The following is a 144,179-nucleotide window of genomic DNA, read 5'->3' on the forward strand; positions in this document are numbered from 1 at the left end:
ATATCCCGCTGCCTAAGGTTCAATGAAGTAGGAATGTGCCTCACGTGATTAAGTGATGTGGAACTGCACCGTGGATCACTTATGCCGTTGTCCACGTGATTGATCTGCAAGTGGGAATATGTTACGGTGGCATCGGAGCTGGCAGTACTCGAGAGAATTTTATAGAACAGGTTTCAGCACCAACAGGATTTTGAAGAACAGGTTTCAGCACCAACAGCATTTTGTGGAGTAGGTTTGAGCACCAACAGAATTAAAACACAAATGGCAATTGTTTTCTTAAAGCTCACACAGGTCTGAAACACTTCTGACGCATATGACGGCAACTCAAGTAATGTGGAACTGCAGAACGGGTCACTTACGTGATCTGGAAATGTCCTACACAGTCAAAGCCGTAGCGGGGAGGTGGGGGGGGGGGGACTTGGGGGTCTGGTACTCCCCCGAAATGTGAGAAAATGACCGCAAAAAGAGAAAAGATGGCCATATCTATTATTCTGTCACTTTCGTCATAGGTTAAGAAAAATTTACAATAGAAAAAAATTCAAACTTTTTAATCCGTTTCTTCTGAGTCTCCAAGCTCATCATAATCCATCATAGGGGGTGTGGCATCTTTGTTTTCATCTTCACCTGGGCTACACTCGCCATTGTCACTTTCAATGAGGATATCATCTTCAGTTCCGTCCATCGCATTGCTGATGCAACACTTTTTGAAGGATCGGTGGAAACAGAATTCCACTCCTCATGTACCCATTGGCACACTAGGAATGTCAGGTTTCTTCAAGGCACAACTTTTTAGTATTTTCTTTATTACAGGAACTCATCCACATTCGATCCATAAATTCCTCAAATGGTCTTTGAAAGACTTGTTGATGCTCACATAAGGCTTTACAATCGACATTAGCCCACCTGGTATCAAAGCCAATGATGTTTTCGATTTCTTTGCCTCGTTTGTGACATTATCGGCGTTTTAAACATATCCCATACCAATAATGCCGGTTTCTCGAACACTACTACAAAAATGACTACTGATTGTGGGTCGAAATTTTCTCATCAAAGACTGACCCGAGTATAAGCCGACCCCCCCACTTGAGGAACGAATTTTTCCACAAAAAAACTCGGCTTATACACGAGTATATACGGTAAATCAAGCCTTTGCCGACTAGGAGGCAGCTAGAAAATTTCTAAAAATTCTGCAGAAAATTATTGAAGAGAAAGGTTATGCACCTCAGCAGGTGCTTAACTCTCACGAAACTGCACTATCACCTATATGAGGGTGGGGGGTGGGTGTAGCAGTAGTAGGTAGGGGCTCGGGGATCCATGATGTTCTTAAGTCAGCCACCTCGTTGGGCAATTTGCCTGTTGTGGCGTTGTATTTGTATTTGTTTTGTGCAAATGCGTGTGGGTACATGATAAAGCCACCGTCATTTTCAAATCTACGGATAAACGAGCATTGAAAGGGAAGGATAAATCAAAGCTCCCACACGGTATTTTGCAGGGTCGCCGGAAGTCAAAAATGTTTGGTATTGCTCGAGTAATGAACATCATGTTCACTTGGATATGTATGAAGACCATACATAACACATTCAACAAAAATGTCCCGTTTTGGTAAATCTCCCATTGCCCGAAATGGGGGGGGGGGATGAGCTATATTTGAATGAAGATTGGTGTTGCTGAGCAATAGCAATACTATTCAAATGACTGGTGTTGCTTTAGCAACATCGGCATATATGTTCCGGCGTCCCTGGTATTTTGGATGAGTAATAAAAAAGCTCTTGGACTCTCTCTCTCTCCATACGAAAACACTTCCTGGATTGGTTTAAACGGTGTTTCGTTCCAAAAGTCAGGAGGTACAGTACGCACAACTTTTAACCGAACGATGGCGATATCTTGGGTTCTATTTATTGTAAAAAAAAAAAAGAAGAAGGGTAGCATTCTTCTTCGTTTAAGGTCTTCCATAAGTGTATTGAGTTCATTTTTCCTTAAGCGGTCATCTAGATCAGTGGTTCTCAACCTTTTTCTGTCCATGGCCCCCTTTCAACCATTTCTCATTCCTATGGCTCCCTCTTGCGAACATGAATAATTTTCTACTCCCCCGCCCGTTTTTCCATTAGAAGATAGTTATTCAAAAATTTTCTGAAGTATATAAGTATGTTTGAATTTAATTTGATTAATTTTTAATTTATGAAAATAACGAAAGAGCAAAATAAACGTAATAGAATATAGTAAAAAAAAAAAAAAACATAGAATAAATTGTTTTCAATCAATGTAAATTCTGTGCTTGAAGACGGTACAATGTCATCAAGTTAATGTACTGGATGAAATTTGTACTATTTCAAATTAGTTTATTTTTGTGTAAATTATTATGGTTTCGTTGAGACAATGTCAGTTGTACCTTCCAAAATACGCATTCTTGTAGTGATAAAAATCGCAAAAAATGGTAGCAAGCAGTTTTATTAATTTTATTCTCTTCATGCGGATAAAAGTAGTTTATAATGTGGGAGTAGCCACACAGAAATGAATCACAATTGAAAAGTTCAACCTTTCACATCGTTTTCAATAATGTATCAAGGATATAGGTTCATGTCGTAGCCAGCCTATGATGAACTTAAAGCCTAACTTTTAGCCTAACTATGAACTTAAAAAAATGAACTAAAATACGTGTGAAAATTTTTTAAATATTTGTTTGAAACATTCATTCCGGAAAAATCATGTGCGCAGTCACGGGGCCGGATTAACCATTAAGCGAAATAAGCACGTGCTTAGGGCATCAGTACAAAAGGGGCACCACAAAAATATATCATATGGTATTTCTTTTTAATGAACGATTTTTTTTTCAACATCCATCATCCGATAGAAGATCCTAAAATTGTAAGAACACTTGATTGTATAGTTGAAGATCATTATCACAAGGATGGCACGAAAGATGAGAAACTAATAATATTGCAAACTAGACTTCACATTATTGCTGAGTTTTTCGATTAGCTTTTCACAATTTTCATAAAGTACGTCCAGGGCTGTCTTAACATTATCATACGCCCACGTACAAAGCGATTTTTCTGAGAGAGGCACTACTACCTTGCTAAAAATTCCTACCTACCTATTTGCATATTTACTCTTGAAAATCGGAACCAGATCTAATTGTCACTTGGTTGCCAGAAGCGACCACATGGGCCCCATGCATCAAACCAAGTTCTACAGAATAAGGACATGATTTTTGTGGGTCATTAGCAGTGGCGGATTACCGCACAGGCGCATGAGGCGCGCGCCTGGGGCCTCAGCAGAGCGGAGGGCCTCCAAATAGTTGTGTGCTTCATCCTACATATGAATTTACATGCGTATCAACAAAGCTCTTGAACTAAGTACAGTATCTGCTCTCCCTTTTTTTTAGAGTTATGGAAGAAAAACGGGAACTGAAAGAAAAGAACAATTTACAAGACGCAGCTCTCAAGGGCCAGTTCTTCCCCGACAAAGAAAGAAGAGACATTGTAAAGCGATCATTCAGGGAGGGTCATTTTCAAACAGTATTTCCCTAAGGGCACAAGCAGGAGGAGGGGTGAGAACAGCAGGTCCTAATGTCTGTCCGAAATGAAAATTGGAGTGAAGGCATAAACAGATGTCTCATTCCACAGTATTAAATGCTTTTATGGGCGCCGATAATACGACAGCTTTGGTGTAAGCTTTTGTATACAGTATAATGGATGGCAAGATGGCTATCGGCAAGCGGCGACATCGACAGGAAGAGACACTCGTACTAATTAAAATGAATGTAGTAGAGCTCTTATTGTGATTTTGTCTCCCACTTGTTTGAATGAAATACTATAAGCTGGTTCAAACAACATATACATTTGCAATCTATGACTGTAACCATACGACCATATGACAAAAAAAAAGTGGGGTTTGAAATGAATGCTGAATGACATGCATTCTGAATCACGTGATTTTTCTGTTTCTCTTTTAACACTCCCTCCCCGGCTGAAAAAAATCAAGGGGGTTTCTTTTCCTTCTTTCTAAAAAAAAGAGCTACATTTTTGGATTGGTCAAGGAGGCTTGGGTAGACAACATCTTTGTGTCAGACCGAAAAGTGTTTACTGTTAATGTAATTGTAATGTGTGTTATTGTAATGAAAAAAATTTTCATGCCGATCCTCAAGATTTCCTTTAGGATTTAGATTGCAGAATCTCCAAAAATAACGGTAAGCAAAACTAAAAATATATAAATTATCTGATAAATTTTTATTTGAGCATTTCAATTCAACTACAGTAGTCTCTCGAGAATTCGGTCGTGCTCTAATCCAGCACGTCCAGTAGTCCAGGATATTTAGGTGGTGTGGTGTCACTTTTCTCCTGATGCCCTAACCCCTAACACGTTCTAATATTTCTTAATTGCTGATCAAGTCCTGACTATGTCTTTGCACGAAATTTCATATATTATTTCAATGGGTTTCTTCAAAGTATATCCAGCAATTTCGGTAAAATCTGGCACACCGTGGTCTAATACGTACCGGATTAGCGAGAGTCTACTGCAGTGGTCTTCAACCTTTGAGGCATAGCAGGCCATATTGAAACATTTTATAAAGTACGCGGGCCACAATGTTATACTGTGGCATTTTTCGTCATTAAACGAAACGGGGGGGGGGGCATAATATAGAAGATTTTTATTCACTCTGAATACAAATAATACAAAGGCAAAGGCCACAACAGGCAGAGTGCCCAACGAGGTGGCTGAAAGAAAAAATAATAATAATTCATATAATAATAGTAAAAATAAAATAGAATAGAATAAACAAATAAAAAATAATAATTTCTAAAAAAAATTTTTTAAATAATTTCTTTCATTGACAATAATTTTAATTCATTCTGAAATAATTTCTTTCATTAAATTTTATTCATTCTGAACTAATTTCTTCCATTAAAAATATAATTCTTATATTTACTCTGATATAATTTCTTCCCTCTATTGAAGAAATGTTTTTCTATTAAATATTATCAGTATCTTTATATCAAATCAAATATATTATATTTGAGATATCAAATCTTTATTAATCAGTAATATTAAATTACTAAAACTATGACGGATCTCCATTTTTGCCGTGTGGCTGGCTGAAGGCACCAGGACGGACATCTCAGATTACTAAAAATATGATGCAGAATTTTACTGTGATTTTTTTTTTTAATGGGAGTATGATTATTTTTCATCTAGTACCAGAGAATATCATTATATTTCCTTATCTTATTTTTGTGTTTATGGTTTTGGTGATGCAAAAATAAAAAAAAAGTTATGATTTTCATAATATTGTTCATTTTAGTGAACCATCTCGTTCTTATTAGGGCTAAAAGGGTGCAGTGGTGGATAAAGGCAAATTTGTGGGTGGGGGCGGTGGTTGTGACCATGTGTTCAATTTTTCAGGACGGTTCTGATTTTTTTTGGAAAAAATTCTGAATTTTCTCCCTTTTTTAAGCAAATTTATTTTCTTGGTTTGTTATTCAGTCAAAAACGTAGAAAACATTTTTTTTTTCCATTTAATTTTTCTGCTCTCGGGGGGGGGGAGGGGGGTGACAGCCCCTACCTTTATTCCGCCCCTGATAGGGGGGCCTCCAGATCAGGTTGCGCCTGGGGCCTCCCAAAATCATGATCCGCCACTGGTCATTAGTGGATCAACTGTGTAGTTTGATCCATAGAAGTAAAAGAAATGCTACCAGGTGTAAATTACAAACTTGAGAATGTGTCTAAAAGAAAAAATACCCAATATATTACATAACGGTGAATCGTCAGAAATAAGATACCTATTGGCAGGGTCGTAACTGGATACTTGGTTAGCCGGGGCAACTACTCGTTTAGGCACCCCCCGTAATGCTGAATGATAGGTTTAATAGTTAAATTTGAGCCATTTTTTGTGATGCGCCCGAAGCACCAGAGCCGCCCCCCTCCCCATTAGTTGCGGCTCTGCCTATAGGTAATATTATGGTCATTATAAGATTCAATGGTTTCTCCTTGGAGTGTTGGTACAGCCTTTATCTCATCAACCGTTCGTCGTAGTGGTATGGGTTCTAAGTTTTAAAATTCTCAGAATATGACCAAAAATCACCCTGCACGAGTTTTGAGGATGAAAATACAGTGTACACAAAATGAAAAATGTAAATTTTTGTACGATCCCCCCCCCCCGCCTCTAACTTACAATTAGACAGTTGTTGCTCTTTCTCTTCTGAGCCCAACAAACAAATCACATGTTTTTAACTGCATTATTCCCTGAGATATTTAAATTCAAAATCGGAGACAGGTGCGGGCTCAGGAGAATTTCGCGGCCCAATGCAAAAAAAATTTTTGCGACTCCCTCTAAAAACATTTTATGTAGTTGTTCCCGACTTACGAACTTTTCGAGTTGCGAACATAAATCTTGGAGGGGAATTTCTTTTCAGAGAGAACGCATTTTTTATTAATCTAGTTTTTTTCATTATTTCAGGAACGCGTTGATAGTCTGGATCGTAATGAAACACGATCCATTGAGAGAGAATGACATTTAAATTAATTTTACAAAATTCATAGATTATTAATAATAATTAGCGCGTGGTCCACCTGCTGACATCGTGGCTCGAATCATATTGAACAGTCATAAAATATTGTCATACTTTTAAAGCGCTTCATCATCTCTTTATCAAATATACGTTGCAATTCGATAACTTTGGTCATTTTTCGAATTTTTTATTGCTATTTTTGTGTAATTAATGTTAATTAATAGAAGTAAAGGAATCAATTACTGGAATTCCATGACTTCCACAAGAGTAGGGCTGACAGGCAGGATCATCGTAATAGCATTATACCCCCCCCCCCCTCCGAGCCAAGGGATTTTTTGGAGACCCTACCTCGAAAATTCTCGAAAAATTCAACTGCGTCTCGTTTTTCTGAGGCCTCTTTTCTTGATGACCTTCGGGCACGGGCCGGGGTGGGGGAAGCATGCGTTAAGACGGCACTGCCTAAAGTTCGTTTTCAGTTTTGAATCTGGTAACCCTATCTGAAGACCACATATCCACATATCTGACCACATATCAACCCTATCTGAAGAAAACACGGATTACCGTGTTTTCACTTATTTGTTCGATCATCCATATTGTCCGTATGTTTTTGTGGAAAGAAATAATTATTTTTTCTACATAAAATCGATTATTGCAAATTTATGAATTCTGTTACCGAAATTTTCGTCTCATAAAAAAATTTCATGCCAAAAAATGACAAAGAAACTCTCTATCTCTCTCTTTCATCATCTCATGAGTTGCCTGAAATTTCGAGATTAAATGGCAGCACCAACAGTATATAAATCAAGCATCTGGAGAGAGTAGGACGTCAGCGGTCTCCGCCTTGGCAGTGCTGAGAACTGTGTCCCCCAATATCTTTCGTCGGAACATCACGTGACTCGGTGAAAACAAACACGGACCCCCCCCCCCGTTATTTTCTCATGGCATAAATAGGAGTTTAAAACAATAAATGGAAAAATAATTTCAGCATGGACGAGATAATCCCAAAATTAATGAAAGTTATAATTTCAGCATTAATGAAAGATAATTTCAGCATTAAAAAAAGATAATATCAGCATTAAAAAAAGATAATTTCAGCATTAATGGAAGAAAATATTCCAGAATTAATGTAAGAGATAATTACAGCATTGATAAAAGTGATAATTCCAAAATTAGTGGAAGAATTAATGCGATAATAATAAAATTAATGAAAGATAATTCCAGAATGAAGGAAAGAGATAATTCCAAAATTAATGAAAGAGACAATTCCAGAATTAATGAGATATAATTTCAGAATCAACGACAGAAATAATTCCAGCATTAATAAAAGAAATAATTCCAGCATTAATGAAAGAAACAAATCCAGAATTGATGAAAGCAATTATTTCAATAAGTAATGAAAGAAATAATAATTAATAAAGGAAATAATTCCAGAATTAATGAAAGAATATTCAAAAAATAATGAAAGAATATTCAAAAAATAATGAAAGAATATTCAAAAAATAATGAAAGAATATTCAAAAAATAATGAAAGAATATTCAAAAAATAATGAAAGAATATTCAAAAAATAATGAAAGAATATTCAAAAAATAATGAAAGAATATTCAAAAAATAATGAAAGAATATTCAAAAAATAATGAAAGAATATTCAAAAAATAATGAAAGAATATTCAAAAAATAATGAATTAAAATTCCAGAATTGATGAAAGAGAATTCAAGAAATTATGAAAGAAATGATTCTGGTATTAAATGAAAATAATTTAATCTTTTTTCATCTCTCTTTAGATGACTTCTCTCTATCCATTTATTAATCTTCAAAACCCAATATTTTAGAAACCGAACTTACATTTCTATGGAAATTGCCAGGTGGGAACTTTGTTTTGACCGAGTCACGTAATTTCCCTGCATTTGATGTCGCCGCAGTCGCGGTGGCTGGATGCTCACTCCAGTAATTAGAACTCCTTAATACACGTATATGAAGGCGTCTTACAGTAATAAGTCCGACCAGTAATGTCGTCTGCTTCTCTCCAGGTTACTTGTTTTGGGCGTCTCCTTGTGTCCTGAAAAAATTACTGAACTGTCAGTTCGAACTTCCAGTTCTGTTTGTGAGCTTAGCTTCTAGGGAACCGACTTCTTCTCTGTCGTCTGCTCATTAAGAGGCTCTTTATTTTGGACGTCTCCTTATGCTCAAATGAAATAACCGAACTTATAGTTTGAATTTCCAGTTCAGTTCACGAGCTTTGTTTATAAGGAACTAAGCGGAATAAAGAATATAGTTTTTTTTCACTTTAAACTTCATCATCACCACATGAGTCACTTTTAAATTTGACGTTAGATGGCAGCACATTACAATGAAGTGCAGTGTGGAAAAATTCACTTTTTACTATACATAACAGGCACTTCTGATTTTGAAAGTAGGTAGCAGCACCAACAAAATTTTTAAAAATGAATGTCTTAAAGTATTCTAGAGTATTAAATTAATTTTAATTCCCTTTTAAAATTGTTAGTGCCATTGTGAATTCGCGGCAAATGCTACAAGGCAAAAAAAAACAAAAAAAAAAACTGCTATTGGCGGACGGCGTAACATTTCGAGTCACCCGGTATATACGGATTTTGTCACTGCGTAACCCAGTGACAAAACTGTTCATGTGAACATAATAATGATTCATTATCGGGATTTCAAGCCCACCGGAAAATATAAATAAGGGGTCATTCAAGTATATATTACGTAAGCAGATTTTCAGCCATTTTGACCCCCCTCCCCCGTCAGCAAAACACTGACCCCCCCCCCCCACCGTCAGCAAAATTTCGTTAGCAGCTTAGAATATTTCATATCTAGAAAAAGGGGTGGTTGATGACGTAAGCAACCTTCAAACCCCCCCCCCACCCTTATCATCGAAAGTCAGCAAATCCGAAACCCCCCCTCCCTCCTCTCGATGCTGACGTAATACTTTAATGACCCCTAATCAGATTTTCAAATAAGAAAATTATCAATTTGTTGACTTCAATTTCGATACGGTGAAAGTCTTACATTTCGTTGGATGACAAGCTGCCTTCAAGTGGCTTTTTAGTTCGTAATATGGCCGCTCTGTCGCAGGCGAACGAAGCAACGTGCGAGTTGGCTTAAACACAACACAATATTTCACATAAAATGCGAGGAAACCATTTTACCCGCATTTAATGATGTTTTTTCCCCCAAATTTCCTCAATTTTTCGAATTCACATATCTCGGTGAATATTGCACTTAGAAACGTGAAATTATTTTAGTTGCCATCGGAAAAGGCAGAGCAACAACTTCTTAATTGGGTTCTTTGGCACACGAGGATGGTATAAAAAGTTTTTTTTATTTATTTTATAACTATACAATCCCTTACAACATGAATGACATATCTGAGTTGGACACGTGATTTGGATACTTTTTCTAGTTGGGTATGTCTTTAAGACTAACGGCTCGCAAGTAGTGCCATACGCCCTGTTACCCATGCAGTCTGCATATACACGTAAAAAAATAGTTTGAGACGAAATACAGTCGACTCCCGTTTTAACGAATACCGTTATAACGGAAAAAATATCGTTTTAACGAAAACTTTTCTAATCCCCCCGGATAAGTTTACATAGGAACAATATAAAAATCTGAAATTTAACGAAATTTCTTTATTACTCCGGTCTCTTGGAGTTCATTATAATGGGGTTGACTGTATTCCCACCAAAAAAATCGGATATTTTTGCAATTTGATGTGAAAGCAGTCCTTTTCATGATGATTATGTCATTTTACTTTTATAAATTTAAGAAGGAAACAAAAGAAAGAAAGGGCGCGGTAGCCCGGTCGATAAGATACTCGCCTAAAGTACCAAAGGATGTTTAGAGGTGTCGCGAGTTCGATACCCGGTTCGTCCTTGTCAGAAATCTTTCCTGACACAGGGGTACAACAGACAAAACGGCGACTTGACCGCAGCAAAAAATTGCTACCGCAGGGAGTCCCCCATCGAGGGGTTAGCGCACCAACCTCTCGACGAGTATAAAAAACAATCCTGCCGTTCGGAATCGGCAATAAATTGTAGGTCCCGGGCTAATTAGCCCTCGCGTGCAGAAAATGACCGTGGTGAGACAAAAATGATCAAAAGAAAGAAAGGGTGGGGAGAAAAAAAGAAAAATGGCCAAGGGGGCTCGGTTCTGCGTAAATGCCTTGAAATTCTACTTGTGCGCAAGGGGATTCGGGCCTCACTCTCAGTTTTATGACAAAATTTCACATTTATGAGACGTTTGACTACGGGCACGATTAACCTCTATATGTATATAGCTTTCAATATTAAAATATTTCATTTATACGAAGCACAATTTCAATTATTTGACATTTTCATTTTGACTCGAACTCCAAATCTTTGGCATTTAGACATCATTTCCAACTATCAAATCCACGAGGTTTTTGCAGATTGTGAAAACGCGTTGCTGAATTGGTTTTGCATGCGTATTGTCAACACTAAAAACCATAAATTTCAGGTTGACAGATAAAAAGAGACGCATTGAGAGGGTTGTGGACATTTCAAAGTGAAGACTTACGTGAGAATTTATTGCACTTTTTTTAGAAATCAGTAGATGCAGTCAGTCTCAAATAAACGGATTTAAATTGCTTTAAATGTAGTCATACGCCTTTTTAGAATTTTTTTCTAATGTCCACAACATTGTTCTTACAGGATAGGAAAATTGCATTGAGATTATTTAGGATGCTGCAGACCAGTAGTAGGGCAGTTAAAAGGAAACATTGCAGTATCGATTAAAAAAATTTTAAAGATGTGGTGTCAATCTTAGTCCTACTAAGTCCCAATACATTATCTGCTTGGATTGCATATAGAAACCAATCAGCAAATCAAATGACGTTAAGATCGTCTTAAATATGTTTAAAATCACGTTTTTCCTGTTAAATTGAAATGAATGGCATGTGAACACTTGCGATTTTGAAACAACAGCAAATTCATGCAATTACAGTTTCTTCAGTTATACAGCAATGTAGTTTTAAAAAATTTAATTTCTTGGGTATTTTTCCTCATGTATGATTTGGTCTCTTGGAGTTCGTTATAACTGAATTCGACTTTATTTCTTTTCAGTGGAGGCAATGGGTGTTGTCACACCCCTCCCCGAAAATTCATTAAAAAAATACCCCAGAGCAATCGTTCTTTATTCGATTTTTATAAATACTGTATATTCCCCATCAGACCACTCAGGTTTAGAGGTGTCGCGAGTTCGATACCCGGTTCGTCCTTGTCAGAAAACTTTCCTGACACAGGGGTGCAACAAAAAATGACGACTTGACCGCAGCAAAAAAATTGCTACCGCACGGAGACCCCCATCGAGGGGTTAGATAGAGGTAACTAAACGGTACATTTACAGATCGCTTAAGTGTCCCGTGGTACACTTCCAGAATATTTAAGCGGCCCGTGGCATATTTTCAGCTCACTTAAATGACCCGAGACACAGTTCCAGAACACTTACGGCTGTATTCACCAACACAGTTTCAACTGCAATCGCAGGTGAAAGGATTGAAGATCGAAACGGATTGGTTAAATTAAGGATTTCAATCAATCCGTTTCGATCACTGATCGTTTAACCTGCGATTGCAGTTGAAACTGTGTTGGTGAATACGGCCGTTAAGCGATCCGTGACACATTTAGAAATCAATTGAGTGACATGTGACGTAGTTTTAGAGCATTCAAGTGGCCCCCAGTGCGGTTCTACATCACTCAAATTACCCCCGACACATTCTCAGGTTATTTAAGTGATGCGTGGCACAGTTCCAGAGCACTTAAGCGGCCCGGACACATTTCCAGATCACTTGGATCCGCGAAACATTTAGAGATCACTGTAGGGCACTTATCAATAGGTGGGGTGTTACTTCAATTACCCACAAACTATCGAAAGGTTTTTCCCATGTTTGGCGCACCGAGTAAGATGCCATCAAAAATATTTTATATTTTCATAAAAAGTGGTTGATGACGTAAGCATTATCCCAACTCCCCTCCCCCCCCCTTGTCAGCAAATCGGAAACCCCCTCTTCCCCCCCCCCCCATCGATGATGATGTAATACTTGAACGGCTTCATACGGGAAACCGACTGTAGTTAATTTTTACAAAAAATTGGGTTTGAGGTTGTGGGCCGGCATCAAATGACTCCGGAAACCACATTTTGCTCGCGAGCCACGGCTTGAGCATTTATGGTTGAAAACAAAACAAACTACTAGATCGCATGTGAATGTACACCATCATTCCAGAGGTTGAAGTATGATGACACCAGATGTCACTATCACCGAAACTTGTTTGTGCTGTTGATCGATTTTCTGCTTCCCCTACCGCAGTTGATCTTCAACTAGAACTTGTGGTAAACTTTGTTGTTTTTGTTGATGGTGCAACTTCCCCGATAGATGTTTACTGATTTCCCGTTTCTTTGGTTTGTATAATGTTGGCAATTATTTGCATTTCTCATTACTGTTGTTTCTACTTTTTCTTTCTCTTTGAAACACAAAATTCTCCCCCCCCCCACGTTTCAAAGCCCACTGCTTAACCTCTCTTGCATCATCATTATTTCATTCATTATGTAAATATTGGATCAAAAGTATTGATTTTTTTTCCTCCGATGTTTTGAATTGTTTCATTGAAATGTACGTTAGATGGCGTCACTTTAAAACGTTTTATTTCGATTTCGCATAGTTTATTTACTTGTGGGGGGAAGGGGGGATTAATGAGTTTTACATCATGGCAAGGTCAGTCTTGAAGCATGTGGGACTTACCCGGGCAGGACCACAAATGCATGGGGGCCATCTGGTGTTATTAATTTATTAATTTCTTTTGCCAGTACTGCCAGCCAAATTTATTAACGTTTCAATAAATTTGGGGGCCTAAGTGATTGCTTTGCTTCATGTGACAGAGCCTGGGTGCCTTGCGGTTTTTCCAGTACAGTACTGCCGCTGTGGTGGTCATAGTGACGGACTCGCAGCGCGAGGATCCGGGTTCGAACCCCACTGTCGCCGCAGTGGTGGTCGGCTGAAGTTGGTTTCCTGTGGTTCCCAACTTCGAGGTGAAAATGCGAGCCGATCTCCCCGTTGAAAAGTCTCGCCACAGAGAGCAACAGGCCTACAACGATACAATTATTCACTCATGGTTAGAAAAAACTGGTGGCAGATGGCAGCACTACACATAACAAGCATTACACAGAAACAAACTTCATGTCAGGTTTCACTACACGTACATGCACATGCCAACATGTACCAATTCGTTAGAGGTTCCATAAAGAGATATGAATGAGGTACATGTATGATTTAGCTGTAGAAGTTGTGGTTTCTACAGTACTACCAGCATGCCCTATATCAAAGGTACTCAACCTTTAAGACAGGGACGGCCACTTCATTGGCTTGAAATATGTGTCATGGGCCACTTAATTGACAGGTTACTAAACTCGAATCAGATTACTTAAGTAATCTGTAAATATGCTATGGGTCACTTGCCACCTATTTAATTTTTGCAGTCAGGTATGAGGTCGCAGGCCACATCAGAAGACTCCAAGGGCTACATTTGGCCCATGGTCCATGGGTTGAGCATGTTGGTCTTACATAATACAAGCAAACCCATGTCCCATTAGCCAGATGTGGCTCTTAGAGTCATCTGATGTGGTCTACGACCTCGAATCTAATGTTGTGAAAATGAACCAAGCACCAGATCACCATGGTACAGTTCCAATATCACTTAGGTGGTTCTCTGCAAAAATAGGCCTACAGATCATCTGATAGCTATTTCAGATCACTCTAGTACTAACCTGGTTTCCTGCTCTCTATCTAGGTCACTCTTTCAGTCATTCCCATACTCGCATGCTCTTTTAGTTGCTCACTCGGATATGATTCCTCTCTCTATATCTCGCTCTTTTCTTTATTTATATTGCATTTATGCACTCTAGGTCACTCTTTTAGTTGCTCACTGACATGCATCCTTGTTTTCCCAGGTCATTCCCATGCTTGTACACTGTCAAGTTAACTCTTTATGTCACTCAATTGCCCTGTAGGTCACTTTTTTTGGTCACTCCCATTCTCACAAACTCTCTATATGACTCTTTTGATCACTCCCAATGCTTGTACACTCTTCTGATAGATCAATCTGACCTCATCCCTCTCTAGACATCTCTTGTAGTCGTTCCCATGCTTTCACACTCTCTAGGTCACTCTTTTGGTTGCTCACTGGCCTAGTCTTTGATCTCTTTGCAGAAGCAGAGTTATAGTTTTGCTACCTATACAGTACATGCAAAAAACATTTGACTGGAACTTGTGCTGTCACCTATCAGATAAAAAACACAAATGTTATAATTCTTTGATTGCAATTAGTGACCGGTTTTGATTAATGTACCACATAAATAATAATGTGGTATGATATTATTACATAATTTTTGAGCAATAATATGAATTAAATTACTAAGTTTGCCTCAGAGTTTTAACAGATGTTGTTTGTTTGCCATGAAATAACACAAGTAAAACCCACAGAGAGGAGTCGGCCATCCATGGCTTTATATCCTCTTCGACCACATTTACAAACAGCCAAGCAGGACTGACTCCTCTTTGCAAGTTTTACTTGTGTTACTTTACAGCAAACAAACTACAACTGTTAAAACTCCAAGGCAAACTTGACCATTTATTTATATTATTGCTTAAAAAATATCTATTAATACAGTGGTTCTCAACCTGGGGCCATATGGCCCCCTTGCGGTCCTGGGATATTCTGGGGGGGGCCACGGGAGAAAATCAGAAGAAAGGTGATCCACGACAGGTGGTGAAGGGAGTTATAGAGAGCTGTGATGAGAAAAGGTTTAAAAGTGAAACATGGTTGAAAAATATTACTACTTTCAGAATTCATCAGATCCGTCCATAGAACCAGGAGTTCTTTCTTAACCCTTGGGTCTATGTGGGCATGATCCGTGTCTTCATGCCTATAATGGGAGGCACTATATGGGATTTGGTACTATGATTTTCATATGTAAGCTGTTATTTCCAGCTAAGTATGGAGGGCCGCCATACAGCCGCCACAGTAACATTTGATGTGCTGGAGGGTCAATTTATTGTGCAGGTTCGTTGGATCGTCCCGTATTTTACACAGACCATTTTTTACCATATAATTTGACTCCTGGGAGGGATGATAATCCATCATTTTTGAATCCGTGCCCAGCCAGAATTCCAGAGATTGATCTGATTTATTAAAATTCCATTCATAAGAAAAAAATAGAAAGTATCTCACTCTTGAATGAGGGTAGAGGGAGGCCCTGGATAGGACGGTGGGGGAGGGGGGGAGCATGAGAAAAAAATGTGATCCATAGGGGGGGGGGGGCATGAGCTGAAAAAGGTTAAGAAACACTGTATTAATATGCCACATTTTTTTTAGGCGATACACATTAATCAAAAACTGGTCACTAAGTGCAATCAAAGAATTATAACACTTGTATTTTTTATCTGATAAGTCGCAGTTCTCTCCAGTTCAATTATGCTTTCTACATGTAATATTATATTACAGTGTCGAACGGTTGTCTGTGAATTGTTAGCCTGTAAATTTTCCCAGTGATGCATTTTCCATCTATGAATTGTTGGTCAGTGAATTTTCCTAGCAGTGAATTGTCTGTGAATTTCCCGTAAACTGATTATAAAAAATAGCTTCCTTTGTCAATCATTTTTGGTTTTACTTTTTGCTTTGAACTTATTAAATGAACTCTGAAAATGTATCTAATTTTAAAATAATTTTTTTTTAAGGTTTTAATCTTTAAATGTTTCTGAAATCTTCGTAAGAAAAACTTTTGAAACCTCTCGCTGTGACTGAGAGGATATTCTTGGACTAAACGTTTAACGTTGTCATTATGATGAGGTGATTATGCAGAAAACTTGCTTTGTTTTGTATGTTCCAGGCAATGAAAACTAAATCATGTGTTTCATAATATAAAATAAATTAGTAGTTTCATTTCGTTATTTAAAAGATAAAAAGACTATTCTTGTGATTATTCTCCCTTTTCTACATGCAGGGTGTACTGTAAATGCTAATGTGACCTTTATCTCATCAGCCGTCTGTCATAGATGTATGATTCCAATTTTTAAAAAATGCTCAAAAGCCGTTCAAAACTTTCCCGGTATAACCAATTTTGAGAGTGAAAATACAGCATGTCACTAAAAAATCTTAATTTTTATATGGTCCTCCAACTTTCAATTAGAAAGTTGTTGTCCTGTATCACCTGAAGTTAGCAAAAAAAAATCCATGGTTCCAAGTGCAATTTTCGCTAAGATATTTGGATTAAAAAATCAGAGAAAAGTAACGAAAGAACAGTAAAAACTAACTAGACGATGCTCCTCCACCTCATTTATGCTGTTCTTTCTTAACTTTTCTCCGACTTTTGAATTCGAATATCGCAGTGAATATTGCACTTTTTAAAAACATGGTTTTTTTTGCCTCAGGAGAGACAGGGCAACAACTTTCTAATTAATGGTTAGCAGATGAGACACTGTATAAAAATTTAGTTTTTTTTTACTACATAGAAGCTCCCCCAAATAGTACATATGTGGGGAGAGGTGCTGATGCTGTGTCAAGAAAATAGGGAAAACTACTGTTCGTAGTGGAGACAGTAGGCCTATAAATTTTAGTCTTGAACTGAATTTGGAACTGAAGTCATCAGCTTTTGCAGAATCGAATTGCATTTCCCCATGCGAAAAAAAAGGGGTTGAAATATTGATTCAAATATTTTTAAATATGAGCACTTATCCAAATACTATATGTATGTACATAATTTAAGACATGCAATTAATTTCGTTGAACACATCAAGTTAAGAGTGAGATAGATGGCCTTTTTCTCAGCCCGAGATATCAAGGAAACAGTTGTTTTCTGGATATTACGCTGAGGTGAACTCAGAAATAAAAAACTCGAAATCGAGTCCCTGCTTTTCTTTCCGAGTTCACCTATATCCGGAAAATAGGTGTTTCTTTGATATCTCGTGCTGAGAAAAAGGCCATCTACTCACTCTAAACCGTCCCACCTGGGGGTCATTTCCTGAAGTTAAGAGAGGCTACTAATGCCTCCACTTCAGCACCTCATGCCACAGGGCGTGAAATAAGGAAGGCAGGGTCGTGTCTCCAGTGGTGTAGATGGTAGCATGCTTGCCGGTATGCAAGAGGGCCTGGGTTCGAGTCCTGGTGGAGATGAGATGACTTTTCTTTTCGAGTTCACCTCAGCATAAATCAAGTTAAATTTCAAACTTTTAAGCAAATTTTTTTTGATAGAATTTTGATCGTGATTAACAATTGATTCAATTAATCGGACCATCCCTAATTTGGATATTACTATATCCGTCCTGTGTGCTATAGTTAGGCTATTTTCCACTTTCGTAAGGCAGCTCATTCCAGAGAGAGAAGGTTTTTTACTTCTACTGTAAACTTGTAATTGATGAAATGTTTCCTTTTGAAAATAAGATCTTCATTTATTTATTTTTTTTAGAGAAAATATATTTCTAACATTTTCATATTCTTCCACTAGATATCTAGTCGCAGAAGCCATGGGAAAATTGAGGCTCGTTGGGAAATTCCCCCAAAAATGCTTCAGGAACGAATACTTCAGGTACTCGACTCTCAGCAAATCAAGAAATACTCGCCTCTTCAAAGTCTCTACCGCTAGTGTCACTCCAACACGGAACATAATGTTTATAGCAAGAGCTGTAAAAGGATTGTTGAAGCTGCGATACATTGCCATCGGCTCTGCTGTTGGTGGTGGAATTCAACTTTCAAAGGTTAGATGAAATGTCTAATTTTGGATTGTAGTTTCGAAACTACGATTGATCATATGAATGCAGACTTTTTGTTTTGAATATTTTTTCAAATGATATGAAATGAATTTTCAAGTTGATTTAGTCTTAACAAAATGTTGGAAATAAGGTGTTTTGTTGATTTCTTTCTGTTTAAAGAGATACGATGAATGGAAAGACAATCTGCCAGATTTCAGTTGGATGAATGATCTCATACCGACCAATGAGCAATTCGGCAAATTCAGAGAGACTCTAACAGACTTGAAAGACAACATAAATTTTCCAGACAAGGGTTGGATGAAAGAACAGTTCTCATTGTTTGGCGGCAAGATCCAATCGATCGGTGAGCTGTTCGATGATGACGCTTCTGATGGTGATCCAACCACTGCTTTATCTGAAGGTGAAGCAAAATAAAATATTCCTTTACTTTCTTTAGAGCTTTTGAACATCAGTCATATTAACAGCATATCGTCACCTTGTAATGAAAACCTTGTACATCGAAAATTCCCAACTTTGCAGGAAGAGCAAAAAAATAATAGGATGTCCTATCGAATAACACACAAAAGGGGGGGGGGGTTCATTTTTTTTCTCTATAGAGAGCAGACCATTGCAGATTTTTTACTTTTTTCAAAAATGGTAATGGGCGAGATGTTCTCAATGTGAAACTGTCAAAGTAATTTTCAAAAAAAATTGATGTGTGAGGTTTTGATTATACATGATGACATACCATATTTACTCGCATATGGGATGAGGTTTTTATTCAATTTTCACTGCTTCAAAAATGTAGATGATCCTATGGTGCATGAGCAAAGGATTTATTGAGTTCTTTTAAGTTTTTTTTAAGCTATCCATAGCTCGTGCTGCATTTATAGCTTACTGCTAGGCTAATCTGAGATGGGTCACCCCTCAGACATATGCATCAACAAGATATTTGAAGATTGCATGAGTAAACTATACGTGGACTGGCTTACTGCTGAAGATCGTGAAGTGCCCTCAACCAGTAGCATCAAATGGGCCAATGCTTCAAAACTTGCTACATGGGTGTCAGATTTGTTGAAAAGTATACATTTATAGCTGATGTCAAAGTCATTCAGGAAATGCTGCATTTCAAATACACTCGACGGATTGGAAGAGGATGCTTTTGTTGAGTAAGAATGAAAATGAGGAGAGTTTTAACAAAACTTCAAAGGGGGAGTCAGAGTAGACTAAAGATGACAGCATCAAGAAAACATGGTTTTGTGCCTTGATACATGCATCTTATGCTATTATCTATGAATTAACGAAATAAGGAGTTACATAAATAAATCTAGTTTCCTTTATTTTGATCTCTAAAATCATACTTGTCCTACATGCTAGTAAATATGGTAAGTATGAATGAAGTACAGTAGTTTATAACGACAGTAATCTATTGTTATGTCATTTTTCCAGTCTTTCAGACATGTAATTGATGATAGACCCTTCATTGGTATTAGTTAACCCCTTGTCCCTATATTTTTTTCTTATTTCGTTTATCATTCAAATGACATCATATGTTTTTGATAAGCAGGGCCAGATTAACCATTAAGCAAAATAAGCATGTGCTTAGGGCATCGGCAGGAAAGGAGCACCACAATGATCAAATAGTATATTTTTTCTATGTAATTTTTTTTTTCCTAGCTTCAATCATCGAGTGGGAAATCCTAAAATTTGAGAGCACTCTTGATTAAACGCAGTTGAAGATCTTTATCAAAAGGTTGACCGTGGCTGCAACTAAGGGAGGGCAGAGGAAGGGGATCTGGTGTCCCGCGGCACTGGACCAGGAAGGGTGCTGGGTTTACTATTTTTCTGCCAAAAATTAAATTACGGGGAGATAGCACCAAAACGGATACAGATCCCCAAGTGACAGAATAAATTTTCCTTTCTAGTTGTGGCCTTGAGGGTGACACAAAAGCAGAGAGACTAAGTTAATTGCAAACAAGAACTCTTGTTAATACTCAGTTTTTGTATTGAGATTTCACTGAATTTCCATAAAGTAAGTCCAGAACCATCTCAACAGCATCATAGTGTCGTCATCCCCCACCACAGTCTGGCTATAAATACCTGGAAGACTTGATTAACTTTGCCAAAGAATATTAGGAAGTCACCAACGAATAAGGCAAATACACGGAAAATACAAAAAATCCACCAGTGGGTGTCTTCAGAGGAAAAAATATTTAACCACTAATCACACGCTGACCGAGTGAGTGTTCTACTTGGGTTGAATACCAAATCTTAACTCTTGGTCGCTTATTCTGACCATGACGTTTGAAATGAACAGACATACTTTTTTTTCCATTGAGCAACCGAGAGTTAAAACTTGGTATTCAACCCAAGTGGGATACCCGGTCAGCGGAATTAGTAGTTAAATATTTTTTCCTCTGAAGATGACAGCCATTGATGTCAAAATGTATTAGGATTTTTTGTATTTTTCGTGTATTTGCCTTATTTGTTGATGACGACTTACTATAAATACCTGCCTTCGAGTTTGTATGCTTACTCTCTCCAAAATTTTAACCAGATAAAATTCATGAGGCCTCACCAGCACTTGAGGCTTTCGAGCTGTGGCATCATGGGCCTCTAGCAAAGTGATTTTTCTGAACCCCTCCTCATTCCCACTTGAAAATACTTGCTTACTTAATTTACATACTTATTCTCGAAAATTGTGAACAGAATGATTCTCATAAGGCTTCTTCCATGCATTAAGCTTAAAAGTAAAGTGGGGGAGCACCAAAATCACTCAAGTGCTTAGGGCCTTCATATGGGTTAACCTGGTGAAATTTATCAATGAAATTTTGAAATAGAATATGCCTTATATGTTTTATGTATGAAAAGTCAAGAGAGAAAAAAAATAGAGTTATTAAATATGCTATTATTTTAAACCTAATCACACGAACTAAAGTATTTCAATAAGATTAGGCTGAAGACCCATGATTATCGATCCTGTGATAAGCAGGGCGAGGATGATGCAGTTTAGTCATAAGAAGTCATCAAGCTATGTGTAATTGAATCAATACAACTCATGGTTGTATCTTCATTTCCTTCTGCATGCTTGATACAATCATTTATATTAACATTTCGTTTTGTTATAACTTAACATCTTCATTTTTAATACCGTAATTTCCTGCTTATAGTCCACATTGGAAGAATTTGCAGATGCCAATTTTGTTTCTTTTGTTTGAAAAAACAGGATTTGTGTAGTTCATAGTGGTGAATTTATGCGTGTGGAAATTTTGTTCATCAATATTGCAATCTTAAGAGGAAAGAGTTTAATTTTAAGAGAAATTCTCTGAGTTTGGGTATTGCAGAATTTGAGATATTTGTTTGTGTATAACTTATAACCTGCATGTATTAGGCTTCCTTTCAATTTTTTTGCCTGATATGTTTAAATTTGTATCTGCATTTGTTTTCGTTTGTTTTGTTTTTTTTGTTCATTTGCTTATTCTATATATTTCTCCTTATAGGTACAAGTCAATCATCTGTGCCTTTAGGTATCATTTCGATTTCTTAGGAGTGTGTGTGTGGTTTGGCTTGTTTTTATTAATTTGTAATTCAACATGTTTTGCAAAATTATTATTTTTTCCCGCTATGTCTTTGTTTGGGCATTCGAGAATAACTAGACTCATTTCTTTTGCTTTCTTCTACTTTTTGCTTCAGTTTTATTTATTTTTTTACGTGTAGGAATTACATCGTTTTCTACTAAGGTACAGTCAGGCCCCAATATAACAAACTCTGATTCAACAAATTCCTTGATTTAACAAGTTTTTTTTCTGAAATTCTGTCAAAAATAAAGGTCAAAGCCATATTTAACGAATAAAACACCGTCGATATAAAAAATTTTTTGCGAACTATCCCTAACTTTTTTTTTTCTTGTTTTGCACATCACCCAAAACCACAATTTGAAGATTTGACTTCTCACAATTTGACTTTCAGCTATTCTTCAGAGACAAACAAAATAATTCTTTTTGAAAGAAGCGTACATACAATATAACCAGCCATTTAGCGTGTATGTGGGAAGGTTTCAGTGGCCAATTGGTGCACACCAATACTTTAAACATTGTGCCATCCGCATGTTTAGATTTCAGTAAAGAAATAAAGTTACTTCAAGTTTGTGCTCTGCCTTGACAAGCAAAGGATGGTTGGTCATCTGCAGAGAAAGTATTTTTCGGTTAGCTAAAAAAATAACTTCAATTTTGACAGAATTCAGTAACAATGTTGGATGTATGAAACAAACTTCCATTAAGTAATTTTTTCATATATTCTGACTTTATATTCTTCAGTTTATATGTATTTTTTCAATTGTTGCAAGAAATATGTTGCACTAGTAACCCCCAATGTAAGTAGCTTTTAAAATTTGTCATTTCAAATGTGTTTACGCTTCTGATCAAAATTTGACCACAATTTAGCAAATAAAATTGTCAGTTTCTCACGATCTATTAAATCAGAGTTTGACTGTATTTCAAGGTTACGTGTTTGCATCTATTGATATCATCCCTGATGGACTTAATTGCCTAATGCATGTTTCAGTAGCTTCTTTCTATACTTGCCAAGTACTTTTCATATACATGCTGTGCACATATATTTTTTGCAGATATTGTACTGAGCCACATCTCACCTTCCACAGCCTCATATGCACTCTCAGGTGAAGGTTTGATAAAAGATGAAAAGTCAAGGATCGAAACTCTGCAGGAAGAGCTCATCAAAGTGCAGGTAGTGAATAACCAATTGAAAATTTTTTGTTCCGTTGCTCCATCACTCACAAATTTATTCAAAATATTTATGAAATTATTTTCCTACACTTGAACTCTAAGGATTGTTTTGAATATTAGATTACATTATAAAATCACACATCGAGTTGCCATGGTTGAGAGCTTTTGATCATTTTGATGCTTAGTTTGCATGCAAGACCATATCTGAGGATGATGTCACTCTCCGCTATCAATACAAAGGTTTTAATCAAACCCGCGGAAAGTGAAAAGACTTGGGTTCAATTCCCTGCAGGGGCAGTTGAATTTTCTCTTTCCTAAATATATCTTCACATCAGCCAGCTGTTAAAAACCTTCGTAAGACCATATCTTTCTTCTATGATGAGGCTTGACCCCCCCCCCCCCCACAATTTTATCTACAGTGAAACGCCCATATAACATTACTCAAGGGACTGGTGAAACATACAGTTGTGAAGGACTTACCATAATAGATGGAATATACAGAGTTTCAAACTGCCACAGATTGTCTGTAGTTTCTACGAACGACCTCGATGAACTATGGAGCTTCAGGAAGCTCTCAATACTACAGAAATCGGTTTAAAAAAATTGGGTCTTTGAGTTTCTTGTGGTGTTTTACTTAACTGTAATGATGAATTCGTATATGCATGTGAGAGAGTTCTAGAAAAGACAAACTTGGAGCTGATCTGTTTTGTCTGTGCACGGAAAGCAATTTTTTAAGCCACATCTAAACCCACAGCTCAATACCCAAATGCACAAAAACCAGTTTTACCTCAAAACCGCTCCACATTGTTTGCTAAATACAGGTTTGTGAATGGTTCAGCATGCCTTGTCCGTGGATCTGGCTTCATTTGAATAGTGCATGGTCAAGCTCGCGGAAATTGTGTTGCAAAGAATGTTTCATCGTAGGTGCCGTAGGAGCTCTGATACAAAGGAAATGGGGATGGGGGGGTCTAGGGTTGCTAGACGTCCCACAAGAGTGTATGCAGGTTGGAATTGCATTGACTATTCATGAATTATTAAGGAAATTTGCAACCTGAGAATGTTGCTTCAGGAGGGGTGGGGTTGGGGCTCATGTGGCCTGAGCCCTCTAGGTTCCAGTGCCACTGAGATGCTTTATTTAATGAATTTTCAATAAAAAAAAAAAAAAACATTTTCAGTGATTATTTTTTATTGTCTATGATTATGTTGTTCTGGGGTATCCCCCCCCCCTCCCCATGGCAAAGCTGAACATTCATCACTACTGACAAGCTTTAAGACAATGTTGGCATGTCACTATGAGAAGTGTATCAAGACTAAGGAATAATATCGTTATACAATAGAACTTCGATTACCCGGGCTAATGGTGGGGAAAGATGATCACAGATTTCCAAAAAACACTGTTAAACGAGGGAATGAAAAAACTAAAGTAACGAAATTGCAAAAAAAGTATGTATTTTACTTGTTTAGAATGACTATCCAGTGTGTGTATTCATATTGTCCAAGCTAAAAAATCTAATTAAAAAAAAACCATTTGTTTGCACACTTACTTAGCCACACTATTAATGAACTGGACTTCACAAGTGGCAGAAATACAGTAGAACCTCGATTATCCGGGCTAATGATTGGGAAAGTGATCATGGACAGAGGCGACAGCATGAAGAAAATATTGAGGGGCTGAAAGTTGCCAGTCTTGTATAAACAGAGCTTGCATGTAGGAGGGAGAGGAGTTCATGGCACATTCATTAATTATTAGGGGAAGGCCTCAGCCACCTCATAAAATTTACTGGGGGGAGTTCTGAAAATAGCCTCAACCCAGGTTCCGTTGCCTATGATAATGGATAACCAAAACACATGGTTATCCTTTTTCTGTCATGTTCTAAAATGTAAAATGAAATAGAGGATAGCACTCATTCAGCTGATGAGTCATGCGGCCACACATCTGAAGTTGCACCATTATTGTGCCTTGTCTCTTAGTTGTAAAATAAAGCAATACATTTTTCAACTAACACTCCCTATGAATGGAAGCTTTCGATGTGAATCTTCTAATGTCCATCACCCTAGGGATATTTCGGTTATTATGTGTGCATATGGGGCTGCTGTTTCAAGGCGATTTGCCAACAGTCAAAAAAAATTTCCAACTAGATTCTTCATTAAAAATAACTAGAAACCAGGCTTGAACAACCAGGATTAATTTTAGCCATTATTCAGATGACCATACATTCCATATTTTCACATAATTTAATAATAGGCCCAGACTACTAGTATGCAGGAAAAAGTTTTGAAAAAAGACCAATAAAACAACTAGCAAAACAACAAGGTGGGTATTTTCCCAATTAAGAAAAAAATAGAAAAAAAGACCTGATCTAGTTGGAAAATAACTAAGTTGGCAATGCCTGGGAACTTCATCTCTGAGAATGAGGAGGAGTGTAAAATAATGAAGAATTCCAACAGTTCTGTGAAATATAAATGTTTGTTTCATTACTGAAAACCTTCATAAAATATTATGTAAAAAATCAAAAACAACAACACCACTGATAGAGAAGAGCCAAACTTGAAACCGAAATTTTCATAGCATGGTTAATCTACGCCCGTATAATCAAGGTTTTACTGTATATGCGATTATTGTTATATACAAGATTGTTATACAAGGATGACGTCACTCTCCGCTACCATACGAAGGTTTTAACAACTGGCTGTTGCAAAGATATATTCTATATATATATTCTATTCTAATATATCTTTGCAACAGCCAGTTGTTAAAACCTTCGTAAGATTGTTATGTACCATGATTTTCACTGTATTTTCTTCTCCACGAAAAATTTAATGCTAATCATTTTCTAAGTGATCAATACCAAATCCAAATACTCAAAATGTAATTCAAATAACTGATATTTGAAATAAATAAGATTAGTCTTTCAGCTTTTCTTTTGCGATGGTTTATTTTAAAATAAAAAGTATATATATATGTTATGATAAATGTGATAGATTGGAGATTATGCATAATCACTGCTTATTATGTATAATCGCCAAATTTATCACAACATATATACTCATACTGGGAAACAGAATAATTTTGTTTAGAAATTTTGCCTTGAATTGGATAGGCTAACTGTTGTTCTTAATTGAAAACAATGTATAATATGTCTCTTATTCTGAGTTATAAGATTGATTTTCAGGTATTTAATTCTTTTTCCTTCCCCTAGATAAAATATCAGAAAGAGGTGGAAAGATTGGAGAAAGAGAACAAAGAGTTAAGGAAACAGATAATGTTAAAGTCAGAGAAACGAGGCAGTACCCGTAGAGTAAAGGTATTTGTTCAAGTAACATATATTTTTCATGGATATACGAGATGTAATTTTTCATTTAAAAAAATTACACCAATCTTTCTAACGATAATCATTTTGTTATTACAATTATTATTATGATATTCCAGAAAATATTTGTGTCAATGAAAACGTTATATTGAGAATTAATTTTGTTTTTTAGTGCCTATCTAATGCTATAATTTGTGTTCAGTATTTAGTTTATGAATCTGAAAATGCATTATAATTGGTTTTCTTTTTCCATATTCAGAAATCTTTGATAGATATGTATTCAGAAGTTCTGGATGAGCTCAGTGACTATGACTCAAGCTACAACACCCAGGATCACTTGCCAAGGGTAAACATGTTAGAAACTGTTCAATTTTAATGGCATGTTTGCGTAATATAATTCAACATGAACTCCTGTCAAATGACTTTCTTGATCATATGGTAGTACAATAATTTTCTCATTGAATTGAAGCATTGTTTTTCCTCTCCATATTTTTTCATTACTTTTTTGTTTTTGTGGCATATTTTTCAAAAAGTTTGTGCGCAACCATCAATGAGATGTTTGTCTACAACACAATATACAACAAGCAGATATAGCCTCTTTGAAGGGAAGGGGAAGACACAGATGATGTGTCTTGACATATCAAAAAAAATTTAGGCACCAACCAAATTTCTTAGGAGCTAAGCAGGATTTTACTTCAGGAAAAACAATCTTAAATAATGTTTTTTCATCGACATAATGACTCCCTTCACATGTTTGAAGATGCATGATTTTGAGTCATCATTAGACTGTCACATATAGAAAATTTTAGGCGCCAGTATGAATTTTAAAGTTGCCATGGTAACCTAGGCACCTGAGATTTTTCAAGCCCTTTGTAAATGGGTGAGGAAAGGCGGTATTTTGCCTTGGCTTATGTCGCCAACACACTTTTTTTTGGGGGGTGGGGAAGAGAAGGTGAAACCCTATCCTGATTTCAAAGATACAATTTTGTTGTCTCTTGAAAGTCATTAGGCCTATACAGTAGAACCTTGTTTATATGACATTCAAGAAGCCAGGTCAAAACGTCATGTAGATGCACAAGTGATCCAACTGAGAGTCCTTAAAAAAAGCCCCCCACAAACAAACATTTAAAATATCCATTGATTGAAAATATTCAAATAAACTCGATGTGTTCGATTTGGATCTCACATTTTCATTGCCTGCAGTGTATGTGCTCAACCCTTGGCCTGCGAGCCAAATGTGGCCCTCGCAGTCATCTAATCCAGGATCTTATTCTGTCCGCTATCTCAAACTTAATTTTGTACAAATAAACAAGGCTACATATTTCCGGATCACATAAGTGGCCTGCAGAGCACTTCAGATCACAGTGTCACGCAGCACATTTTCAGATCACTTGTTGACTGAGTTGACTTGTGGCATATTTACCAATTGCTTTAGTTACCTGCGGCAGTTCCATAGCACTTAAATGACCTGCACCACAGTTCCAATAAAGTAACATGCGTCACAGTTCCACATAAGTAAAGTAACTCACAACCCATTTATGGATCACCACAGCACAGTTTTAGACCCACAACACATTTAAACATTATTTAGTGGTTGAAGGTTTTTAACAACTAACTGATGCAAAGGTGAATTTAGGAAAGAGGCTAGGACGCTCACCTGGAAAGTGAGAAGACATTGAGTTTGATTCCCATCAAGGGCAGTTAAATTTTCTCTCTGTTCCAGATCACTCAAGCACCCCGTTGCACATTTACAAATCACTGAAGTGATTCGCTGTGCTGTTCCATATCACTTAATTAAGTGGCATACAACACATTTCAAGTCCGTGAAGTATCCTGCACTCTCCTAAAGGTTGAACACCCTTGGTCTACATAAATTGTGCACATTTGATGGATATGAATGACATTTTTTTTTAAAGATTTGTAGTTTGACGTGTAAGCATTGAATAATTGAGGTTTTGTGTCAAATAAATGAATTATTTTAACATTAAAATGTATAAGAACACCAATTTTGACCAAAGCTAAACATCTTATAGATGTGAAAATCGTGTAACTAAGTGATGCATAAACGAGGTTCCACCTTAACAGAGGTTGACTGTATTTTGTTATGTTTTATCCTTTAGCATGTTGTAGTTATTGCTATGAATTTCCTTTTATGAGGGAAAAACAATGAATATTTTCATAAAAGAAAATTTGATGGAAACATTTTCTCTCAATGACTGTTATATTGATTAGGAGAATTCATCAAATACAGATCCAATAAAATAACAGATGTTATTTCAAATTGTTAGAAAATGTACATGAACGGCTTCTTTCTAGGCCAAACTTGTATGTGTGTAATTACCAAATTTTCCTAAATTTTTTTCAAAAATTTTGTAATCTCTAGGTAGTAGTTGTTGGTGATCAGAGTTCAGGAAAAACTAGTGTTTTAGAAATGATAGCTCAAGCAAGAATTTTTCCCAGGTATATCATTTTTGTTTTTACCCCCACCCCAACTATTTTGTGTTAACGTTGCCAACATTTTATATTGAAAAGTCTGTTGGTAAAGGTATAACTACAGTGGTGGATCCTGTCTATGATGTTTCCTTTTGCAATGTTTTCTCACTTAGTATGACTTATTTTCATGGTTCCATCTTTTATTAACACTCATTAAGATTCCAGTTTAAAAGTGTTTTCCCGCTTTCGACAGTTTTTAAAAAAAATGTTATAAGCAAAATCTTCTTTATTTTCTTTGGTATAAGTTTATGATAATTTTTCTTTTTTTTCTGGGCATTCGAGTAGAATATTAGAAGTTTGTTTATTTTATTTTATTTATTTATTTGACAGAGGAGCTGGTGAGATGATGACAAGGGCACCGGTGAAAGTTACTTTGAGTGAAGGCCCATATCATATAGCTTCTTTCAAAGACAGTGCTAGGGAGTTTGATCTTACTAAAGAGAGTGAGGTATTGTCTAATGTTCTGACCATATTAAATGTATGTTGGCATCTGTTTTGTAAAAACTGTATCTACCAGTTTTTTTTATGCCTGTCCATCATTGAAGTTTGATAGAATATTATAAATTCTTATAATTTAAGTTGGCATATTCTCAGCTGTCTACAGCTTAATTACCCATTAGAAAGTTTTAAATTTTTGGGAATGTCAATGAAAAGATGGGAAAAAAATTGAGATCAAAATTCAGTTCCAAAATTATTTACTAGATGGTGCTTTCTATGCATATTCTAGTGCACATGATAATTTTTGTAAAAATGTGACAAAACTGCTCAAGCTTTATGGTAGGGTATCTAAACATCTGGCAGAACCGTTTCCATTCAAATTTCTTCTCTAAAGAGCATTGCATTAAGTTCACAAGAACATGCTTTGTTGGTGAAACTCTTTTACAAACACAATGATTCCACATCGAAAGCTCGGCCAAATGTTTTCTGTTTTTTAAAAAAGCTTTGGAAATTTTCCTTATTTCTTCATTACAACACTCCTAAAGTTTCATAATTTTCTGATAGGTGATTGAGGCTGTATACAGCTTAAAATGTGCAAACTTTTATTATAGACACCCAGTATTCTACATTGAAATGCTTTTTAACCTGAATGCAGAGTGATGGCATTAAATAGAACTTTTTGAAGTTATATTGGAAATTGTATATAATTGTATATTATAACTGTATTCAATGCAGTAAGTAACGTTCATTTGTAGGAAAATTCTTGTTTATCTCCCATGTTATTGCTTGAGTTTTTCTATACATATTTGTGATAATATAAATTATTTAAATATTTGTTTTCTGTTTTCAATGAATTTCAGTTATCTGAGTTAAGAAGAGAAGTTGAGATTCGGATGAAGAGAAGTGTATCAGAAGGCAAGACAGTCAGCAGTGATGTAATTTCCATATTTCATCTAATGCAATTTTTTTGGGGTTTTTTTCACGTCATTGAAATGCATTGACTCATTTTTCTTGGGAATTGGTAGAATGATTCATGCACACTTTTTATTTCCATTTTTTATCATGTACACTTTATACTTCATTTTATCACATGCTATAAAAATGTTGCAACATTTACTTGTGCAGGTTATATCTATGACTGTTAAAGGACCAGGACTGCAGAGGATGGTGCTGGTCGATCTCCCTGGTGTTATTAGTGTAAGTTGATTGGATATTATTATTTCTCATCACTTATCACTTTTAACAAAGCCCAAAAAGTTGAAAATAGTTGGAAAATATTTCTAATGTCCTTGTGTGAGCAATGGAAGAGGTAACACCCCCTGCTCCTCTATTTCAGTATACATGGCATCAGCTGTTTTTGGGGCTGTCTTTTCATATTATCCTACACCATGGTTAGAATAGCATTTACCCTACTTGAAGGCAACTTAGATTTCCTCATTCTGGGAATTTTTATGGTGATCGGTCAAACCGTTTAAACATGTGTGGGGGAAAAACACACACACATCAGTAGAGAGATATGTTTCAGAGTGGAAAAGAAAATTTCCCTCAGGGAAAAAAATAAAAAATTCCGGAAACACGAAAAGGAGGATAAAAAGGTGATTTTTCCAAAACGTGAGAAGGTGCTTGAAATGATATAAAAAAGGAGGATGTCTGGTAACTCTAGTCATACATGTTCAATTCATCCCTTGGTCCTAATGTGACCCTCCCCCCCCCCCCCACTAACTCTGTCCAAATGTTTTCGGAGTAATCTGCTGTAACCTGTGACATGAAAAATAATTTGATTGTTAATTGATAAAAATCAGAGTTAGAAACATCTGACATCCGACTTGAAACAGCATCTCTCCAAAAGTAGAATTCAGTGTTAGCATTAACACCATACCACTTTCACCCCTGAAAATGGAAGACGGGTGGCAGTACTTCTCAAACACAAAATATGCATATCAAACTCTGATGTTATAAATATGTTAGGGAAACATAACACTTTTATACATTTGTATGTTTGTTTAAATTGGGAGTTCTCCTGAGGAAAGCTTCAGGGTTTGACTTCAGGGTTTGCTTCACTCCATCATCATGTACAGTTTAATAGAATTAGTGTGTGGTGCTTCTGGTCAAGTGCTTTTGGTCACGGAATCCAATAGAGATAGTTTCAATAGACAATTACAAAGCCTACACTCTTTAAAAGGTTGAGCCTCCTTCCCCCCCAATCTAAGTCAAATTAATTAGTGATGATAATTTTGTTGTCCATACAACATACTGTTGATGAAAGAATACCTAAATTTGCGAGATGGCCAGCCAAAGTAGGAAAAAAATGCTAGTCATTTGTAATAATTAGACTTTGACCACTCCTCTCAGCCAATATGTGAAATGGCCTGCTAATTTGCAAACTGGCCTATTTTGTGCTTTGGCTGTAGCATGTATATTATGGCCAATATCTAAAGTTCGGTCAATGTGTGATATGTCCAGATTTCAGACTGACTTTATGTACATAATAATTTAATTTATTGTTGCCAAAATATCTTCATTTTGCTTTGAAACATAGTTATTTTAAAAATATATTGATGCAAGATCATGGCTTTCATTTCTTGCTGCAACTCTTCAATGATTTTTATTTATGCAGACAGTTACAACAGACATGTTTGAAGGCACGAAAGAAGCTATCCGTGACATGACACAAGTTTATATGAGCAATCCAAACTCCATCATCTTATGTATTCAAGGTATGCTTATTAATGAATTCAATATCTTCAAAGAAAAATGGTGATAAATTCAGACTCTGTTCAAGCATATGTATTTGTGTATTGATATGCCTTCAAAAGAACAGGTTTGGAGAAGTTTGCAAATCGATTGATTGCTTCTAATTTTTTTAATACTTGTATATATTCTACATGAAGATCTTTGTAACCGTATTCACATATGTATTTGAAGCCACAAACATGTATTGCACTTCATTATAGAATTAACATTTTTTTTTCCTTTTTGAACACGCAGATGGTTCAGTGGATGCTGAAAGGAGCATTGTTACTGATTTAGTGAGCCAAATGGACCCACTTGGGAGGAGGACTATCTTTGTTCTCACTAAAGTTGATCTTGCTGAGCAAAACTTGGCTGATCCAAGCAGGGTAAAGTGATTTTAATCATATGCCTTTAATCACCATATGTAATGTAGAAATGTTGAGTTCACATTATGAGTTATTTTTTGAGCTCTCTTCAGTAAAGGCTCAATGATACTGAGTTGAGATTTGAATAAGAATGAAAAGTTTCATGCTTCAAACAGAAATTTTGTATATTTTAATCACAGTGCATTTTGCTTAATGTGATCACATTGGGACTCGGGGGGGGGGGGGGGTTTGATTACAATAACCAATTGATAACTATATCCAAAGGAAAAGTAAAAGCAAATACGATGATCATCAGTATACGTTTGATCTAACACAGTGATTCCCAACGTGGGCGTTAACACCCCCTATGGGCGATGGGAGAAAAACATTTCTGGAGAAGGGAGCGATGGGACAAAAAAGGCTTGGGAAACTATGATCTAACAAATCAAATGGAACACATGAAAATGGGACAACTCTGTTTTTCTTTTCTGTATAATTAGTTGCAAAATATTGTCAATAATGATATTTTTTCACCTAGATAAAGAAAATTTTAGAAGGAAGGTTGTTTCCGATGAAAGCACTCGGCTACTTTGCTGTTGTCACTGGACGAGGTATGTTGTATATTATTCCTGCTTTACTATGTCATATAGTGAATAGGGGGATTAGAAAAATTGATGGCAGATGACGGCACTGCACATAACAAGCATTACACAGAAACAAACTTCACAGCAGGTCCATTGTACATTGCACATTCCAGCATGTACCAATTCGTTAGAATTGTGCAGAGGAATGTGGACGAGGTGCACATCTGATTTAGTAGTAGTGATTAGGGGGATTTTAAAACATCCTTTTTTATAAAGGTTGTCTTAGTTACTAGTTTCGAAAAGCTATACTTGTCTTTTGTTTAACTGAAAATGATATCAAATTGTGTTCAATTCCAGTTCATTTTACATATATGAAAACAATAATTTGCATGGACAATCCAAAAATTTTTTACTAAAATGAGCACAATTTTACAAATGTATATGTGCAACCAAATCACGGAAAAAGGAAATTGAGTAACCTGATGAGCTCCATAAGAGGATTTGGCAAGAGAGCAATTAGATGTAGGCTACAACTGATGAAGTAAAAGTGAAAACACACACGAGACCATATTGCTCTCAATATATCTATGTATCCTGGTGATATGTACGTTTTCTTCACATTACAGGAAACAAGGATGATGGCATTCAGTTGATAAAAAATTATGAAGAGAGTTTTTTCAGGAATTCCAAACTTTGTAGGTAAGAAGCCACAACTATAAATGAAAGTACAATATTTTTCTTCTGTCGTTCTGTTCTTATATCTACATATTTTAATTTTATGCTAATATATTCAAGAGTTTTTCATGAATTGTTTGCCACCAATTTTCCCCTCTAAATTCTTGATTCCCAACATGGGCCAATTTGATTTTTTAGTGGGAGCAATCAGGATTCATGAAAACTCGTATTTAATGAAAAAAGAATTTAGAATTAATGAAAAATTCATATTCATTAGGAAAAATAACTTCTCAGAAAAATAAAGAATTAATATTTGATAAGGAAATGATTTAAGAATTAATGAAATTTCATATTTAATGAAAAAAAAATAGAATAAAATTCTCTCCAATAATATACGGCTCCCTATTTGACTCTAAGCCCTTGGATCCACCCATAGGTGCCAGAGCCTAGGGGCTGAGGCCATTTTGAGCCCCTCCAATAAATTCTGCAAGGGGACTGAGCTCCCCCCTTCCCCAATACTTTCTGAAAAAAACAATGCAATGCACCTTTTCTCTCCTCCGCACTTGCTTGAGTCCCGTATATACGGGACGACCAGCAACTTTCATCCCCTCCAATATTTTGTTGATATCTGCACCTCTGGGTCCACCTGTTTAGATGCCACTGTGTAAAGATACCAGTCTTGGGCTTCATGGAAATTTTTTTTTAGCCTACACTGTCACAAAGGTTGAAAACACCTGCTTTAGACCAGGTTGATAGATTTTTGGCTTCCTCGACGAGGATGGGAGATCCTTTTTTCAAATAATAAAAACTACAGTAGAACCTTCCTCAACTAACACTATCGTTTATCAAGCTCCTCCCAATAATGGACGTTTTTTTTAATTACATCGACGGGCATCAATGTATTTTGCTATTCATTAACTCCTTTCTAATGAACAAACTTTTCGGTTCCATGGGTGTCCGTTATTGACAGGTTCTATTGTACATTTCACAGAAAGGGGATAGGAATGTAAATAAAACCTACCTTCGAGAGGCAGTGAGCAAACAGGCTAAATTGACATTTGAGGGGAGAACAGAGAATCTCTCCAAAGAAATTTTGAGTTTTTAACCTTCAAAAATTGTTTCAAATTCCCAGAAATTGATTGAAACAGCATTTAATGATTTAAAAAAATGTTTTAACTTTTTGGCAATTTTTGATCGTATTCCCCCCCGCCATGTGTGTCTTTTAAAGGGGGTTGGGACCGCTGCTCTAATCTCATATGTGTGAGGCTGGGCATGGTAGAATTGCTTTCACACATGCAAGATCACTAAATTAACATAATCTTAATCATATTGATCTCTAAAGTGCATACCAATATTGCACTCAGAGAAAATTTGTGCTTGCACGTGAGATGAAAATTAAAGGGAGCGTTGCTCATCACAGTACATGATTTTTTTTTGATACATTGTTGAATTTTGTAATTTGAGGTGTTATTTTTCTTGATTTTCATATTAAATGTACTCAAAGATACAGTTTTTATTGAAATAATTTTAAATATTGATAATTTCACTAAATAGGGAAGGAGTGCTTAACATGTCACAGTGTTCAACAAAAAACCTTAGTTTTGCGGTTTCCGATTGCTTTTGGAAAATGGTTAAAGCCTCCGCTGAGCAACAAGCAGATGCTTTTAAAGGTTATTTAATATTTATCTATAATATCCCTCTCTCATTCATTTAGTATGCTACATTAACGTTTCATCTGTATAATACTATATATCTGAATTAAAATTTGAATTCTGGTTTGACAAAAATCATTATTTAGGAGTTTTACTGTTTACTATAGTTTAGTGAATGAACTTGTTAGATGTGTTTGTTATTAAAATATGTGAGCTTACGCATCTGAAATATTTCTTTAGCTGCTCGGTTCAATTTGGAAACAGAATGGAAAAACACATTCCCAAAATTAAGAGAGCTAGACAGGGTAAAAATACACTTTCATTTCTCCTCCAAATATCTATATAGGTATCTCTCGCTTTATGTGACTAAATGGTTTTACAAAATAATCCCTTAAGATGAAATTGCATAAAGTGAGTTGAATTTAACATGGGTAAGATATGGATAGAAATTTTTTCTTCAGAAGGATGAGAGAAAAAATAATCTCAACTCCAGCAGCAAAATAAATTTTTGTGAATGAATCCAATTATATTAATTTTTATTCCTGACTGTCCTTAGTCGGGTGATTAATGAACCACTTCATCACACACCAACTAAAACCATATCACTATGCAATTTCTGCCGTTAACAAGTTGGGTTGGAAATGAAGGTGCCATCTATCGGTGGTTGTCTCAAGCTCTTTCTGGAAAATATCTTATCTATATAATCTTCCTCTGGAATCGAACCTGGGACCAGATGGTAACCATCATGGTGGTAGATGAGCATTTTACCACCATGCCACTCAGCTGATGAATGAACTGGTTGTGACTCCCTAAATCTTTGTCTCCTGAAAAGTCTTGGCTGATAACTTTCCTTATGAACAGTCAAAATCCAGCTCACTGACATCATTCTTAGTCTCTCTATAAAAATTGGTGTAGTAAGCCAGAGAATACTGAATATCCTTTGCAAATGTAAGTACTTTCTCATAAAGATCATTTTCTTCATTTACAATTCTGATGCCATTGTCAATGTGTTACCAAAAGATGTTCATTAATGTGCTCTTGTGAGTTGGATTTAAGGGTTTCATCCACTTTGCTTCTTCTACATCGTCACATGCAACAGATTTTGTCACCTATGACATATCTTTGATTTTAATCCTAAAAACCAATTAAATTCCAGGCCAAATTTTGCAAGCTGCTGTTTTTTGAATTAACTTTTCAAAATCATGAAGATCGTTAAAGAGAGATCTCATAAAGCGAGGGATACCTGTATTCTACAATTTGTTTTAGAGTTTTTCTGTTCATAAAGCTTTGTAATCATTACATGCAGGTATAGCAAAGCTTCTTTTTCTTTATTTTATTTCTTAGGATGAACTGTTTGAGAAAGCAAGGGGTGAGCTGCTTGATGAAATAATCAACTTGAGCCAGCTCACACCAAAGCACTGGTAATTAAAATCACCCCATTTTAATTAAGAATTACTCATTGGAGTGTAGGTTTTTATGCAGCCTCAAATCGTTAGATACAAAATCTATGAATGGTCATTGATTTTCTATGTATATGCATGTTTTATAGCTGAAAACTATTTTTTGTGCAGGGAAGAAACTCTTTCCAAAAAATTATGGGAAAAGATGTCAGTTCATGTGTTTGAAAATATTTACATACAAGCATGGCAGGCTGGAAATTCTGGGTGAGTTGATATTTTTTTTTCTATTTTTAGGGTTTACATAGAAAAATTGTTTCAATGTGTTCACCTTTTATGGTGTTCAATGGTTTTGTCTCAAAATCTTTTTATTCATGTACTCTTACCATGTGTTTATCCACTGGTAATCAATATATTTCTCTGCCGTTTGTTATGTCTATGGTGCATATTGAATTGTCTTGTAAAGAATGAAATCGTTTGCCTGTGTTTATATTTCAGATCCATTAATACCGCAATTGATATAAAACTAAAGCATTGGGCTGATGAAGCGTTACCATCGAAATGTGTGCAGGTGAGAATCGCTCTCTGTAACTCTATAATTTTTGTCATTTAGATGTGATTACAGATTTTACCCAATATTGATGTATAGTTGAAATACAGATCGTAACACTAGATTCACACTTAGATACATACATTTCTGGCACAACTTATTGTAAATTGACTATGGTGATAGTCCAGAGTTGTACATACACAGTTTGAAACAAAAAAAAAAGCATAGATGCACTCTGTGAGAGCAAATTTTTTTATTGTGAATTAAAGATCTTCTGACGTCACTCACGTTATAGTAACTTATATTGTATTGACCCTCACATAAAATGAGATTAGAGATATGTGTAGAATGTTGGAATCTGTGCAAAACTCTGTAGAAAATAACCACCCAAATAAAGCTGTAGTAGTGTGCAAGCAATGAATCTATCCAACGAACACTGCAATTTTCCATTTCCTAGAAATTCTAAAAAGGAGGCAAAAGCAAGTGTCATTGGATAAGGCTCTTTTTGAAATTCATGCAAAAAAATAAGTTTGCAAACAACAAGAAGTCTGTAAATTGTCCTAAACGATGGTCCTTCTCTCTCTCTCTCTAGAGTATGTTAATAGTCAATAGTGTTTGTAAACATTATCATATTGTATATTTATTTATGGCATTATTTATATTGTGTATATTTTATTGTATTATTTATTATTATTATTGTGTTTAATTATTGATTGAATGCCGTTTTTATCAGTCATTTTTATGTGAGTGAATAATTGTGGAACAAATTATCCAAGTTTCTATTATTTCCTATGAGGAAGTTTGATTCGAATAACAAGCACGTTGGTGGAACGAATTAAGCTCATTAACCAAAGTTTAACTTGTATAAGCATTTATTTAGTTATGAAATATTAGTTTATTGAAAAAAAGTCTTTCTGATTATCAGGGACTTAGAATGACACTGAAAAAATTTACAAATATGTTGTACAAGTGCACACACACACACACTTGACTTTTAAATTTTACTGCAAGTATTAGCTGCAATTTATTGCAAACGTGTTTTACATACGAGTTAAAATGCCATTCATATTCTTCAATTGAAGCATACATTGAATCTGTGTTGTTTTGAAACAGGTTGGCTGGGACACTCTGCAAGAGGAATTCTGTCATATACTGGAAGCATCCAAATCATCAAAAGATCATGATGATCTGTTCGATAATTTGAAGGATGCAGTTGTCAGTGAAGCCATGAGGAAACATCATTGGGCCGAAAAAGCTTCTGATATGTTGGTGTGTTATTTCACTTCATTTTCATTGCTTCTTCAAAGATTGTAGTTAAGGTCATGGACAAATCTATTTCAGTTGGAGATTTTCAGCATTCATTCATTTTATTTAAAAAATGTCAAATTTTCTTTCTTTATTTGTAATAATCTTGTGGCTTTGCATCATCTCATTGCACCCTTAATCTTATCCCTTCATCGTTCTTATCAGTTGCATATTTTTTACTAGAGGATTTCAGCATCATTTGCGTAGATTTATTACATTATGGAAATTCAAATAAAAATGGTCGATTTATTGATTTGTATTTTATACCTTATGTTCCTATAAATAATCCACATACTATATTTTATGTGTTACAAACATTAGAATTTCTTAGTGCAGATTATATGCCGCTATGTATTACCTGCAGTTTTTTTATCTGAGAGTTTGAAATCAAAATAGATGTTTTGAAAGAAAAATCTGAATATTTTTTCTACAAAAATGTTATGAACAACCCCTTCTATTCCTTAATATTTAATTATTGATGAATAAAATTTGTCTCTGCAGATTATATGTCACTGCAGACAATATAATGAAATTTTTTCAAAGTAAGAAAATTTACACTTGCATACTTATACACAGTAACATTAGATTTAGATAACTTTAGATATATTCTAAATTTCTATGTATATTTTGCTCATTTTCCTCATTCACAATACAAACCTCGCACTTATAATGTCTATCATAGCCGATCTGATGCTGTTTTTTTTAAAATGATATTTATTTAGCGCATCATTCAATTGAATGCTTTAGAAGACCGAGCAGTTCATGAAAAACAGCAGTGGGATTCTGCAGTTAAGTTCTTGGATTCGAGTTTGAAAGAAAGGCTTATGCAAAGTTAGTATTCTCTTACATTATCTACATTTCTAAAGCCTGAGATTTGAAGATTCTGCATTCTATCTAGTTGAGTAAAATAAAAATATTTGCATGTACAGTAACATGATTGATACTCTATTTGCAGCCGAAGCATATATTTCGGAAATGATGGGTCCATCATTCTCAGAAAGATGGTGGCACTGGACATCAAAGACAGAGCAGCAGCAAACGTGGTCTGCTGTCAAGTCAGAAATAGAAAAAATTCTCCTAAATTCACGTAACTATGTACGTATGGTTTGTTTTTGAGGAGAAATGTAATGGTCCCCCACAATGCCACATGTTCTATAACTGATTACAGTTAGTTATTGACTTCTTCATTTTTCATTTAGAATCGAGGGCCATCTCTTACAGTCGATGAACTAACAGCAGTGAGAAAAAATTTACAAGCATCTAATGTTGAAGTAGATTATGATACAGTATGTGTTTCTTTGCTTTATTTACTTGTATTTCCATGAGTCGTATAATGTACAAGCATCTATTGTATTTCTGCATTAGCTGGCATGTAAGACTCTTATGACATTAATTCTTTTAATGTTGGAGCCTGGTCCTTTCCATCATGTCAGGAAAAGTGATGTTTGATAAGGATGACAAAATACATCCAAAAGACTGCTATCAATTTATATTAAATGTTGAAAAGTAAGCAAGTATTTACCTATTTCTTTAATTTTATTTACCATCAACCTAACACAAAATAGAGATACAGTCGAGGCTCATTATAATGACCATGCATTACTGTGACATTTCCATTATAAAGACTGGTGTGATAAGTCCAGAATGTTTTCCTATTCGTACCATGTTATTTTTTTCATCCTATATTACAAGCTACAAAGACCATTCAATTGAATACAAGGTCCCAACTCAGCTCTGTCCCCGTCCCTTTTTTTTAAAAAATTTAACTTTCAATACAATAATCTTCCAATATAACGTTGATTTTCAGTGGAACAATAGGTGTTGTTGCTGTGTCTCAGGGCCGCAACTAGATACTTTGTCATCCGGGGCAAACTGGCATTTTAGCATACCTTGTAATAATGTAGAAGAAGCAGTTAAAGGGAGAATTCAGTGCCCCTTCTGGTTCAGTGCCCCGGGCACCAGATCTGCCTGCTCCCCCCTAGTTGTGGCCTTGCTGTGTCTTATATACTTTTTTTGCATGTTCAGAAATTGAAAGATGTTGTTGCTTTCATATTATAACACAGTTTGCCATGAAGCTCTTTAATGTCTGCTCATTTCAATCTTGAAACACTGTATCAAAGAATGCAAAAATCCTTCATGTTATAACTAACTCATCTAATCTATGCAAAAAAATCGTAGTATTTGACATTCATAAATTAATCACCATTTGAAGCCAAGCATGAAGCTCAAACTTCCTTAAAATGGAAAGGATTCTAAAATTTCGGGAACCTATGAGGTTTAAATTGGCCAATTCAATCTATTCTAGGAATGCAAATTGATTACCCAAAGTCTGTGATTTGGCTCTTCCAGCATGCCAGGAAAATGAGGGCTTCCCCCAGTATGTCGGTCTACCATGATTTTTCTCTAGCACATGCCAGCTAATGCTGAGGAACATGGTACATGTTTTTTTTTCTTCTATATCTTGTATATGGATTGGTTAACATGTTAATTTTTATATTGTTCATCTTTCCTACAAACATTGCTAACAATTATGAGCATATTCTAGCTTTTAGGCTTGACTTGCCAAATATTTTGACAACTATCTTATCGAGGATCAAAGGGCAGTAAATTGCCCTTTAGGTATACACTGGAGTTATATGTGATATTGAAAGAAAATATCATGAGTTATTCGTAACTCAAGCACTGGAATATAAAAAAGCCATTTAAGTATTGTGTTATCAGGTTAATGTCATAATTTACATGATATTTATTTTACATAAACATAAAAAGTTATGTATACAATTAATCCTCATAATTTTCTTTTAATGCAGATAAAGCAAGTTTGGCTACCCGTATACAGACGCCATTTCCTACAGAGGTCTTTGTCTAGGACGAATGATTGTCGCAAAGCATTCTACTTATATCATCAAGGATTGGATTCTGAGGTTAATGAGAACCTTTTTATTTTGTCATTGCTTTAAGACAGACAACCTGAACTCATAAGAACCTTGATTAACCGGGGAGAGTGAACCCCCCACAGTTGCCTCTGGCATCGAGAATCTAGGCTTGAGATGATCCCTTGAAAATGTAAAAATAACTGCTTGTGTGTGTATATCTCAGGTTAATTCATTTTATCTGATGATAGTTTTTTCTCCCTACATATCAAGCTCTCTGATGCTTCTTAAATTTGTTGAGCTATCCTTGCATTACGACTCATCATAACCCAGTTTTTATTTAAAAGATCATTTCCATCTGCAGCAAAATGTCATGAGAAATAGTTGAGATACAGAACCAGATACAGAAATAGTTTGATACAGAAACTTGAGAACAATTACACTAGAGCAGAGGTTCCCTCATGTATACGAACGCACGGTTATATACGGAGAACACAAAGGTTTAAATTGTAATAAAGTTTAATTACAGACATGAGCAAAGGTACGACTGACTCGAGCTGATACAAATGAACATCTGCCTCAAAAGGCGGGAAAAATAACATAGATGATAATTGTGTAAGCGGTGCCATCTAGTGGCGATACAGAGAAAAAGAATAATATGAAATACTACAGCTACATACACAAACACCTCAGGAACATCTGCTACATGGCATTGCTATTACATCACTAGAATGTTCTTCATTGTTCAAGAATATTCTTGCTGATAGAAGGTTGTAGTTTTTGCTGCTATAAATGAGGGGGGGGGGGGCACGGCAGGCACCAAGATTTTCAGGTGTCCATGAATAAAAGTGGGGAGTCCATGGCAGACACTGAGATTTCTAGGAGGGTTAATGACTAAAATTGTTTGGGAACGGCTGTTATAGATCAGAGGTTCTTAACTTTTTTATTTGGCTGTTCCCCCAGTCAACCAAAATTTGAATTCTCGCACTACTAGTGTACTTTAATTTTCATTCTTGCATAATTGCAAGTGAAAAAATAAAACTATTTATATATTCAGTTCTATGCTTTTTTTAACTTCTGATGAAAAGGAGAAAATTTTTCATGGTTTTATTTTATTTCATGCAGATTGATTGCAATGACATTGTATTATTCTGGAGGATACAAAAAATGCTGCAGACTACATCTAATGCTCTTCGACAACAGATAATGAATGCTGAAGGTAAGATTTTTCCACTTTCTACAAAAATGTTGGTTTTCAAGGCCAAAAAATTTCAAGTTAAGGAGCAATAGTTTGTGGAAACTATAACTTCCAATTGTTACATTCCTTTTTATATTTTCTTAAATTTCCAGCTCGCAGGTTAGAAAAAGAAATTAAAGAAGTTTTAGATGATTACAGTCAAGATCCAGACAAAAGAAAAACATTGCTTACAGGGAGACGAGTCCAATTAGCAGAGGAATTGAGTAAGTATTACATTTTATTAGAAGTTTTGTTTATATGTATCTGAATCATTAAAGATATCTATTGTACTAAAACATTTTTATGTATTGCACACTTGTCTGATCTCAAGGCATTTCAATAACACTCCCAAATTGTTGTGCTACACTTGATGGGAATTGCAATCCTATTACCAAAACATTATATATAAATATAGTTTTACTTCCCCCATCCCCCAAAATATCTTTCAATAAGTGAATTAACGGTAGAACTTTGCCACTGGACTTATCCTATTGCCTAAAATATCTTGCAGTATTCATCTATTGCTTATAAAATATCTTGCAGTATTCATCTATTGCTTATAAAATATCTTGCAGTATTCATCTATTGCTTATAAAATATCTTGCAGTATTCATCTATTGCTTATAAAATATCTTGCAGTATTCATCTATTGCTTATAAAATATCTTGCAGTATTCATCTATTGCTTATAAAATATCTTGCAGTATTCATCTATTGCTTATAAAATATCTTGCAGTATTCATCTATTGCTTATAAAATATCTTGCAGTATTCATGACCAGAACAAAAAAGAATCATGATACAGAGGTAAATACAGAGCTTGACAAATACCTGGGACTAAATCTCCATTGCAACAAAAAAAACCCCACATGATATTGAAATCAAAAATTTTCTACATGTGATTGCTAAACTAAAGTCTGAGAGCAACACATGAAATTTTTAAAATTTATGTCAACCTGTCTATGAATGTAGAAAGACAGTTTTAAGTACAAAAAATAAGATTAAATATCCAAACATATTTTGGACTATTTCTCTTTCTTGAAAAAATAATAGTGTTTTAAAATATTCACACATAAATGATGCTTTGCAGCACTCTAGGGAGTGTTTTTGGTTGAAATATCTTGCAGCATACCTGACGCACCCTATTGTGCTGCAACATATCATTAAAGCAAAATGGTCCAAAATATCTTCAGATATTCAATTTTTTTTTTACTTTTCGGTACTTGAAACTGTCTTCCTTTGTCTGTAGATATGCTGACATAAATTCCGAAAATTGCATGTATTTTGTCCGCAGACTCCAGTTTAGTAACCACATATATAGAAAATTTTAAGTTTTGTTACTATGGTGTTATTATTATTTTGCAATGGGGATTCTGTCCCTGGTTATTTGTCAAGTTCTGTTGGTATTTACCCCTGTTACCCTTTACCTTTCAAGTTCTGTATTTACCCCTGTCATGATTTTTTGTTTCCCTTCTGAACTTTTGTATTCTTCTTAATATACCTAATATAGGTTCCATATTTTTTTTCAGAGAGGGTTAGACAGATACAAGAAAAACTAGAAGAATTCGTGGCAGCTCTGAATGCAGAAAGCTGAGATGTTACCAAAGCTTAGTCATTATTCAAATTATATTTATGTTTGTGTGTGTGAGGAAGAGAGCGCATAAGCATCAAGCTTGCGTCATCAGCGCACAGCCGGTTTTGTGCTGTACATATACCTAGATTTTTGGAGAGGTATTCCTAATGCATTATACAGCTTCTGTTTCAAATTGTTTTCATGAGTAATTAGAACATTTAAAAAAAAATAGTGCAGAAATTTCTACGCATATTTTTATTGAAAAAAGAATGTGAAAGAACACAATCTCTAATATTGTATTAAATCATGAAATTGAATTTGTTGGACCACATTCTTTTATAAAAATGTTTCTGGAATGCCTTGTGTGATTTAATTTGATTACATAGTGGCCCTTTATATAGTTTCATGTATTTTACAAACTTTTTATAAATGCTGATATGCAGGGTGGGCAAAAAGTTCTTCAAAATTTAAAAAATTCATTAAAAACCGGGAAAATAACCAAAATAACAAATGGTTTGAAGGGTTAGCATCGCTAGGTCACAGGAACTTTTTAAGACAAGAAAAAAAAACAGCTGATAGGTGGCGCTGACTTACACAAGTCAAAGAAAAGACATGCAAATGATAAACAGAATGTCTCCAAGTCTTTTATTACAGCAGTACGTGTTCCACATGACCACCACAGGGGATAACACATTGCAGGCGAGTCACAAATCCAGCAATGGCAGAGTGCAGCAGGTCTGGATGTATGCATGACACCTCTCTGCATATGATATCTTTCAGTTCCGACAGATTGGATAGACCGGATCGATCGTACACCCAAGATTTCGAATATCCCCATAAGCAGAAGTCTGCTGGTGTCAAATCTGGAGGCCGAGGAGGCCATGGGAACCTGCAACGCCTGCTAATGATTTTGTCTTCCCCGAACGTCTGTATCAGGAATGCCTTGACCGGAGTAGCAGTGTGACTAGTTGCTCCATCTTGCATAAATGCGACGGTAGAAAGTGCATCTCTTTCACACAAACAATTTGTGAAAGTTGCTAGATTTGTGACTCGCCTGAAATGTGTTATCCCCTGTGGTGGTGGTCATGTGGAACACATACTGCTATAATAAATGATTTGGAAGTATTCTGTTCGTTATTTGCGTATCTTTCCTTTGACTTGTGTACATCAGTGCTACCTATTGCCCTTTTTCTGAATTATTTGTAGAACTATAGGGCTCTTTGCAGAACAATACAAAACATTCTGCTTTGGGGGAATTCCTGGTATGCAAAATTGAATGATAATTGACATCTTTTGTATGTGAAAAAGTACTAAACACAAAAAGGCCATTATAAATTTCTTTCTCTTATATTTGTATGAGTCAATCCTTGCTATTGCAAATCCAGTTTATGGTCTGTTACTACTAAACCATACATGCACCTCATCTATATTCCTCTTCGGAACTTCTAACAAATTGGTTCATGTTTGCACATTTTGTGTTTAGGTGAAACAATAGTTTGCATTACAAAGCAGTTGGATTCATAGGACTATTCTAGGTTTGTAGCATTTAAGGTATTTTTAGGGCATGCAGAGGCCTAAACAATATTTGCAATGCTCAGCAAAGAGCTAGAAATAAAGGTGCTTTATTTGTCAAAAACGATTTCACTGGCATTAAACAGTAAAATGTGAACAAATTCCTTTAAAAAAATGGACAACACAGTAAAACCATCCAGTTCACCTTGACTTATTTAAAATTGGACCTTGTAATTTACAAATTTTGCACTGTGTTTTTAGAAGTGGTCTTGAAAGAGCATCATATTCTTAAAAAACTTACATGCCTTCATAATTTGCTGTGCATTGTCGAAGAGAGTTGACAGACTGGACTGTGGAAGACTCCAAAACATAATGTAATTTATATTGTGAGGAGAGACAGAAAATTATCTGTGGTTGTTAGTACTCTGTTTTGGCCAAAAATTGTTTTTGTAGCTATGTCATTTCTGTCATTTTGCTTTGGCTTGAGTCAATCTTACAGGATACTGAAATAGTACAATGAAAATTTTTTTTATTGATTTCTTTTTATTATGCTATGATTATGTTGTCTAAGGGAAGGGGTACCCTCTCCTTGTGTTACTTTTTTTCATTTTTTGAGTGGGAGCTCTTCATCCAACTACTTTCGTTATATGTGGGGTATTGGCTCATAAAGGGTTCAACTGTACAATGATACCTTGGCTGACAAAGATAATTCATTGCAGAATCACATTTGTTAGCAGAGACATCTCTTATCGGCAGATTTCTATGGAAAATCATTTAATTTGTTCCAAGTTTTGTCCAAAAGTTTTATAAAATGATGAAAAAAAGCATTATAAAAAGACAAGAACAGATCGAAGACTGGAGTTTTACAATTGGATAAATCAGAATTTGCTGGATGAAAGATCTTTTTATTTTACACTATGTACATAACCCAGTTCCGTTAACATGGAATGAAGCTAAGGGTAAAGCAGGGAAAGGGTTGTCACAGATGGCCTCCATACATACATTGAGCAACGAGACTTTGCTCAGCATCTCAGAGAGATATAGCTTTAAAATATGCATGTACACAGGAAGGAGTGGACTGACGTGGATGGTATTTTCATGAATTATTGCCGGAGGGGGAGAAAGGGTGTCACAGCATCTTCATAAAATTCTTTTGAAGACTCGAGTTACCTGAGCCTAGGTACTGCAATTCTAGTATAGCCTATTCTACATAACCCCATCCTAGTTCCAGAATTACTAGAGTGTATGAAAGGTGAGACCCCCAATTTGAGATTCAACAAACAGCTCATAAAAAAAGTTATTCTACCATATTACTGTCCTAAACTGATGGCAGTTATCGGCAGCTGTTTCCACTGTGCCATGATATGATGGAGGTTCTATGTATGAATTACAAATTTCAAAAAGCACTTATTTCCAAAAATCAATGTTTTTTACAAGACACAAAAAAAACCGAATTTTTGTTGAATCGTTTGAGTTATTAGAGCAATTTTTTTCAAATGATTATTTCAAAAAATTATAGACAACTAGGAGTGTTGGAAGTATTTTGCACCTGTGGGTGCCCGTCTTGAGTTGGATGTGGGAAATTTAGATTTCTGAATCAATTCTAGGGGTGCTCAGACCCGCTCTACAAATTTCTGTGGTGCTTGAGCACCTCCAGCTCTGACGCCACTGATGACAACCGTTTACATTAATTTTAGAAGAAGAAAAAAATTGCTCAAATAAAAAAAAAGTCAGATAATGTCAATAAAGTCAAATAAACAGTTCTACAGAAATTTAGCTTTTTGTGTCTCATGAAAAATTTTGATTCTCGGAGATGAGCCCTTTTCCAAAAATTTGCGATTCATGTATGAATTTTTAGCATATACACGAATGCGAGAATGATTGTGTAATACTATATGAGTGAATCATTTCTATTAATTAAATCATAATTAAAAAATTTTGTTTTCATGTTATTGTACCTTGAAAATAATTTTTCTTTTTTCAAAGTTAGAATGTATACTATCAGATCTGTCTGTTAAACGCTGATATAATAAATGCTGTACAGTTGATAGAGACAAACTATGACCTGCTATCCGTAAACATGTACATGTGATTAGTAAATGTTTATATTAATATCATAGTATTCTTGTTTGTTTTTTGATCTGAGTTTTCGTTGAATTTTCACATTTCAAAATTGGCACAGTGTAGATAATTTTTAGTATTGTTCAGTTTCTTGTGTTACAGCCAAAGCCTGAAATCGGCCAGTCAAACTGGCCAATGTCCGAATTTTGGCCTTTTGCTGGCCCATATATATCGATCCCTATGATTTGAGGTCATCGCCACGTTGGCGTATTTTTTGTGTGATAATTATGGCCATTCGTAATCGTGGTTAGCTATGGCAACTCTTTCGATCAAAGGAAGCCGAATATAGATTCATAAGGGCTTGTGAAAGCTCGAAATTTGGACATTGGTTGGGTCAACTGGGCCAGCCAGTTTGTGAAGTGGTCGATTCCAGGCTTTGGCAATAACATATGCATAAGACAGCTGGATCTTTACGTAAATTGTGTGTAAAATGTTTCTGAAAATCAATGAAACTGAGATGCTTGTCTCTTTGATGTTTTGATTTTTGCAATTACTAGTTTAATTCCTTGTCTCATAGATCAACAAAAACCTGGATCCTGTTCACATTATATAGAAAAGCACAGCAATTCGCATGTATTTATGGTTTCGTTACCTGAGGGATTTTGAATTTCTGTCCTCGTGTTATAGTTGGATGCTCTTGACTTTATTAAAATTTGTCACCCTTGGCTATAGCCCCTTAGCCGCCTCTGTAAACACACCTCTGGATGTACCTTATTAAGGCTCAACAAATTACTGTGTACGGAGGAAAGGGGGTTTCAAAAAGAATCCCTCAACTTTGAAATAACAACTCTGAAACTGGGATAGATAGAAAAACAGACAGCTTGCAATTTTGAGATGGGCGGTCCTGGAATTTTAAATACATGGGTTTGCAAAATTACAATTTTAACTAATAGATCATTCTACAGTTGTTTTATTTCACAACTTTCCATGGGGCCATTTAAAAGTCATTGTTTGCAGCAATTGTCCTCAAATGCTGTACTCAGTTCTGCTTGGACAGTTCATCTGAGGCACACACCCATTGCAAGAAAGCCACTTCAAACTCCACTCTTTTGTTAAGTCATTGAAGCGGCCAACTGCAATTCATTGGTTTGTTTTTTTTTCAATTTGACCCATGTTTGAGAAGCACAATATTACTCACTGTTAACTAATTCCACAAACCGGCATTGGAATTCCATGCTGGCCCCTTCTATCCATGGCCCCCAGAAGGGTGAGGCTGACAGGGCTCTAGCCAAGTCTGGCCTGGGGGTGCCACCAAAGGACCCAGGATTTGGGGGCCATGTCTATCACCGTTTCCAAGCTTCAAAGTTAGGAATCCTTTTCTGAACTCCCCACCCCTTCAGGTGTAATGGGAGGGGGAATGGATCAAATTTATTTTTAGTAGAATTGAATAGATAGTGTGAAAAATATTGTCCCACAATAGATTCGACATTGGTTCCGCTCGTAACTAGGCTGAGGCAGTGCCTCGAGGTGACGAGCCGAATGGGGCCCCACAAAAATTTACACTTATTTGACATAATAACCCTTTCAAAAGGGGCTCCGAAAAGGCAGACTAGGGTCGCGGAAGCACCACCACATTATTCTGAATAATACACGACAAAACTTGTGGATGTGTAAAAACAAATATATTTATAAGCTGTATTCAAATTGTTTTTTTTTTTTCATTTCATCTCCGTCGATGGTCAAAATTTCTGAAGCAACGTCACCAGCGCCCAGGGCCGCAACTAGATGCTTGGTCAGCTGGGGCAAGCACGCATTCTGGCGCCTCCTTGTTATGCAAAAGGAGAGGCTAAAGGGTGAAATATGCTCTTCATATCTGCTTCGGCACCAGACCCATCTGCTCCCCATTAGTTGCGGCCCTGAGTGCGCCTCGTCCCGAATGACATCGAAGCTGATCTTCTCACTTGAACCGTATACGTGTTGTAGTTTCCAATCGTTTGCGCAAGGATCGATGCGAAGTACACGAAGTTGATCAGAGACTGGAAGAAAAATAATTTCAAGGATTAGATGTCACACACGGACACACGCCGAATTCTAACAGCCACTCCTAGGACTTGAACAGAAATTGTCGATGATGTTAGTGAATCGACATTTTCGACCACAAATTTGGCAAAAATGTTATAACTATAACGGGGCCGTTCTTAAGTATTACGTCAGCAAATGTTTAGCCATTTTTGACGCCCTCCTTCGCCAGCAAAATTTCTTCATTAGCTCTGCACCCTGCCTCTTAACGCATATTGGGATCAGAGCCGTACGCGGGGGAAGGGGAATAGAGGAGCTCTCGTGCCCCATCCCTCGTTAAAAAATTAAAATTTCGGAAGAAAATACCTTTATATGTGTGTGTGTGTTTGTTATAATCAATTTCTGTTCACTTCAATGCTATTTGAAGGCTAAGAACTCAAAAATTCTTTTCAAGAAATTCATTGCTACTCATCCTCTAAGCCAGCGGCTCTCAACCTTTTTTCACTCGCGGAGCCCTATCCACTATACAATTTCTATGGCGGAGCCCTCTGTGACTCAGAACCCTTTTTTGTACATAATTTTTATGGCAGAACCTTGTGGGCCTCTTTTATCGTCGCGGAGCACCGGTTGAGAACCCCTTCTCTAAGCCAGTTTCCCAAAATTTTTGTCACATCGCCCCCTTCAGAAATTTTTTCCCCCAACGCAATCTAACCCATAGGATCCTGTTATACCCGTAGCTTCTACTGCCCCCTGGAACTTTCCATCACCCACGTTGGGAATCACTGCTCTAAGCCGTAGATGCTAAACCCATGATCCGCGGACAAAATGTGACCCTCGGGGTTATCTGATGTGGCCCGCTACCACAAACCTAATGTGAAAATGAACTAAGCGGCACATTTGCAAATCGCTTAAGTGACCCGTGGAACAATTCCAGAGCATTTAAGCGGCCCATAGCACATTTTAAGATCACTGAAGTAGGCCCGTGGCACATTCTAAAGATCATCGTGGTAGCAGGCAAAAGGTGACACAGTTGCAGAACACTTAAGCGATCCGTGACTTATTTAGAGATCCCTTGAGTGACACGTGGCACAGTTTTAGAGCACTCAAGTGGCACCTAGTGCGGTTCTGAATCACTCGCAAGTTACCCGCAGCCTATTCCTAGATGGATGGTGGATACAGCCCATTCTCAGATAAAGTGGCTCTGTAGGAGACAGAAATAGAGAGAAAAAACTAGTTCAGATGCCCACAAACTATCAAAAGGTTTTTCTCGTTTTTGGCGCATCGAGGAATCGAGGAAGATACATAGAGAACAAGGGCGTAGCGGGGGGGGGGGGGGGGACTTGGCTCGCCGTGACGGCGCTGACAAAGGTCGGCGACGCCACGACGCACACTTTGAGGAAAAACTACTACTAAACGACATACGCGCACCTCGTCCATATTTCTCTGCGAAACTTCTAAAGAATTGGTACATGTTGGAACGTGCGTGTACGTATTGTGAAGTTTCTGTGTAATATGATGCTTGTTATAATGCCACCACATCTATTTTTCGAGCTATGGGGGAAGTGTAATTGAAGATTTATACCGTTGGGGGCTTGTTGCTCACTGTGTCGAAACTTTTCTACGGGGAAATCGCCTCGCATTCGCCTATATTCAGAGCCGTCTTAAGAGTATCATGGGCCTCCGGGCCAATTTATTTTTCCGAGGCCCTACCAAACGAATTCTCGGAAATTTCAACCAGATCTCATTTTTGAGAGGTCCGTCTTCGCTTGAGGTGCCCGGGTGGACCCATGTCTTAAGACGGCACTGCCTATATTCATATGTGTTACTTCACACCAAAAAGTAATCACTGAAATGCTCCGGCAAACACAAAAACATAACCAGTATTTTGTGAAAATTTTTGCCATTATCATATCAGATAATTTTCGTTTCCATGCTATGCACCGGTATAAGGTGCATAGCATGGGAACGAAAATTTATGCAGCAACCAATTTTAAATATTCGAGGAATTATAACAAATAGGTTTGCTTTTATTCGATAGGTAGCAACAGGGGGTACCAGCCCAACGCTTTTAACCTCGTGTTTTATAACAGAGAGTGTATTATTGTTGCATTGGAACTAGGGCCGTCTTAACAACTAATTTTACTAGAAGAATTCTAACAAATAGTTTTGTTTTTATTTGATAGGTGGCAGCAGGAATCCCAGTTTAACGCTTTAGTTTTCCTTATCCCCCAATTATTATTTTCTCGTCGGTCCGCGAATGGGGGGAAAGGTTTAAGAACACTGATTTAGATTATTACTTGATCATAGAATTGTGTGATCACTTACTTGAAAACACAGTATTAATACAGTGTACCAGGCTCTGGGCTGTATATTGGCTGCACCTGGAATCAAATGACGTATTAATAATTAGCATTCGTGCAATGCAGCATAGATGGATATGGCAGTATTGCGTATAAATTCTCAGATCGTCTTACCACAAAGGGTTGCAGCGGATACGGATAGATACATCATTTTTATGTACTGCGTGATGGCGAGGCTCTCTTCCATCTTGTCCACGCTGCCAAACTCCCAGCTGTCATTCTGAAATGCATCAACCAATGGGATAATTAAATTGGCAACTTGTCTTCAATGGGTTATCGTTGCATTTTTTGGATTCTGGATTAACGAGGATATATAGTCCAGCGTTTCTCAACCTATGATCAGCCCTGGTTCTAATCCCCCGCCCTCTTTAGAAGTAAAAAAAAAATTAAAAGCGCTCCCTCGAGAAAATTCTGCATACGTAGCCGATTGATCTCATGTGTGTAATGTACATAGGAATGCGATGAATTGACATCATCATCATTGTGCCCCCGCCCCCATAGAGTTAGTTTCTAGTCTATCTCTGCCAATGTTCATAGGGGGTTCAACTGAGTTGTCGGTGGAGCTCCATGACACACCCCTTCCCCCCCCCCCACACACACAATGGTAGCACGGGCCCGGGAAAAATATTATCATTGTTTTTTTACACTGTAAATTCGTCCACCAAAGTACTCAGTCTAGGGTGACCTCGCTCCTGGATGGGAGGGGGGTGCCCTGGGTGAGCATCGAGACGCTCTCGCAGAGAAAGGAAAAATTTTATTCTTACATGAAATGTGCCTTCTGACTTTTTCCCCCAGATGGGAAGAGGGGGGAGGGGGCGTCACATATTCTAAATTTTACACCTGTTGTTTCTCTGCTCACAGAATTTCGCTATCTGTGCTGAATGACAAAATAACCCGCTACCTTATACAATATAGGGAATTTTTAGAGGTGGGACCAGGTCAGTGAACGACCAAAAGATTGACCAGAAATGTGTGGAAGCGAGTGAGTAGCCCACCAAGAGCCCCTAGTAGTCCTTCAAGAAAGTTATCGTAGACATAAATTATGCGTATAAAATATATTTAATGCGGGGGGGGGGGGAGTCCCAGAAATTATTTTTACGTGGTAAATTTTACGTCCCGCATAAGTGGTAATATGAAAAAATATTTTTTTTACAAAAACAGAACAACACAGCCATCTTTCAACTGTAGCAATGATAATGATTATTCAAAATAATACTACAAATAAACCAGAATTATTCGCAAATAGAGAGAGCCCCACAGATCATTTTCTCTACCGACTCTGGTGGTGGCGGTCCTGGAATTGGCCTATTCCTGAGAGTCTAATAACATTTTATTTTGGACTTGAAATCAATGTATAACTTGGATAATAATGCAGTTATTATAAACTATAATTAAAACAATACCACGGATTAAGTGCAACCGATTTTTCAGCTAGTTTTTGGACCCTTAATACCTTTGAGTTTAGTTACTTTTTCTTTCTTCCAAAAAGTATGCCTTTTTTAGTGCCTATTTTAGGCATTTTTAGTGCTTTTTTGCCTGCCTATTCGGACCATTTTTAGTGCCTGAACTTCCACGCTCTAGTCGTCTCTAATTTTGAGACTAGATGGCATCACCAACAATTTATATCAAACAGCGTAAATACCCATTTTACGAGTTCAAGCTAGGGCCAGTGCCGTCTTAACGCATGGGCCCACCCGGGCACGGCCCTGTGGGCCTCAGAAAAATGAGAAGTAGTTGAATTTTTCGATAATTTAACAAGTAAGGTCTCAGTGAAATCATTTTTCCCTGAGAGCCCCGTGATGGTCTTAAGATGGCCCTGGTATGTGTGCATTCCCACGACTTTAGTGAATATTACAAATTTAATAAGTATCGTTGATAAAACGGGACAAATGTATATTAAAAAAAATCGGAACAATGAAAATTACAGGAATGTCCCGTATTACGGGACACAAGTGTTCCGTCAAATTGTTTCGGACATTTTTTTACTAGTCCTTTTTTTAGAAAGGTTGAGAAACACTGCTATATAGTGGATTATTTTACGTAGATATGTTTTCCTGGTGTTTTGTCAACTCACTTCAATTCTGTATATGATGAAATACAGTCCAGCAAAAGTGATGACTGTGGCAACGTACGTCTGTGCCAAGAAACTTCCCACTACTTTGTGCCTTAGCATCTGCCTTGACAGGACCACTGTAAAAAAAATAAATAAATAAAACTGGTAAATATTTTGTTCTAAATATTGGATCATGTCTGACATGATTAATTGGTTAGAGCAGTGGTTCTGAACCGGGGCCTCACAATTTTAGAAAAATTTCCGATTACATGCAAATTTCGAAGATTACGTCTGTATGGCTAATCAGAGATGTGAATTGAGAGAGAAAAGCTATCGGATTGGTTTACATTGAAAAAAAAATTTCCGAAGTCGTCGCATATTTTTTATGATGAAATCCTTCGAGTACTTCATTTGAAAGCAAAAAGAAAGAATGTAAAAGGTATTGCTATTGCGCTTTGAGCAGGGCTGTGATATTTCGGGGGGGGGGGGGGGGGCCGACGAAGAAATTTTGTAAAAAGAGTGACCAAAAAAATTTAATTTCAAACAAAGCGCATAGAATATTTGTTTTCGCAACTTTCCTCTATTTAAGTAACATTAACATAATTGAGGAAAAAAAAAGTGCTGCATGTAATCTGGGTGGTTTTTATGACGACGTTGTAGGGCTGACAGTAGGCTCTATTGTTGTGCGCATAGACACCGGAACCTAGGGGCTGGGGGCCATTTGACAACCCCCAATAAATTTTGTAAGGGAAACTGAGCCAACCACAGAGTTAGAATAATATCTTTAGTCTATGGAGCTTAACACCTTCTGTAGCAGAAAGCCACCGCGCGAAGCTCGTGACGTCACTGAAGTCGCCCATTCCACCTATAGCCATTGTATATACTGCAAAAAAAGTAAAGATTTCGCATACGTCATCTTACTATATCCAATGGCTACAGGTGAAATGGACGACTTCAGTGACGTGAAAGCTCCGCGCGGAGGCTTTCTGCTATAATAGGTGTTGGCTGAGCCCCCCCCCCCAATAATTTCTGAAAAAACAATGCAATCAATGGCGTAGCGAGGGGGGGGGGCTTGGGGGTCTGCCCAAAGGCTGGGGGTGACCAAAAAAATTTTATTTCAAACAAAGCGCATAGAATATTTGTTTTCGCAACTTTCCTCTATTCAAGTAACATTAACATAATTGAGGAAAAAAAAAGTGCTGCATGTAATCTGGGTGGAAATGCGGATTCCGATTTTCATTCATAAATAACTCGCTGTAAGCGAATAATTTTGTATTTTTAACATTAGCTTTTTTACAATCACTTCCGAGTCACTCGTAACAGCGAGGTCCTCGCTATAAGCAATGCTCGTTATAACGTACTTTTACCGCATTTCTTATTTTCAAGACACGTGTTGTGTATAATTATACGTGGACCTATTCAATCGAAACTCATTTCCGTAGTTTTACTGAAATGGAAAGTTTCTAAATAAAGACGGAGAAAATAATTTGCACGCCCTGAATTCGGCAAGTCGCGTAGAAAGTTATAAAGAGAGAGAGAAGTTAAAAAAAACTAGTTTATTTCTTCATTTTATAATAAATAAACAGAATCGTCCGCATGTGACGTCACAGCCCACCACCGACTGATTCCTGACCTACATGTCAATTATCTTAATTGGACACTGCCGATACAAAAAAAAAAGCTTTCTAAAAATGGAATATTTTAGAATTGGCCAGAGAGAAGACACACACACACACGAATCTCTGCGTCGCACCATCTTCAACTTTCGCTTCCAAATGTCTGAATTGTGGACCAGGCTGTCACTCGCGGCCAGGCTCGAGCAACAATCCGGGAAGCCCGATATCGATTTCTTGAAATTTCTTTCAAGTAAGTAGTTTCCTCGTTGCTCTTGTTGTTTATCTGTATAATTCTTTCCTGTGTGCAGCAGGTGTCTTCAACGTGTGGCCCACGGGCCATACGAAAAAAATATAAAGAAATTATTCTCTAGAATAAATGAAAGAAATAATCCCAGAATAAATGAAGGAAATGATCCCAGAATAAATGAAAGAAATAATTCTAGAATGAATGAAAAAAAAATAATTCTAGAATGAATGAAAAAAATAATTCTAGAATGAATGAAGGAAATGATCCCAGAATAAAGGAAAAATAATTCTAGAATAAATGAAAGAAATAATCTCAGAATAAAGGAAAATAATTCTAGAATAAATGAAAGAAATAATTCCAGAATAAATGAAAGAAATGATCCCAGAATAAAGGAAAAATAATTCTAGAATAAATGAAAGAAATAATTACAGAATAAATAAAAGAAATAATTCCAGAGTTGATGAAAAAATAATTCCAGAAATGATTAAAATTCAGAATATAAAGTCTGGATTACACTGTAAAAGTTTAATCTTTTTGAAAACACATCTTTTATAAAACTTGAAAAATGCACCCAATAAGCGGTTACATTTGCTCGAATGTAACCGCTTATTGGTTGAATTTTTCAAGTTTTATAAAAGGACTTTTTTAAACTTTTAGTCTAATCCCGGCCTTACTAAAAAAGAAATAATTTCAAAATTTTTCAAAACAAATAATTTAAGAATTAGGCCGGTATTGCACTATAAAAATTCCTTATAATTTGTTTTATAAAACTTGCAACCTTTGGTTACATTCGAGCGAATGTGACCAATAAACTTATTGGCGTTTTTTTTTCCAAGTTTTATAAAAGATCTTTTATAAAACCTTTACAGTGTAATCCCGGCCTTAGTGAAAAAAAAAACTTATAAATCAATGAGAGAAATAATTTCGTAGTTTCCGGTGGAAATTATTTTTCACATTCAATAACAGAATAACTGCATATTTATTGAAAGGAACATTTCAAGAGATATTGTGAGGAGGAAAATAATTCCAGAATTATCGAAATAACTAATTAAAGTGATTTCTGATTAAAATTAATAGCAGAATTAATTAATTTAATCAGCAATTTATCAAAAATATTTTTTTCAGAATTAGTGAACAATATTTCTTTACAATCATAATTGATAATTAGTAAAAGAAATAATTTCCGAATAAATAAAAGTCTATTTTTGTTCCTGTTTAACTCGGGGCCCCGTTGGTCCCCCCCCCCCTTTATTAAGATGTCACTAAATTACACGAGTTCGTGGCCCGCGGGCTTCGTGGGAAGTTTTAATTTCGCCCGCAGTGTCTGAAAGGTTGAAGACCCCTGTGTTAAACGCTTTGAATGTTTTAACATCTTTTGGCCCATCGAAAGGAATAAGCTGCTTTAGTTTGGGGGCAAGAAAAAACAACTTTCAACTTTCAACAACTCGTGGATAAAACGAAATTAATTGAAAGTTGCACACAAGGCCGGACTTGGGCAGGTGCGAAGGTTGCGATCGCACCGGGCCGCCAGATTTTAAGGGGGGGGGGGCACAAACTGAATCTGATCACATTCATTACGTATTCATTCAACTATAGCTGCTTCAAAAAGCTATAGTAGTATACTATAGTTTTGTCGATCTATTGATGAAAAATATGTCGATTTTTTAACAGAGCAATTGATTTATAATTAATATAAATATTTAATTTATATTAAATATTTTGTCACTGAGTATTGTTCATTTTAGGTCATATTTTTAAGCACTTTAAAAAAAAATTGCACATTTTTGTATTTCTAAATACCGTAATTTCACATGAATATGGTCCAAACACCCGTGCTCACTGAAACATCGATAATCGAAATGCTAACAACATCTAGTTATCCATTTAATTACTAAAGCAGAGCATAGATAATGTAATATGGAGATAATGGAGGCGTGGTTCGGACGCGCTGTCCGATACTTTCCCACGAATCAGCTGTTAGTTGAGGGCTATGTTTTTCACGTTATCTTGTCCAGTTGCAAACTTTCTCGTCTACAAGTTACTACAACAAGCTTTTTCTGCACTATTGAAGGTTCTGTATTACAGGTAATTTAGCGTTTACATGTGTTTAATAAACATTTTTATTGTTGCGTGCGTGTAAAAATAATTATAGAACAAATAATAGAAAATTGTAGTTTGCTCTCAACTATGATCCCACCATTTTTATGTACCACAAGCTATTACCCGCAGCCATGGCCCCCACAAGGGGTGGGCTGGCAAGGCTCCAGCCCTGGGGCCCGGGACGATTTTCACCATTTCTTTGCTTTTTCACGCTATAAATTCATCATAAAGGGTCCCGTGAAAGTGTGGTCGGGAGGGGGCCCCCGCAAAAGATCCCAGCCTAGGGGCCCTGCTCTAGTATGTGGGGCCATGCCCGCAGCTTCACTCGCGTGGATTTGGTAATCTGAAAATTACTCGTCGATGATTCCCCCGTGTAACATTTGAACCCCTTTGGGGGATGAATTTTCAGAAATCCCGTCTTAGTGTGGGTATTTATATTATAAAATACAGTATTGACTAAATTTCCTATTTATGGCTTCAGTGATGATTGCTCCGTATAACCGTTATACCCCACCTAAAGGTGCTGAATTTTGGAATATCCCTTTTCAGTGAATCTCTACATTACAATACAAAAATACTGATCAAATTAATACGAGACCTTGAACTCCCTTAGGGGCCATTCAAGTATTACGTCGGCATCGAGGGGGGGGGGGGGGTTCCGGATTTGCTGACTTTTGATGACAAGGGGTGGGGGGAGAGGGGTTTGAAGGTTGCTTATGTCATCAACCACCCCTTTTTGAAGATATGAAATATTCTAAGCTGCTGATGACATTTTGCTGACGGGGGGGGGGGGGTTCAAAAATGGCTGAAAATCTGCTTACGTAATACTTGAATGTGCCCCGTATGACCCCCTTAGCGGTCGAATTTCGAAAAATCCTGTCATAGTCATGAAACGGAACTTCAAACCAAATTTCATGATGAGCTTCAGTGGTTTTGGCTCGACGTGATTTCTCTATGAAACCCCCCCCCCCTTTTGACCCCCCCCCCTTAGGGGTCGAATTTAGAAAACCCCCCTTTTCATGTTCTTCTAGCAAAGAAGATAAAGATGGATAAATGATACAGTGTTGAAGTAGATTTCCTCAACTATGGTTCGTAAGCAAATTTATAACACGAAGTATATGATGGACTATAGTTAAGACTTCATAGCACACAACTATGCTCCAAAATTTAATTTTAAAAAAATCCATATTTGAGCTGCATAAGGAATAAAAAAATTTTTAATATTAATGCTTGATCTTTCTACAGGCAATATCAGCAAAGCAATTTTTTTGAATATCTTGAATACAGAAGTTATGATGATTAATCTAGAAAATGGTGTTATTTTAGACAATAGTTTCCCAACCTTTTTTGTCCCACATCGCCCCTTTCTTCAGAAATTTTTTTCTCCCATCGCCCTCTCCCCTCCAACAAAATCTAATCCATAGGATCTTATGTTATACCCGTAGCTTCCACCGCCCCCTGGAACTTTCCATCGCCCCCAAGGGGGCGTTAACGCCCATGTTGGAAATCACTGTTTTAGACCATAGTTGTGTGAAACTACGGTACATGTGTTAATTTTTTTGCACATATTTTTAGCTTTATTGCATGCTTATCTTTTGTCTTAAATTAGGCAATACTCTTCTGGTGCTTTTAATATACGTTTTTTTTTTTTTAATTTTATGCACATTTCTATTTTTATGCATATTTTTTCTTTTATGCATGTTTATCATTTTCAGGGAAAATTCGTTTTTAAACGCACATTTTTTCCTGTAACGTATATTTTTCAATAGACGTACAATGCATACGTTCTTCCGGGCAGTATTTCTCAACCGCTGGGCCGCGGCCCTAACACTAGTCACACCGGGCCGTGAGTTTAATTTTTCTCATTAATATCTCGTTAGTTGTGTGTATGACCGAGCCTTTCACTTACACAAAAGAGATTTACCGGGCCACAGACTTCCGAAGGTTGAGAACCACTGCTTTAGGGCATATAGAAGAACTTTTACGACATATTTATTATTACATGCATATATTTTGGTATTTTTAAATGCGCATTTTGACAGTTTTTGCGTACATTTTTGATGTCATACTTCGGCATTATCAGATGGATTTGTTTCCATTTCTCACATATATATTTTATTTCATCGCATATTTTGGCATATTTAAGTGACATTATATCATTATTTTTATTGCATATTTCAGCATTCGAAAAAAAAATTGTTTACTTGATTATCACTTTTCTCTACTATATCAGCAATAATCCCGTGATTATGCTTAAACTTCAGAAAACGTGAATTTTTTTCAGGAAATAGCGTAACTCCGAAATCGCGCAAATCGGGGGTATATTATTGTATAATGTTTTTTCCAAGGACCAGTCACCGATTATTATTAAAGCCACGTCTTTCCGCTTGAAGTAGTTAGACATGAATTATTCAGGATATGACGCGTTTCTGATTATTTGCGCAATGTTGTTGACTTGGAAATTCATGTTGCCCAACGAGGAAAACCGTTTGTCTCTTCAAAAAACTTGCTTATTTGGTGAAAGTCGATTATTGCATTGCATTTTCTACGGTGGTAAGTCCGAGTCGTAGAAAACTGTCCAAGATCCAAAACGGCTGTCAGTATGCATCGAATTCCACGGGAATCGAAAAATGCTCCATAGACCAAGACTCGGATCCATCTTTCACTAATTCCTACGTCCAGCTGGAGCTCTCAGTCTGCAGACTGATAACTTGGAAGGTATAAATTATTAATATCATTGATTATTTATCCGATACTTTTGCCGAAGCAGTAAACCAAACAGGGAAAACATTCGTTTTCAAAATATTTTTCGTCTATTGGTTGAACCGAATAATGTTCTTAAAAAGCTTGAAAAAAGTGTTGAAAATTTTTTTTTTACGGTTATCATGGACATTTCCAAAAAATAGCAGTTATCTTCGGAACCAGGGTCACCTTAAATAAGCTCAAGAAGCCCTCCCCCATTCAAGAACGAATGCAACTTCCGCTAATTCCTTACATTTCAGGGCTGGACAAATCTGTTGCCCGACATGCCCGGGGCATGTGTTTTTTTCCACCACACATGCGCAAAAATTCCACGAAAATGCTTTCTTTGACAGCCATGATGCAATTGTGTGTAGTCAACGTATTTTGATCCATTTCCACAGTCCAGATATGTAACAGAACGACACGGCCATGGGCTCGCATACTGCAAAAGGGCTCCAAATGAAACCATATAATGCAAATGGGCTGTTCTGGAAAACTGGAAAAACCTCCCTTCCAGCGAAATAGTATATCCTGATGATATCAAGGGCTATTGAACTATGGGTCAAGACCCAAACTTTATTTGCATGGGCTTCTGAAAAATGGGCCGTTGAAATTCTCTAACCGCCAGAGGCTCTTTAGCTATGGGTGACGACCTAAGCTTGATTCGCAGGGGCTTCCGAGAAGGGTCGTACGAATCCATTTGTGTGCAGCCGAGGATTCTTGAGCAATGCGTCACCACTGAAGGGGCTTTCGGGATTCGTCGTACCAATTCAGTTATAGTCAGGGATTCTTCAGCTACTACTAAACCAGACATGCATTTCGTCCATATTCCTCTGCGGAACTTCTAGCGAATTGGTACATGTTGGAATTTGTGTGTGTGTGTGGGTAGTGAACTTTCCGTGCAGTTTGTTTCTGTGTAATGTTTGTTATGTGTAGTGCTGCCATATGCCATCAATGTTTCTAACTATACATGAAGTGTAATGATTAAATAGTATACAGTTGTAGGCCTGTTGCTCTCAGTGGCGAAACTTTTTAATGGGGATATCGAGCTCACATTTGTGCCTCGAAGTTGGGAACCACAAAAAACAAACTTCAGCTGACCACCACTTCTTCAGCTATGGGCCACGACCCAAACTAGATTCACAGGGTCATCCGAGAAGAGTCACGACCCAATCTTGATTCGCTCGGGATTTCGAGGTGGGTCGTGAGTCTCGCCACAGAAAGCAACATGTCTACAAACAGTACAAATATTCAATCATTACACTTCACTCACTTCACTTCTAAAGTATAGATGGCAGCACTGACAAGTCAGACACAACACTAGATACACCCTCAGACTGTTAGGTACACACACTTCCGGCACAACTCCCTAGGTAGTAAATTGCCCATAGATGGCGATAGACCTGAGTTGTGCTTGGATCGAAAGAAAGAAAGAAAGAATCCACTTATACAAGAATTCTAGGATTCTTAACTATGGGTCACGTTGCAAACTTGATTCGTAGGAGCTTCCTACTGGATTCGAATGAATCCATTTACAATCAAGTCATTGTTTTAGCAATAAGTACATTCATCATTGTGAATGTAATTATAATTAGCAGTTTGACTAATTTTAGATTTTTCAATCGATGACAACATTTTCGCCCTTTCGATTGAAAAAAATTACAGTATTTTTACTCTTAACGGAGACCCCTCAGATGCGGTCACCCCTCTTATACGGACGAATTTTTTTACGGACGAGGGGCCTCAAATGCAGAGGGGAACCTTACGAAATAAAATTTTCCAGCGTAAACATGTAAATTGATATTGACAAAACATTTTTAGCGATATATAAGTTTTAGAGGCTTGAGAAAATTCACTTTCCCCGTGGGGGAAGGGGGGGGGGAGAGTTTTTAATGCTCTTAAACCGGCCCTAGTTATCATGGGCATGTAAACAAAAGGTTTACAACGGATATTAAATACACAAAAATCACAGTTATCATGAACATTGCGAAAGACATTCGTAGTTACACAAGGAAAAGGTAATTCAAAATATTCTTATCACTCTGAGCATAAAATTTCTTGAAATTTTAAATCACGTACGTCAGTTATGGGAAAAATCTACGTGCCACATCCTTCAAAATTACGGTTCAAGACAAAGGTTGCCTCATACAAATTTTAATTTTGACAAGGTCTCTCTCAACCAGTAATTCCCTAACTCTATCAAACGTCTCAGGTATAAACTACGTAAATATTTCGTAATACTTTCACGGAAATTTATCCGAAAGACAACAAAATTCCAACTCGATGAACAGAACGAGGAAGGATCGAGTGAAGTAATGGTAATAATAATAATATATTCCCAGTGCCAAAACCAAAAATACAAGTATTTCTTTTTATTTATAGAAAAAAGGCTATTTAATGGATTCACTTTCTCTTGAGCAAGCACAAACAGCTCTTTTAGCTCTTAAGGAGGGCTTTAAAATTGCGCAACAACTCCTTCGAGAGGTAGGAAGACGACCATTGTCTCATTTTTTTTTGTTTTGATGGATCCCGTTGAAAGACGCGGACACAGAGAAAGATCTAAATCTAGCCACGGATGGTCGCCATTTGGAGGGGAAAAAAAAACTACGACAAAGAAATGTTGGTCAGATTTTACAGTGACCTGCTGGTGTTGCAATGACATAAAGGGGTTATCTAAGATGTCCCGTAAAATATAGAACCGTGTAAGAAGACTCTAGAAAATATTCTTCTCTTCAGTGGTGGAACAGCAAGCGTGGATTTTCATTGTCTTGGAAGTAGCTTCAGAGCGAAGAAAAGAGCTTTTGTGTGTTTTTGAGAACTTGGGTGTTCAGTGCTGATTTCTAAGTCTTCGGGAGCCTGAGGTAAATATCGGAATATTTTGGAAATCGTATGCTTTTAAAGACGTCTCCGACCTTTTAACATGGTGAAAAACTTTCTCATGCAGCAACATTATTAAAAATATTATTTATCCATTGTGATGTGTCTGGGGAGGAGACTATGAATCAAATTTAAATCCGATTTATATTTCTCTAAATAAAATATTACGTACGCTGTTCCACATTCAAATAGAGCTCGTTATCATAATGGTTTTCGCTTTAATTCCGGCAAATTACATATGGTTAAAATATTAATGTTTATACAGAGAAATCCCTCATGTTTTGAAATCAAAACTGGATCAAACCCGGAAAGCGGACGAAAAATTTCCTATCACATTCATAAATTTCAAGAAAACCATTTTCCAAAAGCAGTTTCTTTATCTCGCCCCCACAAACTACAATAATTTAAACCGTGATTTTTAAAAAGTCATAAAAATTTAAACTGTTTTAGGAAATTCATTATCAACTGTATAAATACCCAATAACATAAAATTTACGTACTTAAAATGAAAAATAATTGGATTCGGAAGCCATTTTAAAATTATAATAAAATTGGGATTGGCTTGGTGATTATATTGATTGGGGAAAACCATGTTTAAGGTTACACTATTCACTCTGCTCTATATATGTGTGTTTGCCACCAACATAGATATTCCATCTTGCCTTAGATGGATCGCATTGATCCCTTAAGCACAGCAAAAGTACACCATGTAAGTTCGTATATGTGTCGTGTTGTAATTGCTTTGTGTATTTATGTGTGTATAAGTATTTTTGTGTGTGTGTAGGTTAACAAATTTCAGTTTTATTTCAAATTTTTACCACTTATATTTGTTTGTGTATGCTATTCTATGCTAATACAAAATTTTACATATCTCTGACACAAATTTTCGAAAAAACCGCATTAAAAACAGCTTTCGCGCGTTATAAAATAACATTGACATCATGGAAATTGAATAGAAATTGATTTAAAATAAAGGGAACCGTTCAGTTCATAAAATGTTTGAGATCCATCCATTGAATACTTGAGTTATAAAGTCTTGAAAAAAATTGAAATTTAAAATTTAATTTTGAATAAGGTTGAGTCGGTTAATATTCTCAATCTTTTTTTCATCATATTCAAGAGCTGAAAATTTTTCTTTATTTTGAATCACATTTTTTTATTCAATTAGGCTACATTGATTTTATGCATTTTTATCACGCGCGTAAGCTGTTTTTAATGCTTTTTTTCTTTTTTGGAAAATTTATAAAAAAAATTAAGTATTGGAGATTTGTAACATTTTGTACTGGCATAGGATAGCATATACAATCAAATATGTGTGGTAAAAATTGGAAATAAATGAATGAAATTTTTACTAATATTTCTACATAAGAAAATTTTTCCGCATGTTAAAAAGTAGGAGACCCCCTTAACTTCAATAGTGAAATAATTTATTTTTAATTAATGAATTTAGAGGCGTTTGTGCCAGGCATTAAGTTAACAAAAGAGAAACAATGTTTTTGAAACTTATTAGTTCAAAACAAATTATCTAAGCTTATACTTCAAAGTACCGTCAGCATATGAAGGGTTAAGATTTTTTCCCGTCCATGGTCCCTTTGGACCGTTTTTCTTCTTGTGCCACTCCGTCTTATCCGTGCCCCCCCCCTCCTTTTTCTACTTATTGAACTGTTCTTTTCTGTAAATTTATAAAAAAAACCATGCCCCCCCCCCCAAAAAAAGAGTTGAGGCTCCCGTAGACCCGGGATAATTCTCATTATTTTTTGATTTTTTGCACTACAAATTCACTACAGAAGGTCACCATGTAAAATATCTTGGGGCATGCCAGAAATCCCATCCTAGTGGCCCTGTTGAAGGATGTGGGGGGGGGGGGGGAAGGGCATGACAAAACATTAGGTAGGTCTCCGAACTCTTGGGACAGAGTTTCATGACTTTCCTTCTTGTACTGCTTTCATGCAGGGCTGTCTAAATATCGCGGGTCCCCAAGGGAAAAATTGGAGTTTTTAATATAATAACATTAATATAATTTTTCAATATAATAATAATAATGATACATAATTTTTTTACTTTTTTTCACGCTGCATATTGGTGTAGTATTTTATGCGCCATGGTTGCTATGCTTTTATGTTTACCACAAAAAAAAAAAATAGTAACCAGTACTATGGCGCATGAAATTTACACCAATATGTAACGTGAAAATAAAATCTATGGTATTATACCATGTACTATTTATTTTCATGCGGCGCACCGGTTTAAAACCAAATTTACTTGAAGGAATATAACAATTAGTTTGTTTTTCTTTGATAGGTGGCAGCAGGTGTCCCAGCTCAATAAATTCTTTTATGTGTGTGTCACAAACGTCTGCATAAGAATGTAGTAAATGATGTTATGACGCATAAAATTTACACCGGTGTGCGTGATGAAAATAAATAAATGTATATAGAGTACAAGCTAGTCACCTGGTCAAAACCAGCAAACAATTTTACGTGAGGAATTATAACTTTTTATATGTATTATAAAAAGTATTTTACTCCCCAAATTATCCTGTTTCCTCCCCCCAACTTTTCTCCGTTTTTTGAATTCAAATATCTCAGCGAATATTGCACTTAGAAACATGGTTTTTTTTTCTACGGGAGAGACAGGGCAGCAACTTTCTTCTATTTTTAACCACAGGTTGTCCGCATAAAAATTTCTTTTATTTCATTGTAATAGCTATACAACACCTTGCAACATGAATGACGTATGTGAGGTCTACATGTTATTTGGATACTTTTCTATAATTGAAAGTAAACCTCTAGAATCAACGGTTCGCCAGTAATTTGTGGTAGACGCTGTGGTGGTCGAGTGGTCACAGCGACGGAATCCGAGGATCCGGGTTCAAACCTCGCCGTCGCCGCAGTGGTGGTCGGCTGAAGTTGGTTGCGGTTCCCAACTTCGAGGCACGAATGCGGGCCGATATCCCAGTTAAAAAATCTCGCCGCAGAGAGCAACAGGCCTACAACGTTGCAATCATTCACTACACTTCACTCACTATGAGTTGAGAAAAAAACTCATAGTTTAAAAAAACTTATTGCAGATGGCAGCACTGCACGTAACAAGCATTACACAGAAACAAACGTCACGGAAAGTTCATTATACGTACACATACATTCCAACATGTACCAATTCGTTAGAAGTTCCGCAGAGGAATATGTACGAGGTGCATGTGTGTCTGGTGAAGAAGTAGTAGTAGTAATTTGCGGTGCGTGCTGTTAGCTATGCACCCTATTTATAGTCCACATACAGGGTGATCAGCGAATAAGCCCTTATTTCAAAATTAAATATCTCTACAACAAAGATCAATAGAATTATGCGGTGCCAAATTACATGCGCAACCCGTGGCCCGCGACCTGAAACCTAATTTTGGAAAAATGAACATTTCTATATCGCCTAAAGAACCCGTGGCGTATTAACTTATCATTTGAGTGACCCGCGGCATAATTATCGAGCACTTAAATGACCCACGGTTCAGTTTCACATCACTTAAGTGGCCCGCGGCGCATTCCCGGATCAATTAGGGGATCCGCAGCATATTTTACTTGAGTCATCCGCGACACCGTTAGTGAACATTTAAGCAGTACGTGGTGCAGTTCTACATCCCTCACAATTACCCGCGGCATGGTTCCAGATCACTCAAGCAACTGGCGACACGTTTATAGATCAAACCCGTGGCACATCTACAGATCACTTGTGACCTGCGGTACAGTTTCAGAGCATTCTAACAGCACTCGGTGCAGTTCCAGATCAATTAAGTGACTCGCGGCGCATTTAGAGAATCAATTAAGTAACCTGCAATGCCGTTCCAGGTCATTCAAGTGCCCCACGACAAGTTTTCAAACCAATCAAGAGGCCCACATTATCCTGAAGGTTGAATGCCCTTGCCATAAATGGAGTGCAAAACGTGAATAAATTTTCTCTGATGAAAATACCCATGGCAACAATTCAATATAAATAATTATAGAGCTGACACTCTGGTCCATAGTTATTCTGTACCTATCTACACAGATTAACCACTTAACAATCGAATTCACAAAACTTCTTATGCCACTTTTTTAAATAGTTTCCACATGCAGTTTAGTTTCAAAAGACGTTAACTTCGGTTTAAACGTTAGTGTGAACGAAACTCGAAGATAGAGGGCCAGTTATTTGCATCATTTTAAACTTATTAGGGAGAAAATCCCGGTCAAAACAGTGACGGGAGCGCGGAAACCTTTCTCGGGAAAATCGAAGTCCTAGGAATACCGCACCTGCAACGCACAGGCAATCAGTTGAGTGATTGAAAGTGGGTAGTGGGTACTGCAATTGAAATTCATGACCTCCTTGGTAATTTTCGACAATGACTGATGATTTTTTTTTATTATTCAGGTTTCATTCATCCCACAGACGCCGCCACAAAACGTAGAATGGAAGTATTGCTTGGAGCCATCGCAGCCGCTTCGGGGGTCCTGTTGATTGCTGGGCTGCTGAAGATCTACAGTATGGTATCGGCTGGAGTATGTCGCAGCAAGCGATCAATGCAGGGCAAGACTGTCATTGTCACCGGAGCCAATTCCGGAATCGGGCTGGAAACGGCCAGGGAACTCGCCAGGAGGAAAGCCCGCGTCATTCTAGCTTGTAGAAACATGGACAAAGCCCACGCAGCTGCGAAAGACATCACCGAAAGCACGGGTAACGAGAACGTGGTGGTGAGGCAGCTGAACCTGGCTTCTTTGGAATCAGTGAGGAAATTCGCCCAGGAGATACTGGACACGGAGTCTAGGCTGGATGTGCTCGTCCACAACGCAGGTCGCTCGGGGCCCAAGGGGAAATACCTCACCAAGGAGAACCTCGAAGTTCAGTTCGCGACGAACCACTTCGGACCGTTCCTTTTGAATCACCTGCTGCTGGACTTGATGAAGAAAAGCGCGCCGTCCAGAATCGTTGTGGTGTCCTCCTTGATGCATATCATCGGAAGGCTGGACATGGAGAACCTGAATATGGAGAAATATGAGAGAAGGCCATTCTGGGTTTACGCTAGCACCAAACTGGCCAACATCCTCTTCACCAAAGAGTTGAGCAGGAGGCTCGAAGGCACAGGGGTGACAGTGAACGCTTTGCATCCGGGGGCCGTGCAGACGTCGATCGCTAGAAACGCGGGATGGCTCATGCGGTACATCATGATACCCATTATGTACTTCTATTTGAAGAAACCGAATCTTGGAGCTCAGACCAGCGTGTACCTGGCAGTGTCCGAAGAGGTCGAAGACGTCACCGGCGAGTACTTCACCGACTGCCATAAGGCATGGACTTCACCGACCGCGAACGACAGGGTCCTTGCTGAGAGATTTTGGGCGATATCCGAAAAGATGACGGGAATAACGACCACGAACGGCACTGGGAACGGAGTCGCCAACGGCGTCACCGCGAAGTCTTTGAACAATGGTTCTGCGAAGAGCATGGCCAACGGCATCAAAAAACGCATCACGAATGGCTTGAAATAAATATTTACGCTTCCACGAACTGAATTATGCAAGTTTTACCATTTCACGGTGTTACCTAATTGAGAATTACAAGTCCAAAATACCCCCCCCCCCCCCCACACACACACACAAAATGATCGCTTGCATAGGGCCAAGGATCAATGTAATTTTTCTGACTATAAATTGGCTAGAAAGAGGACCATGGATTTGAGGGCCTGCCAAAGATCTCGAACTAGGGGGCCAGTCCAAGAAGAGGGGGAGCGGGGCACAGTCGGGAACTAATCGTGAAGGCTCTCCCCCCCCCCCCCACTCCTATGTGATTTCAGAGAAGAGCCTATGTGATCTCATTTTATAACGCTGCTCTCTGGGGCCCGATTTTCGTATGGGCAAGTAAAGTATTCACACAGGATCCCCCACCCTCTCCCATTACTCACGGGTTCTAAACTTGAGGAACTTTTGCGTACTGGCTTTGTCTTAATTCAGAATTAATGAAAGATGATTCCAGCATAAATAAAAGAAAAATTCTAGTTTTAATGAAAGAGATAATTTCAGTTCCAAAATGAATGAAAGCGATAATTTCAGCATTAATGAAAGATAATTCCGGAATTATATAATGAGAGATAATTTCAGCATTGATGAAAGATAATTCCAGAATTAATGAAAAAAATTCAAAAATTAATGAAGGAAAATTCCAGAATTGAGGAAAGTAATGATTCCAGTATTAATGAAATAAATAATTTAATCTTTTTTCACCTTTAGATGAGAGTTCTCCATCTTTTTTTTAATCTTTAAAACGCAATATTTAGAGACCGAACTGTACATTTCTATTGGGAAATTGCCAGGCACCAAACTTTGTTTTCACCTAGTCACGTGGTTTCCTTGCATTTGATATTTCTGCTGTCGCGGCGGCTGGATGCTCCCTCCAGTAATATAAGCTCGATGGTTGGATCACACGATTGGATTGATCCCATTTTACCTGTCGTCTGCTTCATTTGTAGGTTCTTTGTTTTTAACGGCTCCTTACACTCCGAAGAAAGAACTGAACTTGACATTCAGTTCAGTTTGTGGGCTTGGATCGTAGGGAGCTGTTGTGAATGGAAGGTTCTGCTGTCGTCTGTTTCATTCTAGGTGCTTTGTTTTTGATGGCCCCTTATGTTCTCTAGAAAGAACTGAGCTTGCCATTCAGTTCAGTTTGGGGGCTTTACTCGTAGGGAACTACACTGAATAAAAATTGCTGCTTCTTGATCCGAAATTCATCATCACGATTTCAGTCATCTTCCTTTTTGACAGTAGATGGCAGCAAAAACAGTGTATTAGAACAGTGGAAATTCACACTTTATTTCTAGTTCTGCTTTTTCTCTCGTTCTGTATTAGTCATCTCTAGAGCCCGGAAGTTCAGGAAAAATGCCACACACACACACACACACACACATAAAAATGCCCTCTTTTTCCTTATTTCCAAACTTTTTTGGTAAAAATGATTTTTTTTTTTTGAAATTTTTCGTGCCAGAAATGCCTGTTTTAAGATAGTTTTAAGTTAATTAGTGAATCTCAGAGACCATAATCTGTAAAACTTGGATATTTTGGGCATTGAGAACTCCAAAAGAATTGCTTTTTTAAAATTTTCCAACACTCAGTATTAATTATCAATTAACCCCCATTTCCAGGCCCATTTAGACGCAACCAAGTGATATGAGAGATTGTTGTTGGCATGAATTAACTTTGCTTTGACAGGATGGTGTTAGACGAGAGTGATTTTGTTTCAGGTGAACGCAGCTTGTGTTAGAAAAGTAGAGGAAAATTAGAAATTTGTTTCCGCACAGGCTGCACATAACATGCCTCGCTCAGGCACTGGACTGCGTTGTATGTGTATAGCTGACCGATGATTGTCCCAAGAGGTCTTGAATTGATGTCATAACTCACACAAAGCGAGGTAGGAGCAGACAGGTTCTGAGGCCCATGCTGTTTTGATTTTATTTTTTGCACCATCAATGTTCTGAAAACAATCATGGCTGATATTTATTAAACATGCATATTTATTATTCGATTAAATTGACAAGAGTCGCCCTCAGGGGTGTGTGACAGATGCGGCCACACGAGGCCCCGCGCTTAAAAGTCCCACATACGTGGTAAATATGAAAAAAAATTGGTTTTTTTTTTTACGAAAATAGAACAACATAGCCATGTTTCAACTATAGAAATGATAATAATTATCCAAATAATACAACAAATAAACGAGAATTATTCGCAAATCGAGAGAGCCCCCCCACACATCATTTTCTCTACCGACTCCGCGTCTGATAATGGCGACCCTGGAATTGGCCTATTCCTGAGAGTCTAGTAACATTATATTTTTTTTCTTCCAAAAAAGTATGCCTTTTTAGTGCCTGCACTTCCGGGCTCTAGTCATCTCTAATTTTGAGACTAGATGGCCGCACCAACAATTTAAATCAAACAGTGGAAATACCCATTTTTAGAGTTCAAGCTAGGGTCAGTGCCGTCTTAACGCATGGGCCTACCCGGGCACGGCCTGGGGGCCTCAGAAAAATGAGAAGTAGTTGAATTTTCGATAATTTAACAGGTAGGGCCTCAGTGAAATCACTTGGCCCGGGGGCCCATGATGCTCTTAAGACGGCCCTGTGCCGAAGCCCTGAAAATTGCGCTGTTAATGCACTGTTGTAGAAATTTTGCGAAAACAAAATAATATGGATTGAGATACGCTGATAGGTTAATAAATAAGTCGCCGGACACACACATTGTGCAATAATATGAAAAACGTAATGCAGAGAACGAGTGATTTCGTCACTAGGGCTCAGCGCATACTTTAGGAAGACGAGATATCTCGTCCGTAGCGATGAATGTGCTAAGGGAAAATCAGGACCTATTTGCTGTCTTAGGCCGAACACATACTGGGGAGTCGACAAAGAGAGCGATTTCAAAAGAGAAAATACTTCGATGCTCATCTCTATGTCCCCTCACATACTGACGAGGCGGAGAGAGCGAAAATGACCGCAGGCGTTCTGAAGGGTAAAGAAGAGAAGCCTTTGAGCGGGAAAAGTGACATCTCGCCAACTAGTAACCCTACCAGCCTGTTCATGCCAAATCAATCAGTTTGGCAATATTGGAGGATTCCAATAAACCAGCGGTTCTCAACCAGTGCTCCGTAGAGCCCTTAGGGCCCCGTGTCACTCCCAGGGGCTCCGTGGCCACTCGAGGAAAATTAATTTAAAAAAATAATTATTAATATTTTTGAATAATAAAAATAGGTCAGAAACTTTGATGAATAAATAAAAAATAGGCCTACGGGGCTCCGCCATAGAAATTACATACCGGAAAGGGCTCCTTGGGTCAAAAAAGGTTGAGAAGCACTGCAATAAACCCATTAATCCTCAAAAGACTACAAGTCCTGATATATGTTTTTAATGACTTCTTGTATCAAACCGTTGTTTCGGATATTATTATTGCATAATGTTATTATATTATAATATTATTTGACATGAATGTCGCTCTCCACTTGTTAATACAAGATATACAGAAGACTGGATGTTGTGAAGATATTTATTATTTGAGATGTTAATTTTTTAAGGAAGGAAAAAACTCATCTCTGCCTCTAGAGGGAGAGATGAGTTTTTTCCTTCCTTAAAAAATTAACATCTCAAATAATAAATATCTTCACAACATCCAGTCTTCCGTATATCTTGTATAATATTATTGCATAAAGATTTAAAGAATTATACTTCAATCAAGATAGAGAGACAATACAATTAGTTAGACACTGAATAAAAATACATGCCTATAATCCGCAGAAGCTAATTTCGATACTTTCTAAACAAAATATCACCGTTAATGAGATGAAGCGAGAAGTTATCCATACACTTCGATGACGCAACTGTAATTTTTTTATGGCCACCGTATCATTATGAAAATGATTGTTATTAGCGATAAATGTATACGTGGTCGTTAATCACAAATTATCAGAGTGGATCCATTATTTATGACATCCCAGAATTATAGATTCCTCCTATATGCAGGACCGTCTTAAGAGCATCATGGGCCCAAGGGCCAAATGATTTTTCTGAGGCCCTACTTACCAGGCAAATTCTCGAAAATCTCAACCACATCTCTCTCTTTTGCGAAGAATTTTTTATCTTGAGGTCTCCCGGACAATGCCGTCTTAAGGCATGGACCCACCCGGGCACGGCCCAGGGGCCTCAAGAGAAAAGGGGCCTCACAAAAATGAGATCTGGTTGAAATTTTAAAGAATTTGCCTGGTAGGGCCTCAGAAAAATCACTTGGCCCGGGGGCCCATGATGCTCTTAAGACGGCCCTGCTCCCTGGTCGTGCCCTGGTAGGCCCATGCCTTAAGATAGCACTGCTTTTGGCAGTGTTCTATACATAACCAATTTCACTGAACGCGCGGATGATGCAATAAACTGGTTTTGATTTTGTAAGAAATATAGAGATATGTATTGTGTGTGAGATGTTCATTATTTGTATCAGAAAAAAGCTCGTGTCTTTTTCATAACACACGGCATTCCAATTCAAATCCACGGAAATAACAGATATTCAGTACAATAAAATAAAAGAGAAAAAAACAGAAACCGTGTTTCGACAATGTTAGTAAGCGATGAGCAATCATCACGGTGTTTATCCGTTTTCATAAAAACCGGGTTCTCAATCTCAAACATTTTCCACCCGCGCCACCCATTTCTCTTATGAAGAGCCATTGGCGTACGCAAAGGGGGGATTTGGGGTTCTAACACTCCCCCCCCCCCTTAAGCCAAGATTATAGTGTTATTTTGCCGGAAAAAACGTAAACCCACCAGAAGGAAAAACAAATCTGAACCCCTACCCCCCGAGAAAATTCTGCGTACGTCTATGTGAAGAGCAGTTGTAAGAAAAGCATTTCTTTGAAAAACTTCTGTCAAGACCACTGCGAAACTGCACCCCTGACAAAGGTTGGCGCGCACAGTTTGAGAACCCCTGCTAATCCATCAACGTGTTGACAAATACAGGGCCGTCATTCGAGGGGGGGGGGGGCTTTTGAAAATACACTAAAAATGGTATATATACATACAAATATATATATATATATATATATACTAGGGGGCTCTGCCCTCCCCCTGTCGCCTTTGGTGACCAACCCCCCCCCCTCCTCATCACAACATATCTTGTTTATTTCGTCCCACTTCATCAGCGTACTATGGAAAGGGACATGTGAAAGCACCAGCTTACTGAAGAAGCGAATTTTATAATAAGAAAACAACAAAAAACAAATGTGATTCATCGAGTACCCCCAGAAAACTTGCCCATGGGGGTCCCCAGACTCCAATTCGCTGAATTTTAGTGGGGCCCAGACTGGATTTATCTCGGGCTACCGATGTGTTGGAAATTTTACATTGTTGAACAACAAAAATCAATGAGATTCATCAAGGGACACCCAAAATTAAACCTGTCAACATTTCCATGGGTCGTCCCGTGACGAGCCTCGAGCCCGTATGTAGAAGGATGCAGTGCCCCGCTTTATTTATTCATTAATTGGGGCAGGGGGTTCTCAGCCCCCCAACACAAAATTTATTGGGGGGGGGGGTTGAAATTGCCCCCCCCCCCGCCATGTTTTGGTGCCTACGTCCCATGGCAGTACGTTTCTTATTAAAAGCTATTCAGAGACAATTGAAAAGATGAAATTTGAAGGATGGAATTTGCGCCACTCCTGATACTACGCCCAGGAAGCCAGACCAAACCCCCCCCCCCCCCCCTCTAGTTGCAGCACTGTCCGTTCATCAGAAGGAAGTTCTCTTGCACATAGTGTAGTTTTCCATGCAAAAAGCGCAATTTGCGAAATATCTATCTCGTTAGTCCCAGTAAAATTTTGAAAAATATTCACGTCTAAAAAAATGACGGGGGGGGGGGGGAATTAATCCGTAAAATGCCACCACAACAATCGTCAAACTTTTAAATTAGGATAGACTGGGTTAAGCACAAAAAATGGGAATCGAAAAGAAGAGAGAGCGCCAAAAGTGGAAAAAAATCCGAAATGCTCCCTCCAAACCAAATGGGTGGTGATGATAATGATCCCCCCTCAGAAGTTCTCTTTTTTTCCCAAGAGAGTGAGGAGAAAAAAAAAGGGGAGAAAACTGACCAATCCCCAAATAGCGTCTGATTTTACCTCGCGATGAAAACAAACCGGCTTGAAAGAGTCGCGTACCTCTTGAGCCGCCTCTTTCTCCTCCTCGTCTCGCTGCCCGAGTATGTGAGGCGCAGAACAAAACAGTACATTTGTTTTCGCCGCTATTTCGTACCTCTCCGCTCACATCCCCAGTATGTGTTCGGCCTTAACCTCTTCGATTGCAAGCGATTGGCAAGAAATTTTGATGCTCTATATTTGAAGAATCGTTAATAAATATGGTAACCTTGTCTTAACCTAACCGCACGTTAAGAAAGGAAAAGGAGAAGGAAGAAAGAAAGAGGTAAAAGAGAAAGGAAAGAAGAAAAAAGAATATTAAAGAGTAAAACAAGAGTATAATAGATAATTCGCCACAAAGAGCAACAGGCCTACAACGAATAAATTATTCAATCATTACACTTCACTCATAGTTAGAAAAACTGGTGGCAGATGGCAGCACTACACATAACAAGCGTTACACAGAAAAAAAATTTACGTTGGGTTTCACTACACGTACACGCATATTCCAACATGTACCAATTCGTTAGAGGTATCGCAGAGGAATATGGTTTAGTAGTAGTAGTATAATAGATAAGTTGATAAGAATGTAGGAACGCTTTTAGATTTCGCTTTTCACCGTCACCCAATCTGTTTGTTCTCTTTCACTCTTATAAGACAGATACATCATATATGAAAAAAAAACTCACTAGCAAGGTATACAAAAAACCGAGAGGGGGAAAAAAAACTCATAGGTTTGCGACAACTCTTCGGGAGGATAAGGAGAGAGAGGAAAGAAAATAGGGTGAACTCTTGTCTGATTTTGTTCCACTGGCGTTTGGACGCAATGTTACGTCCTTGATCGTAAAGTGGTTGAAATACAGCAAAGTCTCTCTTAAGCGTGATCTACACACGCAGAATCCTGCAGCGGGAAAACTGGTTTTGAATTGTGGCTAGCAAACCTCAGGTGATTTTAATGGTCGCACATTCAAAGAGTTGGGGGGGGGGGGGGTCTTGAAATACAGGTGAAATAATAAGCTAAAAATTGGCTCTATAGAGAACGGGCTCTTTAGAGAGGTTTTATACAGCAAATTTGAAAGAATATAATGAACCTTACCTGTGGCAAAAATGACGACACCCATGTTGAAAAGCTGAAACCCCACGCCAAACACTTTTCCCTGAACAAAAGTAAATTACTACATGTTATTATTAAATTAATTAATATAATGCATTACAAAATTACAAATTTTGAAAGACGAAGCACCGCTGTGCGTCTAAACGCCGAGTACGGGAAGTATCGCAAGCGAGCGTATTCGAGCCCAAGTCGGAATCAGGCTTATTGCGAGCATTTAATGCTGAACATGAAACCGTCAACGAGCATTCAATGTTGAACATGAAACCTTCAGCGAGCATTCAATGCTGAACCTGAAACCTTCAACGAGCACTCAATGTTCACATTGCTGAACAGGAAACCTTATAGCGAAATTGTAGTTCTCATCGTCTATTATTAAATGACCTTTGAAAATGGTTGGCTATCGTTATTGATGGTCAGTTGCTGTCCTCACAGCTGAATGTCATCGTTATTGACGGTCTCTCTCTCAGTCGCTGTCCTTACAGCTGAATGCCATCGCTATTGATGGTCAGTTGTGTCATTTTAGCTGAGTGTCATCGTTAGTGATCAGTTACTGTTCGTATGGCTAACCACATCACGATTAACTGTCAGTAACTGTTCGCATTGGCCGAACAACAACCTTTATTGGATACTTAATGTCCCCCGTGGTGAATACTGAATGCTGGTACCCTCCGTGATGAATACCAACAGTAATCATTAATTGCCAGATAATGTTCACATTAGTTGAACACCGATGCTTTCGGTAACAACAGCAATTCTAAATAGTATCTTTCAATGGTCAGTTGATCTATATTGCTGAAAATGAAATCTTCAATGAACACTACTAAACACGAAACCTTCAGGAGCATTCAATGTTGAACATGAAACCTTCAGCGAGCATTCAATGCTGAACGTGAAACCTTCAACGAACACACAATGTTCACATTGCTGAACAGAAAACCTTCAATGAGCACTCAATGTCATTGCAAAAACTGTAATCTCGAATCGGCAGTTGGTACGAAGTACGAAACTGTATACACAAGTGGAGAGATAAAATAAGTGGAGATGAATTTCGGAAAGAAAACTCTTCATCTCCGCTTTGTATCCAGTCTTTAGTACTTCGTATGAACAACGGATTGTGACATCGTTTCGCTCTGGTCAGTTGGTATTTACATTTTTGAACACCAAACCTTCAATGGCCAGTTAGTGTTGGCATTTCCAAACAAGAAACTGTTAATGATCAGTTTATGTTCATATTGCTGAACCCAAACCTTCATTAAATACTCAATTTTCAGATTGCTGAACACAGACATTTCCATGTTTCGTTACTGTTCACAATCAGTGGTCAGTTGGTAAGTTGTCGCGTGACGTCAGCAAAAACATTATTCATCTAAGTCATAATATATCTCAAAAATTGACGTGATAAAAAAGGTCATCATGTTCATTTTGAAAACGTCAAAAATGATTCAAATATTTCTACTTTTAGAAGATAGATGGTGCCATTCGATACAGATGAAGAGCTCTCCGTGGTTGGGAATCAAATCCTCACTAAGAGTAGTAAGCGTACTTTTGACACCTTGCCTTTGCCGAACATGCTATCTAGCAGTACTCATAACATGGTATTATAACGCCAGTTTACAAGTAATTATGCAAAGTAGTAGACGAAGTCCCTTGACCGTATTGTACTGGTGGACCGTTGATCTTAGAGGCATACTTCAAGTTACAAAAGTATCCAAATAACTTGTGGAACTACGTCAGATACGTCATTCATATTGAAAGGGGGTTGTTTAGTTATTAAAATACAAAAATTAATTTCTTATATGGACAACCTGTCCTCAAAAACCCGATTAGAAAGTTGTTGTCCTGTCTCTCCCGAGGCAAAAAAAAAATCACGATTTCATGTGCAATATTTGGCTGAGATATTTGAATTCAAAAATTGGAGAAAAGTCGGGAAAGAACAGCATAGGCTAACGAAAAACGTTTTTCCCATTGATTCATGCTGTTCTTTCCCAACTTTCTCCGATTTTTGAAATAAAATATCTCAGGGAATGTTGCCCTTAGAAGCGTTGAATTTTCTTTGCTGGTCACTGGAGATACAGGGCAAAAACTTTCTAACTTGATTTTTGAGGACAGGGTGTCCGTCTGAAAAGTCAATTTTTGTATTTTAATAACTATACAACACCTCTTGCAACATGAATGACTTATCTGAGGTTTACGCGTTATTTGGATACTTTCCTAACTGGAAGTATTCCTCAAAGATCAATGGTTCGCTAGGGGAATTAAGTAATCGCCCTGTATGTTCCGTTACTTTCACATTCAATGGTCAGCTAGAAGAGCCGATTTCCTCTTTAAAAGGTCTCGCCACAGATAGCAACAGACCTACAAACAGTACAAATGCCATTCAATCATAACACATCACTCACTTCACTTCTGAAATATAGATGGCATCACTGAACAATCACCACCTCTGGGATTCCTTGGGAGATTGGCTGCTTTCCAGCACACTCCCTATACGTAGGGGGAATAGTAACGTGGGAGTGTGTCTGGTTTTTAGGTTTCAGCACTGAAAAATCTAACACAACACTACATACGCACCCAGACTGTTGGGTACACACACAGTTACACTTCCGACACAACTCACTAGATTGTAAATCGCTCATAGATGGTAATAGACCTGAGTTGTGCTCGGTTTGAAAGAAAGAAAGGAAAGTGGTAGACGAGCATCTTACCACCACGCCACTCTGGCCCTGTCGCATTGCTGAACCGCGAAGCAATAAAGATCGTCAAACACAAAGAAAATTTCAATAGTAAGGAATAAAGGCTGCGTTTGAGCAAAACATGGCACCCAGAAGTACGAGAAACCAAGATCAAAACTGTTAAGAAACTAACACTTTCGAATTCCTATCCGCCACTTAAATTTGAAGACTCCGATTTCCCCCACCCACCCAATCAGAAGCCACCAAGCTACACTAACATCGAAACGTCACTTGTTCCCACATCCCAATGACGACGTTGACTCTTCCGCGTCTCCTGCCAAAGCGTCAGTAGATAACGGTCTTCCGCGGCGGGGTAATTTCGTCTCCTTAAAAAGCCTCGAACACGGCATAACCGCTCTAAAAGCATGGATTCTATTCTAAACTTCTAATAGTCGGTAAATTATATAATGATCAGGTAAAATACTCACCACAATGACATAACCGGGCTTTTTCTCAATATAATCAAATAATGTTAAAACCAGAATACTGGTAACCTGAGAAATAAACAAACAATACAAGGGATTTCATTTCTTAGGTGAATCAGGCAAAAGTAAATGTACACTAGTGTATTCCTTACAGAAAAATAAGTAAATGAATATAAATCACACCTGCGAAAAAATCACAAACACGATCTGGTATCTCAAGAGGAAGTTGGTCTTGTCACTTTGGCTCAAATGATCCATGAAATCGGCCGGAGGTGGCGCCACATACTGGCGGAGCATGGCGGCGGTATCTTCGAGGTGAGTGACGAGTTCCTGCAGCGCCATCTGCCGCTCGTTCTCGTCTATGTTGGGTTTCGAGTTCTCGGCCGCTTCCGATGAGAAATAACTTCACATCCATATATTCAGAAGAAAAAATCAATACTAAACTCATATAATATATGAACTCTATCACATAATCGCTATAATTGATACTCAAAAATTATGAACCTAGGTGCCACAAACACGGAATGTACCTTATGGAGCCGTAATTGCCTTATCTGAGCCTTAACAAAACTGAAATGACTGAAATTTCGAACACTTACTTACCACAGAATTTCTGAAATTTCTGCCGCAGTAATTTTTATTCTGAAATTATAATTTGAATTCACTATCAAGCTAATATTTCATCTGCAATAATTACAATTAACACAAGTGTAAGATAGTGTATAAATTATTAAATAAAAAAGGGGTCGCATTCCGTGATTCATAGCACCAGAGGTCTTTTGGGGGGGGGGGATTTTTTTTTGAACATTTACATATATATAGAAATCACCATGGCTATCATTGATAAAAGACCAGTGGTCCCCAACCTTTGATGGATAGTTATCCCCCTAGATAATACTTACGAGGCTCGCGTAGCCATAGAAATACGAGAGCTTGCCAAGCCATAGAAATACGAGAGCTTGCCAAGCCATAGAAATACGAGAGCTTGCCAAGCCATAGAAATACGAGAGCTTGCCAAGCCATAGAAATACGAGAGCTTGCCAAGCCATAGAAATACGAGAGCTTGCCTAATCACGCAAATGCGCAGACAAACGGGCTTGCGTAAACTTGAGTAGCCATAGCAATGCGTAGGCTTGCGTGGACTTGAGTAGCCATGGCAATGCGTAGGCTTGCGCGGACTTGAGTAGCCATAGCAATACGTAGGCTTGAGTAGCCATAGCAATATGTGGGCTTGAGTAGCCATAGCAATATGTGGGCTTGAGTAGTTCTAGAAATGTGTAGAAAGTTTTTAGCCATAGAAATGTGTAGCAAAAAAAGGCCTGCGTAGCTCTAGAAATGTGTAGCAAAAAAGGCCTGCGTACATCTAGAAATGCGTAGGCATGTGAAGCCATAGAAATGCGTAGGCATGTGCAGCCATAGAAATGCGTAGGCATGTGCAGCCATAGAAATGCGTAGACATGTGCAGCCATAGAAGTGCGTAGAAGGCTTTTGTAGCCATAGAAATGCGAGAGCTTGCCTAGCTATAGAAATACGAGAGCTTGCCTAACCACAGAAATGCACAGAAAAACCGTCTTGCGTAAACCTGAGTAGCCATAGCAATGCGTAGGCTTGTGTAGCCATAGACATGCGTAACAAGGCGAATAAAGATATTGTTAGATACGCGCATTCTAAAGATGGCTTAGTTAGGGTCGTAACTAAGAGTAATAGTCGGAGGGGTCGGGAATCGTGTGTACCTTCTAGAAATGTCTAGAATCGTGCCTATACCCCTAGAAATGTGTGAGCAATACGTGCGCTTATTCTCAGGAGAGGGAGTAGGATGCTTGTGTTCGAAATGCGTAGAAAAGCGAGTCCATTCCTACACGCATGAGACACAAATACGTAGAAATCAATGGAAGGCTTGCACAGGGCCGTAACTAGAGAGGGGCAGAGATGCAACTGCCCCGGGAGGCAAGGTTTAGGGGGGCAGCAATTTTAGGTGGGAACAAAGAACAGCGTTGTAACATTAGTTGTGGGGGCGGCAAAATAGTATTTTTTTGCCCTGGGCTGAAAAAACCCTAGTTACAGCCCTGGCTTTTTTTTTTTGCGCATCACCAGAAACGTGCAATAATTGTGCGTATCTGTATACATGTGTAAGGAGTTTTCTTTATTTGAATGGTCCCCGTGAATGGCGGTCAAGCACCCTCTCCCATACTTAGCGCACTTCAGCTGTACGTACCGTAGCGTACGAGTCCTACAGTTTGGGAACCACTGGATAAGATCGATATCTTACATTAGATTCGCCTGAGACGAGAAGAGACTCACTTTTCTACGGCTGTTGATTTGTTCATCAGATCGGCCACCAATGGAAGAAAATCATCGGAACCAGCAGTGTTCTGGTGTGTGATCCACAAAGAGAAATAATTACTCGTCATTAATGTGACACTTACCATCAACTCTAACGACACTTGATGTAAACGGAAACAATGGTGAATGTGCGTAATACCATTTGGGTCTCGTCTTGTTGTCGAGTAACCAATGGATGGTCATCGCTGGCCAGGTCGTTGATGCTGGAGATCTCCATGGAGTCGTAGGGCCGTTGGTTTTTCCAGCTCACCGATTTCTTGTTCTGGCAATATCAATACAATAAGATACATAATATGTCTCTTCTTCGTGGAAAATCATGTTGCAATAAGAATAACATGACTCCTCACTGTTGAAAATTGCATTGTAAGGGGAGTAGACATTTTTAAATTGCATTCTGGGGGGGGGGGGGGGAAGATATGATGAGTTATAATTGAAAAGAAACTAAATGTTTTAAATGAAACTGTATGGGGTAAAAATAATTTTATCAATGCTGAACATCGAGTTGTGAACGAACAAAAATGATTTATTATTGTTGAAACGCCAATTGACATAGGGACATAGATTAAATTTGTTATAGATGGAAATAGATGAAAATGATTTATTATTGTTGAAAAGAAGCGCAATAATGATCCATTACTGTTGAAAAGAAGCAACAATGATTCATTGTTGTTCGAAAGGAACAAAAATGATTCGCTATTGTTGAAAAGGGACAAAAATGTTTCGTTATTGTTGAAAAGGGACAAAAATGATTCGCTATTGTTGAAAAGGGACAAAAATGTTTCATTGTTGTTGAAACGCGAATTGTAACAGGTTAAAAATGATTCAATATTGTTGAAAGGAAAAAACTGATTTAATATCGTTCAGAAGGTACAAAAATGATATTATATACATAATAATTGTTGAAAATCGGATTGCAAAAGTACAAAAATGATACATCATTGTTGTCATCATCTTTGCATTGTAAAGGTGCAAAAAATGATTAATTACTGAAATGAATGAACTTTTCTTTCATTTCGCCGTAACTTAAAAAAGAAGAAATACTTTTCCATGATTCATTATTGTTGAATATGAACAAAAAAATTATTTCTTATAGTTGAAAAGGTACACAAATTATTCCTCAGTGTTGAAAAGGGATAAGAATGATTCATCACTGTCGAAAAAGGGACAGAAATGATTCATTATTTTTTTCAAAGGTACAAAACTAATTCATCGTTGTTGAAAAGTTACAGAAACTATTCATTGTTGTTGAAAATGGACAAAAAATGATTCCTTATTCTTGAAAGGGTACAAAAATTATTCCTCATTGTTGAAAAGGGGCAGAAAGGATTCATTTACTGTTGAGACACAAATTGTAAAGGGTAAAAAATGATTCATATCTACTGTTGAGACACAAATTGTAAAGGGTAAAAAATGATTCATATCTATTGTTGAAACGCGAATTACAAAAAGACAAAAATTACTCAATATTATTGAAAAGGGAAAAACGATTCATTATTGTTTAAAAGGGGCGATATATAATGATTAATTTATTGTTGTTGTTGTTGTTTATCCAAAAGAAGGTTTACGACCTAGCACGTAATAAGTAGCAAATCCATATTACCCTCATCTGAATACACTGAGGGGTCATTTTATTATGACCACCTGACAATTTTAAGCAAATGAGCTATGACATCACACTGTTCTGTAATTTTGGGCATGTAAACATAATACTGTGCTGGAATTCGCTCTGGTCATAAATGCTTTTAGGGGACCGAAAGGAAATTAAAAAGAATAAAATGGTAAAAAGAATAAAATGTTATTGATCAACCCTATATCTCGTAAAAAATCTGTAAAAGTTTTTGTAACTTTCACGAGATATTTTACCTGCTATTTGCAATACATTTCATTTTCGTGAAAACAGAATGCATATTCACGAAGATATAAATGTTGCATATAAAGAAATCCAATTTTAATCGCGTGTTTTTTGCTTATAACATGCGGAGATTTCAACCAATTCTTACGAAACTTACAGAAAATTTGGCAACTTGTATGAAACGGATAATAACGGAAATTTTAAATGAAAAAAGATTAATACACGAAGAGGTATGAACAGTTTAAGTAAATGATTTTCAATTGCGCATGCGCAAGAATTTTCGCTTTCATTTTTTCATAGTTTAGTTGCATAGTTTAGATGTATAGTGCACTTATATAAAAATTCCTGTGTAATGGCATGAAAATGCAGAAAAATGTCGATGACATATAGTGAGTTGTAATTCAAGTTATTTGCTGAAAGTAACTGGATGATAAGGGATTTTCCACAAATCGATGTTTCGATTATTTGCTTTGTTTTCTGTCACTTGATTATTTCGAGAATATGACTATTCCCCCCCCCCCCTTCCCGCTCGTTATTGTGCAAATGTTATTACAATGTGTCTATAGCATTAGACACATTGTAATAACATTTGTTAGACACGTATCTGATGCCATATGATAGAACAGGGCCGCAACTGGGGGGGGGGGCGGTGAGCCAACGGGTCTGGTGCACCGGACGCTGGACTAAAGTGGGCATTGAATTCATACTTCAACTGTTTTTTATATAATGCAGGAGGGCGCAGAAATGAGTGCTTGCCCCAGCTGACTAAATATCCAACACGCACGCACGATGTCAAAATGAAAAAAAAAAGTTAAGGAAATAATCAAATGACAGAAAATAATCGAAATATCGATTTGTGGAAATTTCCTTATCATCCATCCACTTTCAGCAAGTAACTGAAATTACTGCTCACTGTATCACCGATATATAACACGAATTTCCTCGCCATCTAACAGGAATTTCTGGAAGTGGCACTATATATCTGGCAACCAAATTATGAGAAAATAAAATTGATGATTCCCACGCATGCACAATTGAATTATTAACTACGAAACTTATTGCTTTTTCAGAAAATTGAACACTTTACATCAGATACACTGTAATGAAATTTAAAATGCAGCAATGCCGTATTCAATGAGTCATGAGCATTTTAAGTAAATGATTTTTAATTGCTAATGGACGAGAGATATTAATTTTATTTTTTTATAATTTGGTTGCCCGATATATAGCGCAACTTACATAAAATTTCCATTTGAATGTCGTGAAAATTCAGAAAGATGTTGGTGATACAGTGAGTAATAATCTAAGTTACTTGCTGAAAGTAGCTGGATGACAAAGATTTTTCCGCAATAATCGGTAATTTTTTGCTAATTTTTTGTCACTTGATTATTCCGAATCCCGTAGCATTATGTGAATAAGCGAAGATGCGTGTCTGATGCTGGATAAGAGATGCTTGAGCATAACACACGTGCATGATGTTAAAATGGGGGAAAAAATTGGAGGAAATACTTAAATATATATCATTGACAGAAAACATACGTATAATCGAAATGTGGAAAATCCCTTATGATGCAGCTATTTTCAGCAAGTAACTTAAATTACTGCTCCCTGCATCGCCGATATATTCTTGAATTTTCACGACATTTAACTGGAATTTCAATTTGCAAAACACATGGGATAAAAATTTCAATTTTTACAAGAAACTTCTATATCTTCGTGAATATACGTGCTATTTCCATACTGTAAGACCAGACGTAGTCCAGGCTCTATCCCATGGGGGATCTAAGACCTTCACCCCGAGGGGTTGGATCACGCTGGAGGCTATTTCCATACTGAAATCCATACAAATATTGAAAATAGCAGGTAAAATATTTTGTGAAAGTTGCAAATCGTGTTTGCAGCTTTCTATGTTACAGGGTCCATCAAAAAAAAATTGTCGTCTTCTTTTAATTTTTTGTCGGTCCCCTAATAACATTCGTGATCGAATCTGCACTGAGCAGTGTGAGTTCAAATATTGTTTACATGCCCGAAACTACAGAACAGTGTGACGCTATAGCTCATTTGCTTAAAACTGTCAGGTGGTCATAATAAAGCAGCTACTCAGTGTATATTCAGATAGGATAATGTATTGATTCGCTGCTTGCTACAAACAAGGGTACTCAACATTTTGGGGAGTGTGGACCACTTCACTGGTTTTGAAATGTGCCAAGAGCCGCTTAAGTGACGTATAAAAATGCAGCGAGCCGCTTAAGTGAGTTGTAAATGTGTCGCAGGGGGCCGCTTTATCGATCTGTAAGTGTGCTGGGAGCCACTCAAGTGATCCCGAAGCGTGCCGCTGGCTACTCAAATGATGGCACAACGGAACATATATGTTCATGTTTGCTAGAGCAGCACCAATCATTTGAATGGTATTGTTCAGCAACACCAAATCACCATTCAAATATAGCTCATCTCCCCCCCCCTCCCCCCAGTTCGGGCGATGGAAGATTTACCAAAAACGGGACATTTTTGTTGAATGTGTGACGTATGGCCTTCATACATATCCAAGTAAACATTATGCTCATTACTCGAGCAATATCAAATATTTTTGACTTCCGGCGTCTCTACCCGTAACCCGTAATTTCCAGAATTTCTGGAAATTCCTATTCACGGGTTACATCAGATGACCACGAGGGCCACATGTGTCCCGCGGGTCATGGGGTGAGCATGTATACCGTAAAAACTCTCTCGGGAAAGCCTCGGGAGTTTTGCCTTTAGGTGGAGCTGCAATAATGTGTAGGAAAAATTGGGACAGTTGAAATGAACGACAGGCTTCTCCGAACATTCGGGTGGTCATAATAAGATGGCCGCCCAATGTATGTACGAGCGAGGTAATTATTGCGAGACCTACCTTGCTTGATCTGGGAGTCGACGGTACGGAAAATGATCTGTTCATGATGCTTCCTGGTATCCGCCATTTAGTAAATATCACTATTTGGCATGATCTGCCTCTTTTTTTCTTCCCAGAGGAAGATTATTGAATAATCGAGATAATAATGACACCGAAAAGAAATTCAATTCAATAATGTTATCTACCTTTTTCCCCTCAGATCGAAACGCCGCTATCAGCGGACTCGATAAAACACAACAATAACGGCGCAGACTTTAAGCCATGTTGGTAAACTTGGTCACGTGAACACGACCTATCGCTGATGATAATGATTATGTGCATGATCCATATTAAGTAATGATTGCGATGTCTGGACGGAGAAGAAGCCACATCTCCAGAACCTATTCAGCGTTCAGAAATATAGAGTATAGAATTGTCGCGGGTTCAAAAACGGGAGGCTGACAAGGCCCAGTCTGGGGAGCGCAATGATTTACCTCATTTCTTTTAAAATTTTAGAGAATTTAAAATGAATGACGAATCCCGTTATAACGAACGCCAAGAGAGACCGGAGGAATCACTTTGTTAAGACGAAATTTCATTTCAAAGGAATTCCAGGTTACCTAACATTGTTCTTATGTAAACTCATTTGGGGGATTAGAAAAGTGTCGTTAAAACGAGACTTACGTGGGGGGGGGGGGGTTCGTACTATTGGGGGATGCTAGCTTGAAGTAGCTGGAAATCCTAGGCCAAAGAAAAGGGCCTGGGATGATTTGGGGTCATCGCCAAGAGTTGGCGTATATTTATTTCTTGTGATAATTATGGCCATTTATAATTATAGGTCAGCTATGGCAACCTTTACGATCAAAGGAATCTGAATATCGATATTATAAGAATCTCCAGTCACTTTGAGCCAATGTCCGATATTCTGTGGAATATTTCGGACACTGGACAGGTTAACTGGTTGACTTCGGGCTTTGGCCGCAGCATTTCTAATCATCGATTCTCACCATCGATTTAATCGAAAAAATTATAGTTATTAAAATAATGATTGTTTGCGTACGTACAGTACGCGTTGGTCGAAAAATATAAGCCATTAGAGAAACACAGTGCCGTCTTAATGCTCGGGCCAAACCCGAACACGGCCAACACCATCAATAACAGAAGGCCTCCTCGCGAAGCTCGTGACGTCACTGATGAAAGGTCATCTCACCTATAGACATTGGCTATACTACAAAAAAGGGTAAAGATGGTCCATGTGTCCATCCAATGACTATAGGTGAGATGATCTTCTTCAGTGACATCACGAACTTCGCGCGGAGGCCTTCTGTTATAAATGGTGTTGGCATGGCCGACCGAGAGCATAAGCGGAACGACCGAACGGGGGAGGGGGGTGAATCACCCGTTATAATGTACAGTGAACGGGGGGAATGTCCACTTGCACCTTCCGCGTCTTTGCCAGTATAATACAATTTTTTTAATGAATATAGCGGAGGTGGGCGATGGCCCCTATCTCCCCCCCTCCTCCTGTATCCACCTATACCCGGGAGCCTCGATTGCTGTGGGGGCCCTCATGATAATGAAATCTGATTTCAATTTTCGAAAGTATGTAAATTATTAGGCAAACATTGTTAGCCAGGTAGGGGGGTTCAGAAAAATCCCTTTGCATAGGGCTCTATGACAGTGTCGTTCCAACGCATGGGGTTCACCCGAGTACGGCCGAGGTACTACAAGTGCAGAGGTGACCTCATGATAATCAGATCTGGTTACAATTTTCGAAAGTCATGTAGTAACTTTCGAAACTTATCTATTTCAGTTGCAAGAGAAGTATTAACGTAACTATTGGACCACTACGAACTTTCGAAACTGGAAACTTTATAACTTTGCCCGGGGGGGGGGGGGCTATGATGGTCTACTGGCTCATCAAGGCACGGTCTGGTGGGCCTCAAGTGCAGAAGAGGCTCAATAATAATAAGATTTGGTTAGAATTTTCGGCAGGCATTCCCTCAAAAACGAATCACTTCGGCCACCCTATGACAGTGTATGGGCTCGCCTGGGCCGTCTTAGGTTCCCGGGCCAAGTGATTTTTCCCGAAGCCCTATCTGGCTAAAAATACTACTAAAATCTACAAATTTACATGCTTTCTCTCTCTTTCTCTCTCTCTCTCTCTCGAGAGAGAGAGAGAGAGAGAATATATATATCTATATATTTTTTGCTTCAGCTGACGTGATCCGACCTACAAAACAGCTGTGTGCAGTACTCTGTGGAAGTGGGTGGGGGGGGGGGGGGGGGACCTAAAAAATATCCCTTCGTCCGACGGGCCTATGACAGTGCATAGATGGGCTCATCCAGGGTTCTCAAGTGCAGAGAAGGCTCCATGATAGCATAAGGTCTGGTTACAATTTTCGGGAGTAAGTAAATTAATAGTCAGACATTTCTAGCAAAGTAAGGGGGCTTCAGAAAAATCACTTTGCCCAGAGGCCTATTAAGCTCTCAAGACGGCCTGATATAATTCTCGTAGATGAATACTGGAGATGACCAATTTTAATGTACAGTATAGGTCACGGTCACAGTATAGGTCTCAAAAGTAGAGGGGGGAGGGAAGGCTCCATGATAATGAGATCTGGTTTCAAATTTTCGGGAGTAAGTATGTAAATTGGTAGGCAGACATTTCTTGCCTGGTAAGGAGGCCCAGGCATGTATCCAGAGTAGGTGGGGGGGGGGGGGGGGCAAAGGAGGTGATCACCCCCTCCCAAGAGACATGAATAACATGGGAAAAATCAGTCCGTTACGTATTTTACGGGACGATCCAGCGAATCTACGCAATAAATCGTCCCTCCCGACACTTTACCCTGGATCCGCGCCTGTAAAGAGCCCCAGAAGAATCAGTTTACCCGAGGGGGACTATGGATATATTTCCTGGCCGAATTCTCGTTGGTGAATATAGGAGACGACCAATTTTTCAAATATATGTCGATTGCTTCTTTAATATTTTTTTTTGCTTGCAGCTGACCTGATCCGATCTACAAAACATCTATGTACAATGATGTGTCGTCCCTACGCTAAAGAGCAATCTTGGCCTAGTTGTTGTATTTCCGGCGCTGTGCATTGTCTGTATGGATGAAAGATGAAGGCATGAGGCCGGCTGTTTTGCCCTCCCGCTTACGGGCGGACACATCAGGCGACGGCGGGTTTGACGCCGTGCTTGGGCAGGTCCCCCTTGAAAGGAGTGGCCGGGGCGCTGTCCAGGCGGTGCTGGGGATCGATCAACAGCTTGAGCTCTTTGTCGTAGTTGATAGCCCCGTTGACGTCCTCGATGGTGATCTTGACGTCCGCGGACCCGTTCGCCCTGAGCTTGGCGACGTTCAACGCGTTCTCCATGATCTCGGCGGCGATGTATTCGACCACCGACGTCAGGTAGGTCGCGGCGTCGGGCAGCACCTTGCGGTCCGGGTACTTGGCCGACAGCAGCTGGTAGATCTTGCTGATCGGGAAAGACGTCTTCGCCACGTCCTGCTGCTTCGCGGTCTTGCTCAAGGATGACGAACTGTTGCTCGCTTGCATTTTGTTGTCTCCTGTTGGTTTCGTCTCGATTCTTTTGTGCAACGTACGCGAGAGATCACGTGATCTGTGACTGGGAAAAATTCCTGCAGGGAGGAGAAACAAAAAGAGTGGAAAAACCATTCATCAATACTTCAACACCATTCTCCGGCACACAATCTATATGATAACTTTTCCAATGTTAATTGCCACACGGAGGGGTGCACAAACTTTTCAGTCTGCGGGGCCAAATATGCGGTATTTTTGCCGCTAGCGGGCCAGAAAGATATATAGGGTGATCATATGTGACCCCGTATTTTACGGGATAATCCCATCATGGCCTCACGAGGGTGGAAGGCTGACTTCTGTCAGGACTCGTCTTAAGTGTCGTCTTAAGGCATTCGCCCACCTGGCGGTGGCCTCAAGAGAAGAGGGGGGCCCCGAACAAAAATCAGATCTGATTGAAATTTTCGAGAACTAGCCTGGTAGGGCCTCATCATTCGGTCCGGGGGGGGGGGGCCCATGCTGCTCTTAAGACGGCTCTGCAGGACTCTAGCATTCGAGCCTGAAGCAATTACCATCACCTTTTGTTTTTCATGTTATAAATTCACTATAGAAGTGCCAATGAAAAGCCTGGCTTGGGGCCTACGAAAGATCCCATGCTAGGGGGGTCCTGGATGTGGTGGTGAGGGTTCATTATTTTGGTCATCCCACTGTTTCAATAGAATTGTCCCGTTCTCCCCCCCCCCCCCATGTTTTCAACGAAGCTTACTTATTAATTAATTATTAATTATTAATTAATTATTTCAAGAATTTAGATCATTTTCACGACTTACAAATTTATTGCTCTTGACAATATTTGTGGCTGTAATTGGCAACCTAACTTGCCTTAGCCAATTTTCTGATTGTAATTGATACTTCTCTACCCCGGAACGTCTTTCGCGGCCCGGATAGAAACCTGTTGACGGACCGAAGGTTGTGCACCCCTGACCATACGGATCAAAATACGTGCATAGAGCTTAGATCAGAGAATCCTCATTGCCTGCCAAATTAAAATTTCCCATGAAATCCGTCGGCTATCAAGGCATATTTTGGTATTTGGAATTGTAAAGTCGGGTTCACACCAGCCGCGCTACGTGATTCTGAGCTGGGTAAAACCGATTTTTTATGGGGGAGGGGGTGACTATGCAAACTCAACCAATAAAATAACCAGCGCTACGCTAGCTACACCTCAAAAACCGATTTCTTCACGAGTTGAAGCTGCGTAGCGCTGTGTGACTTGGTATCCGGCTCAAGATGTCACAGTGAATGAATGCAAGAACTCTGCAACCGGACACCTACCACCGCAATCTTTTCTCTGAAAATGTGGAAACCTTGATTAAGCTAAGGCCATAGCCTATCCTGAGTGTTCTAGAATCAAATGTTCGCCAAGGAACATTTTGCCAGGCTGGACCAGTGTGTAGCCAGCCTATGCCATTGCTGCTTCATTGCAGCAGGGAGGCAGAGGCAAACATTGGAAGCAAATATTCGCGAATGACTATTGAAACAGGCTAGCCACAGTGCCGTTTAGCCTGGGCGTTAACACATGGGCCTGACCCGGGAACGGCCTGGGGGTTCTCAAGCGCAGGGGAGCCTTATGAAAATTAGATCTGGTTTGAATTTTCAAGAGCAATCATGTTGATTGGTAAAAAGGCATTTGTAGCCAGGTAAGGGCCTTTGAAAATTCACTTTGCCCAGGGGGTCCCCGAATGTTCTTAAGGTGGCCTGGAATGTGGCTCCAGCTTAAGTCTCTCAGTGGTCGGCGGGCTTTTATAACGACTTCTTTTCGCACTTTCAATCTCTTTTTAATGTAAAGTAGGTATTTCTTAAAAATGGTCTTCAGGCCACGTCAAAAAAAAAGAAAAGAAGCCCCTAAGGCCATGCGTCGAAGACCCCTGGCTCAGAGAAACGAAGTTTTGAAATGCATCACAGTCAAAATTAATTTGATTGATAATATTGGAAAAGTTAAAATTTAAAATATATCCTCGTCGATATCAATAAGCGGCATTCACAATTAACGAGTCGAAAAGTTAGATTATTCAATCGAATTAATACACGAAAGCCTAATATTGCCCTCGAACCTAACCATAATCGATAGAAAGATAATTGGAGCAAATGGTGAATATTACCGTGTATTTCGAAATGAAAGGTCGCTCGAAAGAATGGCTCCTGATAAAGGTGATCCAGCAGAATTGGCTGTCTAATTTAGCGTCAGTCTTCAACTGGTGCGGAGGAATAAGAATGACAAGCCAAGAAGCAGAATCGAGCGTTCCAGATCGCGAGCACTAACATGGATGGTGGATCCAGACTTTTCAACGGCGTCGAATCTCGAGCCGAGAGTCAGATACGGCTCGTGAGAAAATCTATTAAGCATGGTGATTGCTCTAGTGATGGAAATCGTGCCCGGAGAATTCATGGCTGAGAGAATTCACCGACATCAGTGAGTGAATGAACGACTGAATAAATGAGCGCGTGATCAAGAGGACGAGTGAGCGAATGAATGAGCGAAACCGGCCTGTCACTAGATCTAGCTCGCTATCGCTCATTCACTCCCAAGGTCATTCTGTCAATCATTATGTAGAATAATCACCGGAACCTAGGAGCTGAGGCTATTTGAGCCCCATCAATAAATTTTGTAAGGGAACCTGAGCCCTTCCAATAATTTCTAAAAAACAATGCAATACACCCTCCCTCATCTGCGTACGCTCTGAAGTCCCGTATGTACGGGACGGTTAACAACTTTCAGCTCTCCCAATGTGCCTCTGCCCCCACAAATTCCCTGTGAATACGTCACTGGTCTGTGAGCATAAAAGATTAGCCCCCTCCCCAAATTAGATTCTCAGAGACAAATTTCCTCCATTGCTCTGCTAGGTAGCTCATTCTGTCACTCACTGAATCGCTTTCGATTTCCCTCACTCACTTGCTCAGCCATTGCACTCAATTGCTTCATAGATCACTCACTTACTCAGCAGGTAACTTTCCTTTCACAATGTCAACTTACTCACTCACCAACTACTACCATTTACTGCTCAATAATTCACTCAATTGCTTCATAGGTCACTCACTTACGCAGCAGGTAACTCACTCACAATGTCACTCGATCACTCTATCGGTAGGCCAGTCACTCACTTACTCACTAGGTCGCTCACTTTGTCATTCTCTCACTAGACCACTCATTCTATCATCAACTCCCTAGGTTGCTCACTCTGTTATACATTCAACCACATGGTCTCTCCCTCTGCTACTCGCTCACTCACTATATGTCACTCACTTACTCACTAACTAGGTCGCTCACTCTTTCATACGTACTCAATCACCAGGTCATTCACTTACTAGGTAACTAACCCGCCAATAGGTCACGTTGGATCCCTCAGTCCACCACTGAGTCGCTCATCACGACACTCACTCATTAGATCACTCACACACACTCTATCTCTAAATCGCTCACTTTGTCACTCACTCACCAACTACTGTATCATTTACTGAAACACTCACTCGGTCATTCCTCGTTCACTGACTCGTGTCGGTGTTGGGGGGGGGGGGGCGCATTCGCGTACGCAAAGGGGGGTTTTGGGGTTCTAACCCCCCTCCCCGCCATACAGAGATTATAGTGTTATTTTGCAGGAAAAAACGTAGAACCCCCCCGCGAAGAAAAAAAAATGGACCCCCCCTCCTTTCCCCCCTTATGTATTCTAGAAACCTTGCCTAGGCCGTCGTTTCGCCTCGTGAGTTTGTCCCTTTCGTTCTCAATCGTGGGCTTGATTGAGACTCACTAATAACTCGCGTTAGGTTAGACTCCTTGCCTTGTTAGACGATTTATGGAAAATTCACCGAGGTAAAAATCACTACTGGGAAAATTCGTCGATGGACAATTCATCCACTACAGTTCATCAGCAGTGAGTGAGTAATTGAGCAAGTGAATATGTGAGTGAGTGATTGAGCAAATGAATATAGGAGTGAGTGAGTGATTGATTGAGCAAGTGAATATGCGAGTGACCAAGTGAATATAGAAGTGAGTGATTGATTGAGCAAGTGAATATGCGAGTGACCAAGTGAATATAGAAGTGAGTGACCGAATGAACTGGTGAATGAGCTAGCGAAAAAGCTAAAACGAGTGAGTTATCAATGGAGTGAGTAAGTGGGAGATTGAGTGAGCGCGTCATGAGACGGCCCTTATTATATGGCTCGGGCATAGGCGTACGCAGAATTTTCTCGGGGGGATTTCAATTTTTTTTTTTCTTCTCAAGGAGGGGTTTACATTTTTCCTGCAAAATAACACTATAATCTCGGCTTCGGGGGGGGGGGAGGGGGGGGGTTAGAACCCCAAAAGCCTCCTTTGCGTACGCCAATGGGGGAATGATGTACTTTGGATGGGTACTGGCCCTGGGTATGATGTACTTTGTGTAATTCACCCCTTGGAAGATCGCATGCACTGCATACACAAACGAGGGCTATACAAATCTACAAAAATTTACATGCCCTTCAGGTGTGTAACTTGAAATAAAACATGCCCAAATCAGTATTTTATATGCCAGCGTCAGGTGTATGATTGAAAAACAATACATGTCGAGTCAAAATATTTACATGCCCTGGGCATGTTGGTCAATAGATTTGTCCGGGCCTTGATACATATTGCTTTTTCAATACATTCACCCAATGCCCAAAACTTTCATGACTAAGGCAAAAAGAAAAAAAAGGCAAAAATTCAATCTAATATCAAAGATGGCTGGATTAAAATTTATTTACAAACCATCATACACTCTCTCTCATATATATTATATGAATCTTGTATTTATGGAAAACCTGGAAAATTTGATAAAGGTGGGAGAAATGCAGCAAAAATAATTATGCGCAATGTATGTACATGAATGCCCATCATGAGTACGTTGCATATAAAAATACAAGCATCACAACAAATTCTAAAATAAATTTGAAGGAAGTTTTTCCTTGAAAAAAAAGCACCTTTTTTTGTTTCGTTGTCTCGAATGAGACGGATATGCATGTGAATGAAATTTCATTCATGAATATACAGTGTACAGCTTGATTCCATTCTTAATGCATATTGCAACCTCGTGTCCAAGAGAGGGGGGGGGTATTTATTTACAGTGGGCTATAGCCCAGGGATGAATGAGTGGTTGAGAAGACACCAACGAATAAAGCAAATACACAATTGTGTATACATATTGTGTATTTGCCTTATTCGTTGGTGTCTTCTCAATATTCTTGGGCAAAGTGGATCAACTCTTCTATGAATGAGTAGCCAAGAAAATGAGTAGAATGGGAGGACAGCAAAAACATAAATCCAAGTGTACCAGCATGTGTGAGTGACCAAAAGATTAACCTAGAGAGTGAGGGACCATGTTGATGAGCAACAGAAAGAGTGACCTAGAGTGTGTGCTGCAAGTGATGGATAAGAAAAAAATGTGCACGCATGTGAGCAATCAAAACAGTGTGTGATCAAGTGAATAACCAAAAGAGTGGGAAACTAGATCAGTGAGCGACCAAAAGCATGACTTGGAGAGAGTGTAAGCATAGAAGAGACCTAAAGAACAAGGAACCAAGTCCGTGCATGACCAATGGTGATCAAGAAAGTATATAAGCATGCAAGTGATGGAAAAGGTGATCTAAAGCGTGTGCAAGCATGTGAGCAATCAAAACAAAAATGAGCATGTGAGTGAACTAGAGCATGTGAAATTATATGAGTGACCAAAACAGTATGCAGGCATGTGGATAATCGAAAGAGTGACTTGGAGTACGACCAAATCAGTGAGAAACCAAAAAAAAAAAAAAGAAAAAAAAAGAGAAAGACCTAGAAAGTGTGTGAGTATGAGAGACCAAAAGAGTGACCTAGAGAGTGAGTATACAGGTCAGTGAATGACCAAAAGAATGAAGAAAAATCACCAAGAAAGTGTTTGAGCATGAGAATGACCAAAAGAGTGACTCGAACACAGAGGCATATATCCAGGGAAGGTGGGGGGGGGGGCAAGCAGGCTTTAGTCCAGGGTGGCAAATTTGAAGAATGGGTGGTCAAGAAAATTGAACCAGAATGGGAAAAGGGCAATAAAATTTGTGTAGCCCCACAAGCAACAAAACCATAAATCTGCTGCTAGTTTTTAATGCATGACCCATGGCTACATGTGTCCTTTGAAGCTTTTTAGCAGTGGTCATATAGTTACAGGATTTATAGAGAAATACGGAAAAAATAACTTCAATGAAAAAATACTCCAAAATTGGTATAAAAAAAAATTTCGAAACAACTTTTAGAAAAAATTTTAAATTAATGAGAAATAATTTCATAATTATTGAAAGAAATTATTTAAGATTTAATGGAAAAAGAAAAGTACGCCACAATTCATGGATGAATGAAAAATATTCCCAGAATTATTAGAAGAAATATTTTCAGAATTAATGAAAAATTGTATCAAATTATTGGAATAAATTAGGGATTAATGAAGATTCATATGATCAATCATATCATATATTAAATGAAAAATAATTTTAGAACAAATGAAAACTCGTATTTCACAGAAAATGATTTCAGAATTAATGAAATTCATATGCAATGAAAAAAATAATTCCAGAATTAATAAAAATTTACATTCAATGAAAAAAAATTAATTTAAGAATTGATAGAAATCCATATTTAATATAAAAACATTTTAAGATTAATGAAAATTTACATTCAATGAAAAAATAATTTCAGAATTGGTGGGAATTTATATTTAATATAAAAATATTTCAGCATTCACGAAATTTATATTAAAGGAAAAGTTATTTCAGAATAAATAAAAATTCATATTCAGCGCAAAATCATTTTCAGAATTAATGAAAATTCACACTTGATTTAACAATATTTCAAGATTACTGAAATATTCGTAAAATTCTATATTCAATGAAAAATAATTTCAGAATGAATGAAATTTCATATTCAATGAAAAAATAATTTTAGAATTGATGGAAATTTATTTTCCATACTTATTATAAAAATATTTCAGCATTCACAAAATTCATATTCAATGAAAAAGTTGTTTCAGAATTGATGAGATTCATATTCAGTGAAAAAAATAATCTCGGAATAAATAAAATTCTCAAATTATATAGTGTCCACTATTTGACTCGAAGTACAGGGCTTTGCTGGGCCCACCCACCCACCCTGAGTGAATCTAGATACTGCAGTATGACTTATTGGCCCTCTGCTTCATAGAAATTTTCCTTTGGAACCACAACACAATTTCTGAAAATTTGAAGACCCCTGGTCTAGAATGATAACTATTATCCCATAAGCCTGCAACCTCAATATGTGAAATCATGTGTGTATTTGGATACTCGTACTATAGTAAGCCAAAAAAAACCCCCCATTAATCTCCTTGAAAAATACAAATACATTTCTGATTTACGGGAAAAACATAGCCAGGCAGAAGAAATTACAATAGAAGATATAAAAAACATTCCGATGACTATAACATAACCATATAATAAAAGTACTGTATCAAACATTTTTGTTGGGTTTTTTTTAATAGCAGCAACACTGCTGTAGAAATGCAACAATGCCTTTTACAAAATTATCTGTCACATTCTCTTACATTTAGATGAGCATTATGAAAAACGGAGAAGCACGCTATAAAACGAGTTATTTGCATAGTATTACGAGCATTGCATATATTCTGAGTAGAGGCATATTCATTATAACTGCAGCTAGCTAACAACTCACTACTAGTTACTGAACTTACATATTTAGCATCGATGGCAGTATACAAGGTAGCTGGGGGAAAAATTTTTCCCCAACACAAATTATTGTCTAGAGAAGGCATTTAAAATCGATAACCGTACATAATATAATCTGAGATATTTAAAAAAATAGAAACATCAAATCTTTGTTGGATAAATGAGCGATAACATAAAGACACTTTTCCTAGAGCATTTTTTTTTTCATATACTAGTAGCTCATAGTCTTGGAAGAAGACAGTGAATTAATGAAATATATAGTAGCATGAAATACTGCACAAGTTACTAGGAAAAAATATAATGCAAAGCTTCACCATTACATTCTAGGTTTAAATTTTTTTGTTGCGAGAGCTAACAGACTATTTTGAAGACTAGTCATGCATCTGTTTGAACTAATATTAAATGCTGTCTAAATAAACTACAATCAAAATGCTAGAAAATGCATAGCAAACTAGAGAGAAATAAATACATAAAATGCAATCAGAACTTTTTGCGAACATGCATCTAAGGTGCAAAAATGATGGGGTAGAAGCTTAGACTTGTCAAAACTTTGGGGGAACCAAAATGATCAAACCCAAGTTCAATAGCGTCCGGAGAAAGGAAAAAAATCAGTCTTTTTAACTGCTGAGCTTCATACATTATATCATTATAGTGTAAAAAAAAAAGAGAGCACAGTCTTATATAAAGAAGAAAAAACTAATTTGTTCACTAGTTTTCAACACACAAACGGTAAACAAATCGGAAGACACAGTAATGGCATAATAAAAAAATTTCCAATACAAAAGTGCATGTACATGATCCGTAATGCCAAACGTCCTCAGGGTGTACCATTTCCTTGTTATTAAGAAGAGTCATCTCCAGAGTTCTTTGCTCTCAGAGCAAAGAAAATCTTTTTCTTTTGCTCTGAGAGCAAAATCAAAATTTCAATTGAAAAATCAATCTTTCTAAGAAGGTGGGAAGGCATAAGAAGGTGGTACATCTTTGGAGCAATTGATAATGTTTATGAAATCGTGTTCTTCTCTATAGAATGCAAAATACATGGAGAGAGAGAAAATTTTGTATTTTGAACAAATTTTGTACATATTTAGGGCAACGTAAGACCTTGCACATGATTTTTAATATTGAGAGCAAAAAAAAAAAAAAAACCAACTCTAAAAACATCACCAAAAATAATGTATATGATGTGCAGATGAAACACAAAAACAATTGGACACACATAATCGTCATATTTTTTTTCAAAAAACTAATATCATAGCACAATGAATTAATTCACCAGGCACTAAGCTTAGCTTCAAACATTCGCGGAGGACATCACATTAGAAAAAAAACAAAAAACAAACAAATCTTATCAAAATCTGAAACAAAATATTATTGCTTTGGCGTTTCAAAATTAGGATTCTGCTGGCCTCATCAGGAGTCCACATAGAATTGTTGAATCTTCTTCTTTGGTAAACCACTGGACTTCCGAAGTCTGGCCGCTGTCGACGGATTTATCACATGATTGAATGGAACCCACGGTGTAGGAACCAGGACGAACGTAAACTTGAAAAGCTAAATGGAAAAATACTTCTTTGTGGGTTCTTGGGTCAACAATCCTTGAAGTTAAAGAGGGAAAAAGAGAAATATGTGAGATAGCGAATTAAAAGCACTGTTAGGGGAAACAATGAGCATTTTCTTTCTCATACTTATAGAGAACTCTCTCCATTGAACACAAGTCAATGTAAAAAGTACAGAAGACTGGATACGATGCGATAATTTTTGGAAAGAAACTCATAGGCCTCACTGCAGTCCCATTTAACGTAAATAAGCTCTAAGGGAACAAATATGTATCAGTGCTTTTGTTACAGAATGGTCTGGTGCACTCACATAGAATGCAAAAAGACTGTGGTTTGATTCCTTTGAGAGGCCCGTAAACTTTCTTTTCAAAAATCATATCTAGTCTTCTGGACTTCGCATCAATAGTGGAGAGTGACATTTTTATCACACTAGTCAATGTGATGAGCTGCATATACATTAGCAAGCCAAACCACTTGTGAATGAACCTTGTCAGTACTGTTCCACAAATGCTGAATGATTTGTTTGTGCCAATCGCGAAAAGTTAGTTTTTATGAAAAACACAAGGAACTTCTTAATTCTAGTTTGAAAAGCGTCATAATAGGTTTGTGTGTATTTGTATAAGTTTGAAAACCTTTTTAAAGCTGAAACTAGATACACTGCTGAAAACAATTGGCTGATATTCCAAATATATTTGGTGACAATTAACAATATAACTGCCTCATTTTTTATCCATGGTGAAAGAAAAAGGATTGAAATGCAAATTTATCAAAATAATAAATTCTAGAGTATGCAGGATTTTTTTGTGAAGTGCTGATGAAATCATGTCACCAGCAGTAAATGGAATATGACTTCTAACAAACTTCATAAAGGTGGCCAAAAGAAATGATTGAATTTATTGCTTCAATGAACGAAAGTGATGCCTTAACAGCATGATTTAGCCGAATAAGAAGCCCTGAGGACTAGCAGTCATCTAGAGCAGGTCAAATAAAATCTGTTGGAGCAGAAGCTGTTGGCATTTCTCAAAGTGTGATTTCCATTTGTGGAATAAATTTTTAGAAACTGAAGATGAAAGCTGAAGGTCAAGGCAAGGTCATAGGCCTTCAAAATCACAAAATGAAGATCAACATTTGAGATTAACGGCCAGGATAAACCACAGGATGAATGCCACTCGGCTACAGCAACAAAGTCTGGCAGTTTCTTGAATCAGTGTTTCAACTCAAAGTGTGGGAAACCGGCTCCACTCTATTGGTCTTTAGGCTCGCACTCCAATGGTATGCATTGCTTTAACCAGACACCACTGTACTGCCCAGCGATGGTGAACACAAGAACATGTCAGTTAGGATAAAAAAAATGGTACAATGTTCTGTTCTCAGATGAGTCCAGTTTCACTTTTCAACCTGAGAATAGCAACAGTTGATCTGGAGGGAACGTGATACTCGAAACAAACTGGCATTCATGTGGAGTAACAGGTATAGAAAATGCAAATTGATAGTCTGGGTGGGTATATCCAAAAATAGCTACACCGACCTGTACATCAACAGGAATGGATCACTGATGACTCAACACTTTGCAGATGATATTTCTCAGATCCATACGCTACAGCAGTTGAAAATGAATTCTTTTTCATGGACAATAATGCTACCCACATTGTGCTTGGCTTGGGAAAAACTTCCATTCTGATGAATGAATACTTCAAATGGACTAGCCATCATGTTCTTCTGACATGAATCCAATTGCACATGTTTGGGGCATTCTAGGAAAAAGGATTGCTGGTTGTCCATCACTCCCACAAACTGTTCAACAGTTGGAAATCACACTTCAGCAAGAGAGGGGTGGAATAACCCCTCTGTGGTGCCGCTGTGGTGGTTGAGTGGTTATAGTGACGGACTCGAGATGAGAGGATTCGGGTTTCAACCCCACAGTGGTGGTCGGCTGAAGTTGGTTTTCTGTGGTTCCCAACTTCAAGGCGCAAATGCGAGCCGATCTCCCCGTTAAAAAGTCTCGCCACAGAGAGCAACAGTCCTACAAAGATAAATCATTCAATCATAACACTTCACTCATAGTTAGGAAAACTGGTGGCAGATGGCAGCACTACACATAACAAGCATTACAGAGAAACAAAAAACTTCACGTCAGGTTTCACTACACGTACACGCACATTCCCGCATGTACCGATTCGTTGGGGGTTCCGGGGGGTGGGCGGGGTGCATGTGTGGTGTAGCAGTAGTAGGTAGGGCCTCCAAAAAGTGGCTCGGGGATCCATGATGTTCTTAAGTCAGCCACCTCGTTGGGCAGTTTGCCTGTTGTGGCGTTGTATTTGTATTGTATTGTATAATACCTCAGTCCCTCATCAACAATGTCTGTGAGTTCATGCCTCACAGGTGTCAAAAATTGTTTTTCGTCCAAGCAAAAAATCATATTTTTGCCTTTTTCATATAATGCATAAAATTTTTATTTTCTCATCTTCAGCATAAAACTGAGAAAATTTGATTATTTTGTGTTGCATGCGTGATTATCTCATATTGTACTACACCTCTGAATCACATTTCAGTCCCCAAAACTTTCCCTAATCTGCTATTTATAATCAAAACCACTATATCCCCAAACTGTTTAGAGCAGTGTAGCTGTTAACCTGTTGTTTATTCAGCTTTCAGATGATTTGTCGAAGATTTTTTGTAAAAATTATTCCCATAAACACGTGAATAATTCAATTAAGCGTTTGTGTAGATGCTTCAGATGTTGCAATGGGTGGTGCTGTCATGAAGTTAGCCAAGCTACATAACAGGAAAGACTCACGAATGCACATGTGGACCTTCATACATTTTCTACTGAATAAAAACAAATGAAATACTCTTGTGACTATTAAAAAAAACTGTCAAAAAAAGATAAATGAAAATAACTTTGTAAACAAGCATCATTATTCCGATTGCAATAAATGAATGTGAGAATATATATTTAGAGAGGGAGATATCTACCTGGCTTTTGGGGAAAATTTTTGCGAAGTAGCAAAGTCCAGAACTGGTGAAACTAGAATATGACTAGATGTTGAGTTTTCCTCATTCTTTTCTGTAAAAACTATGCGACGTGTTAAACCTAATTTTTCTGGGGAAGCGGGGGGGGAAAAAAAACATCATTAGACTATAACCTTATTTTTGAAAAAAAAATGAAATACTAACTAAATGACAATAGCAAATAGCAAAATGACGCTTTTTGTGTAAATGAGCTTTCAGAAGGACATCTAAATATATGCATATTCAACATTTAAGAAGTTTGAGTTTTTAATCATTAATTAATGTCTAGAGTTTTTTACCAGCTGGAAGAAGTCCTCTGTGGTCAAGAATATTTCTGGCATTTCCTAACTTCACGCCATGGTAAGCCAAGTGCCATGTATCCTTCACAACATTGTCTGCTTTTGACCTAAGATAGAACGAATAACGAAACGAGATTCATGTATAAAACAAGGACCTGCACATCAAAGCTACTAAATATAGCAACTAGGTCAAGATGCTTTCTCAATACCAAAGAATCAGGCTTTTCATTGAGATAATCAATGGAAATAATTCAATAGGGAATGGCTTAACTCTTTAAAAACATGTCGAGAATATTCATAATTCTGTTTAACTATTTTGTACAACAGAAGTCTTCAACATTTTTTTTGACTTGTGAGCACCATTTGTGCCCAGCATTAGAAGAAGAGAGGGATGGGGTTGTGCTTATTGGAAGAAGACAATATATGGTTGTCAAGAACTAAACATGGGTTTCCCAAGCTTTCCAAAATTACAACAATAAAAATCTAGCACACTTAGACACTTTCATAAGCAAAAAGTTGAAGATGCCTGTAGTCCAGTGATATGAAATCATATACACAATATAAACACTGTAGAAAGCAAAACATAGATGATTCTAACAGCTAAAGTTAATTTATTTTGGATGTTATCTATCAATAATGGTACAGGCACAGTGAAATAACTCATAAGGGGAAAAATGTATCATACTTTAAGGCAAAACAACACCATCCTTTTGGCTTAACACAAGCATATTGTTGACCTTCTATCTTCTCGTTAAGCTCTTCTTTCTCCTCTTGTTCAACCCAACAGGAATTGCAGTAACACACAACTTCACCAGGAAGGAAGAAACCATCTGCAAGATTACAGATAAAATCTGAAAAATATATATACACAGTAAAACCTCTTTCTAGGGACACCGGTGGGACAAAAAAATTATCCATAACAGAAGGGGTGACCGATAATCAGGAGTTTGAAAAGTATACTTTTATTATACAAGGGGAAATTATTATTCTGCCATAAAAGAAGGGTGACTGCATCTGACGGGTGTCCGTTAAAGAGGTTTTACAGTATATGATACAGCTCTTTAACATATTGAAAAACTCATGGTTTTTTTTGGATTTGTATGAATTCAGTAAATGACCATATTGAATGACGAATCTCAAAAAATTCAAGAGAGAAAGACAATACAGGAAGGCACTCTTCCCCAAGATAAAAACATAAGTCATAAAACATTTGTTCAATATATACAGTGAAACCTTGATATAAAGACACTCTGCTGACCAAGAAAAAAAAAAACATTGCAAAGGGATTATCGTTATATCAAGAGGCTGCAGTTTAGCATTAGAGTATAGACATTTCCAAACAAGACTAAAAAATATCATTGTAGTGTGAACTATTATTATATTGCGTACCGTTTTAGCAAAGTTTCACTACATTTATCCTAAATAATTTTTACTCGTTTTTTGGCTAAACATTAAAATGAAATCAAAATAAAGAAATAAATCATTTATACCAGGAAACAGTAGTCGCCTCAATCTCCGACATTTTTTTAGAGCTGAGCACATTTTCAAGTTCATCTCACGACACTGTATATCATCTTCTTCTTCTTCTGATGTTTTTTCTGTATTATTCAACAAGAAATTAAATATTGAAAAAAAAAAGAAAAAACTAAAACAGGGCTTGAAAAATAAAAATATATATATATATTTAGAAGCCGGCCCAATTTCTAGAAGCTAAGCATGGTATTTTGCTAAAAAAAAACGGTCTTAAATGTTTTATTTGACTTTTCCCATGTTAAAAGATGTAGCATAATGAAATCAGAAAATTTTGTGTCATGCTTAGACTCCAATTTAGCAACCACATTTACAAAATTTTAGGTGCCCATACCAATTTTCTAGTCCCCATGGCGAGCTGGCACCTAAGATTTGTCTAGCCCTGCACTAAAACATATATGATCAATATTTTTTCTCATTTTAACATTATATACACTATTGTATGAGGGCAGCAGCACACAAAGAATGTCCTTAGCAGTAAGGACTTTCATAATTATTTTTTCCCAAAAGTTTCTGTTGCTTCAAAAACACATAATGTATAATTGATTAATTATGGATGAAATATATGTGATAAAAGTAAAAAATATCTATGCACACACACAGGAGAATTAGGCACATACCACTCTCATCTGTTTTTTCCCTCTCTTCATCAAGATCCTCCTGCACTACATCCAGAAATGAAACCTGCATTCACATCAACATAGAACATGAGTTTTTTTTATAAAGGCGAAGAAAAAAAAAGAAAAAAAGAAGACGCAAGTTAATTCTCAAAACAGTGAAAATTGTAAATTCTAAATTGAGATAATTAATAAGTCTATTGATGGAAACTAACAACATAATTAAAATTTTTATTTTTTGTAAAATAAAAATTTTCTAATGAATCGAAACAAAATCTTTTCACATTTTATTCAATATTCTTATATGTCTGTCTCTTCAAATGGCAGATTCATGTGGATTGATTGCAGATTGATTACGACCAAACAGTACAGGAAGAAGAAAATTTTCAGGTTTATAACAGTATTCACCAAGAACTTATCATAAAAAACAAGTGTTAATAAATCATTGTCTCTGAAGTTTGAGGTGGTGGATAGGTTCCTTTTAACTCATAAACTGCTCCCATCATCTGCAGAGAATAATAGCTCAGCTCAACCACTGTATGATGTTTCGTAATACAGATTTTTTCTCTCTCTCTCTCTTGCACATACAGAAAGGTATAATTCCGACTATCTGTGCATCAAAAAGGTAAAAAGGAAGGGAGGGAAGATATGATGTATGTCTTTCAATAGACACACACACAAAAAAAAGTTATTTTCAAGAAAACAAGAAAAAACGCATTCTAATTTCCCATTGATTGCTGTTATAAGATATTCGGATTAGTGGTCTAAATTATAGACATTCAACAAAGTATTTACGTGCCAGTACTACATAACTACAATACAAAAGATGAATTTTTTTTAGTTGTACCCCCCCCCCCCCACTGCAAGCCATATTATGCTATACCAAATAAACCCTATCCGCCTTACAGTCAGAAAAATATGGTTTATGCAGTATGTTACTTGATACTTACACGAAAACACTGTCCAAATAAGTCTACAACACCGTAACATGGGAAAGGAATTTTTTCAGCAGCAATTCCACAATCCTTGTCATTTACACACAAATGTAAACAACCTTGATCATCAATTTTGACACCAACTTTATGATCAGCCATCACTGTGTCTAAATTAGGACCATACTTTGCAAGTATCTGTGAGTAAAAAATTGGGGAAAAATTATGATTTCACAATAAAAATATAATTTTGTAAAATACAAATAATTAGTGAACATGCAATGTAACTCACGTGCCTGCCTCTACCTTGCGTTAAAGCCCGAAGGAGGTTATGTATTTCAGACAGTGCCCACAATTACACACACAAACCAACTACACTTGAAACTCAAGAACAATGCAAGAATTATTTGTCAGCTTATTGGTAGGTTGTTGTCCACACACACACACCCATGACAAATGTAACCATTGAAGTGAGATTGGACTGTAAGGGTTATCTCAACAATAAAGGGACAAGACTAAGATACCGATTTTCAGAACAGCTTAGTACACGTCCTTGTTCCGAGGGTAATGTTACACTGCATACTATATGATTTTCTAAATAGCCAGCAAATGTTACTTTTTCCACATCCATCCCCACAGAGTTTTCCATTAAAGTTCTTCTGAAAATTCATTTAAGAATAATTTTGATCTTTTTTTTTTGCTACCGTAGTCTAGTTATCTGCAATCTATGGTTTGTGTTGGCTAGACATAGTACCAGAAGAGCAGTTTTATGCTGAGAACAGCAAAAACTGGTAGTTTTTTTTTACAGCAAATTATATTCAGCACCCATACACTTTTAAAGCTCATCAGAACAGCAAAAATCGGTAGCTCACATTTGTATTACACATCTACTCAGCATCCTATTTATAGGACAGTCCATATTTCTGGTTCAACATGTGAGAATGAATGAGACAACAATTTAAAAATACAAGTACTACCTTGGCTAACGAATGCCTCAGCTTATGAATTTTTCGGCTAACAAATATTTGTTTGTCATTTTTCTGTCTTGGCTAACAAACATTTTTTTTTTCATGTGGATGTATGGCTCTCATAAAACAGCTGTCTTGTGAGCTAAATTTCCATGCCAATCAAAATGAATCCAATGAGTAACTGTCAGTTGAGACAGATTGATTCATTTCTACCTCGAAACCTATTTTCAGATACCTCTCTTTTAGAAAAATTTTGAGACATCTCATGCAAGACAAATGATTAAGCTACAAAAAAATACATTTAAACATAGAAGAAAAAAAAATCCTCAGACTTAGATGAACGTTTCAGGGGATTTGGTAAGACTCTGGACCCTTTAACCAGCATAGCAGAGATCACTAAAGCCCCTGTAAAAATGTTATATATACATTTTTTTAACAAAGTAGGCTTCCTTCAGATTTTCAGCGGGTGCAAAGTAAGGGGGATAAGAAAATGTGTTGCATTGAAAAATCAGTTAGTATTCTTGAGTATTGTTATACGAGAGCTTCAGTAGTTACAATTTTACCTTTGCTCCATTATGGTAAACTGATTCTTCTACGATAATCCATGAGCTCTTTTGTAGGGCTAGCGCATGAGCCGGTAGGTTCAAAGTATCAGGAGACACACCAGTAACACCTATTCTTAGAGAACCAGTGTAATTTGGGTTCCACTTGTCCATGCGCACCTGTTAATGTAATTTACACAATTTCTCTCATACTTTACAAGTATTTAACAGATAAAACATATGGACACTCAATAGAATCTAGATTAACTAAGCTTCTATCTACTGAGGTCTCTATGACCCGAAGCATGTGTCCAGATCAATGTCGACAGCGGCTTGAAATATACTGAGAAATACAATTTTCAGCATAACATCCAGAAAATCATATTTCTTAGTCATGCATTTATTTTACTCATACAGTGAAGGTGTGTGAAGAAAAAAGTTGAATACCTGATTTTTTAAAATATTTTTGCATAAATTTTACTTTCACCGTAACATGTATCAAAGTTCTGTTTTTATTTATTCACACATACATTTACCTGTGATGTGCACAGACATTTATTTTTCTTTACATTTTCTGGAATTGCATTTGTTAACAGACAATCTCATTATCCTATCTCATCCCTACAGAAGCATCACCCTCAGTTAAATGAGATTCTACTGCATAACAAACTCAAGATTAGTGGGATTTGAACATCCCCCTATACTACATAAACGGTAAACAATTTATCGCTAAACAACTTGCACGTTTCTTCTGATCAATTACAGTGTAATGCCATAATTTCCCCATTGAAGTGAAGCTCCCCTTCTCCAATTTTATATAGTTGTAGTACACACACTGTATTGCAAAAAATTTGAAAAGTTTTGCTGTTGCTATTTAATCAGACATTCATCTCACACCTGCAATCTGCAAGCAATCAAGTTTCCTTAAATAGCTCCTGTTTTCACCTATATTTCAATATTAAATTTTTACAGTTACGGTACTTGAAAAATTGTTTAGCACTAATATTTAATAAGAACTGTACATGCTGATTTGTATGTTTCAGTACACAGGTGTATGTGATGCAGTGCTTGATATTAAATAAGTATTACATTTGGATGCAGCTCATTGGATGTGAGACACTTAAACACATGGCATTTGGAGCTGTGGTTCCAAAGCAAGCAATGCTTTTTTTTAATGCATTATAAATGCAGAATTGCACGGATGTTTATTCCATTCAGTAAAAAATATACAGCACCATCCCATCTCACTTCTGGATATTTTGCTCATCAATGCAACACTGATTCAGACTTTGCTCTACAGGCTTGTATGACTCCTTTTTTGGCTTTTGTACCCATAGCTAATATCGAGGATGCAATTGACATTTTATGAGGGGTGAATGAAGATGACAATGTGCCAGCTATTGATGAAAGTTTTATACCAGTAATAAATTATTTCGAAGACAATTACAATGAATGATTCTTTTAGAAACAACTGCAACAATCAGCCACTGTTTGAGCCAGCAATTTGGTCCTTTTATAAGCGAAATACTATAAATGATGAAATAACTAATAACTAACACACAAATAACTATGCAGAAGCGGCTCATTGACTCTTGCAAGATAAATTCAGGGCTGACAACCAAACTTTGTGGAAATTCATAGATATATTTTTTTAAAATTTTAATAAATTGTAAATGATTGATTGTAATAATCTGGTCAATTGTTTGGCATCCAAATGACACGAGTCCACGTCACATGTCCAATGAGCTGCATCCAAACAGATGTCCTGTTCCATATATTAAATCTATCACTATTAATAAAGCTCTAGCATAAACTTTGATACAATGAACTCTTATCAAAAATTAGTTCATTAGATATCAAATAATAAAATTTATAACCAAACCTCGAAAAGTTCATTGGGTTTCAAGCTTCTGTTAGAAATGACTAGACCATGGCTATAACCAGCAATTCTGGAAGCAGTCTTATTTTTATTTTTCAGCTCAATGTTTTGGCCGCAGTTGGTATGAAATGTGAGATCTGGTCTTGATTCCTACAAAACACAAATATACATATCAGAGTTATTGAAAAATACAAGAAATTCAGCAATTTGTATTTTACAATTGAGAACAAATATGTTTAACAATAAAAAACAAATGAACCATCGATGAAAAATCATTATGAATAAAATGAATAGAGGTGCAAAAAGTTTTGAAATTTAGCTTGAATTTTTATCTGTCCAGGCATCCAAAATTGGACATAGCCACACTACTGATTTTTCATGCACATGAGGGATAATTATTAGACTAGGACCCCCAGTTCACAGCCGATTAAAAAAATGGCTTTCTTCTTCAATATCTCTCATTAAGAAATTAGTGTATTAACATTTTATGTTGGAATTTGGTGCCATCTCTCTTCCACAGGTGAAGGGAAAGGTTTTGAAGAGGACTTAGTCAGTTTTGGGATCATGAGAGAGAGAGAGAGAGAGAGAAACTTGCTTTGCAATTCTCTTTGATGCATTAGCATAGGTGCCAATTCCCAGACTTGGAAAAAAACCTGTAGTATGTCGCATCACCACTGTCTCCACAAGGGTGTGGCTGACAGGGCTCCAGCCTGGGGACCTGACAAGATTCTTATAATTTTTTGTTTTTTCCTATCATAAATTCACTATGGAGATGAAAATAAAAAATCAGGCTAGGGACTTGTGAAATATCAGCTTGCAGGGCTCTACAGCAGGATGTGGGGGGGGGGGGGGACCATGTACGTGAACACAATTCACTGGCAAAGAAAAAATCTAGTACAAACAAAAGGGGAAATTGGGGATTGCATAGGGTGAGCATAAGACCCGATATTTATCTCAAATGTGTTTGCCATGTCCCTAAACATTTTTCTTTGTGGAATTTATGACAATCCACTGTGATTTTCAGTGGTGGTGCTTCATTCCCTGCCTTTGGCATATTTTTTGGAGATTTTAGTAAAAATTGGCAACTCTGTTTTGGGAACATATTTGGCAATAATTGGTAAGTTGCCTTAAGTGTGGAATTTCAATTTCCCATATTTTTACTTGAGGGAACATGGCCAGCCTAGTACAGAGGGAATTTCCTTGGGGAAATTTTTCAGTTTTGTGATGCACAATTTGAGGATTTTTAGGGATTTTTCCAAAATATTAAAAAAATTGAATCTGATTTCTGACCAAAAAATTCAGCGAGGCTAGAAAATCGAAGGCTTCTGGGTGCATTGGCATCTATGCATTAGGTAAATGTTAGAGACTTTATACTGTCCTACCTCTATATTTTTTATTTCAGATTTTAAGAATGCGATCTGCTCAAAAAAAAAAAAAAAAAAAAAAATCATTAAATAAACTTCACTGGCGAGCTACTCAATGACTTTTTGAGAACTACTACTACTATTTAATCATGTAAGCACCTTGTAAATATTCCTCAGAGGAATTCAGACTTTTTCAACTGCAAATCATACTAATATATGCTATATTATATATATATATCATACTATATGCTTTCATAAATTTTTGTTGAGGATTCAAAAAAAAAGTAAATGAAAATGGATGTCACAGGGGATGATTGAGAGGTTTTGAACAGTTGCATCAGGGTATAGTGAAACCTTGATATAGTCTTACAACTGTCTAACAGTAGTCAGCCAGTATCCAGATTGACCATTTTCCCTGGTAACATTGTTTATGGCTCTTACTACTTTTTTGCTACATAAAAATGCTTTCAACCTGTGGCTATGGCAGAATAGGATGTTGTGCCAATTTTTTGGTTTAATTATTTCAATTATAATTTTTTTGTTGATGATTTAAAAACACAGTTAAGAACATGTTGAAGTCAGTTTCAATTTATACATTAAAAATTTTAATCAGGAGAATAAGTATATTTTATTAGCTTCAAGCTTTCAAAAAAAAGGGGAAAAAGAAGTTAATTTAAGGGGGCCAGATGACTGGTTAAAGCACTTTTTAACTGTTAACAGGGCAATATCTAAAAAACAAGAGCCAATAAAACTTCATTGTGATATTTGTGTTCAACAGGTTAAAATCATTTGGAATTGTATATTTGCATGTTGGACACAGTTGAATTGTTGTCTAGTGTAATCGGAATATAAATATTATGAACGTAAAATTAATCACATAAATATGCAAAAGACTAAGTACAAAAAGAGGACCTTACATGTTCAAGTTATTAAAACAAATTTCAATTTAAACTTTTCTAAAATTTACCAAGCTGCACCAAATGGTTACTAACCACATAATCCGTCACCCTTTTTACTTTCCTAGACCTATTTAAAGATGGCAGATAACAATAAGTGATTCGGACACATTCCGTTGAGCCAAACAGATCGCACACAACGTATAGGTTCTGCAAAAAAAAAAAAATATAGAGAAATCAACCAACATGTAACACAAACATCTCAATGAGGAACAGCCATTACACCAGACTTCTTGTTTTTTAAATAGAGGTGGCCCTTATTCTGAGTGTCCCATAAATGGAGGTTTGATCGTATTTTCAATAAATTATAGGATAACACAGTCAAATTGAGATTTAACAAGTTGGACAAGAACCATAACGCAGAACATTTTGCATTGTTCTGCAACAAGCCCTCAGCTGACTGGAGTTGTTCTGAAGTAAAAATTCCCATAATGGTGTTTTCTACAATTCTTCCAGATTGTTCTGAAACATACTTCACAGTTTTTGGTTTATTCTACTTTGAAGGGCAAGACTAGCAGTTTTACAAATAAAAGTCTTGTCTGCTTTGTAAATTGATAAATTTATCAATCAAAGAAATTGGTAAGTCATGATCAAGATGATCACAAAAAATAGACATGTAGGCTTGAAAACAATTCTTTGAATTAAGGGGAAATCATTAAAATTGTTTGTTTGTTAAATCAAAGTATTCCTGTAAATACTCAAATAAGAATGAAGAACTTTAGATTGCTTAGTCATCATCATGTCTTCATGAAATATCTAAATCTAGATTCATGTTATTATGGTCAGTCATTCCATGAAGAGATTACATCTTTCAGAAACACAATGGCATGCACAAATGCAGCTCATTGGAGCAATTCCCTAAAGACACATATAAAATTTTATCTCACCTTTGGTAACTTCTTGGCTGCGATACCAAAGTCTTCTCCATTTAACATAAATCGTAGGTTATCTTTCAAGTCTCTTTTCAGAGTCACCTTATCACCTGCCTTGTAAAATGATAACAATGAAAAAAACAATGAAGAAAAAACAATGGCCAATGAAAAAAACAATGGCCATCACATAAAGCAACTACAACGAAACCTTGATATAACAATATTATTTGGAGAAATTTTTCTGTGGAATAAAAATATTTTTGTAGAGTGGTTATCATTGTATTGAGAAGCAACATTATTATCAGGCACTGCCAAATTTATGCTGTAGTTACCATCTCCTCTGATTTTCATTTGTTAGAACTGTGATGTCTTCCCCAGTATATATAATTTTTCTCTTTGTGGCAACACCACAGAAATCACCAAGTCAAAGCCGTCTGGCTCTATGCTGTTGGTGTTCACATTTATCCATTTCATCTATGCACATGCCCCTGCTCTCTTCTAAATCCTGTTTCACTTTACCTTTGTTAATATTGTAAATAAATGTTATATTACTCAATCAAATGTTTTGTATATTATAGTTATATCTCAAAGTCTCAGCTCTCTTAACTATATATCACATCTAGGTCACCAATATGTTAAGGGAGCTGACTTTGAGATATAATTGAGTTTATGAATAAAATTCATTGAATCGTTTCACCCTGTAAAATAGTTTACCACACTATACCTTTATGTACTACACCAAAAGTAACAACACTGACAACTTCATCAACACTTTTGGTGATCAGGCGGTGCAAAATATCAATATCATAGCTGCCAAGTCTCCCGAATTTTAGCTTCATTGCTCAATCTCCCGAAAAGTTCTTAAACCTCCCGAATTTTTACAAAAATCCCTAATTGTCCCTAAACATTCCCTACTTCATTAAAAAAAATCCCCGTTTATGAAAACAATCCCTAAGAAATTTCTTGTGGGGCATGAAGCCTCTTTTTTTCCCCTTTCGAAATGACGTCACACGTCGTAAATTCCCTTTTTAAGGAAGTTTTACAAACCCTCTGATGATAACAAGAAAGTTGTTTGTCTTATCCTGCAGGGAAATGGCTTAGCAGCCAATAGTCCTGGATAATAATTGAAGATTATAGTGACGCGCATATGGTCAAAATTTCTTTTGTTGAAGTTACGTACGTGCGATATAACAAAGCATGAATACTGATAAGCAAAAACATTTACTCAATTTTAAAGATACTTATTCCGATGAATTTCCTTTCATCAAACGTTCCAAAAGAGGGCCGGCTTTTCCTTTTTGTACAAGTTGTGTTACGGACATAAACATCGGTCATGGAAAGACTGACATCATCACTCATGTGAAATGAAAAAAAAAACCAAGCAAGTGTCACAAAAAGTCAGTGTTCTTCAAAATTTGACGGTGCTTTTCCTTCATCTTCCGATGATTTTGGGGTCATTCGCGCAGAATGTTTGCTCACAGCGTTTCTGATTGAACAAAATATTTATTTTTACATCATTGAAGTTATGGCCTCCAAGTTAACTTGTTTTTTGCATAGGAATTTTATTCCCAAGGGTTTAACTTCCATGTGAGTAAAATCCCTATTTTAATTTGACTTCAGTTTTTGAGTAGGGATTTTATTCCCTACACTTTAACTTTTATGTTTGGAAAATCCCTATTTTATTTGCAAAAATCCCTATTGTATTTGTAAAAATCCCTATTGCATTTATTAGGGAGTGGTTTTAGCATAAAATACAGGTTTGCGCGAAAATCTCCCGAATTTTCATTTTTAAAAGTTGGCAGCTATGCAATATTATTATATTTCCTAGGAAGAACAAAAAATTGGCGAGATATTTTCAAATGTATTAAAAGTGATTTTGAGTGAAATATAAACAGTATCATTATAGTGATTTCAGTCGTTATACCGACGGGGGGAACATTCTACTATAGGCAATTCCAAACAAGACTAGGAAAAGATATCATCACAGACTGGTTTATTGTTGTATCAAGTATCATTGTATTGAGGTTTCACTGTACATATGCAATTGAAATGGGTATACCCTTGATGTGAAACACAGACATACAAATATATGAATAATCATAACGAGGAATAAGTCTAGGAATAGAGCTTACAGCAATCAGACGCATTGAAGGAGCATATTCCTGGCATGCAACAACTCCATTCTTGTAAAAGTCCCCACAGAATAAAAGCCAGGAATCACAGTTCTGCAACCTAAGAGCGAATTCTGGCAAAAGCTCCTGACGTGTAGGAACAAATGTAGTTAAACCAATGACAAGGGAGCCATGCCACCTAGGCTGAACAGTCAGAACTTCGACCTAGGGAACAAAAACCATCATTCATTAAACTAATATTGAATCACATATAACTGAAAATATATACAAGAAATTCTAACCATTTCCAGTACTTCATAAACAGTTAAGAATAAGTTTTGGAATGAAATACCTCAAATATTCCTTCACATTCCACTGGTTTTGCACTGAACATCATTCCATGGTCGAATCCTTTGATTCTTGTAGCCATATTGCCAGCTCTTTTGAGTTTGATGTTTTTCCCACATATATTATTGAAGCTAATCAAGGTATCTGACAAGAAAATCATGGAGAAAGAGTTAACATGAAAAAAAAGAAAACTTTCAATGATATTTTTAAGAAGCTAATTGCTTGATAAAAATAATGTATGGTTAAACGTATATATAAAACTATCTTATAATGTGTAAACAGAAGTTTTGGTCCTGCTCAGTATCCTATACATACTGTCGATGTGAGATAAATCCCTTCAATATTATAGGGTAGTTCAATGAATATAACTAACGATAACTCAAAGTATTTTGATCTGACGCTAGATATTTGAGAAATCAAGATTTCATACAGATTTTCTACATAATGGCATTTTATACAATTACAGTGATATCTCAGCAAACAAAGATAATTCAACCCAGAATCATGTTCATTAGCCAAAACATGACTTCTCACGGGTTTTAATGGAAAATCATTCTATTCATTCCAGATACTGCTCAAAATTTGAAGATAAGTTTCTTAAAACACTGAGAAGCAACTATAAAAGAGACAAACCACTGACTGAAGGCTAAAACAAACAGCTTCAAAATGTAATAAATGAGCATTTTCAAGATGTGATACAGAGGAGATTAATTTATTTTACACTATGTAACACATCCAATCAACACCATACTAAAGCTTGTGTTGACACAACCTAGTCAAGTTTATAGGTGTCCCCATCTATTTGTGTTTCGGTAGGCTCATTTCTGTGACTTGTACATGCAGATTTATATAAGCTTCCAGACTATTCAGTTTGATGCTAAGAATCTTGCACTGAAAGAGCACATTCTCTGTAAACATAAGTTTTTTTTTTCAGTGCATTTTCTACTAGCCAAATCTTTTATTTTACATGAAATGGTTTGAAAACTTTCAGAGAGAAAAGTGAAGATGCATCTGGAAAAAGATTCTGAGGTGGACATGAGTTAATTGTGCTCGAGTGACAGTAATTCTAATGATTACTGCTGCTGAAATTCAGTTCACAATGTGGCTGTTTCATGTCAGCATGTGCTGCATCCAAACAAAAATGTTTGTTAGCTGAAGCAGAAAAATCAAGGAAAAATCTTTGTTAGCCAAAAAATTTATAAGCCAAGGTGTTCGTTAACTCATCAGTGTATAGTGAGCTTCCCAGTGGTCCACTTGACAGTCAGATCGGTTCAGCAATAGAAATGAATTACCTTTTGGGCGAGACAATATACTAGGGGAAAAAACATGTGTACACTCAAAATTAGAAAAAGAAACCATGGCTGGACGTTTTTCGGAACTGTATGAAGTTCCTTCAGTAATAGCAAAGAAACAAATTGGAGAAGATAGTGAAAATACTCTTTATAGTGGGAGTTACTCACAGTTCCAGACTGATGAAGGAACTTCATACAGTTCCAAAACGCGTCCAGCCATGGTTCCTTTTTCTAATTTTGGATCTATACGTTTTTTCCCTATTATATTGGTTGAGCAATAGTCTGTGAACTTAGTGCCTGGCCAATAATTTAAAAAAAATCCTAGTTTAATGAAAATGATTCAATAATAACTAGATCAACCAAAAAATACCTGAAGATGGACTGCGATCATCATCTGCTGGATTATTGCAACTATTCACCGGTAATCCTGATTTTGAGCTTTCGTTGATGTGATCAACTTCATGTTTCCCCATATGAGGTGGTCTTCTTGCCGCAGCTCCAAAATTTCTTGAGTGGACAGGTACAAAATACATTGTTTTACATGAAGTCATTAGAAAGTGTTGAATATGTTATGGTTCAATGTAATAAATAAGTTATTATGCCTAATCACCAGTTATTATGCATAATAACTGATTTACTACATTTACGATAACATATATATAGAGGGTTCAGAAGGCTATCAGTGTGTCAATGAACATTAAAAATGAGATTAAAGGATTTTTTATTCCGTAGTCAGTATAAGTGGCGCTATCTGTTGTTGCAATACAAAGAGAGATTGAATGCCTTGCCAACTGAAAATTTTAACAACAACAAGACACATGCAATATGTCATTTTCAGAAAATTGACTTGCACGATTGGCTTCTGAACCCTCAATATACTTCATCATAAATCATATTACCAAATGTACAAATACAATGATACATTCAGCTACAAGCAAAGAGTTAATCCAAGTACAGTAATACCCAGACTTATGTCTCATCAACCCGTATTTACCTCGTATCATTATAAAAATTTATTATTTTAAACAAGACCCACTACTGAGCAAAACTTCAAGGCTTGATTTCACATTCTTAAGAAAATATTTCCTAACGAAATTCACATTAAGGAGACAAATTCAAAGGAAATTCCAGAATTTTCCTGTAATTTTGGCCATTCTGATTTATTTTTATGCTAGGATTCAGGGTAGGTAGAAATAAATTCAATAAATTACGATCTTTAAATATAATAGATCATGACTATTAGATTTTTATGAATCTTAGCTAACTCATTATTTTAATAGCATATCAATTTTGATGATATATCAGTTGAGAAAATGTACTTCAACTTATGCCATTAGTTTTGGAATGAATTACAGACGTAAGTCAGGGTATAACTGTGATGAGAAAAAAATATAATTCCAACTAATGTAACTTCAGATATTACTGCAATTCCTCACAGAGTTAAAATAAATCCCATCAATTACCTTCTTTGTCCCCTGCTTCGCATGGACACATTTGACTCAGACTCTTCCGTTGTGTTTGAGGCTAAGCAGAGAAGAAATTAGAACTCCACATTAAAAACAAATAGGAAAAATAATAAGTTAATATATCAGAAAAAAAGAATTTTGCAACAGGTAACCATTATGTCATTCATTTATATCTGCACTCTTACCAGGGTCCCACACAATGGAAGCTTTTGCTGCTTGCCCATATAGGTCGACAACACCATATATTCCATTTGGGACATTGCATGCTGCAAGACCCTGGTCTTGACCATTGATATAAAAATGAAGATTCCCATGTTTGGTGACTATGAGTCCCACACGATCACCAGCCTGAAAAATATAGTGATGCTTCATGTGAAAAAAAGGTTTTATAAAAATTAACAATGAAATACAAAAAGGGGACGGGAAACAAAAACAACAAAATGATCTTTAATATCATTCACATGTGAAATAGAATTTTCAAAGCTCTTTTTCTGAGCTTCTTCATACCTTGAGACTGTCTAAGTTGCTACCATACTCATCTATTGTTGTTGTGCCATTATACATGACCCCGTTTCCTGTCAACATCCACGTGCCAGTCTTAATACTGGTCATGGTGGATGGAAACTCGAGCTCGTTGGGTGAATGAGTAGTCACTCCTATCTCGATGGACCCTGCCCATTTGGCAATGACTTGTTCCAATACAACTTGGAAGAATTCTCCTTGCTTGAGGGGTCGGCTGGTCAGCACAACAGCATGGTTGAAGTCATCAAGGCAACTGGTATACATTATAAAAAAAAGACATCATTTTATCTTTTTAGTCCAAATCCTTAACTTCTCTGCTCCATTCATTTTTATCTGTTTTAAATTATTTTAATGACTTTTTTTTTCAAGTTAAAACCGGAGGTACACATATGGGTACCTAATTCAAATAGTTCTAGTAAAGCTTTTTAAACAGTCAATTTTGGCTCAAGTGTGAAGATGTTAAAAGAAAATTTGTGTGCTATTTCAAACATATTTAGTTACTTATAGTCCCCCCCCCCCCCAACAATTACGATTACGCCAAGGATGCAGTTACTGTTTCACCAAGCTCATAAAGTGTGAACATGTAAATAGATAAATAGAACTTAGGGTGAAATTCTGAGAGATTTTAAAACTCACCTTGGCGATACATCTCAGTCACTCTGAGATTCATCCTTGGGGGCCACTACGACAAGGAAGTACTTTTATTTTTCATAAAATCCGCAAGCATCAAGCATTTTCCCAATATAATGAAATTATTTACTTCCAACATTTAGTAAGGATTTGTGTTATCCGAAAATTAATTTTGAAAGTAATTTCACTCCTCTCCAAAATTTTAAAGAACAGTTTTGTAAAAAAAAAAGGTTTTTTTAAAAAAAAATAAAAAACAGAAGAAAAATTATTCTATTAAAAAAAATTATCTAAAATTTGAAGTATTTTCACTCAAAGAAATTTGGAGAAGTGAAATATAATTTTGATATGTGAATCACGCATCTTAATGCGTATTAGCGAACATTGGTAAGGACAAATATAAATTATTAGATTATGATTTATAATTTAAATGACCAATCCAAAGCAGAATGTTTTGCATTGTTCTGCAACGAAACTTCGGCTGAGTGGAAATGTTCTGCGTTAAAAATCCCTATAATAGTGTTTTTTACACCTTTTTCTTAAAATTCTTCCAGATTGTTCTGCGATGTACGTTGCAGATTTCTGCATATTCTGCTTTGGGGATCTTACCTAACAAGTTGTTTTTATTGCCTTATCAAAAATTTGGAGCTTTTAATAAAAGTCAGTTGCAGTCCCTACCATCAAGATCAATGAAGCACTATTATATAATAGGTGTTTTAAGCTTAAATGTATCTAAACTCATATACTTCCCCAAGAAAATTAAAAAATTATACATACTTTGGTCTTATAGCTGTTCGACCATGATTGATTACACGGACATGATCACCGCAATGATGATGGAAAAACAATCTGTCATTTTGAACAGCTGAAAGAGGAAAAAATATTTTCTCAAAAAAAAATCAGCACACATTTTATTATATGATTATTAACAGCAATACCAAGTCGATAAAATATTTTGTCCATCAACTTACAAAGAAAGGGTTCAAAGATGTCATCCTCAAAAAAGTTTCAAAAACTATCACTAATTCTGCTCATTTAAATATGAACAGAATTATTATGGGTCACTCAAAAAAAAAAAAAATAAATAAAAATAAATAAATAAAAAAAATGCAAATAATATTTTGAACGACAATAGAGAGGCCAAGAATTAAATTAAAAATCCTGCAACCCTAAAGTTTCAGAGGGACATGATTCAAACAACACAAGATTAGATAAAGCACAGATAGAGAGAAGAAAAGAGAAACCACCAGAGTTTCTAGGGAAGAAAAAGTGGAGAAAAGAGGGAAAAGAAGTTTCTTTACAAATATCGCCAAGAAGCGAGAAATGAAGAGTAGCCAACTGTTGCCATTTTAAATTTTTTGTAGCTTTAATAAAATGCATTCCAAAGTTAATTTTTTGTTTTTGTGTGTTTTTGGGTGAGGTGAATATATTATAACTTTTCTAATTTTTTCAGGATAACACCTTTGGGTCCTTTCCTTGCTAGTTTGGTCCTTCAACAAGCAAAAATGACAAAATTGAAAAATTATGCACAATGTTGATATAATAATCACAAGTTAATTTATTATATATACTCCATCAACAATGTATCACAACAAAAATGAGACTCACCAACACTCTGACTTCGACTATTGGATAGAGTAGACTGAGACCTGGGGGAGCTGGTGTTATTCGCAGCAGCATCAGCACTGCTTTGATTCTGGGAGATTCCGCCACTGATGCTTACTTTGACAGTCATGCCATATAAATCTACCACACCATATACTGTTTCTGGCACAGCATTTGCAGCAGGACCTTGATCTAGTCCATTGATGTAATAGTGGAGATTGCCATTTGATTTCCGCATTAATCCGATTCTATCACCCTCCTGCATTAAATAGGAAAAAAAATTTTCATCAGATGTAGTATTATTATTATAGGTAGGCAAATGTTTTACGGATAATACATACAATGTATGCAATATGCAAATCTGAGAGCTGAATTTGAGTAGCAGTGCATGCTGCCAAAATGCCAAAAATCCTGGTGGAAACTATGATTTATGCCACAGAAACATTGAAGGACCGGACACAACCACTTCACACTTTTGAAAGATATGAAAGCAGTTTTTAATTTCTGAAAGATGGGTACATCTGGAAATTTATTAAATAATAGAAAACACATGAATATAAAATTCTTAATAAAAAACCATAACCATTGCAAATTTTGCTATTGGGCTATAAAACTATAATGATAATAATTAATCATCTGTTTGATTTTAAAATCATGTCCCACATAGCATCCCTGATATATGATTGTTGCATAAAATCGTAATAATTGTCTTAATCATTGCATAGAACTGATCACATCTTGATCATTGTATACAACAGGAAACAAAGGAAACAAAAAAAATGTTATCGACTGATCTAAATACCACCCTAAAACACCTGAGCTCAACATTTCCAGACATATACTTTTTGAAAGAATACTTTTATTTTGAATATGTGCCAAGGAGGGGGATGTGCGTATGAATTGCATTCAAGGATTAGAATGATATTCATTTCAGGTAGCCTATTTCAAACTTGACATAAGGGTGTTCTTCTATCAATGATGGGTACAAGCAGTGCTTGTGACTAAAAACAGGTTGAAAAACTTCTGCTTTAGGCAATAATAAATGGAAAATATATTAACAAATTTTTTTTTAAAAACTGTTTATGCTAAATCAATTTCCTCAAATCAAAATGAAAGTTTTTGCGGTCAAGAACTCAGAATATTTTAAGGAAGAAGCTCCCTGCTTTACCAGTGTAGTCCTGCCTATGAGTCCCTACAGGCCGTCTCGAGAGCATCATGGGCATCTGGGCCAAGTGATTTTTCTGAGGGCCTACCTCGCAAATTCTTAAAAATTTCAACCAGTTCTCATTTTTGTGAGGCCACTCTCTTTACTTGAGGTCCCAAGACCATGTGTTAAGACACCACTGAGTCCCTCACCCTATCATCTTTCAAAATTTAGCAATTCTTTTTTCTAAACACCTTGTATAAGAAAATACAGCAGAACTCCAGTTTCCAAGCATAACTCGTTCCATAAATGAGCTCATAATCAGAAACACTGGCATATCAAATCAAACTTCCCTATAGGAAATTATGGACACTCAAATGATTTATTTCACGACTATCTATCTCATGTCAACCACAATCTTTTCTAAAAGAAAAGGGTATGTCGATTAATTTTAAATTTTACTTACTTTGTATCAAAATCAAGTATTTCTGGAATACTATAGAAGAGCAAGGGGTTTCTCTTTGGAATTCTCGCTTACATTAACACCCAATAAGAAGATGAGACAGTCTTTCTCATAGGACTTACGCTATAAATACCACTTGGGCCTTTAAACTATTGAAGGTTTTCATTAATACTACACACATGCATATACACAATATATTTTTCAATTTTTTCTTTCACTAAAATAATAAAATGAGAGAGAGAGAAACAAAAAATACCTTGCTTTGCTGGCAAAGAAAGAAAACGATCAGTTGGCTTTCTAGTTGACATCATGCGACACTCGACCGACAAGGTAAATATGCAAAGTTACGGTGCTCATCTAGAAGTCTTTGGTATATATACTATTACTTATATTCAAAGAAATGTCTTGTGTACCAAGTCAAAATATGCTAACAAATTCCAAAACATTTTGTCCATTTTGCTAGAAATTGACTGTTAATCGAGTCAAAATTTGTTTAAAATTTTTGCTGGTAAACAGAGTTATTCATAACCTGGAATTTGGCTGTATGGCAAGGAAAGAAATTTACCTAATGATGTTTGAGAGCATGTTTTCAAATTCTTTTACTTCATTTCTTTTCAACATGGAAATAATCATTTTGCAATCTACTTAGGCCTTACCTAATTTCTGCTACTACTACTGATATGCCTGAAGCACATTGCATTGCTCCCCCCCCCCCACTGCCTTTTCTATTCACCAGAGTCTCAAATAAAAAATACAAAATTAGGTACCATTCCCCTGAAACACAAATTTCCTTAAAACTGTTTAAATCAGAGATGCAAAACCTTTGACCCATGGGCCATATACAGCCCATGAAAGATGTAAGTGAAAAATTATCAATCCACATAGCACAATATAATTACACCAGCTCATGGCCAGCGAGCTGCAACCAAATTGCATACCTGGCCAACAGACCAATAAAAGTTGCACTCCTTTGCTACAAGTGATACCAATACCATGAAACAAAACAGAGATAAAGCATCCAAAAAAAAAAAAAAAAAAAAGCATACCATATTATACTCAAATATGGTATTTATGTCAAGCAAATAAGTGTAAATACTTACACGTAATTCATCTAAATTGAAGTCCCCATATTCTCTCTTACTGCCCTTTCCATTCGTCAGAATTCCACATCCACTCATCATTATTGTACCTGAAGACAAATGTTTTTACAGAGATGATTGGATGAAAAAAAAAACCAATCAAGTGTAATCTCAATCTACAGTAAAACCTCGATAGGTCATCTCTCAAAATTTCGAAAAAGTATGACGACCTCAACGGAGTGACAACTTAAGTAAAGTTGGTTTTAAGTGCATCGTCAGTTTCAAGTGCAATACTGAAAAAAACGTATACATTTTAATTATATTTAATTAAAATAAAATTACAATCACAAATTTATACATTATAAGAAGAAAAAAAAAAAAGAGGATCTTTTCACTTTTTTTTAGTATAATATTATTTAACTTATTATGGTTCAATGCAAAGGTACACTTATGATTTATTCAAATTTTGTTTCAATTTAGACGGATCACAGTAACTTTAGGATAGTTAACTTTTTCTCCAGAACATTTAATGCACATTAATTTTACAACACATTTAATTTTAGTGCTTTAAATTCTTCTTAGCATGGTACAAATCTAAGGTAATCTGGAATACGAGGCCTGACTTTGACTGGCAGGGTAAATCAGACATTAGAAGGCCACCTCGACTTGTGAAAAATGTCTGGTTTGTCATCAAATATATTTTGCTCAAATTTCAGTCCCCCAAATAACTGGGGGCTCTTGGGATTCATGGCTTTGCAGCTTGTGGGCTACACAAATTTTGCCGCCCTTCTCCCATTCTAGTCTGATTGGCTAGATTACTGACTTCTTAAATTTACTGTCCTGGGCTACAGCCCACTTAGACCTATGCTCCTATTTCTAATTCATTTTTTTGCTTACTCACATGCTGTAAGACCCTCTTTTGGTTGACCACCGACCTGATCCCCCTTACTCTCTAGGTCATTCACATGCCTGCAAACTCTATAAGTCCCTCTTTTGGTCACTCACTGACTACTTTAGGACACACCAACTCTGGCCATATTGCTAAATGACAATTTCCAACCAGTGAAGTTGGGTGGGAAATAAAGGTGCCATCATCCCAGGCTTGATAGGTAAAGAACTTGTTTTGGATCTTCTTCCCCTGGATTCGAACCCATGGACCTTTACGATAACCTTCATGGTGGAAGATGAGCATCTTACCACTACACCACTCAGACGCCTAACTAAATGACTGGTCCCTTGCTTTCAAAGTCACTCTTATGATCACTCACATGCTTGCAAACTCTCCAGTTGCTTCCTTAGTCCCTCGCTCTTTCAGCAAAGGTGGATTTATGTTGCCCATGGGCTATACACATTTTGCCACATTTCTCCCATTATATTAATTTTCTTGACTACTAATTCCTCAAATTCATCACATTCCCAACTTGTCACCTAGGACCATAATCTGCTAAGCCCTCCTGTAAATACACTTTTGATGATACTAATGCAGGGGCTCTCAAACCTTTTCCCTAATCTACACTTATCTGTAGCAACCCAGAACAATTTAACAAAGAATGTCTTTGAAAAATCTTTGTCGGGATTAGCATTTTGCGGTGCCACTGACAAGGGTTGAAGGCACACAGTTTGAGAACCCTTGTACTAATGTAATAGATCTATGCATATATGAGGTTTTTAAAAAGTAATCGACCATAATTTTCTGAGGCATGGTTTGGTGCATGTATGCAATCCCAGTGTGCATGCTCAAATTTTTTTACGACTTGCAGAAGTAGACAGACTGCCGATGAATGATGAAGTGTAAGTGAGTGCCATCAAATTTTTGTTTTTAACAAAATGGCAGGGAAAACTTATGCATTAAGTTTAACACTACTGCATTAAATTTTGTGTGGAGCTTAGTGATTCACAAGTTGAGAGAGATATGCTTCCACTAAAAAAATTTGATTGATTAACAAACGTGTTTATACTAGGAAATTTAACTGCAACTAATCATTGGAAAATTATGAATCATTAATGCCTTGTTATGAAAACTACTTTATCACACTTCAACTCCAGTCATATATTGCCATATGCCAATTTCCAACTAGTGGAGCTGGGTGGGAAATGAAGGCGCCATCTATCGATGGTCGCCCCAAGCTCGATAGGTAGTAAAGAACTTTTTCTTATGTTCTTTTAGCTGGATTTGAACCATGGATTTTGACGGCAACTTTCATAGTGGAAGATGAGCATCTTACCACTTCTACTACTTAACCGTACTAGCACCTCGTATGCATTCCTCTTCAGAATTTTCTAACAAATCAGCACATGTTGGAAAGCGTGTTCTGAGTGAATTTCCCCCCCCCCCCCCAACATATCTATGTTGTAAAGTTACACTTGTTTCATGTTCTGTCTTCTATTTTTTGAAGTAAAGATGGAAATGCTTGAATTTTCATGTTATGTCAGTAACATGTTGCAGGTCTGCTTGCTGTCTGTGGAGAGACTTTTTAGATGGGAGACCAGGTCACATTTGTGCCTTGAAGCTGGAAAACAGCACAAAATCAACTTTAGCCAACCACCACTGTGCAGTCAACAGAGTTCAAACTTGGATCCTCAGGATGAGAGTCCAGTATGATGCCCACATGACTGCACCGCTGCAGCATCTTACCACTACTACTACTAAACCAGACATGCACCTCGTCCATATTCCTATGCGGAACCTCTAACGAATTGGTACATGTTGGAATGTGTGTGTAAGTACAGTGAACCTTCCGTGAAGTTTGTTTCTCTGTAATGCTTGTTATGTGTAGCACTGCCATCTGCAATCAATTTTTAAACTATGAGTTTTTTCTTCAACTCATAGAGCGTGAAGTATAATGAATGAATAATTATAACGTTGTAGGCCTGTTGCTCTCTGTGGCGAGACTTTCAACAGGGAGATCGGCTCGCATTTGCACCTCGCAGTTGGGAACCGCAGAAAACCAACTTCAGCCGATCACCACTGCAGCAACGGTGGGGTTTGAACCCGGATCCTTGTGATCTTACCACTGCGCCACTCTAGCTTGTTGTGAAAACTGACTTCTTGTTGTTCCTATTGATGTCTGTTGACTTGGTAACAGACATGGATCTAGAGATGCAACAGTTACACCATAGTGATTAACAATAACATTGTTCAAGTTTTTCCTGCCATTTTGACAAAAACAAAAATGTGACGTACTAACTCACACTTTCTCACTCATCTGTGGTCTGAAAGCAGGAAAAAATTCCAGCACGCGCACTAGGATCGCCTACATACATGCACCATAAACTCACTCACTCACACACACACACTCTCTCTCTCTTCATTGGTTCACACACAAAAAATAATGGTTGGATACTTTTCAAACAAACTATGTGTTAGTTGTAATTTTATATTAATTTGCACATTAAGCAAGTTAAATTGTATATTAATATAAAACCTGAGCGCATGTTTGTCATTGTGGCAGGAAACTCCAGTGTATCAGGCTTGTGAGTTGTGATCCCCATTTCTATTGAGCCAGACCATTTCTGCACAAGTCCATCGATGCGAATCTAAAATATTTTCCACAGATTCAATATAGCACACATATAACAAATACATGAAAAAAAATTTGTACAGATATATTAAGACACATAATCAACAATCCACCCATGCAACCCATGTTCGGATACGAGTAAATTATGTATATATATATATAAATGTATAGATTGCGTAGAAATTTATTCAGTGCTAATATCCAGTGCATGCTGCTTAATGTGATCACATTCCTCCGGGTTGCTGTGATAATAATAGTTGTTTGTTAAATATAGCTGAAAAAACCATGTTTCAAGTACAATGACCATATATCATGTTAGGTCAAATGGAGCTACTCTATTTTTCGATCCTGCACAATAGGTCTCAAAATATTAAAGCGTGTATTCTTTCCCAATTATTCTAAAACAGGATATTTTCCCCCCTTCAAGCTAACATTTTTTCAGAAATTTTGAAGAGTTACAAAAGAACTGTCTAATGTCCATTATGAATCAATACTTTTTATGATGTAGGGTACATTCCATAGTGAAACTCTTACGGTATAAATGTAGGAACTTAGGGGGAGGCCATTTGAGCCCCACCCTTAATAAATTTTCCCAGGAAAGATAGAGATATTCGTTGCCTCTGTAGTCTAGTGGTCTAGGGCACTCACTTGAAAAGTGAAAGTATGTGGGTTCGATTCTCCGCAGGGCCACAGTTGAATTTTCTCTCTTTCCTAAGTATATCTTCATATCAGTCAGCTATTAAAAAACCTTTGTATGGATAGTGACATCATCCTCAGATTAAGGAGGCTTAGCCAACCAATAATTTCTAAAAAAAAATGCAATGCACCCTTCGTTTCCTACATAGGTACTTGAGTCTTGTATATACGGGATGATCAGCAACTTTCAGCGTCCCCGCCAATGTTTTCTTCATGATAATTATAAACAAATTTTTTCCCATGTAACGTAGGGCCTCAGGGGAAACCAATTGGCCCATGATGCTCTTGAGACGGCCCTGGACCTATGTAGGCTATAGTTTTCTATTTCTTTATTGGTACAGTTGATTACAATCATTTGACTACAGACATACACAAATATATGATGATAACGGACACCACCAACTAGGGTGGGGGGGGGGGGGAATCCAACGATTGGACAAACTGGTGGTTTGAGAAATGGTACATTAGCTTATTGAAAAGGCCATTTCCGAGCCGGGAGTTTGTCGAACTAATTGCTGCTTTGACTAACTGCCGTTTGTTTAACTTCCTCTTCACAATTTCAACATACTACCCAATGAGGTAGCTTAATTGAAAAAAATAATAATGGCAACCGTTTTTTTCCCAATTAATTAGTTTAAATTTGATCCATCCATAAAAATAATGTGCTTTTTCAGTATTTACAAAGTAATTATACTGAAAATTTCTATACATGTGCTTCTCAGCAACCTCTGATTAAAATTATGTTGGTCTGTTTCATACTTAGCAAAAGTGGATAACAATACCCGAACGATACCATCATCATCTGTGATTTTAATTGATTTTAATAAGTGACGTCTACTCCATTTCTGTTTCACAAAAACTAGAGTAAAAAATAATACCACGAATTTGGCTAAACATACTTCAAAAAGTTCGTTATCTTTCAAAGGACGGTGAGTCATTACGACACCATTATTGAACTCGTCAACCGGTTTCCACCTCTCTGCGGTCTTATGGTCATTCGAGAACTTCACCATCGAGCCACAGCATTGGTGGAAATGCAACTCATCTGCATCAGGTGACGCACTGGCTCCAGCTAGAAACACCAGAAGAAACCCAATTAGAAAGCCATATCCTTATTGTCAAATGCATTTTCATCGAAATCAATATTTTTAGGAGAGAACTATGAATCAGGGCTTGACAAAACCTAGGTGCCATGACAACTAGGAAATCGGTATTGGTGCCTAAAATTTTATATATGTGACTGCTAAATAGCAGTCTAAGGATGACACAAATTTTTCTGATTTCATCACATACCCTCTTTTAACATGGAAAGAAGTTCTGGAAGAGTGTCAGAAAAAAAACCCATGGTGACTGATGCACATGCTCAACCCATTGCATCCCAAAATCATTTGTTGTGGCCGGTGACCTCAAACCGTAATTTTATAAAAACAAAAAGCGGCACATTTGCAGATCACTCAAGTGACCTGCAGTGCAGCTCCTCATCAATTAAGGCAGCATATTCGCAGATCACTTGAGTGAACCCCCCAACATCATATTTACAGATCATTGCTTCATAATTCCAGAGCACTCAAGTGACCCGTGACACATTTGCAGATTACTTAAGTAACCTGTGGTGCTCTTCCAGATCAAGGGCGTACGGGCCACTTAATTAAGTGAAGGTTGAACACCCTTGATTTTAGGACCATGCTTCTTGAGCAGAAACGATGCTTGGCTCATAAGAAATTTGGCTGACGCCTAAATATTTTTTTGATTTGCGAAACCGTGCTATAAATGTAATATTAAATTTTTTTTACACCTGGCCAGTCTTACATTAGACACTTACAAGGTTCCGACCTATCGATAATAGACACTTGAGCACATTTTCCATAAAGGTCAATCACAGCATACACCGGAGAGGAAGTCTTAGCCACAGCGACTTCGCCCTGGTCAACACCGTTGATGAAGAAGTGAAGTCCGCCAGTGAAAGTCCTCATGATTCCCACTCTATCACCTTCCTGCAGTTGATCCAGGTCTTCTTTGCAGTCTTCGTAGATGGACTTCCCGTCTTTGAGTACAGAGTCGCCGGACATCACCCATGATCCTTCTCTTAAATTGGTTGCGCTCGATGGAAATTCTAAAGTAGCTGGATCTAAAGTTGTTATTCCTATTTCAATCGATCCACTCCAGGATGGTACCTATGGGTTAAGGAATAGTTATAATAAAAATTTTGATTTCAGCATAATGACATTATAGTAAGTTTGCAGGTTTTAATGGGGGGGGGGGTGGCATCCTCCCCGAGCCAAAATTTTAGTATTACTTTGCAGGGAAAAACTTAACCCCCCCCCCCAAAAAGAAAAAATCTGAAACCCCCTTCGAGAAAATTCTGCGTATGCTTATGAGAAAGTATATCCTTGAGCCGCACAATATAGTGTACTTTAATCAGAGGTTGCTGAGAAGCACATGTATAGAAATTTTCGGTATAATTACTTTGTAAATACTGAAAAAGCACATTATTTTTATGGATGGATCAAATTTAAACTAATTAATTGGGAAAAAAACGGTTGCCATTATTTTTTTTTTCAATTCAGCTACCTCATTGGGTAGTATGTTGAAATTGTGAAGAGGAAATTAGACAAACGGCAGTTACTCAAAGCAGCAATTAGTTCGACAAACTCCCGGCTCGGAAATGGCCTTTTCAATACGCTAATGTACCATTTCTCAAACCACCAGTTTGTCCAATCGTTGGATTCCCCCCCACCCTAGTTGCGGCACTGGTGTCTGTTATCATCATATATTTGTGTATGTCTGTAGTCAAATGATTGTAATCAACTGTACCAATAAAGAAATAGAAAACTATAGCCTACATAGGTCCAGGGCCGTCTCAAGAGCATCATTGGCCAATTGGTTTCTCCTGAGGCCCTACCTGGTAAATTCTAGAAAATTTCAACCGAATCTCATTTTGTGAGGCCCGGGAGGGCCCATGTGTTAAGACGGCACTGCATAGGTCACCCGTCCGCAGCATCTTTAATGCTGGGGAGGTACTAACGAAATCATAGCGACCTTGGCACAGTGATGTTGATGAGTGCCCTGGGGCCCCACTACCTACCCGTTCCACGCACAGTATAAAATCTAATTTTCATCGGGGAGGGAGGGGGGCGTCAATGTAGACGGCTCTGGAGCTAGTTTAAGATGGAGACGAATGGGCTCCCACCTTTTTGTCGATGGAGACCTCGAACATTTGTCCATCTTGGAGGGGCTCGCTGCTGAACACGAGCCCGTTGTTGAACTCTTGGTGGGGCTGGTTCCTGTGAGCGCGTCTGTTCGAGTTGCTCAGCGTGACCATGCTACCGGTCCTGCTGTGGAACCTCATGTTCGAGCACCTGTTCAGGTCGTGGGCCATCCTTCATTCATCGACTCCCCGTCAATAGCGTTAATTCATTATCGAGCGCCCCGGGTGACATGTTTATCTGTTTTGTTTACGGCTTCGAGTTCGGTTAAAGGCAATGAGGAGCGCGACTTATCAGGCGAGTGCCTGAAATTGGAAAGAAGAAGAAGAAGAAGAAGAAAATATCTCCTTCTTCATCGTTGAATTAATTGTAGACATGAATTTACATGTTGATAATAATTTACATGATAATAATTTGTTTTGAAATAAAAATATTGAAAATGACGAACCACTCAGTCTTTTGCTGCCATCTATCCAGAAATTCGAGAACTTCATTCATTAAAGCCGGGTTTTCTTAGGAATACGTATTTTGCGCCGCGTGAACTGAAATGTATAATTTCACGTCGGCAGAAACGTGTTACATAATCACGCTGCGCGTTAATGTTTTCCTAGCGGGGCGCATCAGATCAGGCTGTCGGCTATATTATAGTATACCGCCTTGGCATCAGCTACTCTGTCGTCTGCATGTTCCGGTTTGAAGGGAAGGGAAAGAAAACACACAAGAGTAAAAAAAAAAAAAAACTCGGCAAAACCGCGGCGCAAGACGCATTTGACTCCTCCAGAAGCAGTCGGCCAATCACGCCCGACGTAAAGCGCTGTCGTGAGGCGTATTGTGCTCTGTAGGAAAAACAGTCATGCTGCTGTTTCTTATTGGTGAGTGTGGACGGCGTGTCGCGCTGGGTGAATCACGTTGCGTGCGGCGCAGGAAAAACCGGCTTAACAGGAGAAAATCGGACACATGCCGCTATCTATTATTTAGAAAGCAAACGAAAAAAAAAAAAAAAAGAAAAAAGAAAAAGCACCAACTAGTTCTATTTCTAAACCGTAGATGACAGCAAATTCATGAAATACGATATTTTCCTACTGCTGGTCAAAGCCGTCCTAATTTTTATACATCAACAAACATGGCAGTCCGCTTGTTTGCATTTGCAGCCAAGCCTTGGTGGAAGATGCCTGACGATATTACTGATACAGGCAGGCTATCATGGGAGGATATACGCCCCCCCCCCCACACGTCCAAAGCGTCAAAGGTGGAGTTGACTGATCTAATGTATATATGAATTGACATCATCATCATCGTGTCCCCCAGCAATAATGACCGTGCCCCCCCTCCCCCAGACTTCTATCCCCGCCTTGCAGGCTACCATCAATGTGACCAACTCTCCCTAAAAAGAGCCAGTTCGAAAAAGAAAACGAGGCAATGCAGGTGTCCGACGAGTACAAAATAATCTATAAACATCTAACTTTTATCTTATTCATGTTAACAGGGGCGGTCTTGACTTACTGTAGTCTCCCGGAAGCTGTACGGCTCTGACCTTTGTGATTTCATAGAATAAAAAATATTTCTTTGTTGAGGGGCTTACTGCCATCCAGTATTCAACGATGGTATAAGACGCTAGTTTCATTTTCGTAAAAAAAAATACCAGGTGGCAGCAGTTGTCTTATATTCGGTTTAATTTTTCCGACGATGTTTTCAAGTCTGCAGATAGTCTTCAAGCACATCATCTTTACTTCAAAATATAGAAAACAGATGGCAGGACCGGCAAGAACACGAAACAAGCACAATTCTCCCAACATAAATACATACATTAGTGGCCACACATGCATCCAGAACACACATTCCGGCATGTACCAATTAGTTAGAAACTCTGTAGAGGGATTCATGATGTACAGAAAAGTAGTAGCAGTCTGTCGATAGATGGCACCAAAGATCCAAAAGTTTGAAACGTTGAATTAATATACAAGAACTGAGCGAAAAGAAATTGGTGCAGGGGTTCATAATTTAGTGACTTCGAATTTCAGCTGTAGGAAGGAAACCAATTTTGACAACCCCTCCCCCCTCGGAGAAAATTCTGCGCACGGCTATGGTGCGGGCGATATAATACAGGGTGAACGTGACCTGTTCTGCCAAACAAAACGGCGTGATAGCCGATGTGGAACATAAACATCCTACCAACAATATCCTATCTCGGACCGTTTTCGAGTTATGGTGGATCAATCAATTGTGGAAGAAAAAAAATGCGTCAAGCCTGAACGCGAAACTGGAGTTCCTGAAAAACCTACACACAAATTAAGCTCATATTTGGAAAGAGCAGAAACAATCTTAAGCGATTCTCAACCGGTGCTCCGCGTGAACTCCCCAGGGTCTCCGCGGCAGCTCGAGAAAAATACAAAAAAACCAGTCAATTCGGAAAAAATAATTATCAGTATTTTTGAATAATAATAATAAATCAGTAACTTTTGTGAATGAACTAAAAAATAGGCCTACGGGCTCCTCCATAGAAATTACAGTGGAACTTCGGTTAACGAGCGGTTCGGTTAGCGAGCAATTCGCATAAATTTTGAAGGAAAAAAAAATGATTTGATTAATTCGCATTACGAGCAAAAATTTTACGCTTTCTTAATTCGTTGTTACGTTTTCACAACTAAACTGATTATTTTTCGCTTTCGTGCACACACATCAGGGCCGTCATTTCAACTTTTTCCAGGGGGGGGGGGGCAAACAACATGTACTCAATGTACGTATGTATATATATATACCATTTTTAGTGTATTTTCAAAAGCCAGAGGGGGGGGGGGACGGCCCTCCCCCCTGACCCCCACTAGTGACGGGCCTCACATACATACTGTGGAATTGTAGGTAATATTCTCCCCTACAGTGTCCGGTCAGCGTGCCTCACTGGAGAAATTGAGTGTTACTATTATACGAAACTAGATGTCGCATTGTAATCACGCGTATGTGCGCTTGTTTTTTATATAAATTCTGCTTGGCCAGGAGTTGACCATATTACGAACTGATGGACCTCCATTGCATGCAACAGCAAGTGCTTATATTGGAGGTACCTTTTCCTGAGGAAGAGAGAAGTCCCTCACTTTTCAAATGTGTTTATAGAGATATGTAAAATGTGGGAATCCTCGGGCAAAATTCTGTAGAAAAGTACCAATGAAATAGAAGCAAGCAATAAAATCTGTCTCCAACGACAATGCAATTTCCCATCTCCGAGAAATCTTAAAAAGGAGGCAAAAAGCAAGTGTCATTGGTTACGTTCTTTTTAAAACCACACAAAAAGAATAAGAATGCGAAACAACAGTGAGAGTCAGTAAATCGCCCAACAAGAGATAGTCCTCTTCTCTCTCGTTGTTTAGAGTAAGTTAATTTATATACATTATCGTATCCATGCTTGTTTATTGCGTTATTAGATTATATATACACTGTACATATTTCACTTGAAAGCTCTAATTCTTCACCTCTTTTTGTGTGGGGCCCCCTTCCATTTGGCCCCTTATTCCAGGGCCACACGGCATCAGGTTGCGAACTACTGCAGTATTATATAACATGCAAAGAAAAATAATTTCACTGCATATAACTTTTACTTTCACCTATCGAATAAAACTGTTATAATTATCTGATCTAAGTTATTGACCAGCTTCTAAACAGCATAACAAAGTGATAAAAAAAATATTGTATCATATTGATAATATGTTAAAAAACAATAATATACACAAAATTAATGAATTTACTAAAAAAATTTATCAGTTGATATTTGTGTACAGTAATAAAATATTAGTAAATTTTGTCAAGGGCTGCCGTCCACAGGCATTGGTAGCCGTCTATGATTTTAGTGAGAGATTGAGGACGTAAACCAAAATCAGTTGTGCCCTCAGAAACCAAGGATGTCTTAACTTTACAAATTTATGGATTTACACTAGTTTATAGAAAGATTAACCGTTAAAATTTTGAAATGAATTTTATAATTAAATAAATATTATTGTTTATAAAAACATTTTATTATAGCCTATTATAGTATTTTTTCAATATCATTCACTAATCAAAAACATTTTATCAATGTCAACTAAAAAATCATATTAGTTTTATTCGGTAGATGGCAGCAGATATTTCAGATCAATGATTTATGTTATTAACGGAGTGGTGCTGTCAGAAGAGCCCTCAGAGAGAGAGGTGATAGATTTCCAGTGAATTGTGTGTGGTGGGAGAAAATGTTAATACTTTCTGAATCCAGCATGGAACCAGGACCATCTAAATCCTCGGGCCCATATGGGCAGGGCCTCATATCCATGGAGGGCACACGATGAGATCTGGTTCTACAATTTCTGGATGTAATTAATACGTAAACTATTACTTACCCCAGAACACTTTGTTAGTGCCGTTAAAACGTGGGCTCACCCTGGAACGACCCGGCGGGGGCTCAAGTTTGAAAGGGGTGTTCATGATAATATAAAAAAATTTAATATTTTGTCGAAATTTTCGAGAGCTGCAATATGTGAATAGCATACTAGACAGGCATTTCTATCCAAGTACGCTGCCTTAGAAAATTACTGTATTCAAGGGATGGGGGAATCCGATGGGGCTCTTAAGACGACCCTGCACTTTTCCTGGGGACCCATGATGTTGAGACGCCCTCCCCGCAAGAGGGAAGTTCACTGATTTCTAGCCCAGGATGGGCGCGGGCGAAGGTCAAAATGTCCGATATATATACATATATTGTATTATATACATATATATATATATATATATATATTATTATTATTGCATTGTAGTACTGATTAAATGCTGTTCTTATTAGACATTTTTAACTGAATGAATAATTGTGGAACGAATTATCCGTGCTCCCATTATTTCCTATGGGGGAGTTTGATTCGAATAGCGAGCACGTTCGCGGAAGGAATTAAGCTCGTTAACCGAAGTTCCACTGTATGTACCAGAAAGAGATCCACGAGTCAAAAAAGTTTGAGAACCGCTGCTATAAGGCGACACTAACTTCATCAGATATCATATCCAGATATAATGGCGACCTATAACCACCGAAAGATAGGCAAATTTGAAAATCTAATTGTCGCCGCACACACACTCTTCTAGCCACAAAAACCGGTCAAATTTACCAGAAACTTCTCTATTCCACTAGCTTTCGAAAGATCCCACAATATACCGTATATACGCAGATGTGGTTGGTCGAGTTGTCATAGTGACGGACTCGCAGCGCGGGGACCGGGGTTCGACCCCCACTGTCGCTGTAGCGGTGGCCAGCTGAAGTTGGCTTCCCAGCTAAATGACTGAAATTGGCGTTCATTGAAGTAGATATTCGACGAAAATTCGGAATTGTCGGATACAGATTTTGGCGACAATTTGATTTTGCAGAAAGAATTGTATTAGGTGACAACTGCTCTCTATCAGAGGATATCTGAATGGATTAAACGAGCTACAAGCGCTGAAAGATTGGCGAAGTGCAAAATCAAATATTCGGCGAATTGTAATTGTTATGCCTACTGCGGCAAACGCTGATTTCAGCGAACGAAAGGCTAAATTTCTCCTCAACATCGATATATAGTTTATTGGAGGCTCTTTCGAAAGTTAGTGCAATGGATTTGGTGTATTTGATCCCTCGATCACCATGGTGAACCACACCCACCTCGTTCGAAGAGCATGCATCTGTTTATGTACGAGAGTCCAGCAAATCACTCAAGGACAACGTATGTGACGCACTGAGTGGACACAAAACCGTTTTTTTGCCGAACCCGCCCTCCCCACATAAGTGTGACATGACGTTGGGGGGGGGGGGGATGGTCTTAGAGGTTTACTAGAGAAGAAGGTATTTTGAAGACTTATCAATAGGGAAATGTTAATTGAGATGCCCACATACTATGGAAAGGTTTTCTCGTTTTTCAAAGATGGCATTACGACTGTCATGTTTTTATAAGGGAGGGGGGATTGGTGATGTGCAAGCGTCAGTCAAACCCCCTTCTCCCTCCGCCATCAACAGTCGGCAAATCCGACCATCCCCCCCCCCCCACCATGAATGAAAAATCGTCACACAAAGAGAGCAACAGGCCTACAACGGTGCAAATATTCAATTACTGCGCTTCGCTGACAATTACAAATATATAGATGGCAGCACTGAAAATTCAAGAACAACGCTTGATATGTATTTGGGTACCCACACTCACTTCCGGCACAACTCAATCGGTAGTAAATGATGGTCCATGCCACTATATATACACTGACAAAAACGGGGTGACCATACACTCCGCATTGTCCGTATTTTCCGGGATAGTCATGATTTTTTCTTTGTTCTGACTTTTTCTTAAAAAAAAAATACAACGGTTTTTTCTACTTTTTGGTCAAAGTTTTCTTGAATGTGATCGAGGTGATCACCCCCCCCCCCCATAAATCCGAGCCTGCTGCTTGTGGTGGCACCCTTGACAAAGTGTTTAGCGGCACATTTCTGAGAATCACTGAATTAGAGATGTTAGAGAAAGGATAGAGCGGGCGGCCTGAGACGGAATCTCTACGCACGCGGAACCTATTTGTGGCGCCCTCTCTTGCCCATCCCACTCTCCCACTCCTTATTTTCCCCCCATCCCAACAATTTCCATGGAAATATATTTTTTTCCGCCGTTTCACATTGGATTTCATGCTCCTTCTAGAGCTGTGCCCCTTGCGGCCGCATGACCCAAGAGTCGCTCCTGAGAGTAGCCCTAATCAGGGCCGCAACTAGGAGGGGGGGGGGGGGAACAGGCGTGTCTGGTGCCCCGGGCGCCGGACAAGAAGGGGGAGCCGAATTCACCCTTCAACTGCATCTTCTACATGGCAAGGCACCAGTTTGCTCCGGGTGAGAAAGTAGCTAGCTGTTGCGGCCCTGGCCCTAATTATCTTCTGGTACTTGTTTGTTAGAGGCGTGATCGATTGGTTCAAGTATTATTTTATTTAAATATTTTAATATTTCAATATTTTATTCTCGATCGATTGGTTAATTCGACTTTTTGCGACTGCATATGGGCATAGATTTCTTGGGGAAAAGAGGGAGAGAGAAAAACATAAAACAACGACTTTTTTCAGTAATAGAATAGATTATTTTCCAAAACATAAACGCTAGATGGCAGCACCGACACATAAAGAAACGATCATTTTACAGTTTCAGTTTCACCTCCGTTATTTGAATATGTTATTTGCTTCATTTAGATCATAAATGCTCAACTCATGGCCCACCGATTCGCTTGAGGGCCCTTTCACACGGAGCGGATGCGGATGCGGACGCGGATGCGGGTCCGGAAGAAGTTTTAACAATTGGAATATACTGCGCCTTTCAGACGAGCCGAAAAATCTCCGCACCTAGGAAATGTTCATGCGGGTCCGGACGTCGTCCGCATGTGTCAAAACCTAAGTGCGGGCTCCGCATCCGCACATAGAAGTTTTGACAATAGGTTTATTCGGAGCTATTCAGACGATGCGGATGCGGAGCGAATTTGTCCGCATCTTTGGCTATTTTTTGAAGGTGATTTTGCACGGAATTTTTTTAATTATTTGCCATAAATACCCTTAAAAACACCATGTGAGGGTCCCTGTTCATCAAATACGATGTACCCACATACGTGTATCCCTTCGTTTCCTTCTGAGATGGAGATATAGCAACTTTAACTGCCTTTTGTCCATATTTCACAATTTTATACAATAAAACCTGCCAACAAGGGCCACTGACGGGACCAAAATTATAAGCCGTTCTGTTCATTACGAATATTTAATTGACTACATACTTTAATAACTTTTAAATTTAATTTAAAAATATTAATTTTTTTATTTTTAAATTTTTAAAATTATTTAAAAAATTATAAATATTTGAAATATTATTTTAAATATTTGTTATTTTTTTAAATATTTGTTATTTTTTTAAATATTTATTATTTTTTTAAATTTTCAATCTTTTAATTTTTTCAAACTTAAAAAAAAAATACTTTTATTAAACAACGTTATCCACGTACGGTGTTCACTCAGGGCCGGATTAAGACGTTTGAAGACCCTAGCACTTGAATATTTTTGGTGGTTCCCCCCATACCTACAAGTATATTTTACTCGATATTCAGTCTATAAACTTAAAAAATGAAATTTTAGATTTCAGAAATGACTAATCTAATTGATGGGATTTCACTATAAAAGGTTTATGAAAGTTATTTTATAAAACTTGAAAAAAGCAACTAATAATTGTTATAAAATTTTTATAGTGTAATCCGGCCGGGATTATACTATAAAGTTTTATAAAAGAACTTTTATGAAAGTTGAAAAATTCAACCAATAGGCGCATCGGTTGCATTCAAGAAAATGCAACCGGTGCACACACACACACACATTTTGTATTCAAAAAATTCAACTAATAAGATAATATTGGTTGAATTTTTCACGTTTTATCAAAGAGCTTTTACAAAACTTTTATAGTGTAATCCCGGCCTAAGGCTGGTATTACACTATAAAACTTGAAAAATGTAACCAATAAACACATCTGTTACATTCGAGCGAACTTAACTGATCGGCCTATCGGTTGCATTTTTCAAGTTTTATAAACTAACTTTTATAAAACTTTTATACTGTAATCCCGGCCTAAGACAGAATTGTGATGTGAATATTTCTAAGCACAGAAATTTTGAACGTTCCCACCCCTCCCCTTTTTTTGTACTTGCAAATTCTTTGATATCTCCTGAATTTTTTTTTTTAGGAACATATTAGTTTTGGATGTTTTTGGAATTTTTCTTTCATATTTTTCCGGAAAGACGGATTTTTTTTTTCAAAATGTTTTGAAAATATTTGAAGACATTTTCTCCCATCGACTACTTGTGAGGATCGGAATTAAGACATCTTTATTCCCATATTCTATGTGGCTCTAGACTAAACCACCAAAGAATGCCTCTAGGCTGCCTATGGCCACTGAATCAGGGGTGAAGGAGAAAAATAATTACAAAAATTGCGAAAAAATAGTTTTTATGCACGAATTTCAACCTAAAGATGCGGGCGAAACACCCGCATCTTCAGTGCTCGTGTGAAAGGGTATGCGGACCCGCTTCCGCATCCGCATCCGCGTCCGCATCCGCATCCGCTCCGTGTGAAAGGGGCCTGATGTGGCCCGTGACCTCAATCCTAGTCTTGAAAAATTTAGCTGCGTGGTACCTTTACAGATGGCTTAAGTGACCCGCGATGTAGTTCCACATCACTTGAGTGTCCCGCAACACATTTACAGATCAATCAAGTGACCCGCGACATATCAAGAGATTATTTACATGACCTGCGGCACAGGTTCAGAGCATTTAAGCGGTCCTCAGTGCAACTCGGCATCACGTATATTACCCGCGGTACAGTTCCAGGTAACTTAAGTGCACCGAAACTCTTTTTCAAATTAATAAAGTGGCCCACACCAGACATTTTCAAACTAATGAAAATGGCCCGACACACGTTTTCAAATCAATGAAGTGGCCCCAGTCTCCTAAAAGCTGAGTACCTTGGATTTAGATCATACATGCTCAGCCTATTGGTCCGTGGGACGAATGTGACCTTCGGAATGATGTAATGTGGTCCGCTACCTCAAATCTAATTTTGTAAAAATGAGCCAAGTGGCACATTCCCGAATCACGTAACGTGTGACCAGCGGCAGTAAGTGATTCGCGGCACAGTTCCAGATCGCCCAAGCGGCCTGCGGCATATTTACAGATAACGTGAATGACCTGCGTCCTATTTCCAGATAGGTCAAGTTTCACGCTACTCCTTTCCAGATCCCTTTAGTGACCCGCGGCACATTTACGGACCGCTTAAATAACCCCTACGGAGCTATTCTAGAGATCACTCAATTAAGTAGTCCTCGATATATTTTCAAATCAGGGAAGTGGCCCCATGGCCTCCCCCAAGGGGTGGGCTGACAAGGCTCCAGCCCTGGGGCCCGGGACGATTTTCACCTTTTTTTTGTTTTTTCATGATGTAAATTCATCATAAAGGGGGGGGGGGGCGTGAAAATCTGGTCGGGGGCCGGCATAAGATCCTGGCCTGGGGGCCCTGTTCCAGGATGTGGGTGCCATGAGTGGCCCGTACTCCCCTAAAGGTTGTACACCCTTGATTTGTATGAGTACTTGATGATTGGCTGTACGCAGCGACAGGTAGGTGTGAATGAACGCAGCCGCACCGGGTGGCAAAATATATGGAGCTGTAAAACGGGATTAAAATAAGTACTTACATTGGTTGCGCACTATTTCAATTTGGCTTTAACACCTTAACAAATTTCCCTTTGCGTGCCCCCCACATCGGCAGGGCTGACAGGGCTCCAGCGTTGGGGCCCGGGACAATTATCATCATTTTTTGATTTTTTCATGCTATAAATTCACTATAGAAGGTCCCGGGAAAAATCTAGTTCTGGGGCCCACCAAAGATCCCAGCCTAGGGGTCCTGCACCAAGATGTGGGGGCCATGGCCCTTGGTCTCACACCTTGAACATTGATTGAACAAAGACGTGTGACATAAGACAAACAAGACACCCCTTTCTGCGTCAGTTTTTTTCGATTGGACTTCTGGCGCAAGGAAAAAAAAAACACGAGGGCGTTTGATTTTTTGGTCTCCCCCCCCCCCTCCATGCGGAGGTGGAGTGGGCTTTCAGTGACGGACTCGAATCACACGGACCCGGGTTTGAACCCCACCGTCGCCAAAGTGGCAGTCGGCTGAAGTTGGTTTCCTGTGGCACCCAACTTCGAGGCGCGAATACGAGCCCATTAAAAAGTCTCGCCGCAGAGAGCAGCAGCAGGCCTACACACAACGATACAAGTATATTCAGTCTCTGCACTTCACTCATAAGCCTCGTTCACATGTGCAAGATTGGGTGGGGGGGGGGGGGTCGAAACTCATAAAAAAAAAAGCCCATCTTAATTGGGGGTGGATTGGTGGTTCGACACCGACCTACTCTCCCATAATCCTCTGCGCCGCGAAAACTACTGTAAGCTCCTTAGTCAGCCATCTTGGATCGTCCACTTCCGTTCAACCCACGTAACCAGTGACGACTTCCGGAAATAAGAGGGGGGGGGGGTTACCGGTATAAACTAAACGTCATGTGAATGGTTTGTAGCGAAAATCTCTCCCCGTTCCCGGGAACTTCCCGGGATGTTTTATTGCACATGTCAACGCTTCGATACCTCCTTGAGATGGGAAGCGGGGTGTGTCCGGTCCTTCAATGTTCAATGCACATGTGAACAGGGCTATAGATGGGAAAAATGGTGGCAGCACTACACATATCAAGCAATGCACGGAAACAAGCTTCACGGAAGGTCCGCTACACGTAAACGCACATTCAAGCATGTACCAGTTCGTTAGAAGTTCCGCAGAGGAATGTGGACGAGGTGCTTGTGTGGTTTAGTAGTAGTAGTAAAAACGTTCGTTCACGGCTCCCCAGAGTTAGTTTAACAAAAAGAAAAACCACCTGCGTTGTTATCGACAGCTCACCACGACGCCCCTTGGAGCCGCAACACAGACTTTAAGAACTACCTTTATAGGGCCTCAAATTGGTATCGAGTAAGTTAGAATTGGGTTAAATGAGTGAAATTTGCACACCTTTAATGTCGGTTCGGTTCAACTGGCCCTGTGCTCGGTTCTCTGTTTTTAGATGTATGATATCGATGTTGAATGTACCCCCTCCTTTGCATGATGAGGCCTTATTTAGCTTCTCAGTTTAGCATACTGGTAAAATGAGGGTGGTGTGTGCAGGGCCGCAACCAAGGGCCCCCAGGCGCTGGACTCGAAGGGGGCACCGAATTCACCCTTTTACTGCTCCCTCTACATTACACTGAGGCACCAAAACGTGTCCTTGCCCCCCCCCCCCGGCTGACATCTAGTATATAGTTGCGGCCCTGGTGGTGTGATAGTCACGTGAATGTCGAATGGCATTGCTGTTCCGATCGATGATCATACGGGGCTGAACTTTGACGTGCGGGGGAGAGGACGGCGGCTAAGCGAAGCAAGAGGCTTCATTAGCGGGCCCTGTGACATTTACTGCTTAACCGTGCATGTAACTCCTAAGCATTCCTCTGAGGAATTATTTCTAACGAATTGGTACATGCCAGAATATGTTTTTTTGAGTGTATTTGCGGCACTAACGTATTTCGAGTCGTGATACCGTCTGTCTTCACCAAATTTTGAATCAGAAGTGGGAGATACCTGAATATTTTCGGGATTATCTAAGCATCGTGTTGGAGGTCTGCCTGCTCTCTATGGAGAGTCTTTTCGAATGTGAGACCGGCTAACATTTCTAGCATCATGTTTTGTTAGTCAATGAATTAAGCATGTTCTTCAAATTATGGGAACCTAAAAATCCCGGGGGGGGGGGACCTGGGCAAATACCCCATTTGTTCATGTGGAAATCGAGCCCCGTGATTATAATTTTAACATGAGGGGGAAAATGAAGGATAATGCATGCTATCTCGAAGAATAATTGTGCGCAATCATTCGGCGATGTTCCAAGTCGGGGGTCGGCCTTATCTCGACACCTTAACACTTTGGCGCATGTCCGCCGATATCTTTTGAGTCTGTCACGTGGTCACGTAGAATCCATAACGTCGTGATAAGTGCGGTTTATTATGATTATTATTATTATTATTTTTGTATAGTTATCAATAAGTCTAAAAGGTTTGTTTTCGGTACGCATCAAATTATCTCGAGGCCTCCCTCCCATCGCCTCTTCTAACATTTTAGCCCTTCTTATTATCACTCTATTATCTTCGATATTTTTTTGAATGCGGTGAAAAGAAACGTTTCCGACGCCGGCGTGGCGATGATCTTGGATCCCCAGCGGTGAAAGAACGTCGTCGCTTCCTGATTACGGCACAATTTCCCTCGCCGTGATTGGTCGACGTGAGAAGACCACGTGCTGTTCAAGAGAAATCGGGTTGTCCTTGCCCTGAAATATGCGAAAGTGCCGAAATGCAATCCGACTTGCGGTTTCGCCAATGTTTTCATCGATAACGCGCGCATAATCAGCTGACTGATAATTCACCTGAGAGATAGATACCAGGCTGGGATGACAGTTTATCAGCTGGTAGAACCAATTATTCCGTCTAATCGGCTCGGTGGAACGTTCGCAATCAGCCCAATGGGACTACTTTAACGGTATAAAGCAAGTTGGGTTTTCAGCGCATGGCCCAAGGGCCGAATTTGGCCATCATTGGAGCTTTTTGTCGTGGCTCGGCGATCATTTTCAGAAAAAATTGAAGAAACGATTAATTTTAGAATTAATGAAAGAAATAGTTTCAGAATTTTCAGAAAATCACTGAAATAAATAATTACAGCTTCAAACAATAATTTCAGAATTAGGGGAAAAAAATAACTTACTATGAGAGAAAAATAATTTCGTAATTTCTGGTAGAAATTATTTCACAATCAATAAAAGAATAATATCATAATTACTCAAAAAGAAATTATTCCAA

At 37.7% G+C, this 144,179-nt stretch overlaps 3 protein-coding genes and 1 pseudogene across 7 annotated transcripts; 2 read left to right on the forward strand and 2 right to left on the reverse strand.

Moving 5' to 3' along the window:
- The first annotated feature begins 12,860 nt into the window (after positions 1-12,860).
- Opa1 (Opa1 mitochondrial dynamin like GTPase) lies at positions 12,861-44,776 on the forward strand. 2 transcript variants are annotated; one of them, XM_089241676.1, is made up of 28 exons: positions 12,861-12,949; positions 18,047-18,296; positions 18,471-18,711; positions 21,791-21,817; positions 22,918-23,036; positions 26,236-26,340; positions 26,606-26,692; positions 28,730-28,806; positions 29,170-29,287; positions 30,138-30,212; positions 30,403-30,474; positions 31,895-31,994; positions 32,266-32,396; positions 32,914-32,986; positions 33,586-33,658; positions 35,189-35,304; positions 35,527-35,591; positions 36,631-36,707; positions 36,858-36,950; positions 37,182-37,254; positions 38,347-38,502; positions 39,261-39,369; positions 39,494-39,633; positions 39,738-39,824; positions 41,349-41,462; positions 42,537-42,630; positions 42,762-42,872; positions 44,176-44,776. In XM_089241676.1, the coding sequence occupies exons 2-28, from the start codon at positions 18,066-18,068 to the stop codon at positions 44,238-44,240; spliced, it is 2,829 nt and encodes a 942-aa protein (XP_089097802.1). In that variant the 5' UTR covers positions 12,861-12,949; positions 18,047-18,065; the 3' UTR covers positions 44,241-44,776. The 2 variants fall into 2 exon arrangements, with proteins under 2 accessions (XP_089097802.1, XP_089097803.1); XM_089241677.1 differs by lacking the exon at positions 21,791-21,817 and having other exon boundaries at positions 12,869-12,949; positions 44,176-44,532.
- A 4,647-nt stretch (positions 44,777-49,423) lies between these two features.
- Positions 49,424-86,971, reverse strand: LOC149078084 (uncharacterized). 2 transcript variants are annotated; one of them, XM_089241678.1, is made up of 11 exons: positions 86,839-86,971; positions 82,236-82,358; positions 82,055-82,125; positions 80,357-80,395; positions 79,937-80,156; positions 79,757-79,822; positions 76,579-76,639; positions 54,246-54,361; positions 52,286-52,391; positions 52,137-52,192; positions 49,424-49,828 (listed from the first exon to the last, which is right to left on the reverse strand). In XM_089241678.1, exons 1-11 carry the CDS (start codon positions 86,881-86,883, stop codon positions 49,697-49,699), a joined length of 1,035 nt encoding a protein of 344 aa, XP_089097804.1. In that variant the 5' UTR covers positions 86,884-86,971; the 3' UTR covers positions 49,424-49,696. The 2 variants fall into 2 exon arrangements, with proteins under 2 accessions (XP_089097804.1, XP_089097805.1); XM_089241679.1 differs by lacking the exon at positions 80,357-80,395.
- Positions 60,697-69,343, forward strand: LOC149078085 (retinol dehydrogenase 13 pseudogene; annotated as a pseudogene). Of its 2 annotated transcripts, none has more exons than XR_016193900.1 (2): positions 60,697-60,905; positions 68,205-69,343. The product of XR_016193900.1 is annotated as a retinol dehydrogenase 13 pseudogene, transcript variant X2 (transcript). The 2 variants fall into 2 exon arrangements; XR_016193899.1 differs by lacking the exon at positions 60,697-60,905 and adding an exon at positions 63,349-63,790.
- Positions 86,972-97,390: 10,419 nt separating the features above from the next.
- Positions 97,391-130,970, reverse strand: Neurl4 (neuralized E3 ubiquitin protein ligase 4). Its single transcript, XM_089241680.1, has 24 exons — positions 130,710-130,970; positions 129,342-129,693; positions 128,419-128,591; positions 126,728-126,839; positions 123,324-123,412; positions 120,620-120,875; positions 119,789-119,876; positions 118,370-118,637; positions 118,048-118,210; positions 117,860-117,920; positions 116,767-116,903; positions 115,109-115,248; positions 114,778-114,981; positions 112,661-112,759; positions 111,810-111,923; positions 109,457-109,603; positions 107,596-107,754; positions 106,083-106,262; positions 105,136-105,199; positions 104,476-104,583; positions 103,671-103,815; positions 102,986-103,092; positions 102,651-102,777; positions 97,391-99,713 (listed from the first exon to the last, which is right to left on the reverse strand). Exons 1-24 carry the CDS (start codon positions 130,896-130,898, stop codon positions 99,509-99,511), a joined length of 3,687 nt encoding a protein of 1,228 aa, XP_089097806.1. The 5' UTR covers positions 130,899-130,970; the 3' UTR covers positions 97,391-99,508.
- Positions 130,971-144,179: the final 13,209 nt, after the last annotated feature.

Source organism: Pholcus phalangioides, unplaced genomic scaffold (assembly GCF_987345545.1).
Source record: "Pholcus phalangioides strain wild (caught in Gottingen) unplaced genomic scaffold, Ppha-v1.0 ptg000014l_1, whole genome shotgun sequence".
NCBI classification, from domain to species: Eukaryota; Metazoa; Arthropoda; class Arachnida; order Araneae; family Pholcidae; genus Pholcus; species Pholcus phalangioides.

Bases quoted from the DNA above. Each gene is read 5' to 3' on its own strand.
- Opa1 (XM_089241676.1), top strand. From the start codon at position 18,066: ATGGGAAAATTGAGGCTCGTTGGGAAATTCCCCCAAAAATGCTTCAGG. The intron at 35,592-36,630 runs GTAAAAATACAC...TTTATTTCTTAG, and splicing joins AATTAAGAGAGCTAGACAGG to GATGAACTGTTTGAGAAAGC. The intron at 37,255-38,346 runs GTGAGAATCGCT...GTTTTGAAACAG, and splicing joins TACCATCGAAATGTGTGCAG to GTTGGCTGGGACACTCTGCA.
- LOC149078084 (XM_089241678.1), bottom strand. From the start codon at position 86,883: ATGAACAGATCATTTTCCGTACCGTCGACTCCCAGATCAAGCAAG. The intron at 76,640-79,756 runs GTGAGTATTTTA...ACTTTTGTTCAG, and splicing joins AGCCCGGTTATGTCATTGTG to GGAAAAGTGTTTGGCGTGGG. The intron at 52,193-52,285 runs GTAAGACGATCT...ATTTGATTCCAG, and splicing joins ATCCGCTGCAACCCTTTGTG to GTGCAGCCAATATACAGCCC.
- Neurl4 (XM_089241680.1), bottom strand. From the start codon at position 130,898: ATGGCCCACGACCTGAACAGGTGCTCGAACATGAGGTTCCACAGCAGG. The intron at 119,877-120,619 runs GTGAGTCTCATT...TTCCTCTTTCAG, and splicing joins TAGTCGAAGTCAGAGTGTTG to CTGTTCAAAATGACAGATTG. The intron at 117,921-118,047 runs GTAAGAGTGCAG...TTCTCTGCTTAG, and splicing joins TTCCATTGTGTGGGACCCTG to CCTCAAACACAACGGAAGAG.